This window comes from Meriones unguiculatus, chromosome 1 (assembly GCF_030254825.1).
Source record: "Meriones unguiculatus strain TT.TT164.6M chromosome 1, Bangor_MerUng_6.1, whole genome shotgun sequence".
Classification (NCBI taxonomy): domain Eukaryota; kingdom Metazoa; phylum Chordata; class Mammalia; order Rodentia; family Muridae; genus Meriones; species Meriones unguiculatus.
Genome location: NC_083349.1, coordinates 162519444 through 162647726, shown reverse-complemented (window position 1 = coordinate 162647726; position 128283 = coordinate 162519444). Strand labels below are relative to the sequence as shown.

Genomic DNA, 128283 nt, shown 5'->3' with positions numbered 1-128283 from the left:
AGAATTATCATAAATAGGACAGTTATTACTGTAAATAGAACATTTGGGAAGTGCTCTACTTGGTGGGGTGTATTTGTAAAAGTTGTACACAAAATGAATGAATATCATTATACATAAGTTAAAAATCTTAAATTAGTCTTAATAAATTAAAACAAAATTCAGCCAGATTCCAGCCCCCTTCTCCTTCTTCCAGTCCCAGCCTCATGCTTCCTCACCCCATTCCCACCTCTCCTTCTCAGAAAAGGGAGGTACCCCAAGAGGTACCAACCAACCCTAGCACCTCTAGTCAAATTAAAATTTTTAAATTCAGTAAGCTGATGCAAGTAATTGTAGGTAAAAGACTGGCACTGGATAATTTTGAGTTTTAGGCTAGCCTGGGCTACACAGTGAGTTATAGACCAGCATAAGAATACAGAGTGAGATCCTTTATCAAGAAGAAGATGAAAAAGAAGAAGCGGAGGGAGAGGATACATGCACACTAAAGCCCAGTTTTTCTTTATAATAGTTTTCATTAGTAAGGGTTTTTAAAGCCAACTTCTGGTTCATAACAAAACTTTGAAATAAAGTACATTCATTGCCACATCACAGGTGATGAAACCCAGATTCAGAAAAGACAGAAACATTTGCTGCCATATAATTACAAGCACCTAAGCATCAAGAGTCTTCTGGCTACAAGGTCTGAGTTCTTTCTCTGTACCATGATGATTCACAGACGGCAACAAAGCATGCACACACCCACAAACACACACCGCAAAGATTCTTGTAAATTCAGACTCGTCTGTGTGACTCTGCAACTAACAGCCATATACAAGTGTGCAAACTGGAAACCGTGTTGTTTTTTACCATTATCCTATTTAATATGTAATAGGATACATATTAACGCAGCATGAGTTGTCATGAAATAGCAATTGTGTTGTAACGGGTACCATTCCACATTGCAGCAAGTGAAACGCCCACAATCCCTGCCCCCATGGAGTCCAGCAGGTGTAGTCAAAGCACAATAGACAAGGACACGCAGAGAGGGGCTCAGGATGTAGTCATAAGGTCTACAAAGGCAAAACCAAGTGAGGTAAAAAGACAGAGAGAAGGGATTATTTGAGACACAGACCCCCTTCTGAGGTGGTGTCTTAGAAGGAGAGCTATGACTGAAGGAAAAAGAAGAAGAAAAAGAAAGAGAAAAGGGGTTGGGGGAAGCATTGGAAAGGCCTAGAAAGATTTTTTGGTCTATGAAAATGACAAGTGCCAGAATACTGGGCGTGTTTGGAGTGTGGCACGTGAGCTGTGTGGCTGGGTGAGCTGGCTGAGCTGAGAGTGAAAGGTATGTGGTTATGGCACATACTTGTAGCTAGTTTCTAATTTTCCTTTGTAAATTTATCTCCTTGGGTATCTTCCAATTCTTTATAGGGTCATCTCTTGTGCTTCCTTTGCTTAGCCTCACTCTGTCTCTGGCACTTCAGTGGGCCTAGAGCAGATTCTGAATAAAGTCGTGATGGGTGATGACATTAGAGTAGCCTATACAGGAAATCATGGCATCAATAAGTACACAATAGAAGAGTGAGGGTTTCCCAGAACACTTTCGTATTTGTCCTAGGTTGCTTTTTGTTGTTGTGATAAACATCCAAACCAACAGCAACTCGAGGAAGGCAGGGTTTATTTTAGCTTACAGTTCCAGCTCCATCATCTATGGAACCCAGGGCAGGAGCTCAAGACAGGAACTTGGAGGCAGGAACTGAAGTAGAGACCACAGAAAACCCTGCTTACTAACTTGCTCGCCATGGCTTGCTCGGCTTGTTTTCTTTTAGCTGCCCAGGTGGCCCCACCCACATCTATCTTTAATAAAGAAAATGTCATCAAGACTACACAGAGAAACCCTGTCTCAACAACAACAACAAAAACAAAACAAATTAAAAAGCAGAGAAAGAAAGAAAGAAAGAAAGAAAGAAAGAAAGAAAGAAAGAAAGAAAGAAAGAGAAAATGTCCCTACAGACATGCCCATGAACCAACCAATCTGATGGAGGTAATTCCTTGATTGAAATTCCCTCTTCACAGATGTTTCTATTTTCTGTTAAGGTGGCAAAAAACTGACTAGCCTAATATATTGCTCTTGGGACTAAGAGTTCTGCTGAGGGTATGGTCCTCACTTGATCATGGTGGCATTCAGGATAAATGAGCCAGGGTTGATCCAGTGCTTATTCAGACCTAATTCTCCATTATGACACTCCAGGGATGGCCACTCACGCCATAAGGTATCCCATGTCCTCAAGCTACCTAGGCCCCTTAGAGAAACTAGTTGTTCTTTAAGGAGAATGTTAGTAAGGTATTTTCCTTACCAAGTGATTTGTAGGACCATGGCTTTCCACTTGGGTTCTCCACTATGTGCTTTTGACAGGACAGGGAGACAGTGGACTCACCCTGCACCTAGTCATTTCCTCCCACAGAGGATTTCCCCACAGCACTGCAGGAGCTCCGAGACTCTCTTATGTAAATAAAATCAGGGAGAGGAGCTAAGCAAAATCAAACAAGATTTTTGAAACATTTTTCTTTTGCCATAGGACTTTGCAGAGAGTCTTAAGCATCCTAAAATGGCAGTCCTCCTTTGTGAAATGCTTATGAAAAACAAGTAAACTTATGTCTTGTGAAAGAAGATTTAGCAAAATGTGCTCAGCACACATCTCTGTTAGCTTCAAGACTGCATATTACCTAATTAGCTGAGACTGAATTTGTTTTATACCATAAGCAAAATAACAACCTGGGAAGAATATCTGGGAAGCTTTCTCTATTCCCACCCTTTCTCCTCTCCTTCTCCTCTTCCTTTTCTTCTTTCTCCTCTCCTTTTCCTCTTCTTATCACCTTCCTACTACTCCCCCCTTTCATTTTCTTTTCTCCCCCCTCTTCTTTTTCTTTTTTTTTTGTACTGTACGAGACTATCTTGAATAAAAATAAAACTAGAAAACAAATAGAAAGTTGTCAGTAATCATTTTTAAGTTGTCATAGAGTTCACGGAAGGAAAAACCGTATAAAAGTAACATTTTAAAGACTTAAATATCACATGCTTATTGACTTAACTCATGCGCTATGTCGAAGCTAAACGGAAATATATTGCATGTATCTCTGAATGAAGAACTTTTAATGGGCATTGAGCACAAGGCCACTCTGCTGCTCTGCTGTACACTAGGGGGAGCCATTTAACGGGAATCTGTGTACCTGTCCCCTGGAGCACAGCCTTAGAAAAAGCTGAGGAGGCAGATGACAATTTAGAATCTTAACAGGGGATGGTTACCTTAGGAAAGAAGGTAGACCATCAGCATGCACCCAGGACACATATTTTCTCTGTAGATTAAGCCAAATGTGAGTCCAGGGACAGGGTGCAATTTATCAGAAGCAAGCACCACTATTGGCAGGTGGGGTGATTCCCAGCCACCTTTGCTGAACTGTCTGCTCAAGTCTGAACAGACTACCAAGTTATGAGAGAAGAGCTGGCAAGAAAATCAGGGCAGGCAGCAGGCTCGGTGCCACCTCTCAAAGAAGCCAGAGCCACCTGCACACAGCAAGATTCCAGGAAAAGCCAGAAAGCCCTGGAGTCTGTTCCTGGAGACCAGCAGCCATGGGGTGCATCCAATTCTGCATGATCCTGGTGAGAAGGAACTGCCTCTGGATGCCAATAGAAGGAGGAGAGCTGGGTTGGCAGATGGCTTGTGAAATACCTTCCAAGCTTTGCAAAACTCGGAAGTCATCTGGTTAATTCTGCAGTGAGTGGAGGAATTGATTCTAGCCCAGCAGCTGGAAAATCCCTGATTGTTCCTGGAAGTCACTTTCTTGCAGCCTGCAGCATGCAAGATGAACCTGAGTTTAAACAGCAAGCACTTTTTATCTTCCGCTGCTTTGGGAGCTGGGCGCACACAGCCAGGAGGGTTTGGTCCTTTGCTGATGACAGTGTCTAGGGCTAGGATTCTTTTGGGAACATTTCCTTTTGTAATGCTCAGAGCATGGGCTGAAAAAGTACACATCTGGGGCTGGTCCACTGAGTCTCCAGCACCTCTCCCTCCCACAGTGGGGTCCCTCCCAGCGGACCTTCTAGCATAACGACCAACTGGATCCAAAGCACTTGTTTCAGGTAAAAATGTCAGTTTCTTTTGTGATTAGCCACTCTTGGACCAGGAGGCTGGTCACTGTGTTACTTTCAGCATGCTTTTCTGGGGACAGGAAGAAATGCTGCTTAGAATCCAGGAGAGGAACTATAAACTCCCAGAATCAAACAGTAGATAGGTTGCTTGGAAAGTTCAGTGGGCCTAAGTTTCATCTGTGTTAAGTGCAAATGATAACTTGTGATCGATCAAGCTCTGTGGAGGGCTGAGGCAGATGGGCTCACCTAGTGAACACTGGCATACTGCCAAACAGACGGAGGAGGAGTAACTCACAGGCGGCATTACACCTTACCGCGTCCAGCCTGAGGACCAGATTTCTCGTTCACAGCTTATTTGTGATCATATGACCCTCCAAATTGTACAGATATCACTTCCCCATTTAAAGTGACAAGTCATTTTGAATGAGACAGAAATATTGCCAGTTAGTAGTTTTGCTTTTCTCTGACTTTACCCATGATCAAAACAAAGTGCTTAGACCTGTTGCCAAATCTTGGTGGCTAGAAGGCACTGCTTGGCTGCGTCTTTGGTGAGGGTAGTTAAGAGTGGTAGTAAGTTGCCCCTGGCCTATTTATCAGGAACAACTGTACTTGTGTAAGCCAAGCATTGCTTCTATACTCACTTCAATTGTCATGCAGCTAATTTCATTAACTCTTGGTTTAGAATCAGTAAAAAGACAGCAACAGTATGAGCTCACCTGCTCATAAAAATGTGGGGTGTTCAAGTACTGGAGTTTTGGGGTGTGGCTGGGTTTTGAGAAGGGCCTGGAACCAAACCCTAGTGGCAAGTGGCATTTTCTGATGCAGATACTCTTTAGGGTTCCTTCTCCCCTTTTCTCCCTCTCGTCTCACTGTGTGCTGACACACCTCCTCTGCCTGCCCCACCACTCTCCTGTTCTGAGTTGGATCTCCATGCTTGCCCAGACCAAATGATCACAACAGTGCTGTCCATCAGTCACAGACTTAGGGCTTGTATGGGGGCTGTCTTACACAGTTCGCTGCTGTGCTAGACTTGAGGGCAGGACCAGGCTTTGTTCATATTCATGCTCAACATCAACTCCACTGCCCAGCCCCTAGTAAGCCCTGAAATTCCAAATCAACGTTTGTGGGTTTTTTTTTAAATCTGTCTATTTATTTATTTTTATCATCACATTTTCCAGCTAACAAGGCCTTGAGAATCTTGAGCTAATTAGTACCCTGGCTGAAGTTGTATCTTTTAAGCTTTTTCTGATCCTTTGAAATCTACCCAAAGGAGACATATTGATGTTCGAAAACAAACTTCTCAACAAACTTCTCCCATATGAAATATCCTCCAATGTAGTCTATGTAAGAATGGACAGGAGGAGAGAGGATGTACAGGAATACGCCGAAAGTTGAAGCCTTAGCATTTACACTCAGACGACATGTGGATTCTTTGGTTTATATCTAAATACCTAAATAATGCTCACATGGGTTGAAAACAGGCAGTGTATCGCTTAGCATTTGCAGACCGGAGAAACATGTGTGCTCCACCCAGCTCTTCATTTGAAATGAAAAAGAATGTAATTTGGGGGCAGATTTATGGAAGAAAGTTGAAGGCAAGGAGAAGTTCACCCTTTCCAGGGGGAATTGAAATCCATCTCAGTTTCATTCTTATCAAAGCTTTTCAGAGTCTTTGAGTTGGATAGAAATGCAAGAAGTATATGCGTTCTCCCCTCAGGGTACCACCGAATCAGAGGACTAAATGCCCCAGCACGTGCCTACATGTGTTCTTGGAGAAGGCCTGATTTCTTCCTTCATGGAGAGTCATGTGAGTTTTCAGAGGACATCCTCAGTCAAGAGGAATTGAAGTCTGGGCCTATCCTGAAGCTTGGGGCCCCCAGAGATTCCGCAAACTTATCTCTGCGGGCATCCCAGCAACCCCCATCCTCAGTCCCCGATCTCACTTCCACAGCACAAGCCTTGACTTTATCATCAGCTTCTTTTTTATTTTTTATTTCTTGGTCTGTTTCCAGGAAGGCTCTAAGCCAGGAGACTGACACGCACTGCTGACGTCTTGTTCTGTGCGCCTTCCAACTACCTTCCCAACTCGGTTATATAAATATCTCTCCGTTCAGGTTTATTTTCCAAGCCAGTGGGTTCTTAGCCATGGTGGTGTCACAACACACTGGGGTGTTGCAATGGGCTGTCAGCAATGGAAAAAGCCATTTATTACTAACAATACAATGTCAGTTTGCCAGGGGCTTATTTATAAATATATAAATTAAAGGGGAGTCAAGTTAATCCCCGTAAAATGCCACACTCTGTTGCTCTAAACTCACTTATGAAAGCCTATGATTGTAATGATGGCCATATTTGCAAAGAAGCAATTTTGAGTTTTTGAGGGAAGCCACAAAACACGGAACCTGCCTTTTATGAAAACTACCAACTCAACAGCAAGTGCAGTATAAGGGCATAGCTACAGAGACCTGTTGGAGTCTACTCTTGAGCTGCGGTGTAACTTCTAATCTCCTCTGTGTTCTTTCTCCACAGTGCTGGGAATGACAGCATGCGCCTTGTAGAATGCTGTGATTTACACATGCTCGTGTTTATGAAGGACCAGAAGAGCACCTGTGCCTGGAAAAGGCTAGCTTCTGAGTGTTAGTGTTTGGAACAGTGAGACTTTCCATTTGCCCTGCTGTCTGATCAGGCTGTCTGTCTTTGGGCATCAAGAACAAATGCACCTTTATTATATTGAGTAACAGTGTCCATAAAGAGGTGGGCTGTCAAAGCCTGGGATGCTTTTGTTTTTGTGATACTGAAAGTCCATCACATCTCTTCTTGGCTGCCTCCTGGAATGTTCTGGGCTCCTGACTCTGGGAAAAAATGGGATTTGATTAAAGGAGTTTTTATCCAAAACACCTGAAGAGTTTCTCGGCTCTCATTTTGATGTGATTAATAATGATAAATTCATATTATTGTGAATAAAAATAATTCATAATCACCATCATCATTATTTACAGCAGATGCATGGTGTTTAGCATGACACTGTCATGTGGAAGAACGCTATCCAAAGTAGGTGAAGGTGGATCTTCTGTAGCTAGATCAAGCTGGTGAGGATGGAGTCTGGGCTCAGCAGGTGGCTTGTCAAGGGCTCCAGAGAGGCTTTTTTGGGGCACTACACCATCAGTGTGAGAGGCTCCAAACAGCAGTGTAACCTCTGCTCCAGTTTCCAGTGAACTGCTCCTCTGCTAACTTGTTCCCTTCCTCCACTCCATCCACCTTGTTGCCTCTGCCTGAGCTGTTTGTCAGGGTCCTCTGTCCTCCTTACTTTTCCTGTAATCTTCCTCTCAACAAGCTCGTATAGTCAGGGGCTTTGAGAATACACACAACTGGCAGACATAGTCAGTGAAATGAATATAGTCAGATACCTATGGCGTTCAATAGGCAAACTGACTTTCAGACTTTCTCTCTCACTCAGTTTAGTGTGGTGCTCTCATCACCTCCCCGCCTATCCTCTGCAGCGGGAGTGGGCTTCACAGGAATGCATGGCTCTTTACTGACTGTCTGGGCTGCTCCCTAAGGGTGGTCTCATCTTGTGTTGGACACTTGAGTCTCTCCATGCACATCTGACTCCCACAGAGAAAATGATGCTACTGATTAAACTTCGAAGCTAAAACTAAAATGAGTATATGTGCCCACTTGGTGACTTCCTTGTCTCCTGGTTGTGTTCATTTCATCATGAGAGAGAGGAAAGGAGAACAGACTTAGTTCCGTGTGAGTTTCAGGGCTACAACAAGCTGCTGAGGGAACCACAGGTCAGCTTGTGTGTCAGCTTGCTCACAAAACTGTTGTAGCTGCAGCTGTGAGTAAACTCTGCTCCACCAAGCAAGACAAAATACTGGCTCACCACCAGGGAGAACCACTGTGCCATCTGAGCAAGGGAATCCAGAGGCTCAACTTGATTTTCTCTGGCTTTCACGCTTTAATCAATTGAGAACTGAGTAAAGTTCAGAGTCAGAATGGGTACTGGCCTGTAAGTATCACTAAATTACTGTGTTCATCCCCAGTTACCCACTGTCACCCCCACTCCGTGCAACCTCAGGTCTGAGTGGAAGCCCATAGGATGTGCACTTATAAGAACAAGGCTGGAATCTGGGGCCATATGCTTAGTGGAAACTGCTTTATTTGTTGCCTGTACTGTAAGAACAAACTGCTTTCCTCTGTCCGCATGCTCATCTAAATTCACAACAGTGGCAACAGGGTCTCCATCCCTCTCAAGACTGCTTAGAGTTCACACAAAGCATTCCTTCCAAGGCCGCTGAAAACTTACTGTGGTGTCCACTGCTCCCCAAGCAAGGTCAAGGCCAGTAACACATGATTCCACTATGCTTTGCACTTTGCCTCTTCTGAAGTAGTATTGATTACTCAATGCACAATGGCCGCAGACCAGGGGCTAAAATCAGTGGGTAGAATGGATGCCAGTGAACTCTCTTCTGAAAAGACTAGCTGTCATCCGCACTATTCTTCTCTTACTTATTGTCTGCTACAAAATGGGAGCAGTGGCAACAAGGAGCTTCTTTGTCAGGCAAAGCGAAGTGCTCCCTCATTGAGCAGTGTGTACATTCCATCATCCGGAGGTGGGGCACCTGCTGCCCTTTGATGTTTCATTCACTGACGGAAAAACAAGATTCCCAATACAAGCTCAGGTGAACTGAATACTTGTTTAGTAAGTAAAATAACTAAATCCCTAAACACATTAGTTTTAAAATGTATTTGCAAGATTATTTAAAAATAATGATTATTTTGAAATGAATAGTGAATGCTTTGTGAGGGTGTACTATCAGAATTCTGTGAAACAAGACCTGATTTGCTTACACAGCAAATATGTACTGATATTACTGAGAATGCCTTTATTATAATGAATGCCTGAGATGATCAACTTATCAAGAGAAAAGGTTCATTTTGGCTTATTGTTTGGGTGGCTGTGTTCCTTGATTGGCTAGCTGTGTTGCTCTCAGCCTGTGGTAAGAGAGTACATTACAATGGAAAGACATGATAAAACAAATCTGTACTTCGTGCCAAGAAGTAACTTGTTTGCTGGGAATCATGATGCAGAAGGCTGGTGGGCAGTCAGAGAAGATACAGGGACCAACTAGGAGCCTTTGGTGGCTTTGATGGATTATAGAAGGAAGGAAATGACAGGTGCCAATGATCTGAAAGTCCAGAACTAGAGACTGATTAAGGCTGAGGAATTACAAGAGGAAAGAACGACTTTCTGGATTTGGGAGGAATGCTTATTTGCTGGGATAAGAACACTAGAGAAAACACATGGTGAGATTTGGGCATTTGAAGTGCCAGGGGAAATTCTGTACAAGAATTGAGTGGGCAGTAATGTATGTGGATCTGAATGTCAGGGAGGGGTACTGAGGAAAGAGTTATAGATTTATGTTCATCTTAACTACCAAGTTGAGTAGACTTAGAATCCCCCATGAAACTGAGGCACACCTCCAAGTGTATTGTAAGGTTGCTTACAGAGAGATTAATTGAGAGGGAAACAGATATCCAGAGTGTGTTTTATCATGATCCTATGGGCCTAAGTGGTTCTCCTGTCTCCCATCACCTGGCTGCCATAATGCAAAACAGCTGTCCTCTGCAGCCAACTTCACTTCCAGCACAGGTATGTAACATAAAGTCAGAAGGGTGACTGGGGGAAATAAAAAAAAAAAAATGAAGTTTTCAGATTCTGGAGAATATTATCATTTGTAAACAAGATGTTCTTTCAAAGGAGAACAGAAAGAGAAACGAAAAATAAACAAAGATCACAAAACCTGATGGAGTGGTTCGGAGGGATTACAGGAAGTGAGTGATCAGATGCCTTGGAGGAGAGGACCACAGGAAGTGAGTGATCAGTTGCCTTGAAGGAGAGGACCACAGGAAGTGAGTGATTAGTTTCAGGGCAGATGGAGACTTGTGTCCCTGTGAGGTTGATAGTGTGGAGATTATTATCGCCTTGGCAGGAGAAGGGATATAGAACACTAAAAGCAAATGCCAGTGTTCTGTGAGCTTGGGAGAAAAATAAGGACACAGAGAAAGCATATACAAGTACTCTGTTCAGAGTATCTAGGGATGAAGGGAGAAGAGGATGGTAGCCTTGAAATACTGGTTTGAAGGGAGGTGCAACTTAAGATAGGAGACATTTGACCATGGCTGTGACTGTTGAAATCACCAAGAAGAATCAAGAGTGAACCAAGCATGTAGTTGATAGAGTGTGACACCAAGATGCTGTAGGCCATCAACTAGAAGAGAGGTTGGATATGTAGAGGAGCCTTCCCTTCTTTTGTCAAAGGGAGGAGACCAAGGGTGACTCTCTGGAAAGATATGACAGCTCCCTCTAGAAGTGTCCAGTGGCTCCGTGAAGTAGGAGAAGAGGCTCTCTTCTAGGAATGAGAGTGTTGGTGACATGCAGGAATAAGACATTAATGGACATTTTCCACATCTTCAACGAAGAATGGGGTCAAAATAACGTAAAGATAGCTATTAGGCTCTAGTTGGTGGTAGAACTGAGAATCTGTAAAGATTCCTACCTTCTAAGTTGTGGCATTTCTCTAACAGTCCTTAGCAGCAGATCTCAGAGCTGTACAGTGGCATGTGGATGAGATGGAACCAGACAGGAAAATGAGGCAGGCTTCTGTCAGAGTTGTAGTGGTAGACATGCCATTGATGTCGAATAAGAGATGATAGGAGGCACTAGATTGAGGAATTTGTATAATAGAACATAAAGACAAAGGCAGACTGGGGTGTAGAAAAGGTAAATGATGAGAGCATAAAACTGGGTAGATGAGATGGATGAGGGATGCTGGTCCCTGGAAAAGGAAATGGAAAGAATTGAGAAGCCTTTTTTTTTTTTTTTTTTTTCAGGAACTGTGACGACAGAGGATAGGGTTTGCTATAGTGAGTGATGAGTGGAGATCAGAAGGGCCATCCTGAAGGACAAGTACTACAGGTAAAGGGTTCAGAGGGGCTTTGCAGGAGGCAGGAAGGAGCTCTGGGAAAGTAGAGGGATGGGATGTGTGAGCCCATCATAGAAGGTTCCAGGAGAAGGTCATGGACAAGGACCTGAGTGTGTTGGGGACAGACTGGAGATCTCGGGGAGACTGATGCTAGACTGAGTGAAGGGAACACAGGGACGCCTTCGTGAAGCCTCCAGGTGCTCCTCCTGGAGCACTTTCTATTGCTGCAACAAAATACCCAAGATTACCTGAAAGAAGAAAAGTTGACTTTACTCATTGTTTCAGCTGCGGGCATTTGGTTCAGCTGCTTAAAGTGAGGTGAAGGAGAGCATCCTCGTAAAAGCACACAGGGAAAGGAAGCAGCCCACCTTGTGGCTGTCAGGAAACAGAGAAAGGGGTATGGTCCCACTGTCCCCCTCAAAGGTTATTTGGAGATATTTTTGACCTATTTTTGATCCCCATTATTTATTTTTTATAACCAGCCTCCACATCCTGAAGAGTTTACTTCTTCCCAATAGTGTCCCTAGCATAGATTATTTATGCCTTTAACACATGAACTCTACCAGGGCATTTAAAATCCAAGTTATAACATTGCATACCTGGCTCTGAAAGCTGGAGGTCCATCTCATAATATGAATGCATTCAGCTCTTCTCCAAGAGTCACCAAAGCCTCAAAGTTTCCAGCATCTTTCAAAATCCAGTCGAAAGTCACCTTTGAGATCTCAGGCAAACTCCTCACTGTGAACAACTCTAGTTTTTTGTTTTTTTTTTTTTTCATAAGTTACATACTTCCAGCATATTGTGGTACTGGGTAGACATTCCTATTCCAAACTGGAGGAAAAGAAAGCCAATAGCACAGGACCAAACCCCAGTTGGGAAGCATTAAATTCTGTACTGCCATGTCTAGCATCCAGACCAAAGAAACTGACTGAATAACTCAACATCTTACTGGTTGCACCCTATGGCTTCCATCTTAGGCTGACTCTGTTGCCTGCAGCTTTCCTTTGCAGACAGTCCATGGGTTGTGTGTGTGTGTGTGTGTGTGTGTGTGTGTGTGTGTGTGTGTGTGTTTTCAGGTGTGCTCATGTTTATAAAGAGGCCAGAGGCAGATACCAAGTACCCTTTTCTATGCACCTTCCCTTTGTTCCCTTTGGACATGGTTCTGGCTAATGCACAAAAGGGAACCAGAGCAGACCAGAAATTCTCATCAGCTTATATATTTTCACAGTCCCAAGTTACATCTTGAGGAATTAACTTGTTTCAAAGAGACAGAGTCCAAGGTTTTGTTATTTGGACTAATGGGGCAGGTTTATAATGTAAAACATTGCCATAGTTACCTCAAGAGAGACCAGGGTTGCTTTCAACAGGCAGCTGTTAGCCAGGGCTGTTCTGTCTGCCTGACAGAACTACACTCTGCCTGAGAAAAGAACAGGGGAGTGCCTCTTTAGTTAAATTCTACACGAGTAACTTGGTTTCCTAAGTGTTTGCAATGAATTCTTCATCAGAATGGCTAAGATAAAAAAACTCAAGTGACAATACATGCTGGAGAGGATGTGGAGAAAGGGGAACCCTCCTCCATTGCTGGTGGGAATGTAAACTTGTACAACCACTTTGGAAATCAATCTGGCGCTTTCTCAGACAATTAGGAATAGCGCTTCCTCAAGATCCAGCTATTCCACACCTAGGCATATATCCAAAAAATGCTCAAGTACACAACAAGGGCATTTGCTCAACCATGTTCGTAGCAGCATTATTTGTAATAGCCAGAAGTTGGAAACAACCCAGATGTCCATCAACGGAGGAATGGATACAGAAATTGTGGTACTTTTACACAGTGAAACACTACTCAGCAATTAAAAACAAGGAAATAATAAAATTTGCAGGCAAATGGTGTGATCTAGAAAAAATCATCCTGAGTGAGGTATCCTAGGAGCGGAAAGACACATGGTATATACTCATGTATAAGTGGATACTATAATATAGGATACACCTACAAAAATCTGTACACCTAAAGAAGGTGAGCTAGAAGGAAGACCCTGGGTAAGATGATCAGTCCTAACTCAGAAAGGCAAACGGGATGGACATAGGAAGGAGAAAACAGGGAACAAGACAGGAGCCTACCACAGAGGGCCTCCAAAAGAGTACGCAGCAGCATTGTATTAAAGCAGATACTGAGATTCATAGCCAAACTTTGGGCAGAGTGCAGAGAAGAGGACAGGAGCTCTACAAAGATAGCAACAGAATCAAAATATCTGGGCAGAGAGGTCTTTTCTGAGACTGATACTCCAGCAAAGGACCATTCATGGATATAACCTAGAACCCCTGCTCAGATGTAGACCATGACAGCTCAGTATCCAAGTAGGTTCCCTGGTAGGAGGAACAGGAATTGTCTCTGACATGAACTAAGTGGCTAACTCTTTGACCACCTCCCTCAGATGGGGGAGCAGCTTTACCAGGCCACAGAGGAGGACAATGCAGCCAGTTCTGATAAGACTGGATAAGCTAGGGTCAGATGGAAGGGGAGGAGGACCTCCCCTATCAGTGGACTTGGAGAGGGGCATGGGAGGAGATGAGGGAGCCAGGGTGGAATTGGGAGGGGAGGAGAAAGGGGACTACAGGTGGGTTACAATGTGAATAAACTGTAATTAATATAAAAAATAAAAAATTCTTAATGACATCAATTTATTATTCTCAGTTTCTCCTATATTAACTCGAGGCAGGGTCTCTCACTCAATCTTAAGTTCACTTTTTTTTGGGGAGAGGGGCTTAGGCTTATGTTGTTATGGCCAACACGTGCTAGTAATCCTCCTATTTCCATCCCTCAACACGGGTTGCTGGCCATACTGGGATTCAAACTCAGGTTTTCCACATTTGCACAGCAAGAGCTTTATACGTCAAGACGTCTTCCTGTTGCCGTGGCCTGCATTTCTGACACTTCTGTTACCCCTGGCTCTCTGTTGTAGCGGTGCCTTCACTCAGGTTCATGGCTTATGTTCCTCCAGGCTGCCTGGAGGAGTCCTGACTCTGCCACATGCTTCCAGGCTTCCCTGGTTTTTAATAAATCTGTATCAAAGCGTCCATGGCCCCACAACTCATATTCAGCTTCCATGTGCCCAGATTTTTGAATGTGCTTGAGAACCAGTGTCCTTCTTAGGGTGAAGGTTTATCCATGTTCGCGTTAAGCCTGGGAGAGTGGAACTTGCTGATCCATGAGATAACTTCACAACATGTTTTCCATCTCTCAGTGGAGAGTACTTCTTCTTCCTTTTTTTTTTTAATGGTGATAATATTTCTAGTAACCACAAGCTAACCAGCACTCATTTTGTTCAGATTCTGAGTTTTTCAGACACTTTTCGATCATGATTTTTAGTGTAAATCTGGCTACACATAGCCAGCAATATCCATGCCAGTGCCTGCATGGTGTGGTGCCTTAAAATTTCCTCCACCATGTAAATTAGTCCATCACCTTTACACTAGGCATTTTACAAAGTCCCGGGGCACAGGCGGAACACAGGCAAGCTCAATGAGCGTACCACAGATTTGACTGTTAGTGCCATTGTCAACACTCATTCTTCCTCTAAAGCCTAATCAGTTTTCTTTGTCTGTATCTTTATTGGGGTTTTTTCGTTTTCCGAGCTTATAAAAAAGAAAGTTTAATTTTGACTCACACTTTCAGAAGGGTCTGTGTATGGTCATTTGGTTGGAATGTTCTGTGCCTGAGGCAAGGATGAACACCAGGAAGCACATGATGGAGCAAAGAGGCTCATCTCATGAAAGCCAGGAAGCAGAAGGGGCAGGAGATATGTGCCACTATCCCCCTCAGTCATGCCCCTACTTTCAATAGCACCACCAGCTGGGGAATGAAGACTTGACTTTGTGACCCTGGGAGAGGCAAAGACACAACCTGACAGAGACCGGTGTGGTGACAGGAGACTAACCATATATTTTGTGAGATTGAGTCCTAGCCTTCTTCTGGGACTGGAGGCAAGTGGGAGGAAGGCTTGGGATATTGGCAGGAGTTAGGAGAGACGTGCTAGGTGCTAGGAAATTCTGGTCCAGAGAGTCTCCAGGTGGATTCTTGTCTCCCGTTAACCCCAGGACCACCGTCAGTACGGATGAACCTCAGCATGCTGGATGCTGTGTGATTCACCGAAGCCGCACCGTGAGCAGCACATACTGAACATTTCACAGCCCATTCAGTCCTTCATTCCAAACAGGATTTCAGATGGTCATATTAAAACATGCTATCTGCCAAATACAGAACAAGGGGCTTCAGAAATATGCTTATGCCTGGTTATTTTGATTCTTCCACATTCCTTTCTATTCACACAAAGTATGCTTAGGCTAAATTTCACTTCTCTCTGAAAACTCTCCCATCATACCAGCCATCACAGCTTTTGAATTTAGCCCTTAGCCCTAAATAATACACTTTGTTATGTGAGCATATTTTGTTCTAGCTTATTTTGCTTCACCAATTAAACCTTAGGCTCTTCCAGGATAGGGATTTAACTTATGAATTTTTAATGTCTCTAATATATGCTAAGGCACTTGGGACCTAGTAAGCCATCAATAATTAGAATTGTACTTTAGTTTAACGGACATGCCCCTCTGCAACAGAATGACTGACTACACACTATAACTGAACCTAGTAATGAACTCTTTGGAGAACACTCACAGGAGCATGACTAGTTTAAATTACAAGGTCAGATACAAGAGAGACACAAGATAAAAAGTATAAAAAGAAATAAGGTAGTGATTTACATTTTCTTCCCACTTTAGAGAACACTTTAAAACAAATACAATGACAGGTTAATGTTGGAGCTTTGCTGAAAGCCTGCTGCTGCACAGAGAGACCTTTTATCCTATTCAGGTTTCACTGAAGCGAAACTTCACTGGTTCCTGTCTTGGTAGAAGCAGCTGTTGAGCCAGGAAACTAGAATCTGGAACTAACTTTAGGTACTTCTTTAAAATAGAGATCAAATGATCTAGCTCAAGAGAATAAAAATAAACACCCGAGATTCCACATTTGTCTGTTACCTATGAGTAGGAAGAAAAAAGGTGGTGGGAAGGCATTTGGAAGATCCAAATGGGACCTTCAGTGATGAAACAGAGGAGACCAGTTCCCAGAACAGCCTTCCCTTGTTCCTGCTTCTTCCATCATCGCCCATTTGATGTTTCCCTGGTACCTATACTTAAATATTACTAAAAGTTTACTTTTCTGCATTACTTACCTAGCTTTAGGATTTTATACTTAATCTTTATTATGTTTACTTTGTTTTTATATCCCCTACCACTATCCCTAAAGTTACATGCAATATTTTCAACACAAGGCTTTTATTTCAACTGGCAACTTACAGTTTTATATTGAGAAAGAGATTGATTGACTTTTTGCTCAGAGTGGATTTTTTTCTTGAATAGTACTTCTTTCTGGTTCCTGGCCTCAGACTCTGTCTCAGGCTAGTATTTCTATAATGTCACAGTAGGAATGATCTTTCTAGTATATCATTAGAGCAGAGTAAGAACACATCATGAAGGACTGCAACACTAATACTTACTTTTAATTCATTGTAAATTTGTATTGAGTCATGTGATCCTGCACATTTTCTTTATTAATAAAATGTAGCTTTTAGTTTGTCAGCTTTTTTTTTTTTTTAATGTATACCATCATGAGGCAAATACTGGCTTAAGGATACAGAGGTATATTCTGGCTTTTCTGCATTTTATAAAGATTAAACCAAGTTGTCTGGCATATTCTCTAAAGACTTCATGTTCAGCCCTACTGCCTTCCCAGGGTGAAATACCCTCTCTTTGGGAAGCAGGACATCAGGAGTGGCCTACTATTTTCCCTAGGCTTAATGATTCAAGAAATGGACATTATCTTGTAAAACACCTGTGGGAAGTGGGGAACCACTTGGTGAGGGCTCCAGCTCAGATGCAAGAAGCCTGACACCCAAGGAGTAGAGGATCATTAAAATCTAGGGTGACCCTTGATTTCCTGCCTCTGCTCCTGTGTTGGTCAGCCTAAGTCTCTGGGAGGGCAACAAAGTCCCTGCTTCCTTGTCATTACCCAGCGCTCTCAACACTTAGAGCAATTGCTTTACCCAAGTCCCTTTGAGCAGCCATAGAGCAAGAGCCTCAGTAGATATGATTGTTAGCAATTCTACCTATTTTTTCTTTAACTTTTGTAAACCTGCAAGGTATTTATTTTTATTCTCCTTATCCCTGGAATGAGGAAACTGAGACTCAAAAAATGAAGGTTATAGATAGAAGAGTCATGCCAGGAATCAGAGCAGGAATTTCAAGCTGTTTCTAGAAAGATTATTATTATTATTATTATTATTATTATTATTATTACTATTTAGGGTATTGCTATGTAGCACAGGCTGTTCTCAAATGTGAGATCCTTTTGCTTCACCTCACTTCAAATTACAGGTATGTGTCACAATGCCTGCCAAAATATCAGGTAAACAAAATGAAACACAACAAAACACCCAACCCCCCAAACAAAATTGAAAACACAAAATCAAGCAAAAAACACCCAGTGGCTCACACTTCCCTTGTTGGAGGTTTTCTGCAGAGTTGCTCATCACGGAAGAGGAACTAAGATCTACTCATGGGGTCTGCCACAGCCCTGCATGGTCCTCTGTCAAGTCAAGTTTCAGCCAAGTTCTGAGCCCAAGCTACAGTTGAAGATGTATGAGTGAAATCTGGTTTCTTCCAGAAACCCAAACCACATGGAGTAGGTACAAGTGCTGGGGGCACTATGTTATGAGTAGCTGTTTGACTGTGCATTCATTTCTTCAACAAGAAAATCATCTGACAGAATGGTAAAAATTAAAGGGAAGCAGTTGCTTTTTTTTTCTTTCCCCCAAGTTACCTCACAGAACCCAGTATTCTCAGGAAGCATAAGGGAACTCTTTCTACATACTCTTTAATTTCATTTTACACAATATTATTTTGATCATGTTTTTCCCTCCTTAATTTCTCCCAGAACCTCCCTACCCACTCAACTCCTTCCTTTTAAAAAACAAACAAACAAATCAACAAAGCAACAGAAACGAAAATTAGAACAAGCAAAACATCAGTACAACAAAAACATCAAAACAATACAAATCAGAAACTCCACCAAAACATCACCATAGATTTCGACTTGTGTTGGCCAGCTACTCCTGGGCGTGAGGCCTGCCCTGGAGTGTGGCTGATCGAACCAGTGACACTCCATTGGAATAACTGGGGAACAGTCCTTGACCCTCCAAATCTGAGAGACCAGCCATCGGGTACTGTGGCTTCATGTGTTTTCTAACTAGTAAGTACGCTAGTGATGAAATTAATGTTACTGCCTTTGGAAGACACCGAGTTAAGTTTCTTTTGATCTGCTGGGTGATAAATTCAGCATCACCCCCAGAAATAACACTAGATTGACCTAATACTTTGTTTCACAATTCAAGCCTCTGCACGGCACTGTCAATCACTTGTTTTACAGAAGTGTCTTTAACAGCTGTTCCTTGTTTTCAATACATAACTTAATACTCAAACTCAAGAAACTTAAATCTTTTTTCCCTGAATTAATAAATGCTCATATTAATAAAGTCGTGAGCAAGAAAAGACTCAGCCTTCTGAAACCCCTAATTACAGAAGAGAAAAGCAAACGATGTGCCTTGCTTTCCAAAATCGACTTCTTGGGACAAGCTCATTTGGACAGGAATCAAGAAATAAGTCTCTGCTGCAGTTCTGTTAAGGCTTTCTGCAAAGAGCCCTGAGGTGGAGGCGAGGAAGGTTAACTTGGAATGTGCTTTTTGGTTTGTTTGTTGTTTTAAACTTTCCCTGAGCTTGACTACACACCTGCTATGAGAAGAGTCGTTTTCAAGTGAAGTCTCGCTTCTTTTAGCAGTGTCCATACTTTGTAATAAGGAAGACAGGATACAGCAGGTAAAAGTAACACGTGGATAACCTTTGCGGACAGGCCCTTTTCATTTATGACTTAAGTTTGGGTTCCTACCTGGGCTTTCCGTTTACAATCCTGCTACAAAACTACCGGACCCTCTATTGGGATACTCAATCCAGTCCCCGCTTCTCGTCAGTGAATCAGAGGCTGTTTGGGGCGGCCAGTCCACGCTTTACCCTGTTAGTTTCACGTACAGAGCCCCGGAGCACACACGCTGCGCCCTTCGGTGGCCACCCCGTTCCCGCCCAGCGCGACACGGCTCCACGCCGCCTCCGATCGCGACCCCCAGTTCCCGAAGGCGCACGACCGCTTCCGGGAGGTCGTCCACGCCGCTCCCCCGGCCGTCGGTCCCGCCCCGCTTGCAGCCCGCGCGTGCGCGCTTGCCAACTGGAGCGCGCCTGGGCGCGCGTCCCGGAGGGGCGGGGCCGCGCCGCTCGCAGGTTGTCCCCGCCTCCGCCCCGCGGCGTTCCGCTGTCGCCGTGGCAACCCGAGAGCGGCAACGGCGGAGGCGCGCGAGTCCGGCGCCGCCTCCCGGCCGCCCCGCAGTAGGCAGCGGCCGCCCGGCCCGCGCTGTCCCCGCCTCCCGGCCCGCCCTCGCCGGCCAGAGTGAGCGACCGCCAGTCCGCGGATCGCGGCCGCCGTCCGGGCGCGCGCAGCTAGCGGGCGCGACTATGCCAAGATGGTCCTGCAAGCGCGGAGCAAGCACCGGGAAGCGGCTCCCAGGCCGCCCCGGCCGGCCCGCGCGTCGCCGCCGCTGAGTGGGACATCCGAGGTGGGCGCTGGGGAGCCGGGGCCGGAGCGCGCGCCGCCGTCGCCGGGGCGCAGGGGCGCGGCGGGCAGAAAGGGGCCCCGCGCGGAGACCGCCGCCGCGCCCGCCCGGGACGGCCTCGCGGGCCGCTTGGTGGCCGGGCTACGCTGGGCGTTGGGCCTGCGGCGCGGGCGCGGCCGGACCTGGAGCACGCTGCTGCTAGGTGAGCCAGTTAGCAGCCCTCTCCGACTTTTCCCGGGACGCTCCTGCCTCCTCCCCGCTCCTTCCCGCTCCTTCCGGGGTTTCGCTCCGCGCACCCTCCGCCCTGCTGTCCGCCCGGGCTTTTAGAAACATGGCCCCGAGATGCTGCTCAGCTGGCTGCGGGTGGGCTGGTCCTCGCGGAGGAGATCGGCTTCTCCCTGCAGCGACCGTCCACTCTTTGCCCTGGCTTGGCCGCTACTCGGGGGATGGTTTGCTCGGTGATGGGAGCGATTCCTGGAGCTCAGGTTCTTGTCTTAGAAAGTTGCCAAACTTATAATTAAAATTTAGCGTGCTTTTCTTCTTCTTGGCCGCAAACACTGCGGTGGCACTTCGTGGTTCTGTCACTTTGCAGGCTGTCTTGTGTTTCGGATGCTCAAGCTTTAACCTTCCCTGCTGGCATCTCTCTTCCTTCCATGCACCAAATGGATGGGTTGTAACTGTGTGCCTAAAAGAAATAAGTTGAGGCATTTACGTGTGGGCTGCCTTATGGGCTCGTTTTCCTATCTGTCAGGTAACGCAAGTTTTTAGAAGTTTGGATTAACAGGCCTAATTTTTCCAAATCCATCAGAAAGACCCTGTAAAAAAAATTTTTTTTTAACAGTGAGCTTTGCCTGTTGAGTTATGTAGTTACTGGTGATATTTTCTTGCTATCTTTTCACCGTTGCTCAATGACCTCTAAGAGTTTGGGGTGCTTCGAGCCTGTAGTTTGGGGTGTAGATTGGTTATACAGCAAAATCAGCCTTCCTCTGGGGATAGCTTTTACTGCGGCCATGTAGTCAGTGAAAGCCAGCCCTGGCTATGTGTTTGTGAGTTCAAGAAGGCTGGCATTGTTACTAGGATAATTTCTTTTTTTATATAATTGGGCCAAGATTAGGAGAATTCATTTTTTTTTTCATCAATTCTCCCTTCTAGTAGGTAGCTTGATCCTGTCAAGTTGTACAGGTTAAATTCACCTTGGGGAGGCAGCGTGGTACAGAGGATGAGGTTGAAGGCATTCCGAGCTGGTGCAGAGTGCTTGGTTTTCGTTGAAACCTCACTTTGAGGGCTTTTCCTTCTCCGTTATGTGTAGTTAACCCATGCCCTACTTTCCCGGGGATGTCCTGAGGAGCAAAACTAAAGATTGCATGGATGATCTGTATCTAAAGCATTTAACAACATCAGAACCTGGTGTAAAAGCAAATGCATAATTCTGACTTGGGATCCCATGACAGAACAGACAGATCTCCAGCTCTCGTGAGTAGCTAGTGTAAACAGCAACTGTAGTAAAGTAAGGGGTGATATATTTTTTTTATTTCAGGAAGAGACAGTAATTGATTTTAGATACTGCTCTTTTCATATTTTGTGGTGCATTTTCTTTGGGTTCTCTTACACTGTTTGGATTTTATAATGACCTTGCAGGAATACAATTTGGTTTATTGTATCAGGTTAGCATTTCTCTTGCTTTGCTCTTTCTGACACGGTAAGTGGAAGTCCAGTGAATGTGGTAGAGCATATTTTTAGGTGTACCCTGACAAAGGTGGTCACCAAATAGGTGGAGTTTGGAGGAACATCACAGTCTTTGTCCTCTTGCTTGACCATCTGCTGTAAGGCCCCTTAGCACCTGGAGAGAAGGTTCTGCTGAATGATCAGCTCTGGTCCTCTGCCCTTAAGACAGGCATCAGTAGTGAGGTACCATGAGCAGTGGGAACACAACTGCTGGAGAAGAAGCAAGGCTTTGTCTGGAGGTGTGCTCAGCTGTGCTCCAGGAGCAGGGCCACCCAGGAGGAGTGACAGCCTTCCCACACTCCAGTCTCCTGCTTGAGTGCTCTTGCAGGCTACTAAAACAACCTGTAGAGCCTGCCTCCTGGGATTGGGTCAAGGCAAAGAAAAGTGGAGAATGAACAATAACCAGCCAAGTTCCAGTTCATATTGCGTTTCAATAAGTTCTTTTTTTTTTTTTTTTTTTTTTTTTTGCCTTGTGCTACTTAATTTTAGCTGTCAATTTAATGCTGCTTTAGAATTACCTTGGGAGAGAGTCTTAGGAATTATCTAGAGCAAGTTGGCCAGTAGGAGATTGTCTTGAGTGTTGATTAATGAAAGAAGACCCAGCCAGTTTGTTGGCTGTACCCTTCCATTCCCTGGACAGTGTAAGAGAGGAGGAAGCTTGGTGAAAACAAGCAAGCAGAGATGTTTGGATTTTCTCTTTGCTCTAGACTGTGAACTCGATGCCTTATGTTCTTGAATTAACTTCTCTCTCGTAATCAGCTATAACTTGAGATTTTAAGCCAAGTGAACTTTTCCCTTCCCTGTGTTGCTTTTTGTCAGGCTATTTTATTATAGCAAGAGAAATGAAATGAAACTATGGTTTCCTTACTGTCTGCTGCCTTTCTTTCCATGCCTACTTCAAACTTCTTTGGTTTCTGAGCCAAGAATTTGGTTTCTTTGTTTCTTTTTTATTTTCTTTCCTTTCCCTTTTTCCCCTTTCCTTTCTTTTCCTCCCTTTTTCTTTTTCCTTTTGTTTGTTTGTTTGTTTTTGGTTTTGGTTTGTAGCTTTGGGTGTCTTGGCACTCTTTAAACCAGGCTTGCTTCAACACAGAGCTTGACCTGTCTCTGCCTCCCTAGTGCTGGGATTCAAGTTGTACGCCACTACCACCTGACTTTTAGTTATGAGATCTGGATTAGACTAGCAGTTTTGGGCCTGAGCTGTACATTGGAGATTGCTGAAGACCTAAATGAGCCACACATCAGACCCCTGAATTATATAACCGGGAGTGGGAATATGGCAGTGGGGAATCACAGTGGTGGACTTTAAGTGCTCATTTGCTTTTGGTGCTGGGGATTGTCTCCAGCTGTCCTACGTGCTAAGTGCTGCACTATGAAGATTTGTAGAAGCAGACTGCCATCACTAGGAAATAGAATTTTCTACAGCAGTCTACAGTCTACCTCTCCTTTTATTTATTTATTTTTCATTCTCTCTCTGTGTTTATTTGTGTGTGTATGTACATGTGCCACAGTGCTTGTGTGTGATAACTTGTAGGTATCAGTTCTTTCCTATTGTGTAGGTACCTGGGCTAGAACTCAGGTTGTTCGGCTGCGTGTTGGGCACCTTTACCCACTGAGCCTTCTACTCTGCTCTACCCACTTTCTTCATATGGGCACACAAACTATTAAATTGCTACAGTTTTCTGTAATCTTTATTGTTTCCTCAAAACTGGGGCTCCCAGTTGCCACTTGCTTGATATAGCTACACACCTATGTCCACTTATACCCACCTATGTCCCGCTCTTTATTAAAAGAAGGAAGAGAAGTTCTGGTAGTTGGAGAGGGCTCTGATTCAGGGTGAAAATAAGAAATGTACACATTAGTGGTACAGGACCGTAATGTAAGATGCCATTTTTAAAACTGTTAAAAAGGGAACTGTGGTGGTTTGACTAAGAGCAGCCCCCGATAGTCTCATGTTTAAATGGAAATGCATGGGTTATTAGGAGTGGCCCTACTTGAGAGGGGGTACTATTAGGAGTGACCTTGTTGAAGTAAGTGTGGCCTTGTGAGGAAATGTGTCCCTGGGTTTGTGTGGGGTTTGGGATTTCAAAAGCTAAAGCCTGGCCTAGTGTCTTTTCCTGCCACTTGTGTATCTAGATGTTGAACTCTCAACTCCTTCTCTATCACCTTGGCTGCCAGTGTGTCGCCATGTTTCCTGTCTTGCTGATAGTGGACTACACCACTGAACTATAAGCCTACCCCAATTAAGTGCTTTATAAGAATTATTGTGGTCCTGGTCTCTTCACAGAAATAGAGCAGTAACTAAGACAGAAGGTTGTGTCACTCTTCCGTACTTCCAGCCTGATTTCTGTGGCAACTGCACCCCACTTGGGTTTCCTCGTGTTTTGTGTAGAACTATCCTGTGTTCTGAGGGACTCTCCTGAGCCTTGCAGGGGATCCCAGGGTTCTACCTGCCAGAACGAAGTTGCACTGCCCCAGTGGTGGCAACCAGAATGCTTCTCAAGTACCGGCCAGTGTACCTGGGGAGGCAATTAACACTCTGAAACTACTACTTTCCAGAGTCATGGCTCATGAGAGCCTGTGACTAGCCAGGGACAGGGAGGAAGCCTGCGGAGGTAGAGTGTTGAATCTGGGTCCTGGGAACTGGAATGGGCTGGTTTGGTGTGGTGTGGTGGACGCCACCTGGTATTTCAGAGCTGACCTGCAAAGGAAGCCTGTTTTGACATGCTGAAGCTGTTTCCACTCTTCCCCAGTGTTTCCTGTCATTGCCTTATCTTTAAGATGAGGATAGTAAATGCTTCGATTAGAGTAAAATAGTATATCTGCTTCCTTTATATTTCCCATTGAATGCTTACTGTGCCAAGTGTATCCTGGGAAAAGGACAAGAAAACTGCTGCCTACTCTTTTGGAACTTAGCTACTGGAAGTAAGAAAAATAAGTGCAAAGTAAGAAGAATAAGTGCGTAGTTAGTTATACTTTGTGCATTGGAGGATAGGAAGAGCTTCTGTGTTGGGGAAAGTGAAGCAAAGTGAACAAATGAAATCCTAAAACCAGGGAATATAGACTTTAATAAAGCCATGAAAGGCCATAGGAAAGGGCCTTGTTCTTGACCTTAGCTGTAGGGTGGAGAAGCAATAGGACCTGTCTCAAGGCTGAGCTGGTGTGAACTGTGTAGAGGATGAGAGGATGCATTCTTGATGTTAGGCAAGAGCACCTGGGAAGAAAGGGACAGGCCTCAACACTGTTAAGGAGGAGAGGTGGCCTGTGGACCAGATATGGACCTGGAGCTGGGTTTATTCCTGTGGCAGTGGAAAGCCCCTGAGGAATGTTGAGCAAGACAGGGCCATGTTTACATTTTAATTTTGAGAATCTGTTCTACAAAAATAGGTCAAGTAATGCAAAGCTAGAGCAGGAACCCTGCCTCCCCCTGACCCCCGTGCCCGACCTCTGCCCTCATCCCCGAAGTGTGGCTCTTCCAGGGCCTACAGGAGCTGTTGGCATGAATAAAGGGCATGGCTGTGGAGAGGGTAAGAAGAGGACAGATTTCAGATGGATTTTGGAGGTGAAACAGGTAGAACTTGGGAATGGATTGGTGGTGTGAGGGAGGGGAAGAGTTATTTTCTAGGACAGACAGTGAAGACCGTAAGGATGCAGAACAGGACAGGTGTGATGGAGAAGAGCAAGGACTGCATCTCAGGCACAACTCCTCAGGTGTTTATGGGATCTCCACTTTTGAAAAGTAAGGTGGTGGAAAGACAAAAGCTCCAAGTGGAATAGAAAATGGTGCGTTTCCAGCAGATGGGTAGTATTCAGAATCAGAGTGATTGACTTCATACCCCACAAATAGCATCTTACACCAGGACTGGGAGGTGGGGGTGTGGTGTGGAGTATCTTCCTATACCCTGCTTTGTTCCCAGTGCTGCAGACAAACTCATTTCTCAGTAGACGTGGGCCTGACCATGGCATTGTGATTATCATAATTACTATAAAAGAACTCTGAAGTATTTAGGTGCTTAGTAACATAACTTATACAAGGTCACTCTGGAGTTATTAAGGTCAGGATTTGAACCCAAGCCCCATGTCTTCTGAATCTTGTTCTTAGTTGCTATGCAGTGTTTCATCTAGTGAGCATTCCGCAAGAGGATACATGAATCCTCTGGCCAGTTGTAAGAAACCTCGAAGTTTGTGCATGGCCCCTACTTCTTCCTTGTTTCTTTCTTCAGAAGAGGTAAGGAAAAGAGGAATTATACATAGAGATACCAGGATGAAGAATGCGAAGAAAGCAGGCTAGAGGCTGGTCTGCAGGGAGAGAGAAGCTCCAGTGTGAAGCTCAGGGAACCCTGGCCATCTCCTGTGCTGATTTGCAGGCAGGAACTTGGACTCAGCTAAGCAAGCAGCTGTGAGGGTGTGCTTGTGCTAATTACAGGAATCCCATCAAAGCCAGAGGAAAAAAACTGGAAATGTGGGGTTTTTTATCCCCTTTCTAGAATAGACTTATGGTTAACTCTTAAGCATGTTTATAATCACTTAAATATGCTAAAGGTAATGTATACTAAAGTTTGGTCATCTAAGTCCTTATCCTACTGTACTGTGTAATATCTCTTAATGAATGCAAAGGTATATTAATGTCGCTTGTAAGTTTAGTTAATGACATTTGCATTTCATAGACTACAAAGCTTTGTTATTTATGTACTTGTTTCTAAACTTATGCTTTGGGCTCATCTTTTGCAATTGGCTGTAATTTACCATTGGACCATTTCTAGGAAACGGTTAGTTGGTTTTCTTCATTCCAGTGCTTACTAGCAATCAAAACTAGTCAATTTAATTCGTTTCTAGAGCCATATCTTTAATCCCATGAAGAAATCAGTTCTCTGTTGGTGATCTTTTATAATCCAATCAAGAGTCATTTAATAAGCATATATTAAAAGTAGAATTAATTCTGAGAATGCGTCAGTCTACAATAGTTGTAGAATGATACTTTATTTTCTCATGGTTGAAAGAGAAAAGAAATAAAAGGAGGACATGGCTGTTTCTAAGGGGTTGAGGTTTTTGTTATAGACACAAGGGAGAGCAGAGACAGAGGCAGAGGTAACTGGGAGAGTCCAGAGTGGATATGACCAGCAGAGTGGAGGGGAGAGCAAAGAGAGGGGAGCCAGGAGCGGTGGTTAAGAGGGCAAGAGGCTGAAAGGTAAAAGAGAAAGGTTAAGTAGAGGCACTTAACCTTTAGGTTAGGTTGTACCCTAACCCAAATTGCTGCGGTACATAGAGGGGACCAGCTGGAGGAAGTGCAGCCCAGCACCTGAGCTGGAGAGGTTAGGAAGCTGGGTATACCAGTCAGGAGGACCCTGTAACAAGTAGGGACTGAGGGATGCTGGGAGAACCTGGGCCAGTCTACTTTGATATGTGAATAGGCATTTCAGTTAGCCTTTTGTTTCAGGTTTGAGACCTAATATCCCTTCTTTCTCTAGGGCTCTTAATGAGCAGTTAAGTTGTCCATCTTATTAGTTTCTTGTCTTTCCCCATGTTTGACATACTTCTGATTTTGCTGATTGTTAGGTGTGCCCTCTAGTACTGTAGCCATCACAAGAGGAATATTTGGTTCCTGTTTTATAATTGTAACCTAATGTAGAGGTGACTGTTGACATAACTGTCACCCAAAGCATTGGCAGAATTTGGTTTGCCTCACACTCTGATAAGGAGAAGGTGGTTTAAATCCTCATTAACTGCAGCTTCCAGTGGATCTTAGAACACAGTGTCTGTGTAAGTTGGCCAGTCACTTTCAGAGTTTGCAGCCTAGGTGAATGTTCAATTTGGGAGATTGTTGTGATTGATAAAGATGAGGTTGAGTGGGCCTTAGGTCCATTTAGCTGTTGTTTACGACCAAGATATGTGTGCCACCATTGCACTTTGGATATTGTTCCATGATGGTCATTGTTTTAGTTCAGAGGCATCATAGTTGAATAGACTATTGGTTGTTTTTCTCCCTTGTATTTATATATTTAGGTGTGTGTGTGTGTGTGTGTGTGTGTACATATCTGTATTTTTCTTTGTATCTTGTTCTATACTGAGAGACGTGTATTCTACACCTTACCTACTGGATTTATCAGGTTTTGCAGTTTCCCTCTGAATGCTCAGAAGCTTACTATTTTGGTTGTGTACTTTATTTGTCCTTAAAACAGTAAAATACATTGTGTGTTGCCCATGAAGAAGTTAACTTAATGGAAATTATCAATGCGGATTTTTGTTTGATTCAGAAATATTTGTGTAAGGCTAAGATTTTTAAAGGAAGACAGAATTCACTGCTTTTAAAACATGTCTTGTGTAATCATGCATTGCCTACTCTAGAATTTGTACATCAATTCATATTGAAACCATATGCAAGCTGACTTTGTGTGTTTTTTCTGTTTAGAATGCCCGTCGTGCTGTCTGGGATGGCAGCACATACTTTCTGTGCTTTGTTATCTGCGTATATTCAGTTTAGAACACATCGTTTTGTCTTTGGCACTGTTGTGATTTCTAAGACATTTCTTTGTGTGTCATTTCACTCTTTTGTCTAATGTGCTCAACATTTTCATGTCTGAACTTGGAGTCAGGGACACCTGATCTCTCCCACGGTTTATTATATCTTTGCTGCATGAGACCTTGGGCCTCCTGGGGAAACAAAAGCCACAGGTTCTTTAAATAGACTCCTAGATCACTTTTGTTTAATATTAATGAGCAGACATTAGATATTATTATTATAACTAGGAGTTTTCAAGGTTTTTTTTCTTTAAGATTTTGTTTATTTTATGTATATGAGCACTCTTTCTGCATGTACACCTGCCTGCCAGAAGAGGGCATCAGACCCTAGTGTAGATGGTTTTGAGCCACCATGTGGTTGCTGGGAATTGAATTCAGGACCTCTGGAAGAGCAGACAGTGCTCTTAACCACTGAGCCATCTCTCCAGCCCCAGGTTTTGGTTTTTTTGTTTTGTTTTGTTTTGTTTGAGACAAGGTTCTCTGTATAACAGCCCTGGCTGTCCTGGACTCACTTTGTAGATCAGGCTGGTCGTGAACTCACAGAGATCTGCCTGCCTCTGTCTTCCTAAGTGTTGGGATTACAGACATGCACCACTTTGCCAGGCTTCAGGTTTCTTAGGTTTTTATTTTTTTGTTGTTTTGGTTTTTTTTTTTTTAGCTGTTGTCAAATACTGTTTTGCTCAATGCCAAATGTATTAGGAGACTCGAATTAACCAAAGTTGATCATCATCCCATATACCACAGTGATTTTTATATCTTAATAGAAGTGGTTTCTTTAAATCAAGGCTGTGAATTTTAAAAGCAGCTTTGCTTCTCATTTTGAGACTTAATGTCTGTATTAGTAAATTGAGCTTATGCTTTCTTTTCCTATTAAGAATAGAACATTTCCCCCAGTCCCAAGGAAGGAACAAGTGAAAGGGATCAAACCTATCAAGGCTTTGATGTTTGTGGAACAGGAAGATTAAAAGTGAAATGGAAAATAGGCAGAAAATCACTGTTGCAGTGGCATCGGATGAAGGCTGTGCTAGTGCTAAAGCTTTGGGTCCTACATAAATCCCTAGAGCTGAGATGACCCCTCCTCCATTTGTACTCTGCAAATGCCACTCAGAGACTAACTCAGTGATGTCTTATAAAACCTGCAAAGTGTTTCTTAGAAAGGGCCTTCTTACAAGAAGGGAGTTTGAATTTTAACTCTTTCCCTTTCTTAATTTTCATTTGTAGCCACCAAGTTTTAAGTTTCTTACTCAGCGTTACCTTTTGAATTTACATTTTCTTTTTCCTAATCCCCTTTTGACACCATCTTCCAGGTCTCTTCATTGTCCCTGAATGAATTGTCACCTTGTTCTTCTTCCTGGACTTGCCACCTTAACTGTACCACTTCTCAAAGTATGGACTGTATGAACCATTTGAGGGTTTATTACTAATGTATGGCTTCGAGCCCCTTTACCTGTTGAGCGCTCCTCCCATGGCTGTGCTCCAAGGCCACCTAGTCATGTGGAAGGCTGCCAGGGAATGTCAGTGAGCTGTCTCTGTCTACCTCAGGCTCCTTGAGATGCTGACTCTTGGCTGGGAGGTAAGGCTATGGCCTGAGATTCTGCATTCCCACCTAGCTCCCAGGTAATAAATCACTGCTGGCCTTCAGGATACTAGAGTACTATGGAACCCTTTAGTTCTCAGTGTAAATCTTGTAAAGAGTACCCAGCCTATGCTGTAGTCATTCTGTGATAAACAACTTTGATCAATCTGTCAGAGTCACTTGCTATTGTTGAATGTTAAATGTCTCCCATGAACTTATGTGTTGAAATACTACTTTTCCTATTGGTGGTTGTGTTTGTGTAGATCCCTTAGGAGGTTGGTCTAGCTAGAGGAAAATGGGTCACTAAGGGGTGGACCTTGAGGTTCATAGCACCTGCAGCAGCCACATTCCAGAGGGCATCTCTACCTCTAGACTGTGAGTCCTGGAATTAGCTGCTCAGGTGCCCACTGTTACTGTCAGTGCCTTCCTGCTGTGAAGGACATCACCTCAAATCATGAACACACATAAGTGCATCCTTCCTCTGGTTGCTCCTCATGGCTTTTAATCACAGAGGCAAGAAAAAGAACATTAAAAAAATTTATAAATTAGAAATTCCTAGAATTTCAGACTTTAGGCTAGTTAGTAAAACTAGTACCTCTAATTTTATTCAGTTCTATTGGGGATTTAAATGCAGTACCAGGGTTTGTACTATTGTCACTTATGCTGCTTTCTCGAACACTCACTTGTTTTCTATGTTAACTAGCTCAGTCCTTCCTAGGCATTTTTTACATCATGATGCAATCAGAAAGTGAGAGTACCATACTGTATAGTGGAGTAAAAGCACAGTCCCTACAAAGCAAGACAGCTCATCAGGAAGTGGCTGTCCGAAGGGACTTTAGCTCTTCTACCTTTGGCCATTGGTTGAGAAGCTCTGACTGTTATACTCCTGATGTTCACACGGTACAGCGAGTGTGACCCACTGCACACGGAGCAAGTGAGACTTCAGTAAGTGTCAGTGCATTGCCGTCATCTATTTGACTTCTACCATCAGTACTGGTGATGAAGATTCTTTTGTCATGTTGAATCCAAGTCCATATCTAGCTTTAGTGTATTTGTCTTCTGGATGTCTACTAAATCCACACTGTTAGGCCTCAAAGAAACCCAGGACAAATGGCTAACTGAGGTATCTGTTAACATATCAAAGCAGATGCTGGACCCCAGAATCACAAGACAGAGTCCTCCTGGCTGGCATATCCTGGCCCCTGCCCTAAGCCTCTCCAGCCCTTTTCCCCAGCTTCTCTGGTTTTTATATTCCCCAGCTATTTTGGGTACCTGTCCTCTTGACTCCAGGTTCCTCAGTTGCTCCTTTGGTTCCTCACTCTTCCTCTCTCACTCTCCCTCCTCTTCTCATGGCTTGGTCTAGGTCTATTCTCCTGGCCCAGTTCAGTTTGGACTCTTCCAGATGCTTCTGGCTATTTTGTCCCTCGTATCTACAACAAAACCTTCTCCTCAGCTATACCTGCGAGCAGTCGAGCCCTCATTTTTCATTCACACACCAAGTTGTATTCATGCCTTGACTTCTCTTTCCAGGATTCTCCTTTAATAAACTGATTTAAGAAGGTCACTGATCTTTATGTCTGCTTGAGTGCTTAATGTGTTCATTCGTTCCGGGAACCGAAATCTTACCCTTTGAAAATGTTATCCTCAAGGACGAACTAGTTGATGATTATTTCTGGAGTGGTGTTCTTGGTTTCTTGGATGTGTGTTGCACGTCTAGAGAACTTTTAGACGTTTGTTGGCTCTGGCACATTGTGGGCCTCAGGATGACTTTCCTTAAACTGGGTCCTAAGAAGAGTGTTTTTATTTGTTAACTTAGGACCCAGAAGCTGGGTTTTGTTTTCTAGGTACTATAGAGACAACGTCTCTCTGTCTCTCTCTCTCACACGTACACACACTGCACACACACTTGCTGACACACACACAACACATGCACACACAGGTTTGACTTTGGAGGATGGCTGCAAAGCACAGTCACTTGAGCACCTAATGTTTTAGGAGGTGCCTGCTCAGTACTGGGAGAATGAAAGGTCTGTGGTGGGGAATGACTAGGAATAGTCAGGAGTACGGGGCCCATCCTGGGAGCCATGTGTGGAAGTCATAGATTTTTAAGGAGTGAGCGAGGTAATTAGAGCCACACATTCAGACTGGCTTCATCCTTCAGGATGCTTGTTGATGTAGAATGGGGAGGCCATTTAAAGATGATTTCAGCATCTACAGAGAAGTAAAAGCTCAAGAGTGGATCTTGAGCTTAAACAGTAAGAAGTGGCTGGTATTAGAATGGATGAATAAAGAACATGTCCCCGGTTGATTTAGAAGCCTTGTCTAGATGGGTGTTGAAGTGCCTTTAATCTTGTAATATCAATTTCACCATTTTGAGGTTTAAGGAGACCAGAATGTGTGAGCATGCTTTCATAAAAATTAACTTGAGTTCAGGATAGGCTGTGTTGATGTTTTACATTAATTTTGTGTTTAGAATACACTTCTTCATATGCATATAGTTATTAGATACACTCACCTAATGTCCACAAATGGTAAGGAGGGAACTCTGCCATTTGGAAGGAGACCCAGGTGCCTCTGGGGGAAATACCTCTAAAGCCCAGCTTTTCAATTGTAGAGTGAGGATAAATGCAGGCTAGTTGTGGAAATTGAAAGTATATAGAGAATAATAATAATAATAATATTTATTATTATTGCTGGATTTTGAGACAGACACTTTCTCTGTAGCCTGGAACATATGAACTCCCCAATGCTGGGATAACAGACATGCAGTACCACACCCAGAAATTTGTGTTTTTTAAGGGAAACTACTTATAAAATACATGTGTAAAGGGAAAAAAGCAACTTCATAGGAAATTTGTTTGTAGTTGGATCACTGGCTGATTGCAGCCTTGGGGCTCCTGCAGGTTACCACGCAGGGGCAAAAAGAGAGGTCCACATGTGCTTCCTTGCTTCTGCCCTCGTGCCTTGCAGAAGGAGAGGGAACTGGGTCCCCAACTTCAGCATTGACTCTGCTGGAGGATCTTCAAATGCAGATACTTAATCCCTTGCCTCTCAGCTATTCCCTAGAGATAGGGTCAGGAAGGCCCACGGTGTCTGCTGTTCTGCTGAGGGACTGAGTGGTGGGCAGATGTCCGGGTGCAGGAAGAAGGTGAACAGGACTGGGCCGTGCCATTAAGAAGGAAGGCTTGGCTGTTTGCTTTCTCTCCTGACCCAGGGGTTGTCCAGTTGATTCCCTTCCCTACCTGCTTTGACACCTACCTTGCCACTGGGGACCCATCAGGACCTAAAGAAATAGTCTTGGACCCTTTTTTATTTTTTTAAACATATTTTTGATTTAGGTATTTCACAATTGATGATACACATAATTTTCATGACTTTATTGTTTGAAAATTTCATACATACATATATGTTTTGATCAAATCCATCTCCCATTCCTTCCTTGTCCACCCCCATCCCAACTTTTCCTCTCAACTTTATCTGCTTAGTTTAAACCCCACTTTCTTCACTTAGTGGGGCCAGTGTGAGTATGCATGGATGCAGGATAGCCTAAGGAGGATGGAAAGCCGCCCAGAGGACACAGCCCTGAAGAAAATCCAGTCTCTCTCCCACAGCAGGAAACCTTTGCTAGTATTTCCGCAACTAGGGGTAGGGCCACTCACCCAGCATGCTGGAATTTTGGCTGTCTGGATCTTGTGAATATCTTGGATAGCCCCTGAATCTGTGTGTTCAAGGCTTTGCCATGCCTGGCAAATACTGTTTTGCTTCAGAGATCTGCTTCCGCTGGCTCTCCAGTCTTTCTGAATTCTCTTTGGCAGTGATTGCTGAGCTTTGGAGGAAGGGGATGCATTAGAGATGTCCCATTTAGAGCTGAGCACTCCACAGTCTCTTATTCTCTGTCTGCACGTTGAGCAGTTGTGGGTCCAGGTATCAGTCACCATCTACCAGAACAAGAAGCTTCCCTGGTGAGGGTTGAGCAGCAAAGTAATGTATGGGTATAAGGTAACTTAAGAGGCATTTTATTACCATGTTCATTTAGCGGGATAATAGTAGTAGGTTTTCCTCAAAGGCCTGTGACCTGACTAACCATAGGTTCTTGGCTCAGTTAATCATACCAGGTGTGACTTCTGTCTTGTGGCTTAGGCTTTAAATTCAACCAGAAACTGATTGATTACTCTTATAATATTTGTGCCACTATTTCATCAGTGGCATGTCTTGACAGGGCAGTAATTATTGTAGCTTGCTTACAGGGTTCAGAGCTGGATAAAACTGCTGATTATGTACCAAGCATAGAACCTTCCAGCACTGTGAGAGCTGAGTAGTAGGATGAAGCTTTTTGGTCAGTACCAGCTCAATCCATGTCCTTTGTGTGACTCAGTATGTCTTTAGTGCTTGGGTCTCACCATCAGCAGTGTAACCAAGAGCAATACAATGGACTCTTAATGTTCAAGGGAGGGTCTCTGGAACCCCCTAAACGTCACCTTATACCTGGCACATACCTGACTCCTTCCCAGCTGTCCTTGGATTCTTGGGCTGTGGTTGGAATGTGGAGTCAGCATTGGGCAGGTGAAATATGGTTTGGGCAGGAGAAATGTGGTTGTCAAGCGCTCCAGTAGGGCAGAAGATCCACTTGCATGCTTCCCACCCTGCGGCTGGCCCAGTAAGCTGAGAAAACTCAGGGCTACTCTGCTCACCGATGTGGCAGGAAATCCTGAGACTTGGCTTCAACGATCTGTCTAACTTGCAGGGAGTAAAGGAGAAAAGATTTACGTAGAGGTGGGTGTCTAACAGAAGGTTCAATTTAGCTTCTTTACTACCAAGACAGGGTTAGGGTTTCGTGTATATCCTCCCATCACTCTTAGTTAGACACAGTAGCTTCTAAGTCATTTGCACCCCAGCTGTATCCTCAGGCTAATGAATACTAGGAACTTTGTTTCTAAACTCTGGTCTACAGGACAGTGAGGCTCTATCTTGTTTAGCTAGAATCTAGCTGCAAGAAGAGACTTCGAGTTTTATTTATAATGTTTCACCTCAAATCCTGCAGGATTGAAAATTGATACATAGAAAATTGTAACATAGAACCTGCTACAAAGTACTTAACCGTCAAGAGTTAAGGTAAAAGCCCAGCTCTGACTGAGCTTTGGCCTGGGCCATACAATGCTTCCAGCCCAACTGAGAGGGCTTTCAAAACCATGATGGTAAGGAGTGAGATCCTATGCAATCACCTTTCCTTAACCTTCTTTCAGTTGTTGTTTTTAATCAGCAGATTTGTTTTTTAAATAAGAAAAACTGAGAACACAAAAAGAACATATCTGTTTAAGTGGAGAGAAATGGGTTATCTATTTTGTTAGACCTTTTCCACCAACACACACATCAAGTATAAAAGGGTTAATAATTAACGGATACAAATTTAGAGAAAATAAGTTAGAATATTCTTTTTTTTTAGAATATTCTTTTTTGATGCCAAGAAAATTACAGAAATGCTTTTAGAAGTTTCTGTCACTTTGTCTTTATTCCTAAATCACATGTTCACAAAGCAGTACTATAACTGTACACAAAGCCATACTGTAACTTCAAGTGACACAATATACACATTTTAAATAAATTTATCTCCAGATTTTAATATAAGAGTTCTTTTTACACATTATACATTCTTTTTTATACACTTTTATACATTTTGTGTGTGTGTGCGCTCAAGCCTGCCTGTATATGTGTGTGAGTCTGTGTCTCAGCTGTGTGTCTCTGTGTGCCTGTGTCTATGAGCTTGCACCTGTGGATGCCAGAAGAAGCATGGGTGTTATTTTTCAAGAGCTGTCCATTTTGTTATATGGAGACAAGAGTCTTTCAATGGGCTGGGGCTTGAAAATTAGACTAAGCTGGCTGGCCCATGAGCCCTGGAAATCCTCCCTTTTCTGTTTCTCCAGTGCTGGGCTTACAAATGCTGCTGACTACCACACCCAGCTTTTCATGTGGTGCTGGGTTGATCATCACACTTTTGTGGCAAATATTCTCTGCTCTGAGCCTTCTCCCCATCTAATAATTAATAGTGTCTAAAAAGTATATTTGCTGTATTGAGGGATGCATTGCAGCAATTTTTTCTTCTCTATTTAAAATAAAAAGGGGCTGGGATTAAGAATTATTTATGGCCAAGGTGACTGAGAATTTGGCACTGTCTTCCCTTCTGTCCTCTTCTACAGAGGCCGTACAGTTTGTGGATCTTAGCTCAGAAGTCTTCAGCCTCGATCATTAGCTTTTCCATTTGCCCAATCCATGGTGTATCATTCAGCAAGTTACTCACCCGCAGTGTGCCCCAGTTCTTCGTAACTGAGCACTTACGCCTACCCCAGCAGGGAAGCTGTGTAGATTTATTGATTTCCTGTAGGTAAAGCTCATCCAAAGTGCTGGGTAGGTGTGTAATGTTTGGGTGTTATCACTAACTTGAAAGGAAGAGATTGAAAAAGTGCCATTCATGTGCCAGTAATGCCAGGATTTCCTATTGTCCACACTGGTGCTAAGGAAGCTGATTAAAGGAACTAAAAACATCTGGCATCTTCCATCCTTTTCCCAAGAGAGTATGATACTTTTGAGAACACAAAGTAAATCCTCATTTTCACTACAGAATAGATGATGAAACTTGTTCAAGTAAGAAATCAAGCCTAGCATGTCTGTTTTTACCAGATATTCTAGAATGTTATGTTGGCCAAGTAGAAGATGCTAATGGTAAAATTATAAAACAGAAAAATTAGCATTTGCTAATAATACTGTCTGAAATGGAAAATTTTAAATGATAAGCTGAAAATACTATAATTAATAAATTGAAAGAAAATGAGCTAAACAAATGTATCACAGATTAGTTTTCATATATTTATACATTACCAGTATTGTACATTTGCATATAAATTATTTCATGGACATTAGAAAAAATTTAAAATAGGAATAGGGTGAATATTTCGAATCTGCAATCCAAAGTCTGAAGCACTTTGAGTGTTAACATTGGGCACAGGTGGAAACTATTACCCCTGACCTTCATCCTGAAAGTACCATGTAAAAGCACCTTCTGACTGTAACAGTATTTCAGAGACATAAGTGGATTTGTCCAGACACTGGTGCTGTCTCCAACTATTTTATTATATACAAGCAGATATTTCAAAATAAAAAAGATTAAAATTTGAAACACTTCTTGTCCCAAGCTTTGAGGATAAGAGCTCCTCCCTTTGTACTAGCTGATAGAATTTTTCTCAAGGGTAATTGAAAAGTGATTGGAATAACTGTGTGTGTATACTATGTTTATGGAGACAAAGTCTAAAATCTGCAGTTTGCAGTGATCTTTGTACTTGGGCAGAAAGTGAACTGATCTGTGATGTGCTCTGTGTTATTGTTAGCCTTGCTCTGAGTCTTTCTTTCTCTGCCTCTTATTTTCTCCTTCCATTTTATATTACTATATCTATAAATAATAGTGGGACTTCCCATAAAACAAATCCAGGCACTGAGGTAGTTAAAAAAAAAAAAAGGTAGTGGTACTTTGTGTATCTCAATTGTAATGCTGGCTCTACTAGTCATTGTGGTTTTTTGTTCTAAGGAATCTTTATCTATTGATTCTGTTGCTATGAGGTCTTTTTGTAGTGGTTTCCATCTAATAGTTCTTGTACAATGTCTGGCAATAATAGGACCTCATGTATTTTGCAGACTGAGTGAGTGAGTGAATAAAAACTGTAGCTAGAGCCTGAGCTGGTCTGTTGGTGTTGTGTAGGCTTAGCCTCAGTACTTTTTTTGAAGGGTCAGTAGTTTCTCCTCAATGCTAACATGCTAAGCCTGGTTCAAGTTTTCCACAGCTCAGGCTTTAGAAGTGTATCTTGGGAGTGTTTGTGTGGACTGCAGCCATTTGGCTCTGAATGTGCTGGATTTCATTGAAGTGCTTATCTGTAAGGAGAAAATCTTTTTTTATGCTAAAATAATAATATAAATTTCTTTTTCTTTCAGCTTCCTTTGCAGCCCTATTGCACTGGTAAGATTGTTTTTCTTCAATGATATATATTATGCAAATGTTTATAACTTACAAACGCTATATCCCATGTATTTAAAAGACTAGCTTCTGTATCTTAAGGATGAATGTATCTTATTTATACAACAATCCTCTGAAAGATTAGTTTCATTGATAAGTCAGGATCAGAATAATAAAACTTTTATATAAAGTTATCCATTATTAAAGAGGCTATATTTGATACTCTAATTTGCTTAACATTAATATGGTGTGCATGTTGAGCATTAGATTGATGTTTTTAATCTTTTGGGTGAAGAAATGTCTGCATTTTGTGAACCAGACAGTTTCTGAATAGTACCCATGGCACATTCAGTGTGATCTATGGTTTTATAGTACATCACTTAAAATATTGTTATGGTTTATTTTAATGTTAAAATCTAATTGGAATGTGTTTTCTTATGGAGAGAATTGTTGAAACCTGGTAGAAAACAAATATAGATACAATTGTTTTTCAGTTTTATTGCAAACTGTCAACAATCTGTAGGACTGCCCTCTTTGCTTTTGGAATAATCTTCAGCCCTGTTGCTTTGTTGTTTTAATGTTTCCAGGAGTCACATAACGCACCTCTTTGAAAATGATCGGCATTTTTCTCACCTCTCCACACTGGAAAGGGAAATGGCTTTCCGCACTGAAATGGTTAGTTTTTTGTGTGTATAGCATTTCATTGTAGTACTTTGGAACTGAAAATATTTCAAAGCTCTTTGACATGAAAGGTTTTACCAACACATTTCCAAGTAAAAGGAGTAGATGTTAGTATACAGGCGTTCTGCTGGCCTGCCCTCAGGGACCTGGCAATTGTTTAGGACACACCCTGCCAGGTACAACAGGTGTGTGCTGAGTACAAAAGGACCACCAGCCACTCCATAGCTCTCTTGGCATTCTCTCCCTTCTCTCTCTGCCCCTGTCTGTCCTCATGGCTCTACTCCATTTGTCTGCCTGTCTACAAGTCTGCTTGCTTGCCTCTATCCCTTCCCATGCCCTCACTCCTCTCTCTTTCCCAATAATTGTGTGGTGCTGTCCCCAGGGGCACACCTTGGAAGGGCTCATTGAAGGTGCCTCTGCCACACTATATTTCATGACAGCCCCAGCTCATCTTGTAGCTTCAACAACAGACAGCATCCAGCCTTCCACACCCCCTGTCCATCTCTGTAAAGGACACTAGACTCTTGCACTAGTGCCTGCTAAGATCCACAAAGGACTTTTAGCGATTTCTTAGCACCATCAAATTAAAACCAGTGTTTGAACGAGCTGATTGGTACTTGACAGCAGTTGATAATGCAAACTGAAGATGCAAACTGTCTGTACTTGTGTTTAGCTGCTGTATTGCTGAGTCTTTGATCTCTAAGTCCCTCTTTCTGTTTGTTTTTCTACCATTTATCTATTGAGGAGCCACCTGTCTATCATCTATCTATCTGTCTGGTCTATCTGTCTATCATTATCTATCTACCTATCACCCATCTATCTTCTGTCTATCATCTATCTTCTATTCATCTATCTATCATCTGTCTCTGTCTGTCTATCCATCTCTCTACCAATGCCTCAACATACATATAGTATACATACATATGTTACATAAAAATGTCCATTGTAACTCACATTTTCACTTGATTCCCATTTCCTTTGTCTTCTGAAAACTAACGGAAAATATGACTCCTTTTCAGGTAGGAAAAATTCCCAGCTGGTGCTTCACACTTTTATTGTAGCATTTAAGTACACACCTGTTGCCTTCCCAGATGATCATTCTGGGGAGCAGCTTAAGGAATGGTCCGGCTGAGTCCTTCTTAATGCCCAGCCATTCAGGTAGTTCACTCATCTTGTTGGAATACACACTTGTCATTATTTTTCTTAAAATGCTGACTTGTAACTCTGTAAAGAATTTTCCTGCATTGTGGCTTCAGTTTTTCTCTGAGGCTTACTTCTTAGTGAAAAGTCAGCAAGATGATCAGTTCTTTTATTTACATTTTTTTTCATAAAAATAAATTAATCCTCTCACATCTTCTAGTCAGAATCAGCAGACTCATTGGCCCATATTGTGTAACCTTTGGTGTTTGGAGCTGGCCATTGTCTTGTTGTTGGCTGTGCTGACCCTCAGTGTGACCTCACTAGTGTTTCCTTGGTGTCCAGGGCCTTCTTAATTTGGGGTGCTGCATGACAGCTCCTACAGAGGCCTTCGGGCAGCCAGCTTTCCAAGGAGCCTTAGTTCTTTTCAGTTGCAGATGGCATGTAGAGAGCAGGCCTCTGTGCTGCTGGAGCTCCTTTGCTACTGCATGGGCTACTGAGCCTTGGATGTTTAGTGAGCAGAATTAGCAACCTTTTTGTTTTTTAAACAAAAAGCAGGAAGTCAGGAATTTATATTAAGATTTTTAAAAATAAAATTAGAATATGATCTATTTTCATTGATATTAAATTTGCTTTACTCTGAGAGTATTAATTCCAAATTATTTATTTAATAGAATGAAAATGTCAAATTCATTACTAGAAATATAATTATTAAACAAAATTCAGGGTTTCCTCATAGCCTGTCTCAATGCTATGCTGTGCTCCACTTAGAATGCCTGGTAGGATTACTTGCTATTCTCTTCCAATTTGATAAATAATTAACCTTTTTTCTTTATTTTTGTTACTTAAATATTGAAAGTTGTGTGTTTTGTGATTAAATAAATGTTAATATGTTTCTAAAATGACACTCACAGAGCAGGGTAGTTACAGTAAGTAGCTTGAGGAGCCTGGGGAAACTTCAGTAACAGGGTCTTCCGTTGAATGAAAACAATGGGAATCTGCTTTTTGACAGCTCAGAGTCTAGAAGGGAGCCAGTCAGCAAGGCAAACTTCTCCTGAGGCCAGCTTGGGTTTGCTGACTGTCTGTGTTTCCTTGGCTTGTTGCTGCATCACTCTTCAGTCTCTGCTTCTGTCCTCTTCATATCGTTTTGTTCTTCATGTTTTTCCATCTGTCTTTCCGTGTCTTAATGTTGTGTTCAATTTAGAGTCACCATAATCTGCTCTGTCCTTACTTGAACTTGATTATATCATTAAGAACCCTCTTCCCAATGAGACCATATTCACCAGCGCTGGCCGACAAGAAAGGTTTAGAGACCTTGTCAACTTAATACAGTAGGAAATATAATTTTAGAAAGGATTACGTGAGACCTAACTCCAGGCAGAATCAAGCTTCCTCTCTCTGGCACATTCTGGGTAATAAGAAAGTTACCTTCCTATGTTCAGGGCCTGGCAGGCTGTCCACTCCAGTGAAACTGCAGAGAAGGTGGCATTTGCCCTCTATCCCTCTGTGTCCTTTACACTGCCTCTCGGACTTTGCCTGAGCTTCATGAACTCTGAGGGGATTTTGTGATTAATTAATTAATTAATTAATTGGTTAACTGCCTCAGACTGACTTTGTAGTCAGGATGACCTTGACTTCTTGTCCCACCTGCCTTCACTTTTCAAGTGCTGGGGTTACAGCTCAGAGTGTCCTGTGTGCTGGGAGCACTGAGCCACGTAAGCCACATCTTCAGCCCTGCCTCATTGTGTATCTCATGCCATTTCTAAAGGTTGTTACAAACCTTTAGAAAGTAGCATGTCCCTCTAAACATTCCTATTTCCCTCAAAATACAACTGTTCGCAGTCCCCAGGGTTCACTCTATACCAAGTTGCTATGGGAGAAAATGATCTGTAAAATTATTGTTTGACAGGAATGTGTATAATCTGCAGTCTTTTAAAAATCACATTTGTGTTTTTGAATGTAAATTTGGAGGAGAAAAGATTGATGTCAGTTTGAGTATTGAATAGACTTCATACATTGCATGCACTGAATTACATGTATACATATTTAAATTCTGAAACTATTTTTGAAGCTATTTTTCCATTTAATTATTTCAATTAAGATGAAATTCTGTACTTTTTTACAACCTAAGAGTTTATAAGTGATCAGAAACCTGTGAAATTAATTGTAGCTATTACCTGCTTGAGTGCTTAGTTTTTCAAAACCAGTGTATTTTAAATATTTGTAATCTAAGAAGTTGAATAACTATGTACTTTTTATTGTAACTGGAGCGTATCCTTTTTTTAGGGGCTTTATTATTCTTACTTCAAGACTATTGTGGAAGCACCCTCATTTTTAAATGGAGTATGGATGATAATGAATGACAAGCTGACTGAATATCCCCTTGTTATTAACACATTAAAAAGGTTTAATCTTTACCCTGAGGTAAGTTATTATTATCAGTTGGGATTTTTTTTCGTAGAAAAAAAAATGCTTTTTAAAAATTAAATGTGATCCTAACTCTTAAGTTCTGATTGACCATACTAAATTTTATTTCATTTTTTAATAAAAAATAAGTGCCATGGGAAGGAGTTTATTGGGGGAAATTTTAAATCTCTGGGAACTGTAATTGTGGTTGCATTATTAGAAAGCGAGGGAGCTCTCTACATTTGTTGAGTTCCTAGCAAGAAATGACCATGACTGTCACATGTCATTTGTCAGATAACAATCCTTTTCTTTGTAGGATATAATCCTTCCCTCTCTAGGGTTGCATCCTCCCTGTCTAGGGTAACATCCTCCCTGTCTAGGGTAACATCCTTCCCTCTCTAGGGTTGATTATTGAGTAAACAGTACAAATGCCCTCCACAGTTCAGTGTTTTCTCACAAATATTGAATATTTTTAAATATTCTTGAATATTTTCTGTTACTATATGCAAGTAGACTACAAAAATGGGATTAAAACTATGCAATATTTTTTTTATGTGTGTGTGTGTGTGTTTTGTCTTTTGGTTGTGGTATTTGTATCCACCCTCTCTACGACTTCCCCTTCATTGTGTATTTTTTTTTTTCCAAGACAGGGTTTCTCTGTGTAGCCATGGATGTCATCATGTCATTTTTAATGGCTGGATGCATGATGTACTATTGTGGCCTTTAGCTCATTTTCTATGGACAATTTAACTTTTCAAACTTGTGAACGTTCTAAGCAAAGTGGTAGCAAACATCCATGAATCTAAATCTTTATTATACACATCTGCCTTTAGTTAGGTTTTAGTGCTTTGACAAAACACTTACAATCAAAGGGAACTTGGGGAAGAAAGAGTTTATGTGGCTTATGTAATGGAAAACCAAAGTAGGGATTCAAGGCCGGAAACTGGAGGCAGGAACTGAAGAAGAGACCGTGGAAGGGTGCTGCTAACTGGCTTGCTTCCCATTACCTGGCCACAAGGGGCACTGCTCACATGGGCTGGGCCCTCACATCCATAACTAATCAGGAAAATGCCCACACTTGGCTTACAGGTCAACCTTTGGAAATGTTTTCTCAATTAAGATTCCCTCTTCCAAGATAATTCTATGTTTGTGTTTAATTGACAGAATTTACCAGCAAAACATTTATTCATTTTTTTTTAAAAAAAAACTATAAATTTGTGAATATAGACCTTCAGTTTAGCAGAATATGTATTGTAATGATTTGGGGGCATATTGCCAAAAGCCTTCCACATAGGTTATACCGACTGAATCCCTGCCAACAGCAGTTTGGGAAATGCTGATTTGCATCCTTGCTATTTTTAATAGATAAGAAAATTGCAAGTACTGTATGTATTTTATTCAATTCATGTATATGTATACATTTCAGTGTTATATAAATATCAATTTTTATTTTGAAAAATTCCTATTTTTGCCCTCTTGTATATATGTTTCTATTGAGTTTCTTTAAAGACTCATTTTTTTATACATAAGATTTTATCATTATGACATTAATAAAATATTTTTGCTATGAATGCATATTTTTTCTATGCAACATTTTATGCTTATATTAATTTATGACTTTTAACCATGCATGTAAAATATTTATTCTTTATAGTTATATATTTATACTTTTAACTTATTTGGAGTTTGCATTGATGCATTTGTAGAATACTATTTTTGTCACACTGGTCTTTGTAACTTACACTGATGACAGGCCTGTTTCCTCTGCACTGATTTGAAGTAGCTTTCTTTTCTATGTGCATAATTAGTGTACATATCAATGACTCACCTCATTGGAGGTCCTGAAAGTAAACTCTGAGGTAGAAATTTATTTGTAGCAAGTGTATCAGTGCCCTTGGGTTTATACCTGAGGGAGGTTGGATGGAGACAGAAGGAGGTATAAAAAGGAGTTGAGCTATGATGGAGTTTCTTCAAAAACCCTAGTGAATCTCATTCATGGGTTCACTGGGCTGGGGTAGCTTTGCACAGCTATCCTTCCTCTGGCAAAGGCCCCTGAACTATGTATCACTTGTATTGATTAGCCTGTTCTAGGATGCAGTTTTTCCTGTGTGACCTTGAGTACATTACTTTCTTCAGCCTAGAGCAGATCTGCAGAGTTGACAGCTGTCAGCTACCAACCATCTATCTGGGCAGCGGCTGGGGCTGGGAGTGCCTCTGTCTGGAAGGTGGACCAGCTGCTGCCCATTGCCTTCACATAGGGCATCAGTCCATGTGGGTGTGCTTCTGCCAGCAACATACTATTTCAGTTACTCTCAGTGATAGACCTTTATATTCATTAGGACATTCTCCTTTTATTTATTTATTTATTACTTTCCTAGAATAATGAGAAATTGGCTAGGATTGTTTTAGCTTTACAAACTAATTTGATAAATGAATTTATATTAAATGTATATATATATTTGATTACAAACATGTATACATATATATATATATTTGTTTAGGTCTTTTATGTTCCTTGATGGAATTTTATATTTTTGAAAAATGTAAATTTTGCAGATTTATTTTCTTTCTTCTCACTTGTGCATCACCAGTCAGACTTGACTACTGAAGGGTCTGTGGAAGAGGCTGACCCTCCTTTAACTGGACGTAGAGGGAGCCAAACAGGTGACACATAGAAAAAAACATTAAAATCTCTAAAACATATTCTATTAATGAAAACTATATTTTTTTCTTTTATAAAAAATTTTAGGACAGGGTTTCTCTCTATACCCCTGGCTGTCCTGGACTCTCTCTGTAGACCAGGCTGGCCTCAAGCTGTCAGAGATCCACCTGCCTCTGCCTCTCTAGTGCTGGGATTAAAGGAGTGTGCCACCATTGCCTGGCTTGAAAAATATTTCTTATGACATCTGAATTTTCTTTGAAAAGGTGATCTTAGCCAGTTGGTACCGGATTTATACCAAAATAATGGATTTGATTGGTATTCAAACCAAGATATGCTGGACAGTTACCAGAGGAGAAGGACTCAGTTCAATTGAAAGCTGTGAGGGTAAGCTTTTTTCCATGTTGTCCACTTACCTGTTGGACTAAGTAGACTTACTCCATCCCAAATGGTATAAGTAATAACCATTTTATTATGCTCTTGGTTTCTGCCACTTGCACATTTGGGCAGGCTGGTTTGCTTCCATGGTCACCAGGTAGTCACATACATGGCTGGGGAAAGTGGACTAACCAGAGCTGTTTTAGTCATATTTTGGTCCTTCGGCTCCTCTAGTTCAGGTCTCCCCAGGATGTCTACATGTCACCTTTCCATGGACTTTGAGCTTTCTTATAGCTAGGTACACCACAAAGTACCTTGTAGTTGTACTCTTTCCAAAGTAGCTTCACTCCAACTATCACCATGCCTGCTGCTGCCCTCTTCCTGGAGGCAGTGGTGCTGCCTCTGCCTTACTCTGCTGCAGCCCCACCCAACACCCCAGACCTCCTTAGACAGCTTAGAACAGCATATCTGAATAATACTATTCTCCACACTATTCTGTATTCATGTCCTGTTTTCATATGGGAACCAAGGAAACCATTTATCTGGCAACCGTTTCACACTAAGCACAGTTTAATGTAAATTGCTAGACTCATAACATAATTTGTGGCTAGAACATATGTTTTGTTTATTTTTAAAGGATTGGGAGATCCTGCTTGCTTTTATGTTGCTGTAATTTTTATGTTAAATGGACTAATGATGGCATTATTCTTCATATATGGCACATATTTAAGGTAAGAATATTTTAGTATGTATTTATAAAATATAAAAAGTAATTAGTTAATAATTATTGATAACTTATTGTTCAGTTTTAATAATGTTTCTAAAATATCTATTTGTGGTTAGAATAAGATTTCTTATTGGTCTGATTTCACTATTGTTATGGCAATCACATTGTAGATAATTTTAGAGTATTGGTTCCTTCCTAATGCTGTGACCCTTTAATACAGTTTGTCATGTTGTGGTGACCCCAACCATAAAATTATTTTATTGCTATTTCATAAGTGTAATTTTGCTACTGTTATGAATTATAATATAAATATCTGATATGTGACCCCAAAAGGGGCACATCCCATGGGTTGAGAACCACTGCTTCAGAAACTTTAATAGGGTATGGTAGGCATATGTAGTAAATGCTAATGATTCCTAGGCATGTGATCATATGTAATATGTATAATTTTCATAAAATATGGAAGCACCATTTATTATCAAATGATAGTAATGGCTGTTGCTTTGCTCCTGTTAAAGCATAGTGTATTCCGCACAACTGTTTGCTATCTGCTTAGCTTCACAGTCAAGCAGTGTTCCTGTAACTTCAGTAATGATAGTGTTTAAAGGTTTTGTGTTTGCATTTTTCTTTTTATTTTGATGATGTATTGCAATATGCGTGTGTGTGCTTGTCTGAACTATGTGTGTGTGTATGTGTATGTGTGTGTGCATGTATGAGGATGCACAGGAATGTAGGGGTGTATGTGCATGTGTGTGGAGGTAAGAGAGCAATGTTAAATGCTGAGGCACTTCCAAATTTTGAGACTAGGTTTCTTGCTGGCTTGGAACTCGCCAAGTAGGCTGTGTTGGCTGACTGGCAAGCCCCAGGAATCCCTCTATCCCCTTTTCCTGAGAGCTAAGATTACAAGCTTGGATCACTCACCTTTTATCCTGGGTTCTGGTGGGTTGAACTCAGGTCCTCATATTTGCAAATCAGGCACTTGATGCCTGGACCATCTTCTCAGCCACTTGAGCTATCTGACCTTGAAAATGTCTCAGATGCTTCTTCCTGCTGCTTGCAGCCCGTCTGTAGTGCAGAACTGGGTGCAAATTTCCACTTGGGTTAGTGGAGCGAACTTGTGTTCGCTCTCTGCCCTGTGATTTTCTTCACATTTCGGTTTAACTGCTTGAAGACCTATGTTTTTAGCTCAGCGTTTAAGTACACAGCAGTTACTTGATAAATGTTTATCAAATGAAGAAGCAACTAAGTCAGTTTGAGATATAGTTGCATATATATTTAAAACACAGACACACTACCATATTTAGGAGACTTGATTTAAGTAAGATAAATGCAAAAATGGTGTTACTACTAGGCCACTTGATAGTTCTGTTTTGATTGTTGACACACTCACCCTTTACTAGAGAAAACATTGATTTATTACCGTGCTTGTTATGTAACTTTTTTATTGAAGGCTAAAGGCATAATACTTGGAAAGAAGATAGAAGGCTCTCATCTGATTGAAGGCACTGGCCCTGTATAACTTTCTTTTTTTTTATTTTTTTATAATAACTAATTCCATTATGATTCTACTCTTTTTTGATGCTTTTTTAATTTTTTATTTAACTTTTATTAATTACACTTTATTCCTTTTGTATCCCCCCATAAGCTCCTCCCTCCTCCCCTCCCGGTCCCACCCTCCCCCCTTTATGCATGCATGCCTCTCCCCAAGTCCACTGATAGGGGAGGTCCTCCTCTCCTTCTTTCTGATCTTTTTTTTTTTTTTTGTTCTTCTCAATGCAGTTTATTCAGGAACCTTGAACCCAAACCCCTACACTAAAGTTACAGACACGGAGGGGGGTGTTGTAACTGTGAACACTCATTTTAGGCCTATGTCCCCTGGTGATGGTCTTGGGGAGGTGAAGTCTTTGCGATATAATCAGACCATGAAAGAACAGCCCTTGCGATAGGGACTAACGAAGGTGTGCCCACTCGCACACCTTCCATTGAAACGGGAGGAAAACATGGTCTAACTCAGCAGCAGCCCTCACCAGACTCTGCATCCCCAGAACCTTAACCTAGCATCTTTCAGCCTCCTGAACAATGAGAAATAAGCACTATTACGCATATACTTCCTACTCGTGGTATTTAGATACAGCAGCCAGAATGGGACTAAGGCAAATTTAGACTGACCCAGAATATGGCATGCTTCCCATTCTAATGGCACCTTTTTTTTTAATTTTTTATTTTTTCAATGCAGTTTATTCAGGAACCTTGAACAATCATCTGACCCTGGGAAAAGCCAGCCCACATCTTAAATAGCCTCTGGGTAGCCAACCCCAGCGTGCCACGTGGGCAATGCAGATAGGTCCACATACGTGGAAGCAAGCCAGATCCTCAGCCTTAGCCAAATGTGGAATTGTTCGTGACAGAGAGCACTCACCATCAGGAAGGTGGAAGGTGGAAACCAGCTCCATCTTTAAGGCGCGGCATTACACAGCTCTGTACAGTTCCCCCTTTTTGTTTTAGACGCATCAGGCAAGAGTAGAGGTCTGATCTCTGATATTAGAAATAAATTGGGACTTTGTACAGATGTTCATTTAGGTGTCATCCACCCAAAGAGCATCAGACCCGTCCGATACCTTTTTCTCAGAGGCAGGACCTGGGGCATCAACTCCCATGCAATCAGACATGCTCTTCTCTGGGTCGAAAGCGGCTGACCCTGAGTGCAGTGCTTAGCCTCGCATCCTGAGCGTATCATTTTAGCTTTTTATGGTATCCAACCATGCTTGGGGAGAATGTCCTGCTTCAATGGCTGTATAGGCCTGAATGATCATGGCTGCATCACACTGTTGTGAGACTCTAATCTTGCATATATACCACAGGCAAACCAAGGAGACCAACACCAGAAGGCCTGCTAACACTCCCATGCCCGCCCATTCCTTCAGATGATTCATGGCTGCAGCAATCCATGATGATAATCCTGTGGCTAGTCCTGCGTCCACTCTGGTAGAATTTATTGTGACAATGGCCACTCTCAGCTGCTCCATCGTAGTATCCAGTCCAATTACCTAAAATATAGCTAGACAATTGTTTAGACAGATTTGCAGCACAGGAAAAATTCTCATGTTGTATGCTAGTGACACAAAGTCCAGCATACTTTCATTGACAGCCAAGTTGAGTGATTTGCCATAGAGTATCAATTTGCTCCTGCCCGAGGTCAATCCTCTGATTGAACACCATCAAGCCTCCTTTTAGTTGAGCATTAATTCCTTTTTGTACATCTAAGGCATGAGTTCTCATCGGAAGTGGCTGCATTGTCAGGGTTCTAGGTTATCTCCATGAATAGTCCTTGGTTGGAGTATGAGTCTCTGGGAAGTTCCCTGTGTTCAAATTTTCTCGTCTGTTGCTCTCCTTGTCGAGTTCCTTTCCTCTCCAGCTCTTACTATTTCCCACTTCTTACATAAAATTCCATTCACTCTGCCCGACAGTTGGCCATCAGGCTCAGCATCTGCTTTGACAGTCTGCATGACAGACGCTTTCAGAGGCCCTCTGTGGCAGGTTCCTAGGTTATTTCCTGTTTTCTTCTTCTTCTGATGTCCATCCTCTTTGCCTTTCAGGATGGGGATTGAGCGTTTTAGTTAGGGTCCTCTCTCTTGCTTAGTTTCTTTAGATGCACAGATTTTAGTGGGTTTGTCCTATGTTGTATGTCTATATGAGTGAGTATATACTGTGTGTGTCTTTTTGCTTCTGGGACAAATCACTCACCTGGATGATGATCACCTGGATGATCCTTTCCAGGTCCCACCACTTACCTGCAAATTTCATGATTTCCTTATTTTTCATTGCTGAGTAATACTCCATTGTATAGTCGTACCACAATTTCTGCATCCATTCTTCAGCTGAGGGGCATCTGGGCTGTTTCCAGCTTCTGGCTATTACAAATAACTCAATCTTTAGCCCTAGCTTTTCCTGATAAACAAATACTTTTCTTCATATATGGGCAGTGCATGCTCAGTTGCTCAGCCAACACCTAAGATACACGTTGGGCAGCCTCTTTCTTAGGACTGTGGCCCGTGACAGGGTGCGAGCAGGCAGGGTGGCAAGTGAGGATGGTGCCATTATGCACGTTAGTGGAACACAGAGGAAGAAAGCAAGGGAAAAAGCCAAGAATCCTGAGGCAGAAGAAGTTTGTTCTGATGGAGGGGACACTGTAGTCACCCTGAGACATAAGAGGATTTGGGTAGGTGGAAATAAGCAGAAGACAACTCCCAGAGCGAGGCACAAGTGGGACATAAAAGATGTGGAAGCAGACAGAAAGGTGACAGTTTTACCTCAGGGTCATGTTCTCCAGGGGTGAGGAGGCAAAGTTGCAGCCATGAGTAGGCTGGATGATGGCCTTAGTGTAAGGCTTGTTTTAAGCTTTTTCTAAAGTGAATGGAGTAAGTTAGAAGTTTTAACAAGAAGTGGGCCATGATTCAGGCTGAGCTATGATCTTAGAGGGTCCCTAGCTGCACCTGTCCCCAGAAGTACACAATAGACACCTAGCACAACATCATGCTACAGAGCACCACTTATTATTTATTTATTTTAATTCTTAATTAATTACACTTTATTCACTTTGTATCCCCCTGTGGTTCCCTCCCTCCTCCCTTCCCAGTCCCTCCCTTCCTCCACCCTCTGCATGCATGCCCCTCCCCAAGTCCACTGATAGGGGAGGGTTTCTTTTCCTTCCTTCTGATCCTAGTCAATTAGGTCTCATCAGGAGTGGCTGCATTGTCTTCTTCTGTGGCCTGGTAATGCTGCTTCCTCCTCAGGGGGAGGTAATTAAAGAGCAGGCCAATCAGTTCATGTCAGAGACAGTCCCTGTTCCTATTACAATGGAACCCCACTTGTTCACTGAACTGCCATAGGCTACATCTGTGCAGGGATCTTAGGTTATCTCCATGCATAGTCCTTGGTTGGAATATCAGTCTCAGGAAATACCCCTGTGCTCAGATTTTTTGGTTCTGTTGCTCTCCTTATGGAGTTCCTGTCCTCTCCAGATCTTACTGTTTCCCAATTCTTACATAAGATTCCATGCACTCTGCCCAAAGGTTGCCCATAAGTCTCAGCATGTGCTTTGATAGTCTGCAGGGCAGAGCCTTACAGAGGTCCTCTGTGTCAGGCTCCTGACTTGTTCCCTCTTCTCTCCTTCTTCGGATGTCCATCCTCTTTGCCTTTCTGGATGGGAATTGAGCATTTTAGCAGGAGTCCTCCCTCTTGATTAGTTTCTTTAGGTATACAGATTTTAGTAGGTTTATCTTATATTATATGTCTATATGAGTGAGTATATACCGTGTGCATCTTTCTGCTTCTGGGATAGCTAACTCAGGATGATCTTTTCCAGATCCCACCATTTACCTGCAAATTTCATGATTTCCTTGTTTTTTATTGCTGAGTAATATTCCATTGTGTAGATATACCACAATTTGTGCATCCATCCCTCCACTGAGGGGCATCTGGGCTGTTTCCAGCTTCTGGCTATTACAAATAAGGCTGCTACAAACATGGTTGAGCAAATGTCCTTATTGTGTACTTGAGACTCTTTTGGGTATATGCCTAGGAGTGGTATGGCTGGATCTTGAGGAAGCGTCAGATTGCTTTCCAGAATGGTTGTACAAGTTTCCATTCCCACCAGCAGTGGAGGAGGGTTTCCCTTTCTCCATAACCTCTCCAGCATGTGTTGCCTTTTGAGTTTTTGATCTTAGCCATTCTGATGGGTATAAGGTAAAATCTTAGTGTCGTTTGATTTGCATTTCCCTGATGGCTAATGAGGTTGAGCATTTCTTTAAGTGTTTCTCTGCCATTCGATATTCCTCTATTGAGAACTCTCTGTTTAGCTCTGTTCTCCATTTTTTAATTGGATTACTTGATTTGTTGCTGTTTAACTTCTTAAGTTCTTTATATATTCTGGATATTAGCCCTCTGTCAGATAAAGGATTGGTGAAGATCCTTTCCCAATCTGTAGGCTGTTGTTTTGTTCTGATGACAGTGTCCTTTGCTTTACAGAAGCTTTTCAGTTTCATGGGGTCCCATTTATTGATTGTCAGAGCACCACTTATTAAGGAGCTTTGAAATCAGTTTTGTAGGTTTACTCTCCAGTTTTTGGTTTTTTTAAGTATGTGTGTGTGTGTGTGTGTCATGGAAAAAGTATTTTGGGAGCTGGGGAAACTTGCTTTTCAAACATGGAGACCTTGGTTTTTCACCAGAACCCACATGTATTAGTTACTGGGACAAAACGCCATGACCAAAGATAGCCTATGGAAAAAAGAGTTTATTTTGGCTTATAGTTCTAGAGGGATAAGAGTCTTTCCTGGCATGGAGGCATGACCAAAAAAAAAAAAAAAAAAAAAGTGGTAGACATGGCAGAAGACAGAGGAAGCTGAGAGAGCAAACTGGAAGTGAGGGAAGGCTCTCATTTCTCAAAGCCCACCTCTACTTTCTCCAGCAAGGCTATAGGATCCCCCTAAACATCACCACCACCTGGGACCAAGTTCTCAAATACCTGAGCCTGTGAGGGACGAAGAGGAAGAGGAAGAGAAAAAGAGAGAAAAGAAGGAAGGAAGGAAGGAAGGAAGGAAGGAAGGAAGGAAGGAAGGAAGGAGGGAGGGAAGGAGAGAGGAAGGAAAGGAAGGAAGGAAGGAAGGAAGGAAGGAAGGAGAGAGGAAGGAAAGGAAGGAAGGAAGGAAAGAAGGAAGGAAGGAAGGAAGGAAGGAGAGAGGAAGGAAAGGAAGGAAGGAAGGAAGGAAGGAAGGAAGGAAGGAGGGAGGGAAGGAGAGAGGAAGGAAAGGAAGGAAGGAAGGAAGGAAGGAAGGAAGGAAGGAAGGAAGGAAGGAAGGAATTAAAAAAGTAGATGATTGGCCTAGTGTCACATCCTAGCACCAGCGAGGCTGAGACAGGTAGACCCTCTGGCTCTTTGTCCAGCCAGCCTAGCAGAGTTAGCAATTTCCAGGCAAGCTGGGAGACCCTTTCTCAAATAACAAACAAAATTTACAGACAGTACGTAAAGAATTACCCCAGATCTTGTCCCCTGTCTTCTAATGCAGACACACACACACACACACACACACACACACACACATACACACACACACACATACACGCCCCCAGGAAAGCACATGCACGTACATGACACACAGGGTATTTTGAAGCAGATGCTAGACTAGACCATCCTTAATGGTGTCGGTACATCTTAAGCTTGTTATGTTTGTGTCTGTGTGCCTGATTATGCTTACAATGCTTTCTTTATTTGAATTTGCAGTCTTACATATGCCTCCAATTAAGGTGGTGGTGAGAGAGTGACTTAGATTCAGAGCATCCGAACTCCTTGAAGTAGTTAGTGGTCTCTCTTTTCCTCCCAGGGTCAAAGCCTACAGCTTGTTTCAGCTCTGCCAGCTTCACTGACTTTGACCCTTTCTGCCCAAGCTGCCCAAGCTCGATACCCCTCATCCCCATAGCCTTCATTACTAGTGCATGTTCGTTTTCTAGCTCTGTCTTTGCTGTTGTGTAACCACAAAGTAGAGCTCATGCTACCTTTCACCACAGATGTCGGTAAGCCAAGCTGGGAATTAGCCTTTAAGTTGTATAGATCTGCAGAGGTGGAAGAGTGACATTCTAGAAGCTACATTCCATTCTCTTTTCTGACAGTGGACTTTAGCACATGGTGAAGGGGCCGTCCATTATTCCAACATTAGCCTTGAATTTTGATAGGTGGTTAGCCTTGTCTCCGAGGTTCATGCTGTGTGCTCCTTTTCACTTGACACCCACTCTCCTCTCTTACAGTCTCTCTCTGTGCAGTGGGGGTTTGCATGTCCCAAGGGCACTGAGCTTTGAGCCACCACCTGATTAGAAGTCTCTTGGAACAAACAAGCCCTTTTTGTGTGTGTGTATGTGTATATTTCTTTCCGCAATTTGAAGGCCTTAGAATATAGAATAGAAAGCGCCAACTCAGCACTGACATTGCAAAAGTATAAGCCACTTTTTTTTTTTTTTTTTGTAAGTGCGGGTTCTCCTGCTCTAAGTGCGTTACCAGTTAAGCAAGCTGTCTCTTTGGCCACTGGTTACGGTTCTAAGTGTTGCTACCGTGAAGTACTTTGAGAATTTTCATGTCTACAGTTTTCTAATTTGAAGGTTACTTTAATTCCTTTTTAATTTTTTTGACTGAGATAAAGGTGCAGCGTTTTAAAAATACGAGTCAAGAATAAAGAGGAAGATAAAAAATTTGTCATAGGCATTTTTCAATATGAATTATGTTAGGTAGAGAGAAGTAAAATTTAGATTTTTATCTAGCAGATTAGAAATTTGCAGGGCAGGCTCACTATATGACATTTTTGTGAGGTGTGTGTTTGTTTTCAAAATAGTATGACAATGCAGATCTATGTTTTCAGAGGCCAGATAATCATTGCTTTTCATCAGAAATGGAAGTAGGAGGGAAATAGAAAACAGCCGCTGGTGATTGGGGCTGGCTCCCCAGAATTGATGTAAGGAGACAAATGAGATAGAGTGTCAAACATAGCCTGTTTACAGTGTAACCCCTTTTCCTGAATTCTCAGTATTTTAGTATTTTATATCCCCCTCTAACTACTTAATTAGGCTGTATTGTTAGTTCATGCTTAGTTACTATGTTCAGTAGGGATATTGGTATTTCTACACTGTAGATTGATGGTACCAGGAGACTAGTTCTAAAGACAGTCCTGCATAGTTTCTGTTTTGGTAAAATTCATACATGCTCTCAAGGTATGAATTTCTTTGGTTGGTAAATTTCATACATGTCCAAGGCATGAAGTTCTTTGATTAGTAAATTTCTTACATGCCCAAGGTATGAAGTTACTTTGATTGGTTAATACTAAATATATGTCAAGCAGGCAAAATGCTTATTCTCGGCAGTGTAGTATGGCTTTACAGTCCTATGGTTTGAGGTCATTGTGCAGTGAGAGTAGATTGGTTTGTTTTGTAATTATTATCTCATCTGTAATGATGCTCTAAGGTGTGTTTTGCAGCTGGCAGTCTGGAGAAAATACACACATATAAAATTCATTTAAACTCACTGCTGGAAGATATGTACAGATTGCAGCATTATTCCAAGAAAGATTTGTTTTCTTTTTGGAATTAGTGTATCAGAAATGTTCTGACTAGTATAAATAAAAGATTGAGTGCCACGTTAGAATATAGAGGTTTAGGGAGGAAACAATAGTATTTGCACACCTGAAAACTGAAGATGAGAATTGGAAAGCACTTTTTCCTGTGCTTCTGATGAATTGGATTATCCATCAATTTTGGGGGTTGCTGGTGAAGTCATGATGTCCTGATTTATGTTGGATGTGTTTTTTCGCCTGCCCCTGGCCATTGGCTTATCTGAAACCTTCCCTGTTTGTTTCTGGATTCTGCAGTTCAGACTGGTACTGTCTCTCTCTGGAGTCTGGAGAGTTCTTCAGGAAGTTGAGAGAGGTCCTGTGGCCTCTTGTGTGTGCGTTGGTGCACTATCTGTACCTGTGGGAGGAAAGTACGCGGGTGCAGAAGGGCAAATGCAGGCTCACTCGCTCACTTGCACGTGTGCGTGTGTGTGTGTGTGTGTGTGTGTGTGAGTGTGCGTGGAAGTGTGTCTCGAGGGACAGAGTAATAGAGAATGTTGAACCCTTGAGTGTGTGGGAGGGTTCTATCCTTGAGTGTGCCTGGCTTCTATCTTAGAAGGACCCTGGATCTGGGGTTCTGTAGACATTCAAGGGCGCACTCACTCTCAAGCAGGTCACATCGTAAGGGATAGGGGTATCCGGGTTAGGCTCTCTGCTCTCAGGTTTGGCCCTGTTTGCTCAGCAGGAGGACTGACTGGAAAGCACTTTTAACCAAGAAGTCATTTTGTATTATATTCCCATTACTGTTACAAGTCAAAATTTTAGCTTGCAAGGTAAATTGTTTTGGCTCAACAGGCCTGGATTTTAAAGGGCAGAGTGAATAGCTCATGCTTGCCCCATATAAAGGGCATAGGGGAAAGGATTTTCCTTTATCATGTAAGTTTTATTAGAACGCACCACCTTAGGAAGTGTTTTTCCAGTAGAGTTCATTCTGCATGGGTCCCATTCTCTTTACATAGTCTAATCTTCACTGAATTCTGTTTACATAATGAAGACACCTGTCTTACTGCACTATGTACAGGCTTCAGGCCCAGCTCTTTAGATTAGTAAACTCGCTTAGGCCTGTGGTGCCTCTGTGTGACAGGTAAGCAGTTTTGTTTTTCTTTTTACGTGAAACTGCGGTTTAGGTAATATTAAGTAATTTTTCTAAATCTCCTGAGAGCTATTCAGTTGCATTGTTGGGATCTGAATGTAGACCAGGCTTTAGAGTATATGCTCCAAAGTATCTTTGGGTCATCACATTTTAAATGTGCTTATACATTTAAATGTGTAAATTAAATCACCTATAGCTTTATTTAATTTGTTACTTAAACATTCAGAGTAATGAAAGAAAAAGAAATGTTTATTCTATTTTTAAGGGGAGTGCTATTTTATTTTTATAAAGTTTCACCAAAGCACTTAAAGATGGATGGCATTCAAAGGGATACAGACTTTCTGTTCCCCTCTCGCTTTCTCCCCTACCACCGTCTCCTCATAGTTCATCTCTGAAGGTCCCCACAGTCCCTGGACTATAGTGTTCTATGTAAAGACTTCTACTCTTCTATTTCTTCTTATAACTAGAAGTTAACTTTTAATATTGCCATTTATGACCATCTCATTTTGCTCCATTTTCGTACTGTTGTGCAGTGGATTTTCATAATCATTGAGTAGTTTTCTTATTGGTTTCTTTTTCTTGATGTCACTGCATTGACTTTTTAACTACGGGAAGAAAAGGTGGCATGCTGCGTGCAGTGCTTGTGTGACTTAAGAGCTTGCGTGAGGTGCCTGCCCTGAGTCCATTCTCCAGTCTTGTCACCTAGCCCGCAACTCCAGAATTTTAGATGACCATTGTGTTTGCCTCAGTCTGTTTTAGGGATATTTTAATGGTTTTTAAGCCCAAATTAACACAACCTTACTAACTTTTGTTGGGTGATAAATAGAATATATGTTTTAACATATATATGTTGAAACATTGTTATGGTTCTGTTTAATCACTTTACAGCCTGATACCAGTCCCCTCCCTCTTTCCACCCATTCCCTCCACTTCCCCCATTCCCTTTTCTACTTCTTTTCAGAGAAAGGGGGTCCTTAAGGGGTACCAACCCACCCTGGCACCTGAAGCTACAGCATGACTAAGCACCTTGTCTTCCACTGAGGCCAGACAAGGCAGCCCAGTTAGGGGAAAGGAATCCAAAGCAGGCAACAGAGTCAGAGATAGACACTACTCCCATTGCGAGGAGACCCACGTGATTACCATGCTGCACCTCTGTTACGTATGTATAGGGGTCTAGGTCCAGTCCTTGCTTGCTCTTTGGTTAGTGGTTGAGTGTCTGTGGAACCCCATGGACCCAGTTTACTCTGTAGGTCCTTTTGTGGTGTCCTTCACCCCTCCTGCTCTCTCTGCCCCCCCAACTCCTCCATAACTGTATCTGTTTCCATCAACTGCTGGATGAAGACTCATAAAAGATAGTTATTTTAGGCTCCTGTCTGCAAGCATAGCAGAATGGCATTAATAGGGTCAGGAGATGGCTGTCTCCCATATGGTGGGTCTCAAGTTGAGCCAGTCGTTGGTTTGCCATTCCCTCAACCTCTGCTCCATCTTTATTTCTTCACTTCTCGTAGGCAGGACAGAGTTTGAGTCAAAGGTTTTATGGGTGGGTTGGTGTTCTCCTCCTGCCACTGAGTCCCACCTGGCTACAGGAAGTGCCAACTTCAGGCCTAAAATGACTTTCTTACCCATTACTTTTTCCTTTTTTCTTTTCAAAGTCCAAATTGTTTGGATATTAGAATTTTTTTAATTAAATTTTTAGGGTTGTTTTTCTCCCTCGTTTTATCTGTAATGCTTTCTGCTCCTTAGTAAAAATTCAACTTTTTAAAAAATCTGGATTCGCAATTTTCTTCTGACATGTGTGTGCGTGTGCATGCGCGCATTATTTCTTATGTCTACCACCCCCTTGAATTATAGTTTGTTTTTCATGCTGACTGTGACCCCAGGGTCTAGCAAACTGTTCAGCGGTTACAGTTTTATCTTTAAGAATCTGAGAAGATCTTTTCTTTTCTTTTCTTTTCTTTTCTTTTCTTTTCTTTTCTTTTCTTTTCTTTTCTTTTCCTTTCCTTCTCTTCTCTTCTCTTCTCTTCTCTTCTCTTCTCTTCTCTTTTCTTTTCTTTTCTTTCCTTTTCTCTCACTCTCTCTCTGTCTTTCTTTTTTAAGGGAGTGGAACTTTCAGACTAGCAGGTTTCAAGAGGCTGGAGAGCTCTCTGTAGAGGCCCCAGCAGCATCTGCATATGGAGAGGAGGAGGCCAGGAGGATTGGATGCATTCTTAAGTACTTCCATCCGGGATGTGTTTGTCCAGTGGAAGTGATAGTGCATAGTGCAGCTGCCCACTGCTCAGGCAGGGTGACTCTCCTGACCCTCTCTTACCTTGTGTCTTGCACTGAGCTAGCTTTAGAACCAGCAGCCTTTTTCCCCCCATGCATTTCTATCCACTTGATATCTGCTGGCCAGGGTCCCTGTGACCACTCTGCTCTGTCCCTGAGGCTTTCCTCCTCTGAAGTGATGTTTTCTCTGTCGCGTGTCTGCTCCGCCCTCCACTGCTTCTTTGTTTTGTGTAGATGGAGTTGGTAGCAGAATGCTGTTTCTTTGGCACGTGGACCCCGGCCACCAGCAGTGCAGCAGTGCACAGGGTGTTTATTTTCTGTTCTCCTGTCGTCCTTCTTGGTCAGTGGAAGTCAGAGCAGCTCTCTTAGTAGCAGAGAAACTTTTTAAACAGGATTTTTTTTTCTAGATATGTTACAGACGGCCAAGGGCCCAGAAGATTTATCTGTATTTTATCTCCTCATTTGGTTTTACTCATGTCCCCATTTACTTCTGAAATGAATAGACATTACAATCTCCCCACAATCCAGTTCCAGGTACTGATCTTCTATTCTTTTGAGGCGCTGTGGTAAAATAAAATACATTTTTTTTATTATGACTTTCTTAGTTCTTTACTGGTTCCTACCTGTTTTAAGGAAAAATTAAATTTCTCATGAGAATATATTTTATACCTGTCATGCTTCTACAGTTTTATGTGATATTTTCTGATTCTTACCTTATCTTAAAGTAGGCATTTACTGCTTACCTTGGCAGGACTTGGTAAAATGTGTCTTAAATAAGTTGTGCATTCTACCATCTGAAACTTGGCCAGTTGCATACTTTTCTAAATGTTCTAGTAACTTGGCCTACTGTTACATCTTTCGTCCAACCCATTTGGTTTAACAGTTGTATATGAATATTTAAAGATAAGTATTTCTCTTTGGTATGCATAAAATGAGGAATGTTGTTGTTAGAAAATACTAACATCTTTTTCCAAATTTCTTCCCTTATATGACTTCACTGGCTTAGCAAATGAGACTTCTTTGACAGTAATGCCCAGGCCTGACTCCTGGGAGGTACCTGTGGCCTTCTACAACCCTTGGCGCTGTTATCTAGGTGGACCCAGCACCCGGCTACTTCTGTCAGAACACCACAAGTCCTTCCACTTTCCTCTGTGCATCACTGTCACCCCAAACACCAAAGCCTCAGTTCACTGGGACTATTCCAGTGAACAGTACGGCAACTTTGCCCTCACCACACTCTTCTGTACCCTGCATTCCATGAGGTTGTTTCACCTTAGACTCTTGACAAAGACATGGCAGCTGGACCACAGACGTCAGGTAGGGGAAAAATAGGGAAGGGGTCTGGAGGTGGAGCAGGAGCCAGATCTGGCAAGACATTTGGTCGTGTTTTGCTGTTTGCATTGGAACTGAAAGAAATAGAGTGGTAGGGAAGTGTTTTGAGGGCCGTGGTAGCTTGTTGCAGTTCACGTATGAAGTGCTTTGTAGATGGTGGCAGCCTGAGGCAGCTCATTTGTTTAGGGAAAGGAAACAGGTCTGGGAGAAGGCCATGAGGCTATAGCCCTCTAGGTGGAAAAGGATGGCAGGTTAGCCTCCTGTGTGGGAATGCTGTGTGTAAGTGTGGAGACTACAGACATTTCACAGGCAGAGCTCAGGAGTTTTCAGAGAAGCAACTGCACAAGAGATAGGATGGTTCCAGCTGCAGCACTTGGAAGCCCCTGGGAAGAGGCTGCCGAGGCAGAGCAGGTGGGAGGTCCCTGGTTGGAGGTTGTGGAGGGCACAGTGGTGACATGAATTGGCATGCTGTGACATGCTGGTGACAGTAAATTGGCATCTGTGTCTGGGCAAGTGACTAAGGACAACAGTGACGGTTTGACAGCAAGGCTCCAAAACAAGTGACTTTGTTTATCCTCAGGGTCCATCTGGGAGGCTCTGCCATGGCAAGGCATGGTTGGTACTGAGTGTATGGTTCCTACCGTGGTGAGAGGGAGGTTCATGTAAATGCCTACACGCACGGCTGAAGGCATTAACTAGGCTGAGGACTTGGCCAATCAGAGAGCCTTTTTTTTTAAACTCTACTTAGCTATTGTTTCCTTTACTTTCTTCTTTTTAAATCATTGTCCACATATGTGTGCATGACATATATGTATGGGCATGTGTCATGGTGTGTGGAGGAAACTCATTGAATTGTTTGTGTATTTCTACCTTTGTGTGCGTTCAGGGCCATGAACTCAGATTGGCATGCTTGAGTGGCAAGAGCCCTTACCCCTAGCCCTCTCAGAGGCTGGCCTTACTCCTGTAATTCTTTATTGAATAGGGACAATAAATTGTTGCATCAATGAAGGGACAGGATTCTCAACTTGGGCCTCTCTGGTGTCTTCTTCTCTAGGCCAGCGAGGTTTCTGAGCCTTAATTCCCAAACTTGCAAATTCTTCATTCTGCTTCCACATTTTCCTCTTTCCTATTAAGTATTTACATAAGAAAAATCATTCCAAGTGTTATTTACTATAGTTTAAGAACTCTTACTGTGCTTTTTTTGTCTTCAGGTATTACATTTTGTGTTCTGTCATTTTCTACGTAGCACTACGAAGAACAAATTAACATTTGTTAATCGGAGAATGAGCAAAATCCATTAAAATTGATAATTGATTTCAGTCTTTACAAGTTGAATAGTAAGATTTTTGAACTATAAATTTTAGAACTGGGAAGTTTTTTAATGGCTATTTTAAGTTTTAATGCCCTCTTTTAATTTTCTGTCTGAGATCATTGAGGCTCAGATAAATCAAGAATCTGGGTAGATGCCTCAGCTGATAAAGTGCTTGCTTGCACAAGAATGCTGAACTGAGTTCAGATCCCTGATGGCCATGTAAAAAGCCAAGTAGTGTCACAGCACACATCTGTAAGCTCGAGGGTTGGGGAGGCAGAGATGGCAGGTAACTGGGGCTTGCTGGCCAGCCAGTGTGATAAGCTCCAGGCAGACCAAGAGACCCTGCCTCCAACAAAGGTTCAGAGGCGCAGGAGAAAACACCCAGTGTCGACCGCTGACTATCACATACATACATGTACACATGTGTACACATACACATACTGTGCACACAGACATAGATACACATAGACCGCACACATAAAACGTGAGTGAAAGCAATGAGTATATGTGGCAAATATTCAGCAAGCTTAGCATGTTTTATAAATTTGCACAATAGTGGCTTTCATGATTTCTTACAGTTGGTGATAGATATTTCAAGTGATTTTTTTTCTTAATTACTAAGCAATGCTGAAATATCAATTGTAATGAGGAAAAAATTAAACAACTTTAAATATTCTGATTACCACATGTTTTCTGGTTAGTAAGGTAACATATCTGTGGCAGTTTCTAGGATCAAAATGGTAACAGTGTTGGGGACACTAATTTTGATTTTTTTTTTAAGTCACATCATTAAATGGTGATTGCAACTCAGATTCTCTCTTATAGACAAGTTAGCTCTACTCTGAATCCCAGCTTTGCAGGTTGTGAAAGTGGGTCAGGAAAACCCGCCTCCCTGGGTTGTTAGCACAGAAGACAGAAGGCACCAGGCTGGAACCTGTGCTGTGCAGTTTGGTGGCAGGGGATATGTCCTTTGATATTGCCCAATGTAGGAGCCTCAGGGCTGGTGGCAGCCAAGGAGTCGGGACAGACTTGGTCAGGCTTAGTGAGGGGACAGACTTGGTCAGGCTTTACAGCTCTTACACGTCTCATCTACCTCTACTCTTTCATTAAGAAAATGAAAGTCAGAAAGGTTTAGTTTGGGTTCTGTTTTGCTCAAGGGAAGTCTTAAAAAGGGAATTTTATATTAAGTTCTTAAAGTTTTTTTTTTTGTTGTCTTATTTTTCAACTATACTCAGAGAATGAGTTGTCTCCAGAGCTCACTGCTCTGGAAACATAGGAAACAGCACATTTTCTGTACAGACTACTGTATATTTTATAAAATTCAGCATTTTGGTCACCTACTTCAAATCTCTGGCATGTTTTCCTTGATTATACAACATTTTGAAATCGTGAAAACAACCACCATGGTCAGATTTCACCACATTCTCTGTATTTACAGAAGGATTAACCCTAGCACTTGAGTGATATATTGTTGGATCATGTGTTTTTTTAAGTACTGTAATGAAAAATGGGGATGAATAAATGGGGAGTGGCATATTTAGTTATTGAGTAGGCAGAACAGTCCATCACAAATTGTACATAAATTCAGTGCCATTTTGACAAAGTACAACATTTGTTTTGAAAAGGGGACTGTTAGATCATACTTTGTGCAAAACAAGTTGCTGAGAATTACCAAAACAGTCTCTAATAGTGGCTGGTGATGGGCAGCTTTCCTGGGTTGTACCTAACCAGAATCTTGTAGGATAAAAATGGTGCCATGGGACAGTAAAAGAATTACAGAATTAAATCTGTTGGCTAGAATAAAAAAGATTCAAGTACTATAGGAAATTACTGTATGAGAAAGGCGAGGTTGAATTATAGGAAATTACTGTCTGAGAAAGGCTAGGTTGCATTTCTCTAAGAAAGGGAAGTTTACTTGCTTGGTATTTTAGCATAAATGGTAACTTCAAAGAGAATAGATTAGAGCTCTCCAGATGAAAGATCTAAGTGGAAATGCATGGTACTAGAAGAAATTTTAGGTGGCTGTCTATAAAATTTTGAAATAGGAAAAACCTTCATAGACAAGGCATGCAGTGGAGAAAAAATAAAATTATTGACATAGTTAGCCACATATTTTGAAAGTTCTAACTGAATACATTGTAATTATATCAAAGTAATTTGTGACACATATGACACACGACAGCCAACAATTTGATCACCACAGTCTTTAAGGAGAGGAGCAGGAAGTCATAATAGTTGAATACATACTGCAGGCAGTTCATGGAAGAAAAATGTACATTTCACGGAAACAGTACAGTGGTCCAGCATATAAATAGGGAGGGAAGTAAAAGTTAAGACAGCAGTGTGGGCAAGGTTGACCTGTCTGAAGGGCATGCTTTGTGTCTGTGCTCTGATGGGAACTGACCCAGTGCTTACCAATATGAGTCACACCCAGATCTGTCCTAGGGGAGAGAAGCACCATTGTGTTCCTTCCCCAATTGTAAACATGTTACATAGCAAGAGAGTGAAAAAAACAAAAAACCTGCACACACATTAAAAGAGATAAAGAAACTGCAGTACTCTGGACTCCACAGTATTTCACATTGATTTAGAAGATGCCTTTGTTAACAAGTATTGATTAAGAATAATCATAATTAGAAAAGAATAAGACAAATATGAAATGACACTCAGACTGGAAGTTGTTTGGTTAGAGAGAATGGTTTGGAGGAAGAAACAGATACACTAACTCCCTTAAATGATTTCTTTTTTTTTTTTTTCCTACACTTTTCACCCTCCACCCTCTGAGTATGCACATTCTGTGGTGGCAAATGAGGTTGTTGGTTTTGTTTTTCTGAGACAGGATCTTATCCTCTGTCCTCAAACTCAAATGTAGATAAGCCTGGCCTTGAATTTCTGATTCTCCTGCCTGTATCTAAAGTGCTGGAATCACAGGCCTGGGTCACATCACTGAGCTGGTAAGTGAGTTTAAAAAATGTATCTTGAATGGTGATAGTTTGGAAGAAATCAACAATTTTGTAAATAAAAACAAGAGAGGTCTTTTGTGGCCAAAGCAATCTGTGTTGGTGGAAGGTTATCATGGTACCATGTTTTTAAGTTTCTAGTTATGGTTGGTCTACGTTTCTGACATGCAGTTGCCTTTTCTTCTTCTCTTTTGCAGTGGCAGCCGGCTGGGAGGCCTGGTCACAGTGCTGTGCTTCTTTTTTAATCATGGAGAGGTAGGTAGTCAGGGCTACTACAGAAATACAAGCTCCTTCAACTTAATTTCTTTATGTTTAATTTGGAATAGTGTTTCTTAAGCATTTAATTCTATTATTTTGAACCAAAATTTAAATGCTGGTGGTCTCCAAAGTGACAGGAATCTTAGTGATTTGAGAAAATAGTGAGTCTGGTTTTTATAGCTGGTCTCTTATGTTAGAGTAATGCACGTTTAAGTATCCTATTCAGACTATTTGCCAAACCTATACATTTGCAAATATCCAAGGCAGTCCAAAGACAGCGATATTGTCAAGTCCATAGTCTCTGGATCCATGCTGCCTGGGTTCAAATTCCAGCTTTCCCACTTATTATCTGTGACACCTGAGCAAATGTTAGCCTGTCTGTGCATTCTCTTGCTTTGTAAACGAAATCCCGACGTTACTCATCCCATAGGGTTTTTGCATAAATCGAATGAATCCATGCATAAGGAGCCTATTACAGGGTTTAAAACATAAAGTGCCATGTGCTTGCTGGCTCAGATTGGTAGTTGTACTTATTACTAACAATTTTCAGGTAAGTTCAAATTTTCAATAAATTCTTTCCTCTAAGTTAATCATACTTGTAAATTATTTTTTAGTAATATGTCTGTCTAGACTTCTTATGGAAATATTTGTATGAGGAAGAAAAAAAGATATGTGAAATGTCCGCATCTCTTATCTTCATGCCCCAAGTGTCTGCAATCTTTGAACATGTACAGGTTTTAAGAGTGAGTAATGATATGCAAACTGGAGTCAAAGGTGAACTATTAGCCAGTTGCTAACGGCTTCTCACCTTACGTACACTCGCTGTTTAGAATCACAGAAACGCAGGAAGAGAAGACTTGGACTAGAGTCTTCCACCTGTGAGTGCAGCAGCAACAGTGCATTGCTGGAGTGTGAATTTGGACCAGCAGAGAGAAGGATTTGGCTTTTTCCTGACTCTGGATTCTGCATATTGTAATAGCCTGGATTGTGGGATGTTTTGAAGCTGATTCAATGAGAATGATGTTTGCAATGGAAATAACTGCTTAATAATGCAAGAAAGGAGCACTGTATGTTGCGAATAGGATGCCGGGCATGGGGCTATTGAATATGTAGATCCAGACGCAGCGAGAAAGGCACTGTTGTTGAGAACAAAAGGCCTTTGTACCCATCCTGGTCCAGTGTCCTGGGTTATTGGTTTCCCTCTTTACGTTTCTCTTACAACCAGGATGCCCGAGTAGCAGGAACATCGTTTCTTACAGTCTTCAATTTTAAAAGTATAATTCACATTAGTTGATTTTTTTTATGCTGTTGGTTTTTTCCTCTTGACATTTTCCAGCTGTTTAGTTTATTTAAAACATGCTTAGTTTGATATATATTTTAAGAAAAGATACATGAAGCAATTAAAATTATAATTTTAGTTTTATGGAAATAACCAGTTATATTTTCTTTAACTAGTTTAGGGCAGAAAAGTAACATTTTTATATAGTGACATTAAAACTTAGAGCATACACTACAGTTTTGGTAAATATTGATAAGAATTGAAGTAATCCAAAACTTAACTATAATTGTATATGTCATTTGCTTTCAGACCATTAGAACTTTAGTCCATTTCCTTCTAATCTTTTAAAACCTTTCTAGCTGGCCGCACAGCTTTCATGTTAGTGCTCAAGTTTGAAACTACCCTGGTCTACAGGTTTTAGGTCAACCAGGGCTACACAATGAGACCTTAACAATCAAACAAACATAAATAAATGTATTTCCTGTTCTAAAGTATCCGATTTTAGTATGACAGGAATCATCGCCTCTGCTCCTTCCTATTCGTGCATCTCGTAACTTTGGGAGAACATTGCTCAGTGAAGTTGCCACTGGCTGTTAATCAGTGCCTTTCTTTTTAAACTTGCATTTGTTTATTCTGTCGGTTGTTAGAGGTGCGTGTGCCGTGGCATTTATGTGAGGGTCACTGGACAGCTTTCAGATGTCTGTCACTCTGTGCTCCGAGGGCCAAATGAAGGCTGTCAGGGTTGGCAGCAGGAGCCTCTACCTGCTGAAGCTTCCTGCTGCTCTAGCACTTTACTTTCTTAGAAGAAATAATTACTCACAGCAGTGAATTGTTCATATGTTTTGGCTTGATAGTTGCTTTTTTTTTTTAATGATTTATTTGTTTATATATATAGGGGTACTTTTGTCGGCATGAACATTTGCACACCAGAAGATGGCATCAGACATTTGCTGTCTGCCATGTGGGTGCTGGGAATTGAACTTAGGCCCTGAGGAAGAGTCCTGAGTGCTCTTAACCATTGAGTCATCTCTCCAGCCCTGTGATAGTTACTTTTAAATTCTGTTTTTATTAATTAGTAGTCTCAGTTGTGGATCTAAGATGGTATTTGGCATATTGTAAATTTTTTTCCACAGATTATATTATAAATAAATTTTTTGCCTAACAGAAGAACTGTAATGTTCATAGGCCAAGGGGCATTGCTTGATGGTAGAGTGCTAGCCTAGTATTCTCAAAGTCCTGGGTTTGCTCCCCGTATACCTAAATTAATGTATAGCACAAATGAATTAATACAACTTTTAAAAATAAATTAAAAACCTTGAAATTTGAAATGTGAAAATGGCACATAGGAGCTTTTTCACCACCATGAGTGACAGTACTGAGGGTCTGCGTTCCAGGATAAAAACATGCAGATGAACTTAATTCTTTATTATTATATCACTTTGGGAAGCTAAGATGATAGTAGCCAACAGCTTTGTTCTGATTGTCAAATGTTTCCTTGTCATAAGCCCGGAAGTGTGTGCCATAGGTTGATGTGCTGCATGCTAACTGAAAAGAATGGAGGCTGGGGAATGCATAGCTCAGGAACCCTCCAGGAAGAGCCAGAGGTTGTGGATAACATCAGGGAAATAGTATTTTCCAGTCACTCCAGGGCAGCTGCACATATGAACTCACAGTGATTGTGACAACATGTGCAAGCTTCAGCCAGACAAAATCTGAGCGGGGGTGGTGATGGTGGTGATGGTGGTGATGGTGGTGATGGTGGTGGCGGCAAGAAATCCCACTCCTGGCAGAGGAGCTACTAGTAATCCACAGCTGCTGGGAGAGGGAGAGACCGTGGTCACAGGCCTCACTCTGCAGTCTGTACTTCACAGACTGGATTTGACACGGTGGGGGGGGTGGGGATGACACTCAGGTGGGAAGATGGGGAGGGGGGAAACTTGTTATGGGAGGAACTGGGAAGGAAATGAAGATGTTAAAATATGTTTGTATGCAGTTCTCAGAGAATTTACTGAAAATGTTTTTAAACGAAAGATGATGAAGTTCAGGCTGTAAGAGAACACTGAAAGATGTTCAGGCTGTAAGAGAACACTGAAAGATAGTCAGAGGAGTCCAGGTTTACAGGGAGAATGGCATCCATGGTAAGCAGATACAGTGAGAAGACCTGAATCACACAGCTGTCCAAGTTGACATTCACCCAGCAAGGTGGTTATCACAGGTTGAAAGTGGATAAATACCACTGACAGATTGTGGAATGGGGAACAAAGTCTCAGCAAGTAGAAAAGGAAAACGGCAAACCGAAGGAAGAAATACTTGAGGATGTAGGGAGAGGTGAGCTTACCCAGTGCGCATCACAAGCCAGTTAAAGGAAATGTCAACAACACAGTGTTTCTCAACTTGATTTATCAGAAACCTTTATACATGAAAGGGTTTGGGTGGTGGTGGGGAGCGTCCAAAGGACTCCATTGCAGGGCTGGAGGATAGCGCTGTTGAAAGGGTGCTGGCCTAGCATCTGGAGGCCCTGGGGTCAGGCCTCAGCACCTCAAAGAACAAAGCAGAAACAGCTAGTACTGTATGCTCTTCAGCCTTGTGAGTGTGAGAGTGTGTGTACGTTGTCTTTGTGTGTATGTGTCTGTGTGTAGGTATGTGTGGGTTCCTGCAGAGCCCAAGAGGAGAATGGATTCCCTGGAGCTAGAGTCACATTTGTGAGTAGTCTACTGTGGTGCTAGGAACTGAACTCCTACAGCTGCTCTTAATTGCTGAGCCATCTCTCTCCAGCCATGCTTCAAGTTTTAACTGTTAGAAATTCCTTGTGTGCTTGTGTGTATGAAATAGGATTGGTTAGCTTTTTTCATAGAGATGTTTAAAAATTAGTATGCACGGTCAATGTTTTATATAAAACATACTGTCATTTATAAATATATTCGTGTATAAACAGAAATTTCAAATTTTCACTTTAGAAAAGCAAGTGAAAGTAGATGGAAATATTGTCTGGTGGGTCATATCTAATTAACCCTTTAAAACTGCCCACAACATAATTATTCACGTTAGTTTCTTAAATTTATTTATTATTTTAAAGAACATATCTAATATGCATCATTCTATCCCTTCTTACCCATTCAAATCCTCCTGTGTTCCCTCCCAAGTTTATGATTTTTAATTATTATTATTATTATTATTAAAGGTCTAAATTATTATTAAAGGTCTATACATGTGTGCACATGCATTTGTGTACACACAAATGCGTGCGTGTGTGTGTGTGTGTGTGTGTGTGTGAGTGCATGCATGCATGCTGAGTTCATTTAGCATTGTTTATATGTACCATTTATAATTAAACACCCTAGCTGGGCGCTTATCCTCCCTGGCGAAAACTGACTCTTCCTCCTGTGGTAGCTACTTGCCAGGTGTTGCGCTTCGTCTAGTGTTGGGGCCATTTGCCATCTACGCTGCCCACAGGGGCATGTCGCTATGCTTGCCTCATCTGAGGCAACCCTTGCTGAGATTTCTTAGGTGCATTTTTTCTGTCATGTCTAGGGGGTACTATTTAGAAGCACAGCCTTTGGCTCCTCCAGTCTTTCTGTCCCCTCTTCCACGATTTTTCTTGGGTCTTAGGTGTAGGGGTTCTACTGAAGATCTGCCAGTTGGGCCTGGTACCCCAGCTGTGCAGTTTGATCAGGTGTAGATCTCTATATAAATCTTGTATAAAGAGGCAGTGTTGGAGGGGGGCTCCACTTGCCTGTTTGTATAAGGATAGGGCTTTTGAATAGTTAGAAATTGTAAATGGAAGTAGTTGGTTATCTGTTCAGATCTGTGACCTCTCAGCATGGGTAGTTAGCTAGATACCTCTTACCAGGCAGAGGTCCCTCCTATCGAAAGGTGAATCTAATAAGATGCTGCTGTTTATGCCCAAGGCAAAAGTGCTGCTATTGCACCTTGTGGATATCTTCCCAGTCCAGTCACTGCTGTGGCTCTACAGCTGGGTAGGATTATTGTCAGCTTCTTGTCTTAGACAGCTTATATAGTGCCTTCTAATACGGTGGAGCCTGTCCTCAGGTAGGAGGCTTTCAGTCCAGTTGCATCACAATTCCTCCCAATCTTAGGTCTAAAGTGATTGGTGTCTTCAGCAATAGGGTCTGAAGTTCTGGAAGATAACCAAAGGCAATGGAAATGAATAGACCACATTGGTTTGGGAGACTTTTGTATTCCTCTGACCAACAATGTGACTCTCTCTCTCTCTCTCTCTCTCTCTCTCTCTCTCTCTCTCTCACTCATCACTCACTCTCACTCTCTCTTGTATACACACATTAAGTTAGTTTATCACATGTTTCCGTATGACTTTTTCAAACATCTTTAGTGTTATCTGTCCTTCTCTCTGTATTCCCATATTTTCTTTGTAGCGCCTGTCTGCTAATATCTCCTTGCTTCTTTGCAGTCTTGGATTTCTAAAGATTGGAGCTAGGATCCACAGTAGGAGAAGATGCTGTCTGCACGGGTGACCTCTGTACAGTATTTTCTAGTTCTGTCTGCTTACCTGTCTGCTTACCTGCATATTTAAGTTTCTCTACACCTTAATAGATTCCATTGTGACTATGTGCCATACTTTCATTAGCCATCCATCAGTTGAGGGATATTTGAGTTGCTTCCATTTCCTGGATATTTTGACTAGGGCAGCAACGAACATGCATGAGCAGATATCTCTATAGTAGGATATAGAGTCTCTTAATTGTTAATTAAACTAAAATTAAAACATAAATTCTCATGATACTTGTTATATATTGGCATGATTATGTTGGTTATAAAGATTCTTAGACCACTGAAAACAATTTTGATAATCTTGATAATATAGTTTATAGTAGGAAGTTATAATATCCCAGTATGCATTAAATGGAACCACTAAAGATTTAGTAGCTTATGCTTACTAACCAGGAAGACTAATTAACTTTCAGTGTATTTTTAAATAGAAAAATTATATTATCTGTGTATGCACTGTAGATTTAGTAAAAATAATTGCCAACATTTGTAATTAAAGATATTAAATGTACTCTTAGAGACATTTTGAAATACATACTGTGTTATTTCCTGTGGATACAGTAGTGCAGCAGACCACCGACACTCTTCTAGACTGAAGCTTTGTGCTTTTGAGCCAAATTTTCTCCCGCCCCCTCCCCGACCATGTCTCCTTCCTGCCCCCAAAGCTAGGAAGCACCAGTTTAGTTTTCAGTTCTCTGAGTGTAACTTTTTATATTTCCTATATAAGTATGATCATGTTTACCTTCACTTTGATTTACCAGTTTTTATTTAAATTTCTTGTAAAGTTTTTGTTATATTGTGTTATATGTGTGAGTGTGTGAATGAATGTGAGTGTGTGTGTTTATGTATGTTTGTTTATCATATCACATATGCCACATATGAAAGTCAGGACAGTTTTCAGGAGTTAGTTTTCTCCTTCCCCATGTAGGTCCTGGACATAGAGCTCAGGTCATGAACTCAAGATTTGAGCAAGTGCTTTCACCTGCTGATCTCTTTATTTAGCGTTTTTCATGTTTGCCCTGTCTCACTATTGCATACACACCTTATGCAGCCAGGTTTCTTTTTTCTTTTTTGCTCCATTTGGATATGAGATGCAGGCTTGATGGCATCTTGCTATAAACACCTTGGTATATGTTGCCTGAAAGCTGCTGCATCATAACGACTGAATTTTTTAATACTTAGGAAATTCAGTGATAATATAATATACTGCACATAATATACTAGCTATTCCACTCAGTTCCTTTTTGCTTGTGTTTTGGATACAGAATTTAAGGACCAACTATTGTTTTTAGTTATCAGTTTATCTAGAATGCTTCTTCTAGAGCAATTTTTCTGTCCAAATTTGGGCCTACTATTCTATAAAGGCTTCATGATTTGAACTTTTCTGTTTCCTCACCAACGGGTCCTGATTTGACAGTTTTTGAAGACTATAGCAGGAGATATATCATTTTTATTGCAGTACATGGAGAGGCTTGTGAGACCAGTTTGCCACATTATTGGATTTCTTCAAGCAGTCCCATGGTTCAGCTGGTAAAAGTTAGATTTATTTGTTGAAAAGATGCTCTTGTTCCTTTTTATATTAGTAAGTGGTTTGTATTTTGATACTTTGAGATATAGAATGTCTTGTTTCCTTGATGGATTTAACTAAATGCTCACATCCATTGATGATTGTTGCCTGAATCACTTACTCTGTTGGCCTTTGAAAACAGCAATTTCCTGGTTGTCTTATTTTATCTATGTTTAGTAGTTTCTGTTCCATAACGACAAAATTTCCCTCTTTCTTCTATTATTATATACTATTATTATATATGTTCTTTTTATATGTAGTGTTCTATAATGTGTCATTGTAATTCTTAATGTTAAAATCACTACAAATTCAATAGTAGCCTTGACTTTAAATGGTACATAATTTACATATAGTAATGTCACATATGGTAACTGTCAAGCTGAGCAGATTTTACATAAGTACCCAGGTACATTGCCACTCTGAAGATCAGTGGTTGTTGACCTTCTTAATGCTACAACCCTTTAAGACAGTTCCTCATGTTGTGGTGACCCCAACCATAAAAGCATTTCATTGCCACTTAATGTGATCCTACTACTTATGAATCTTAATGTAAATATCTGGTATGCAGGATATCTGATATGCAGCCCCTGCGGAGTTTTGACCCACAAGGTTGAGAACTGCTGCTCTAGATCAAGACAGAAGTTACACCTTTAACTCTCAGCAGGTGTTCCCCTGACCCTGTCCAGCCTACACTCCTAACTCCCTCCAAGGGAATTTTATAACTCCTATCTCCCTCATCACTGATGGATTTGGTACTCTTGAGACTTTCTAGAAATGGATTCCTACTTTCTTCTTTGAAACTTTCTTCTTTGTGAACAGTGTATCTTAGTCATGTCTGCTGGACCCCCAGCTCCCCTCAGGACCTCCAGCACCTCTCCCTCCCAATTCTAAGCCTTCTTTCTAATTATAGTTTTGTTAGAACACTGAATCCGGTCAGTTGACGAGTACATGGGTGGGCGGCAAACCACTAGGGCATTGACATCTGAGCACCCTCCACCAAAGTAATGTGAATCTCCCTCCCACAGCTGCCATCAGCTGGCTGTAGTTCCTCCACTAGGCGTGGTCCCGTGGTAGCCCTACTCATATCCATGCTGGAATCCTTAGCCGGATTGTGCAGGTAGCCATGGCTGTTGTGAATTCATGTGTGCAGTAGCTAAGTCATGTCCAAAAGACTGGTCCACAGCCCTCCTCCCCTCATCCAACTCTTAGATTCTTTATGTGCCTGTTGCATGATGATTCTAGGGCTTTGGTGGGGACAAGTTGATTCATAAACAACTGAATACTCATAGTCTCTTGCTCTCAGCACTTTGAACTATTATGAGCCTGGGTTAACCATTATACATGGCAATAGGAAACTTCTGCCAGACTTGAGAGTAGCACAGATCTGTGGATGTGAGCATGAATATGCATAAGGCAGTTTGATAGTGTGGCCCTTCCCCAAGACATTCGGTAGGAACTAGTGCAGCTGAGAGGAGGAGGGCCCCATGAACCCCGAGTCATGATCACCTGTTAACTGCCACAGTTTTGTCTGGGCCCAGTGCAGGCAGCCATAGCGCAGTGGCTACATCATGCACAGGAGACAACTTTTTGTAGCCTTCCCTTGGCTCGTGTCCCTTAAGTTTTTTTCCATGCTGTCTGCCAGGGTGTTTTCTGAGCCCTAGCAGAGGTGGATAACCGTCCTGTCCAGAGCTGAGCAGTCAGTTGCCACTTGGGCAGCACCTTGGGCAGCCGTACATCCACATGCCATTCACTGCTGCTCAGTACGGAGAGACACTTCTGACAAAGACTGGAGTGGCATTCTTTCAGGCTTTCAGTCACTTTGTTTCTGATACAAAAAGATGTCTCAGTATCACCTTGTCCCGAGATAGAGAACCAACAGTTTTCACAGAATCTTGTATCCTATTGGGGAAAATATTCTTTAGAGATCACAATCTGAACTCTAAGTGCTTGTGTCTCTCCCAGCACTGAGGACCTCTGTGTGCCATCAACAGTCACACCCTTCGACCTGCTCTGAAATACGTCATGAGTTGTTGTAAATAATATTTATCCAACCTGTAGCCATTCTACTCTCAGGCATGTCTCCAAAGCACATTAAAGTTTTACCAAAAAGTTTACCACAGCACTAGGCACAGTGTGCAAGATACAGAATCAAGAACAGAGGTTTACTGATGGGCAGATGGGTAAGAACAGTGTGGCACACATGCACCCTACATGTCTCTTGAGCTTGTGTGCTGTTTTCCCAGCCTCCCACCTCCCGGTGTTTCTGTTTATAGGAAACCCAGCAACTTGCTTGCAGTGCATCGTTTGAAGTGCAGATGGGAAACACTTGGTGTTTGTTGATTGCACCGCTTCCCCGGTACTCAGTCAGTACCTGGAGGAAGTGCATCCTGTGGCCTTTTTGTTTTTCAGTGTACCCGTGTGATGTGGACGCCTCCTCTCCGTGAAAGCTTCTCGTATCCATTCCTTGTGCTTCAGATGTTGCTTGTGACTCATATTCTCAGGTAACTTTCACTAGTTCTCCTGTTGGAGGTTTATTTTCCCTTAAATAATATAAACTAGAGCTTTGTAAGTTTTTTTTTTAAGAGTCTTATTTTCTTAATAAAAATTGGCATAGTAAAGTATTGTGATCTTGTTACAGTGAATTAATAAAGATGATTTTCAGTATTTTTTAAAAATGTAACTTTAAAACCTACTTCATACCAAACACCTTTCCTTTGCCTGCCCTCTGGTCCTGTTTTTCTCCCGTGTCCATGGCAACTGCTCAAGATGAGTAAATTCACATTTATGTCTATTCTCTATATACCCTTGTCTTTCTTTTACCATGTCAGCTGCCAAAAAAAGGGAGAGGCTGGCTGCCCTGAATGCCCTCCTGTAGGACTCGGTCCGTTAGAAGAGAACTCAGAGAGTCCCAGATGGGAGCACTGACACATGCGCTTTGTGTCCTCCTGCTTGTCCATTGTCTAAGTATCAGATCGTACAGAAAGAAACCACCTATACAGACCAGAGAAACGCTGGGAGAATTCCTGCTAGAAATACAGAAGTGAATTAGGTTTAAATACCACTGACAGCATAAGAGCAGCTTCTGTCTCCAAGGAAACATCCTGAGTGTTCCCAGGCATTGCCGCCATCCAGAGCACCGACCTAGAATGGGGCCTGTGGACCAAAGCCTGCAAATACGCAGAGCTGTCTTGGTCTGAGAACTCCACTCAATGCTCTGCTGAATTTTGAAGAACAGCAGTGAAGACTGCTCTGCTGCCTTTCTTCTACTTCCAAGGACCGTGTAATTACACTGGGTGCACCCGGATAACCAGGGTCCTCTCCCTTGCCTCCGCTTACACGTTCAGTTCCCCTCTGCCCTGTCTGTGACATCCCCCAGGAGTCAGACACATTCTGCCGCTGCTGCTCTGTACCTGTGGCCACCTTTTTATGCACACACTTTCTGAGTTTCCTCAGGGTTCTTCTGTGGCATCCACTCCCCACCACCCTTTGTTCCTGCCTCCTCAGGGGCAGGAATACTTTACCAATGAGGTTAGCAATGGGTTTTATTTTAGTGAATTGGTTTGTACAGTTTAGAGTTTTAAGTGGTTTTGAACATTCAGGTATTAGAGAAATCACCTTCTTTGATGCTATAGTGTCTGTTTTTTCTCTCGGTTTTTCTTAGTAATGTTTGTTTTTGTGTCTGAGATACTGGTGAATTGATCATCACCAGCTGGAATTCCTTTGGTTTCTTTTGGTTCTTGTCTTCTGAGTGTGTTTGCCTATAAAATGAAAATCAAGCTTCATATTCCAAAGTAGTTGACAAATGCTTTGGTTTACAGAGTGGCATTCCAACCCTGTGACTGTGACCTACTAAGTTAGAAGTAAGGGTTCACTGCCGTCCAGCACATACATGGGCACAGGCAAGCCCAGGGCTGCAGTTGAAGCTTCACAGAACGGAGCCCTGTCTTACAGGGTGCAGCCAGATAGTGCCTGCCTCTTCTTCTTCATCAAAAGTGCTGGATTTCATCTAGTTTCTTGATTTTTAAGGTTGTCTGCAGTTGAACAATACTTGGGTTGTATTAGAGCGAAAAAGGAGGATAGTTCCTTGGAGAAGGAGTCGAGGAAGGCACCCCTGTGGCATCCCTTCCTGCCTGCTCCGCGCCTTAATGTGCTGGTCTGCACACTCTACTACTGTGAGGGTGGTGGCAGGCAGATGGTGGCGGGCTAAGGGGCTTGGCACTGGCTCATACATGGGCGTAAAGGCTGCTCCTGAGAGCCTCCTAAAGTACTAGCTGGCCCCAACATGACACCCTAATGGCGGCTCCTTCCTTGCCTCTCTACTTCCCTTGTCCAGGCTGCAGTTGCAGAAGACTGGCTTTCTGCTGCTTCCTGGCAGAGCCCGGCCACCCACTCTTACCCAGCATTCCATCCCTGCAGCGTTTGTCTACACACTGCTTAGCTCATAGGATAAACCGCCTTTGTCATTTCTCCTAGACATTCTCTTACTTTTCAACTAATGAATCTGTTGACTCAGTATTTTAACAAGTTTAATTGTAAATTCACCAAATGCAATGTGAAAGAAATATATGACTATAGTCACCTGGTCTCCCTCCCTCAATTTGGAGGGCTTTGCGGTTTTGCAGTAATAATAGGTATTTACGTTTTATAGAAAATTATTATAATTGAGAATCAGAAGGTATAATTTCTAACCCTTGTTAGAAATTCTAACCCTTGATTCATCTTGTGTGCAGTTTATGTGAATTCCAGATCTTGTTTGCGATTCTAATTGGCAACAGTTTGGAGCTATGCTGGACTGTTTTGTAGATAAACCTACTGATATTTGTCTTTTCAAGGGCTACAAAAATTTACAGAGGGAGTTTGGTTGCACTCTGCATTTCCAATGTATTCTTCATGCTTCCTTGGCAGTTTGCCCAGTTTGTGCTTCTTACCCAGGTAAGGTGGGCACATTTTTATATGTAAGTATTTGAGCTTGGTGCTTCTGATTATGTGAGCTCATTCTTATCAAACTGTAACTAAGATTTATTTTTTATTTTAATTTTCTGAGAATTTTATATATGAGTACTTATTAATACCATTTCCTCCACTCTTCCCTATATCTCCTTCTATGTCCACCTTTCATATCATGGCTCTTTTATTTTTTTATTAATATTGCATGTATATTTTCCTACTGTCATCATCCGTGAAACAGACTCCCTTCCTGTTTCATGAGTCTTAAGTTCTAAGATGTTTTAGGTCATTCTTATAAAGAAAATTCAGAGTATGGATGTTTGTGATACTCATGTATTAATGTATTATTGTATTATTAATGCATTAAGGTAAAAATTATTAATGTATTAATGTATTATTACTTACTAGCAGAACTTAGGTGAGTAGGAATGCTTGTCTTTGTTATTATATAATCATTAGTGTGCTGAAAAGAGAACTAGTGGTTAACCCAAAGTATGTCTTGTAAGTGAAATGTGTTCTCTTTATGATTAGTTCCATAAATATGTGTATTCATGTGTACATTCTGTTTATCTGTATCAAATCCATTCCTCTGTTCCCTCTCCTCCAATTCCTCCCCTTTTCTCCTTCCAAATCATGTATTTCAGTGCTCACATTCCCCCATTCCTGTATGCTATGCACACCACCCCACTGAGGACATTTAGTTTCCTGTATGTGCATGAGTGTGCAGTCATCAGTTGGAAAGTGAATAGCATCTCAGGGCGCTGAATCCTTAAAAAAAACTTATTACCCCCCCCATTATCAAATAGATCCTCCAATAGGGGAGAACTTCATGAACTCCTCTCCAATCCATTGTGGAATTTTTGTCTGGCTGCCTTAGATTCTTACATGTAGAGTAAATATGCATGGGACAAAAGGAGGAACAGGCAAATTGCTTGATGGGGCTCCCCTAGTAGTCTGTAATTTATAATCTTTCCATGTATTCCTACTTCTCTCTTCTAGATTTAAAATAAAGTAGCCCTCTGAGGGAAGAGGCTTTTGTGGACTCAGGTTTTTTTTCTCAGTTGCTAGTAATGAAATTATGCTTGCTACATTTATATAATGCTGTCAGAGAAATTCTCTTAAATACTCAAAAATAAAAGCAGATATGTATTTTAGTTTTAATTATAGACTGCCTTCATATACAAAACAAACAAATAACAAAAAAAGTAGGAAGACAAGGAAAAAAAAACCAAAAGCTTAACTTTTCTTTATTCTAGATTTATCTTTTCTGAAACACAGGAAATGAAAGTGCCCACTTCACTAGTTGGGTTAGCGTCAGATGGTAGTGCGTTCAAGTCTCAGCATCATATGCAGTGCTCAGCCAGATGCCAGTAAGGTTCACTGTTTTGATTTGTTTTATTTTATTTTATTTTGAGGCAGAATATTGGTAGCCTCAAAGTGACGATCCTCTCGCTTCAGCTTCCTGGGTGCTGAGAGCGTAGTTGCTGCATCCACTGAGCCTTGTTAGTTGCCTTTTTATTATTTAAAAAACAAAAAGGTTGGAGTTTTGCTTGCTTGCTTGCTTGCTTGCTTGTTTTTTTTAAACATCTTTTTTGATCTGATCTTTGAGACTTTTTTGTCTTCTTTAGTTTGATTCTATTTGAGTTCCCTTTGTGAGCTAAGTTACCCTTGGAATCCCAGGATTGCACCCTGTAAGTGTGCTGTGTGTGGCTCTGCTCCAGGGGTGAGAAGGGGGCTGTTACTTGCTTCCATGTAGTGGGATAGCCTGCATTAAGTGGGGAGGCGAGGGCTATAGGGAAGGAAGCAGTCAGCCCTGCTCTCCCGGGGACCCTGCAGAACAACACCCACCTGCCCACACGCCACCTCACATTAGTCACCGTGAGCAGTGCTGTCCCCATGGGCAGCTGAGGAAAAGGAACCATGCTTCTCCTATTAGTAGGAGCATTTGCTTCCAAAATTAAAAATTAAAAAAAAAAAACTAATAAAAACCTAATGGTCAGGTCATAGATTGTATGCAAATACTTAGCTCTCATACAATTTTTCCATACTTGTGTGTGAAAAGGTGTAGAATTTAATTTGAATGCCCTTCTTTTGGAGGGGGGGGTGAAGGGTAGAGGGACACTGTCTGACATGACCCTTCTCTACATGAGCCAGAGTATCATTTAATCAATGAATTCCTCTTTAATTTAATTTAATTTAATTTTTTTTATTTTTTTTACTATTATTTACAGTTTATTAACTTTGTATCCCTGTTGTATCCCCCTCCCTCTTTCCTTCCCAATCTCACCCTCTCACCCTCATCTCCTCCCTGCCCCTTTCCAATTCCACTGATAGGGGAGAACCTCCTCCCCTTCCATCTGATACTGGTTTATCAGGTGTCTTCAGGACTGGCTGCAAAGTCCTCTGTGGCCTAGCAGGGCTACTCTTCCCTGGCGGTCTGGGGGGGTGGGGGGAGGTCAAAGAGCCCGCCATTGAGTTCATGTTAGAAACAGTCCCTGTTCCCCTTATTAGGATGCCCACTTGGATACTGAGCTACCAAGGGCTACATCTGAGGAGAGATTCTAGGTTATCTCCATGCATGGTCCTTGTTTGGAGAAACAGTCTCATAAAAGACCCCTGTGCCCTGATATATTTGGTCCTTGTGGAACTCCTGTCCTCTCCAGGTCGTATTAAACCACCACCACCCCCTTTTTTTTTTGAATCCTTGCACTCTGCCGAAGGTTTGGTTATGAGTCTTTTTTTTTCTAATTCTTTTTTTTTTTATTAATTACACTTTATTCACTTTGTATCCCCCATAAGCCCCTTCCTCCTCCCCTCTTGGTTCCACCCTTCCTCCCCTTTTTTCATGCATGCCCCTCCACAAATCCATTGATCAGGGTCCTCCTCTCCTCCCTTCTGATCTTAGTCTATCAGATCTCATCAGGAGTGGCTACATTGTCATCTTCTGTGGCCTGGTAAGGCTGTTCCCCCCTCAGGGGGAGGTGATCAAAGAGCAGGCCAATCAGATTAGGTCAGAGGCAGTCCCTCTTCCTATTACTATGTAACCCACTTGGACACTAAACTGCCATGGGCTACATCTGTGCAGGGGTTCTAGATTATTTCCATACCTGGTACTTGGTTGGAGTATGAATCTCTGGGAAGACCCCTGTGTTCAAACTTTCTGGTTCTGTTGCTCTCCTTGTGGAGTTCCTGTCCTCCGGATCTTACTATTTCCCACTTACGTAAGATTCCATACACACTGCCCAACAGTTGGCCATAAGTCTCAGTGTCTGCTGGTTATGAGTCATAATATCTGCTTTGATACACTGCTAGGTAGAGTCTTTCAGAGGCCCTCTGTGGTAGGCTCCTGTCCTGTTACTTGTTTGCTCCTATATCCAACATCCATCCCATTTGTCTTTCTAAGTGAGGATTGATCATCATTATCCTAAATCTAAATCTAGTAATTTTAGGATTGTGATAATTGTGAAAATTAAAAAATTCCTCATAAATAACAGAATTTTCTTCAATTGAAAAAAAAGTTGTTTGTAGCATTCTTTCAAATTTGAAACTTGATAAATTTGACTAACTAGCATGTTCCCATTTATCTGCATTATGCATAATACTAATGGAGGTGATAAACAGGAAGACTTCATGTGCTTTTGCATAAGTATACATCAGCCAGTTACTTTTTAGTTTACTGTGTCTTCTGTAATTATGTCTTAGTGCTCATTATCATTCTATTTTCAAGTGTTTGATTGGCTAGAGGACTTTTTAATTATATGTGTTGACAGTAGAGTTAGGCTGATATTAAAATGAGCGCTGTTTTGGACAATCCACAGAGTAGATACTTGACAGTTGCACATTAGGAGAACTGTATAAGCGGAGGATCAGTTAATAGTTATATTCAATAATACATTGGGAGCTGGAAGGAAAACTAAAGCACTCAATTCCTTTGTAAAGATAATCTGAAAAATAATGTAGTCTTGCTTTACTCTTATGGCTACTTGTTTTACGAATGTGTACATATGTGATTGTATATAACTTATTTTTAACATGATTCTTTTTATTTCAGATTGCGTCCTTATTTGCAGTGTATGTTGTGGGATACATTGATACATGTAAATTACGGAAGATCATTTATATCCACATGGTAATGCTTTCCATTGTTTGCTTTCTACTTAGTTTGACCTTAATAAACTCCTGATTGATATCTGACTTGTTCATGCCTTAAACTAGTTGTAACACGAGTCTTTAATGAATCAGTGTTGTTCAATCATTGGCACAGTTGCCCTTGTTGTAAATAACTACTGTGAAAGTTTTCATTTGTATCTCGTTCTATGATGGGCCCTGTGCCCAGCTTATGTGCCTGTGCGTAGTGAACATGGACTGGGGCACTGTCCTTCTTTGGAGCCACCTGTTAAAGTGGATGGGCCACTCACTGGCATGTGAGACACGTGACCCTCAGCATTCGTTCTTCTGACTTAGTCAAATGGGAAAATTGGAACTATAATGCATGTTGGAAAGAACAAAAACCTAAGAGAGACTAGGGCATGTGGGGAGCACAAAGCCAGGGGAAGAAGATGGAGGCCATGAGGGAGGGGCTTAGCTCAGGTAAGGATGAACAGGACAAGGTGGAGGGCAGGCAGGCAGTACTGTCACACAGAACAATAGTCTGAGTTGGTGGAGCAGCAGGAGGAAACCCCTGAGGCTAGATGGTTGATGCTGGTTGCATGTCTGTGCTTTGAAACTACCTGTCTTCCCTCTGTCGTTCCTTCTTTTACATGTAAAATCAGTGTTTTCTCTCTCTCATGATCTTAATGTTGTTGCATTGGACCATAACTGCCTTTTCTTGTAATTCACACTAAGGGATGTTCTTATGTTATCAGAAGCTTATGAATAGAGTTATGTACGGTATTAGTGAGTATGAGTCTGCCGCCCTAGCATTCCGTGGGACACTCTCACCTCGCGCTGAGGTGACTGCTGTCCTCAGTGGGCTGTCTTTGAGGGGCTTTCCTTCTGTTTGGCTATGTAGATATTTTGAAGTAATCAACATACTTAGGAACTAAAAACTTGGTTTTTCAGGATGGTACAAATGGTCTTTTTTTAAGGCTGAAGTTTTCTCTCAGGTTTCTGAGATTTGTATGTTACTGGAGTTCAGAAACGCCCACTGCTGTGTATTCTCCATGACCTGAATAAAACAGTTTATTTCTGCTTCATTGCTGAAGAATATTGAAACTTTTGCTGCCACTTCTGCTTCTTCATTAACAAATAATGGTGTATAGTCTTTCTAGTAAGACCGGGTCAAGCTTATAGGCATTTTTCAGCAGTCCTTACCTAATACCACTCTCTGCTAAATTATTAACATGTTCAACCTTATAACTGCTAAATCATTTTTCAAATGGTGATAATATTTAAAAGAGCAATGCATAGTGACTCATGACACTTTTTAAAAATATAATATTTGTATATAAAATAGTATAATTTGTTATAATTTAAATGTTCTCTTTTTTTCTGTGAATCTGTGCATCTTTGGTGTGTTTAATTACCCTCTGTTTTCATTCCTGAGACCTTCATGTTCAAATCTTTTATTTATATTTTTTATATTAATTACAGTTTATTTGTTTTATATCCCAGCTGTAGATCCCTCCCTCATTCCCTCCCATGCCCTTCTTTCTCCATGTCCTCAGATAGGGGAGGTCCTCCTCCCCTTCCATCTGACCCTAGCTTACCAGGTCTCATCAGGACTGGCTGCATTGTCTTCCTCTGTGGCCTGGCAAGGCTGCTCCCTACAGGGGGAGGTGATCAAAGTCATGCTCAAATCTTTGTGCAAATTTCTCTTTTGTTAGAGAGGTGGGATCTCTTTGTTTGTGAGTGGTATAATCCATTGTTTTTATTTTGTTTGTTGTGTGGATTACACCAGCTTTAGCCTGCTATTCTGTGTGGCTTCTTTTTTAACGTGCCTTCATTGTGCTTTGAGTACTTTTCAACAGAAATGAATAACAATAAGTTTCATGAAAAGCTTTTCTTTCTCTCCCTTGACTATCTATGTGCTGTTTCCTCTTCAATCTGTTATTATGATGAAGTCACATCAAAGCAGACAAACACCCCTGATTTGAGTTGGGGGGCTAGACACAGTTCCTAACTGTTGTACATTTTTACTTCCCTTTATGAATTCTGAAGTTAAACAATTGTTTTCTACTTTTATTTTTCTTAACTATGACTTAATTTTTCTCCCTAAGCTGGTTAATGCAGTTTTATACTTTGAAGTACAGTTCATAATGACATGCAGTGATTCATTCCATTGGGCTGAAACACAGTTGCACAGGCAACTATGGCTGAGTGTTTGGAAAGCTGAAACTCAATAAGTATTGAAATGACAAGATTTTGTTTATTCTCTTTTTGGAAAATTTGTACATGCTTTTAGTAACTAAATATCCCCGGTCTTCCTCTGTTATCTCTTTACCTTTTCTAGATTCCCAAAGTTATCTTAAGAAAGAATATATAGAATTATCTCCCCAAGGAACTTTTCCCACATCTTACATGGTAGAAGTCCTGTAACAGAATGTGCCCTCTGAACTAATTTGCTGTGCACAGCTGGGCAGTAGTAACACTCACGCTGGTTTTGCAAGCATCACTGTCCAGTTTGGTAACTTTTCATGGTGCAGAACCAAAACTCTGCACATATTACACATAGCTCCATACTCTCCCATCTCTTTACTCTCTAGAAACCAGCATTCTACTTTCTGCCTCCCATAATGACTATTCTGGATGTCATGCAAATAAAATAATGACATATATGTCTTCCTGACTGGCTTGTTTGGGTTAGCATTGTCTCAGGGTTTTATTGCTGTGGAGGGACACCATGACCACAGCAACTCTTATAAAGGAAAACATTTATTTGGGGCTGGCTTACAGTTTCAGAGGATTAGTCCATTGTCGTCTTGGTGGGAAGCATGGCAGCATCCAGGCAGACATGGTGCTAGAGAAGGAGCTAAGAGTTCTACATCCTGGTCTGTAGCCAGCAGAAGGAGACTTTGTGCCACACTCAGTGTAGTTGAGCCTAGGAGATCTCTAAGCCCAACCCTAAAGTGACTCACTTCCTCCTAATAATGCTCTTCCCTGTGGGCCAAGCGTTCAAATACATGAGTCTATGGGGGCCAGACCTATTCAAACCTCCATAAGCATAATGGTCTCAAGTTTATTCTGTGTTGTATCATGTGTTATGGTTTCTTTCCTTTCTTTAGATGACCAGCATCCTATGTGTGGGATGGGGAGAGGTATCACATTGTATGACCCAGTGTGGACACTTGGGTTGCTTCTTGACTTTAGCTACAGCAAAATGCTTCTGTGAACATGGGCATCTCTGCATTCTCTGGTTTTCTGAGTAGAATCAATCAAGTGGCAAACCTGTTTTTATTTCTTGAGTAACAGTGATACTGTCTTCTACAGTGATGGTACCATTTTATAATCTCTGCAAAAAATAACATTTATTTTTTTTGTCTCTAAAAAAGTTATTATAGCCAATCTTACGGGAACAGGATACATCATTTTAATTTTTGTCTTTATTTTAATTAAAAGGTTGTATTTTATAGAGTAGATTTAGGTTTACAGCATAATTGAGCAGAAGGTACCTCTGCATGGCTCCCGTCACTGCTGTTGTCTTGTACCAGCTTCACACTGCTGTTGTAGCTGACAAACCTGTGTTGTTATGTCTTAAGCACCCAGTGGGCTGCATCAGGACCCACTCTTGGCACTATCTATTGTATAGGATCTGATGGTTGGTGACATCACAGTCCTAGAAGACATCTAGCCCTGGCCCCCCATGTGCCTAGTAACTGCCATCTTTGTATTGTTTTGTCATGTGCACAATGCCGTACGTTTGGAGTTATTACATAGATTCTAACCTTTTGCAGATATTTTTTTCCACTTACTGAATACAGTTAGGCCTACTTTTTTCGAGCGTGATAGCTTTTTCATAATTGAATAACATTTTGACTTTTTTCTTTTTTTGACTATGTCATGGTTTATCCATTTACTTACTGAGGAACATTTTGGTTAATTCCAAGTTTTGTAGCTATGAATAAAGCTGCTGCAGCATTCGACTGCAGGTTCTTACATAGACTTAAATTTTAAATTCATTTGGACATATACCAAGGAAATGATTGCTGAATCATAGGGCAACAGTTTACTGTTAAGAAAATTACCAAACTATCTTCTGTAGTGGCCACATTATTTTGCATTTCCACCGGAAGAGAGAGGAACAGAGGGAGGAAGGAAAGAGGGATGTGAGGAAAAAGGGGGCCCTGCTGCTCTGCACCCTCCCCTGAGCCCTCTGTTAGCCATTCTGACTGTGTGCCCTGTTTGTCTCATTGCAGTGTGCTTGAACGTACTTTCATGTTATTTGTCTGTTTCTGATTTGGGGTCGTGTTTGTTCATGCTATGTTTAAGTTGGTTGTTCATTTTCTGAGTTTTAACAATTATTTGTATTTTAGATAACAATCCTTTAACAGATGGTGACTTTCTCTTCTCTCTAGGGATGGGTACTAGGAATTGAACTAAAAGCCTCATACATGCCAGCCAAGTCCTACCATACCAAGCTACAGCCACAGGGCAGATGTGCCTTTTTACATATTTTCCCCTTAGTCTGTGGCTTATCCTGATATTTTCATTGGCTTTCTCAGAGTTAGAATTGTTTATTATTTTTAAAAATTTATTTGTTTACCTATTTGAATACTGTAACTAGTGTTGCATAGTTTTCTCTTTATAGATCTGTATATGTTTTTTCTGTGTGTGTTTTCTTGTATTACCCATATGCCCAGTGTCTGCAGAGGTCAAAAGTGGCCATTGGATTCCTTAGAACCAGAGATCCAGAGGTTGTGACCATGTGGGAGCTGGGAACCAAGCCTGGACCCTTAGCAAAAGCAGCAAGTGCTCTTACTCACAAAGCCATGTCTCCAATCCAATATATATTTTAATTTATTTTATGTTGTGTGTGTGTGTGTGTGAACTTGGGTCTAGAGATGTTGTATGCATTTTGTTGCATTTATACATAGTTCATCTTGTCAGATGCTATTTTAAATGGCTATGTGTTATTAATTTCAGACAGTTGTGATAGAACAGTTGCCTTTGGACAGTGACCCACATCTCATCTTGCTGCAGCTCTAACTCCTGTTTTGTTTGTTTGTTTGTTTGTTTTGTTTTTGTTGTTGTTGCTTGGGCTATTCTTTACAGATTATCACCTGCAAAGATAAATTAATTTCTCCTCTTTAGTGTTCACACCCTTCCTCGCTGTATATGTTTTGTTTGTTTGTTTTGAGAAGCAGTGGTATGAGGAAGCTCACCTTAACTTTGCTGTGGACCTTTGTAAATCTTCTTGTCGAGTTGAAGGGATTTCTCTTTTTTCCCCAGTTCGCTGTAGATTTCCTTCCTTTAAACTGTGGGTGCATGTTGAACTTGGGTAGATAACTTCTGTTTCCTGTTTTATTCTTCAGATCGTGAATGTTATGGAAGAATTGGTTCTCAAGTGCTAAATGCTGCATGCCTGGGGTTAAGCCACTTCTTGTAGTGTGTAGCTCTTTTTACTCATTGTCCAGTTTGATTTGCTGATATCTTGTTGAATTAGGGTTTTTTGATCTGTTTATGGGAGATGCTGGCAGTGGTTTTATTGTAATGTCATTGACTGAATTAAAATAATCTTGTCCCCTCGAACAATTTAGAGTTTCCACAGCTCCCATCCTCTAGAAAAGAACATAACTTCATCCTAAGAACAGGATACTATGGCACATTTTAGAGCAGTACTATTTTCTCCTTCCACTGGAGCATAGAAAGATTTTCTACAGTGGTCTTTGCTCTGAGAGCAAAAAATAACTGCTTTGTAAGCTCCCCCTTCCCACTGTGCCCACTACAGCTGCCTTTGCTCCATTACAGCACAGGTCGCCTAGCCCTGTCATGTGGCTTCCACCCTCCTGGTGTTGTCTCTTCTCCACTGACTGTGTGGAGTTTATTGCATGCTCGTGCCTGGGTGGGGTCACTGTCAACCGTCTGCTCTTGCTCTATGCCTGCCCCGCAGCATTCTCAGTAAGTTGGCTTCCTATCAAGCTTTAAAGCCCAAGACTCAGTCTGTACCTTGTTCTTTTCCACAGGGTTCATTCACAGTGTTCATTTTAACAATATTCAAATAATAAACGAGCTGCCTTTTCATTATTTGTGCTTTAATTTCTTTCAGTGGCATTTTATAGTTTTTTAATAAATGTTGTGCCTCCACAATTAAGCTGACTACTGCGTATTTTTATTCTTTTTGATGCTATAATAAGCAGAAGAGTTTATTTTCAAGCTTTCTCTTTCAGATTGTTTCTTATTAGTAAGTGGGTGTTTGGTTGGGTTTTCTGTGTTGATTTTGCATCCTGTTACCTTCCTGCATTATTAACAATTATCCCATCTTTAGACTTTTCTTCATTCGAAATTGTATCTGTGAGCAGAGATTTTTTTTAGCTCTTTCATCTCCAGCTTGCTTTTGATATCTTCTTTCCCATCTCTAAGTAACACAAGTTTGTGCTGTTCTTTGTTACCACTTCTTGCGAGAGAGACAAAGCCTGCCAGCCTCTATTATGTAAAGGCAGATTTGTCCTGTCCCTCCTTATTCATTGTAACTGGATTATGTTGAATTTTGGCAAATACTTTTCTGTATCAATTGAAATGATTGTACCTTTTCTTTTATTCTCAAGTTGTAGTGTATTACATTGGTTGTTTTTAAATATAAATATATATTTTTGAAATGAAATTCCCATGCAAATGGGCATATATCAAAGAAAAATGAAACTTTTAGAATAAAATGTGGGCATTTAATTTTTAAGAGCTTTTTAAATTGTAAAGATAAGTCCTGAAGACCTAAAGAAAATATATAAGTGTGAATAATAAAAAAACTTTAAGCAGTAATCATAATGAACAAATAGAACAAAGATAAAAAATGAACTGGGGAAATACTTCTATGTTTGTTTCATAAGGAGCTTTGTTCTGTGATACCTAACAAGACCCTGAAGGAAAACCGCTTAGCTAACAGAAAAAAACACAGAGTAGAAATAAGCAGTTCACACTCATACGACATACCCGTGGAAGGGACTGCCTCATAGACCGTTACAATAGGGAAGGGGAAACAGTGGTGTAGCATTTCCCCGGGGATAATGGGAAGTTTTAAAGAAGCAATGTGCATTGTGGGTCAGTGTGTGTGTCAACAGAAATGCTTATTCCATTTGGGGGAGAGTAAACTGGTACAATCTGTTTATACAACAATTTGTCAGTATTTTGTCTTTTGTTTTTGAAATGGCTGTATCTTGATCCATGGGTTCTTCTTGAGCTGGCTTATCTGTAGGAATGCATTGACGGGTGTTGGGCAGTACTCAGGAAAGTTTAGATAAGCTGCAGCTCATCTGTTGAGTGGAATATGCTCTTCAGGTCTTAAACAGCGAATTAGATTGGTGTGGGCTGATATGGGAAACTTCCCTAAGCATGTTCACAGTCAAAGAAAGAAAGGAGAGCGTATGGGTGGGTGCCAGCTTGTGACTTATGAAGTATTTACCATAATCTCCTAATGTTGGTGTCTGGGAAGGTACACAGGAAATGCTTGTGATGGCTGTCTAGGAATATGGGGTATGGGATGTAGAATGTGCTGGTACCCCTTTTTGAATGCTTTAAACTCCACAGTTTGAAAGTGAAATTCCATGTTCTTCCTTTGGGTCTATGAGCACTAATTGCATTTCTTTTGGACTTTTACAGATTTCCCTTGTGCTTTGTTTTGTGTTGATGTTTGGAAACTCAATGTTGCTAACATCTTACTATGCATCCTCTTTGGTAATTATTTGGGTAAGTGTTCCTTTGGCTACCTTTTTAAACTTTAATTTTGATAATTTTATACGTGTAGACAATAAAGTATGACCATAGGTATCCCCCAATACCCTTAGCACACTGTCTCAGCTTCATGTCTTTTTTTTTTTTTATTGCTTGATAATTCACCATGTTCAATTAATCAGTCTCTGGCTGCTTTAGAAACAAATACTTTCAATTTCTTTATCACTGGCTTGGGATTCTTGAGTAGCGTCTCCAGGGTCGTATCAAGGGTCTGTCAACTTTATCTTTACCTGACAGAGCAACGACATTCTCACTTGGAAAGCAGAGAAAGTCAGACTCAATGAAGTCACTGAGGGCTCAGAGCCTGTCTTGCCCCTCATTCCGTCAGTTTTTTTCCCTTCAGCTTTCCTCTTACCTGCTCTGTTCTTGGGTTCATTGTGGGAGGTTTCTGTGCTTTTTAATTTTTCTTTTCATCTTTTCAGTTTCAGTCTAAATATAGAAGTCATCTTAAATTTAGACTTTTGTGAACTTTTAGAAAATTGCTGTGATTCAGACTTTAGCATTGCAATGTTTTGCAACCCAAAGTTCTTTCTTCCATCTGTGGCACCTGGGCTTCAGCTCTGCTGGTTTCCTGAAGACACACACGTGTGCACACTGCGGTTCCTCCATTACAGTGCTTTCTGCCTTTTGAGTAATTGTCATTTGACTCATATGATTTCTAGAATCCATTAATAAAATTGGAGAGTCTTGTGCCTCCTCACAAGTAACTACTTTAAAATACATTACCAAGAAATACACTTTTTCCAACCTGAGGCGCTTCCTCTTGTCTGTAGATGAAGTATGTTTAGCCACAGCCATGGGCACGTGGTAATGCTATTTTCAACCCTAAACTCAAAGTTGCTATCTCTGTACTTTGGGATTAGAATTGGTAAATTCTTTATTTTTTTATTTTATTTATTTATTTATTTATTTATTTATTTATTTATTTTACCAAATTTGAAGTATGTTTTTCTGTCTAGCGGTGATATGGTTTAGTATTCATGTACCTAATTAACAAAGAAATATTGTTTAGATAGTAAAATCTTATGTATGTTCATCACATAGGTAAGGAATTTTTAGCTTAAAGGCTACCTTTTACATGAGCTATTTATATTTCTGAAACTGTTGAATACCTCTTCATAGGTAAACCAAATATATAAATAGAGAACTAGATCTTTTGTATATAGTGATTTTCTTTTCAATTTTACAAACTCACTGACGATAGATTGTGTGTGTGTGTGTGTGTGTGTGTGTGTGTGTGTGTGTTATTTTTTTAGTCCAGTGCTTTGAAATCACTAACTGCATATATAGACATGGGGTGCTCTGAAAAATCCATAAAGCAAAGCAAAAGACATGAATGTGGGAAAGAAATTTGTAAGGAGAAGCGATGGGGACTGAGGGAGATGGAATGGGAGAGTAATTTGGATGTATTTTGTACATGTGTGAAAATGTCAAATAGCAAATTTAATTAAAAGGAAATCAGTTGTGTGTTGAATTTTATATTCTTCAAAGTCTTATTTATTCAGAATAAATAATTATTGCTTGCACTTCTGATACTCATTGTGTTCCTATTTAGGGTATACTGGCAGTGAAACCACAGTTCTTGAAGATGAATGTATCTGAACTTAGTTTATGGGTAAGAATAAGCCTATACATTTTTTCTTCTCCAGAATATAACATTGGTTTATGCTTTCCTTTGAAGGAATTATACACATAATGCAGGGCTCTAATAGCTCTGTAAACATGCAAGGATATATCTGATTGTCCTTTTCATTTAAGTAGGTGAAGAGCCATCTGGGTTCAGTAGACCATTGAAGTTTTATTTAATACCCCGTGTTTCTTATGAGGAGCAAACGTGTAACAAACCCCACTGTAGGAGTCAAGCTTCTGTGATAAGACATAAATAAAATGTTTCTGGAAAGGTCATATGTTTTCAGTTTTAATTTTAGTTGTAATAATCTTTAGTTTTGGAACAACAGGCATTTTTCCTTGGAGATTACGATATTGTTTACATGGGAATAAAGCATTTGTTCTGTTCGCTTCACCAGGCTGCAGACGGTATAAGCAACGTCAGTTTTATTTGTTTTTCTTTTGTAGGCTATTCAAGGATGCTGTTGGCTATTTGGAACTGTTGCGCTCAAGTGTTTGACTTCCAGAACCTTTGGCATTGCTGATGATGTAAGTGTAGTACTGCTTACAATTGAAAGAGTTGAAAAGGGTTTCAGAGGCAGAGAGTGAATTAATGGAACTGTTAGAGGATCGTTGCTTAAGCCAGGTTCCAAGGTGATGTATATATTATTTTCTCTCTTTAATGCAAAAAAAAATCACAAAAGTGTGATTATGTACATAGTTTTTAATCTCCAGAATAAACACAGTCCCCCTTTTAGTATATTTCTATATAAGAAAGTTGTAGAAAATATAAAGCTAGAACTCTAGAGATTAAGGCCCAACTTAAGGTCTGTATGGCCATTTCTGAATTCTTTACAGTCACCCTTTAAAACCGACGGGACAGTGTCTCCAGAGTCTTGGGCAGAGATCTGCTGTCCTCATCTTCTCTGTGATCTGTGTGTGTGTGGAATGGTTCACAGTGAGAGCCGTATTAGACTTAGATTTTTGTTTTGTTTGGCTAGGGCAGAGAATGAAATGGTAACATTTCTATTTTATTAAAGATTCTTATGAATAGTTGCTTAATTTATCTACTTATTTGTGTGTGTGTGTGTGTGTGTGTATAGAAAATATGCATGTGATCATGGTGCTTTCATGGGTGCCTGTGGGTGAGCAGAGTTGGACATGAGGTATTCTATTCTATCACTCTCTACCTCACTATCTTGCTGCAAGACACTGAACCTGAAGCCAGACTGGTGGTCATCAAGCCCAGTGATCCTCTTATCCCACTCTTGACAATGCTGGGCTTTTAAGCACGCCATTTTGTCCTTTGGCAATGAGTGCTAATATGCCCTCCCTCCCCCAGCCATTCCCTAGGCTCACTCTGCTTACTTTAAGGTTGTGCTCAGCACATTCCAATTAGGGACATTTCAGCCATTATATAATACAAAAGGTAATGAAGGCTACAACATGCAAGAGTAGTAAGTTCGGGATGCTGCAGAAGCACACCGGAAGAAAATCAGGCATGGACCAGAAGTCATCTGTAGCGATGAGAGGGCAGGGGTCATGGAATCAGCTTGGATGCAGAAGGTGGGAAGGAATGGGGTAAAATGGCTCCAGTCCCAAGTGTGTGAACTTTATTTCTTTTCTGTTGGGGGACAGACGAATAGAGACAGAAATTCAGACTGAAGGAACTGGTAACATTTTTCTTTCTTTTTTAAAAAGTTACTTATTTATTCACTTTCCATCTCAATCGTAGCCCCATCCCTCCTCTCTTCCTAGACCCATCCTCTCTCCCTTTTTCCCCTAGCCCTCCTCCCCTCTCCCTCAGAGAAGGGCAGTCTTCCTCAAACCATCCCAGTTGATCAAGGCACATTAGGACTGAGTGCATTCTCTTCCTCAGTGGTCTGGTAAGGCAGCTCCACCAGGGGGTGAGTGATCAAAAAGCATGCAACAGAGTCCTTGGCAGAGATATCCCCTGCTCCGCTTATTAGGAGACCCGTATGAACACCAAGCTGCCCAACAGGTACATATTTTTAAGGGGCCTAGGTCCAGTTCATACATGGTCCTCGATTGGTGCTTTAGTCTCTACAAGCACCTCTGGGCCCAGGTTAGTTGTTGGTTCTGTTGGTCTTCTTGTGGAGTTCCTGTCCCCTCCAGGTCCTTCCATCCTTAGCCCCACTCTTCCACCAGGCTCCCTGTGATCCACCCAATGTTTAGCTGTGAGTTTCAGCATCTGTTTCAACCCATTGCTGGGTGGAGCCTATTAGTGGACAAATCTGTTGGGCTCCTGTCTGTAAGCATAGCAGAATGTCATTAATAGTGTCAGGGTCAGTTCTCTTCTGAGATCCATAGTATGGATCTCAGGTTGGGCCAGGCATTGGTTGGATATTCCCTCAATTTCTGAGCTGTCTTTATCCCTCAATATCTTGTAGGCAGGGTAAATTTTGAGTCGAAGTTTTCGTGGGTGAGTTGGTGTTCCCCTCTCACCACTAGGAGTCCTGTCTAGTTAGAGGGTGGCCTCATCAGTCTCCATGATCTCTGCTACTAGGGGTGTCAGCTAAAGTCACCCCCATACCCTTACCCTGTCATAGGTCTCCAGCTTCTATCAGAAATTCTGCCACCCATAGTCTCTCTTCTCTCTGCAAGCCCTCTGTCCTCCTGCTCGTACTCTTCCCACCCCTGACCCCACCCTCATTTCCCTCTCTGCTACCCTGTTCCTTCTCTTCAGCCACTTCCATTGTCTATTCTGTTTTTCCTTCTGAGTGAAATTCAAACACTCTCTCTCGGGCCCTCCTTGTTACTTTGCTTTTTTGGGTCTGTGAATTAGAGTATGATTATTCTATACTATATGAGTAATACCCACTTATAAGTAGGGACATACCATGTGTGTCTTTCTGAGTCTGGGTTACGTCACTCAAGATGATATTTTCTAGTTCCATCCATTTGCCTGCAAATTTCATGATTTCTTTGTTTTTAATACCTGAGTAGTATTCCATTGTGTAAATGTATCACAATTTCTTTATCCATTCTTTGGTTGAGGATCATCTGGGTTGTTTCCAGATTCTGGCTATTATAAATAAAGCTGCTGTGAACATAGTTGAACACATGTTTTTGTTATATGGTGGAACATCTTTGAGTACATGCGCAGAGGTGGTATAGCTGGGTCTTAAGTAGACCTATTCCTAATTTTCTGAGAAAGCACTAAATTGATTTCCTTTGGTGTTGCTTACCTCTGTGGTTCCTGATCTCCTCTCTAAGTTCTCCATCTCCAGGGTTTTCTCAGCTTGTGTTTTCTTTATTGATTCTAATTCTGTTTTCATGTCTTGAATGATTTTATTCATTTCCTTCGCCCATTTGATTGTGGATTCCTGTTTATCCATAATGGCCTTAATTTGTTCATTTCCTCTTTATGTGCCTCTAATTACTGCATAATCATAGATTTAAGATCATTTTCCTGTGTTTCAGTTGCATTAGAGTATCCATTGATTTTTGTGGGATTCTGGTGAAGACATGATGTCCTGGTTTTTGTTGATTATATTCTTTTGCTGGCCTCTTGCCATTTTGTTGCCCATGGTCTTGACTGTTTGTTCCTGGAGCCTTTATTGCAGATTGGGTCCGCCAGTCTCTGGAGTCTGGAGTAGTCTACAGAAAGATGACAGATGTCCAGAAGCTCAAGAATAGGTGCTGGCTATTCAGATATAGCTAAGGAAGGGAGGGCGCTGGTTCAGTTGTCTTGAGGGGGCATGGCTTGGGTGCTGGGTCAAGTGCCTTGAAGGGCTGGGTGATACTCTGGCATGTGCACAGAAGTGTGCATTGATGGTCAGGGCACATGCTTAGGGCAGGGTGCAGGCACAGGTTGGGGTGTGGGTGCAGGCCCATGGGGGCCTGGGTCTGATTGGCCCCTAATGTCCCAGGAAACCTGAAGCTGCTCTCAGGGGAGCAAGAGGGATCCGATGTCTGGCTGCTAGAGTGGAGGGTCCCTGGACCTGGGGTTACACACATGCTAGGGTATGCAGAAAATGCCGGGGGTTCACAGTTTGAGATAACCAGTCCCAGTAGACAGCCGTGGGGCCTGTATCCTATTGGCCCCAACTCACAAAATGTCCCCTCTAGTCCTGGGAAGCCCCAAGTTTGGTGCTCTGGATTCAGCCACCTGTCCACTCACCAAATTTGGAGGGTCAGATCTTCTGCCCCTGCAATAGGGTGCATACTGGTCCTCGCCATCTTGGAACCCCACCAGATTGATTTCCAAAGTGGTTGTGCAAGTCTGTACTCCTAGCAGCAATGGGGGAGAGTTCCCTTTTCTCTACATCCTTACCAGCATGTGCTGTCACTTGAGTTTTTGAACTTAGCCTTTCTGACAGGTGTAAGATGGAATCTCAGAATCTTAAGTTCTTTATGTTTTAGTGATTAGCCCTTTGTCAGCTATAGGGTAGGTGAAGATCTTTTCTTAATCTGTAGGCTACTGTTTTGTTCTGATGACAGTGTCCTTTGCTTTACAGAAGCTTTTCAGTTTCATGAGGTCCCATTTATTGATTGTTGATCTTAGAGCCTGGGCTGTTGGTGTTCTGTTCAGTAAGTTTTCTCCTGTGTCAGTGAGTTCTAGGCTCATTCCCACTTTCCATTCTAACAGGTTCAGTGTATCTGGTTTTATGTTGAGGTTTTTTATCTACTTGGACTTGAGTTTTGTGCAGTGTGATAAATATGGATCTATTTTCATTTTTCTACATGTAGACATTCAGTTAGACCTTTTCCATTGTATGGTTTTGGCCTCTTTGTCAAAAATCAGGAGTCTGTAGATGTGTGGGTTTATTTCCAAGTCTTTGATTTTATTCTATTGATCCACCATTCTGTTTCTCTGCCAGTACCATGCCATTTTTATTACTATTGCTCCGTAGCACAGCTTGAAATCAGGGATGGAAATACCTCCTGAAATTCTTTTATTGTAGAGGATTGTTTTAACTATTACGAGTTTTTATTTTTCCATATGAATTTGAGAATTGTTCTTTCAAGGTCTATAAAGAATTGGTTGGTATTTTGATGGGAATTGCATTGAATTTATAGATTGCTTTTGGTAAAATAGCCATTTTTAACGTAGTAATCCTACTGATCCATGGGCATGGGACACCTTTCCATCTTCTGATATCTTCAATTTTTTTTTGTTGTTGTTGTTGCTTGTTTGTTTTTTGTTTGGAGACTTGAAGTTCTTCTCATTAGGCCTTTTATTTGCTTGATTAGAGTTACAAGACACTGTATTATTTACAGATCTATCTCTCTCGTTCATGGCCTTCAGGGTTGGAAAATGTCCCCATCCCTTAGATGGTTGTCTTACCCATAGGTTCTTACTGGAGCATTTACAACTGCTCTGCCCATGTTCTGTTCATGTCACTGGGATTTCAGCCATAGGCTCCAGCAGGAAGGTTTTCATCTTTCATTTCCTGCTGGTGCCAATGATAGCACAGGTGTTTATAATTTGTTTCAAATCAAACTTGGAAACTGGGCCAACTGCCTTCATAGACACCATGCCAGTGTCCCAGCAAGCAAGAAATTACGTGGTAGTGTTGGTGGACAGAGCAGCCTAGGCAGGAGTGCCATAGACTCCCATTTCTTCAGCCAAAGTTTTTTTTATCAGCAAATACAACTTGTTAGCTGTTAGGGAAGAAGACTGTGACATGGTGTTTGTGACACTTTTGTCCAGTTTTCTACTTGTCTTGTGGGGGGGGAATGTTTGACTCCCTCTTCTATATCTAAAAGTCCCCACATTCCCTAGTATTCTAACATTGATCCAGTGTTGTACTTCTAAAGCAAACCTCATTTGCTCATTGTGTTAGTCTTTCTTGATAGTGCAGGATTTGGCTGGCCAGCATTTGTCTTTAATCATGAAAGGCAATAGTCACAGTGTACCTGTAATGGTTTTGTCTGATCATGGTTTCAGGATAGTGCTAGCTTCCCACATTTGTGAAGAAGGATTCAGTCTCCTAATGCTACTCAGAAAGCGTTTGAGTAGCATTCCCTCTTAAAGGTAGGCAGAGAGGAACAGTGAAGACTTCAACACTCAGAATTTTCTGTGTGACTAGGTTTTCAATGCAAAGAACTTAGTCAACTGGCTGGAAGTATGGCAGGTGCCCTCAGGATCACTTTGCCCATTCTGTGTGTGCCACCAAGCTCAGTGTGAAGCTTTCATAAGCGGTATTGTTGGAGCCAGCCAGTGAAATTGCATGTGCAAGTTTTATATAGGCATATATATGGGAAGTGGTTCTTTATTATTAAAACAATTATTTCAACTTCTCTGACTTGACAGGTAACACTGTGTGTGTTTACTATGTACAGCATCATGTTTGGAAGTTTTGGTACATTGTGGAATGGTAAAAAGCAGCCTTTCCCTGGGTACCTTTGTTGTTGTTTTGTGGCAAAGCTCTTCACATCCTTTCTCTGCAGTTCGCAGTGAGGAAAGGGTCACTCATGACAGTCAGCTGCTGTAGGTCTGCTGACCTCTTCCCACCTAACTGTAGTTATGTAGCCGCTGACCACCTCTCACCTCACTTCCCCCTCTCCTAAGCCATTTTTAAGCATTAAAATATATGTATTAATTTATGTATAGTTCATTTACAAGATTGAGCATGTAGGGAATCCTTTTGCTTTTACCACTCTTACTTTCCAGTAAATTTGTCTTAATCTTTCCTGTAAGTAGTGCTTTTTGTATATAAATTGGCTTTCTGTAACTTTTTATATGATCTAAAGGTTATTAAATTTTGGTTTATTTAGTTTCAAATCAAAAGGACACCTAAAGACATTCCTAGTTATTTTCTAGTTTTGCTGCATTTCTGATTAGAAAAAAATATGAAATTTTAAAATACTGTTATGACATACTGTATTTATATGTGTGTGTATATATACATATATATATATACACAAACACAAGTTATTTTTATTGTGCTTCATAATGTGTATGCTCTTCCTATGAAGTATATAGTCTTTATTTATGGACATATTAATTATATTATGTTGATTATTATTAAATTTTATCTTCTTTTGATCCTGGAATAAAATTTAACATTTCCAGTGAATACTGTCAACATACCTATTCTCTCTTTCCGCTGTGTTTCTGGGACTACACTCTTCATTGGTTTGCATGGCAAGTGCCTTTCCCTGAATATCACTGACATTTACTTAGTTCTAGGAAATGCTGCAGATGCTACCCTAGGTTTTTGTTTCAGACTTACGTTATTTATTTTCATTTTGCTTTTGCATGTTTATCTTTTGTAGACAGCATAGCATTGTATTTGTTCTCTGGGGGAGTTTGAACAACAGTCTGTTAATTGGATAATTTAAGCTCTTTCTGTATATGGCAGTTGCCTTTTGCTAGAAAATTTTTCTTCGTTTTATTTGGGATTTGTTTCCTTGTGCTGTTTCAGGGGCCACATAACTTCCCTTCTAGCTCCATAAATTTACCAGCCTGCCTTTCTTTTTCTGACAGCTTTTGCTTCGTCACGTTCCCATCATCCCTTTGCTCTACTCTCACCAGCTCCTGTGCTGTGGTGGCCTTAGGCATAATTGCCTCTCTTTTTAGTCTTTACTGTTTTAGATAAAAAATTGAGTGAGGCAACCCAGAAACAGAAAGAGAGGCATAGTATACACTTACTTATAAGCGGATATTAGCTGTATAATATAGGACAGCCATACTAAAAATCTACAGACCTAAAGAAGCTAAACACTAAGGACTGTTGTATTTGCACATTAATATTTACTATTGATATATCTTTTAGTAATGCTTTGATTAACCCTAAACAGCTGTATAACCAAATCACCACACAGAGACTGGGATTTATTTAATTAACCTAGATCACTATGCTGGTCAATAGTTATTCCATCCTAAACCTCCAAGCCCACATAGTTTCCTAATATTCAGATTTTACCCATTATACTTGCTGTTAGTCATGTCTTAGGTCCAGTCCTTCTTTCCACGTCATTCCAAGACCTCTCCTCCAGCCTCTACTCTCCCAGATTCTGCTCCTCCTCCCCTCCTCTGCCTCCCACTCCTTCCTGTCCTATGGTTCCTCCCCTCTCCCTCCTACTCCTTCCTCTCCATTGCTCAACATTGTGGCTGGTTGTTTTATTTTGGCATGTTTACACAAAGTTGAGATAGGTGATGCTTAGAATAAACATCACAATGCAATGTCCTGACTGAAAGGAGATAGTAGGGGAGAAAAATCAGCATTTGAATGAACAAGGGTAAAGTGTATACATTCCAAAAGAACATTATACCAACAGAGGATCCTAGGGAGCATGCTTAAATCTCATTCAGAATGGCAAACAGGATAGACACCAGGAGTGGAAGAGAGGAAACAGGATTGGAGCCTATGATAGAGGGTCCTCTGTAAGGCTCTATCCAACGGGATCAAAGCAGATGCTGAGACTCATAGCCAAACTTTGGGCATAGCACAGGGAGTCTTATGGAAGAAGGGGTTGGACAAGAATAGAAAGACATAGATGGGACAGGAGGCCCCACAGGATACCAACAAAGTTAAAAATCTGAGCCAGGGGGTCCTGCAGAGACTGATGCACCAACCAAGGACTGTGCATGGAGAGGACCTAGACCTTTGTTCAGATATAGCCGACTGGCATCTTCGTCTCCATGAGGGTTCCCGCATAAGGGGAGCAGTGGCTGCCTCTGTCATGAACTCGATTGCATGCTCTTTGATCAATTGCCCCTGGTAATAGGGCCACAGAGGAAAAAGATTCGGGCAGTCCTGCTGAGACTTGATAAGCTATGGGCAGATGGCAAAGGAGAACTCCCCCTTTCTGTAGACTAGAGGAAAGGGATAAGGGGGAAGAAGGAGGAAGGGTGGGGTTGGGAGGAGTTGAGGGAGAGGTCTAGGGATATATAATGAATAAATTATAAAAAAATTAAACTAAAATAACTTGGAAGTTTGGTGACTGTCTTACATCTGTGAGCCTTTTCACATATATGAAGTGAACATGGCTGTCTTATCTTTTGGAGGGAGGTGCATGTGACTGCATGCATGTCTCTGTTGGTTGTCAGTCAGAAGGTACCTTTTATCCCAGTCCCTCCCATGTCTGCTACCTTCAAACAGTCCAGCATTTAGACTCAGCCTTTCATTTGTGCTCCTATGTGGTAGACAGACATTAGTATGAGTTCCTTGTAGACAGCAAGGTGGGTGCTGGGAAGCCTGTTTTACCAGGAATAGTACCATGAGCAGAAAGTGTCCAGGGTAAAAGCCTTGGGCATTGATGAGTGGGCAGTGGTAGACATTGGGAGAGAGCTTTGGGAGCTGTCACTTGCTGCTGGCAGAACAGGAGGCACAGCTGTGAGGTTGGAGGAACAGAACTTTCTTTAATAAAACCCAGATATGGAACAATGGACTTTATCATACAGTGAAAACTATTTTTAGATATTGTCAAGATAAAAATGCATAACTATAACATTTGGCTTAGTATAATGATTCCTGACTTTTTTTTCTTTGCAGGCTCATATTGGCAACTTATTAACATCAAAATTCTTCAGTTACAAGGATTTTGATACTTTACTATACACGTGTGCAGCAGAGTTTGACTTTATGGAAAAGGAGGTAGGATGTAATTTCCAGGGTTCTTTCCTTGGTTTTGGCCCTTTCATGTCTCATAAAGGGGGCCCTGCTGCTGCAGAGTCCGCAACGCACTGTTACCACGGGAGAAGAATGTCTGGCGGCTTAATGAAACCTCTTTTCATTTGTATATTTATTTGTGATCTTTTCCATGTTGGTAATTTGGAAATAATGCACTCAGATTACCTACCCACAGTGCTTGGATAGGTGAATGCAGGCATTTCCAGTTGCCTCTTTTCAGAGACAGCATTGCTGTTCAGTCAAGCTCTCAGGCTGTTTTCTTTCTACTTATTATGTGGATATTTGAATGATCTCACTGCATTTGAATATCATGAGCACAAGTTTTTCATACTAACATTTCTCTTTTGAAAACTTGATTCAGATATTTGATGTTTACAGGAAAACTAGAGAGGGGGTAGTAGATTGTGGGACAGAATCCTGCAATGTGAATTAATGGTCTGGAACAAATACATCTTATTCTTTGTGTTATAGTCTACTAGTTCCTAGTAGTATATTGCAAACAGATATTCCGAAGACAAAATGAGTTTCACACTGTAAAATAGGTAAAATAGTTTGTTTAAACAAGCATGTTTTTATTAGCCTTGGAAGCACCATCCACATTGTATCCCTTTATTTCTGTTTATAGCTGATACATTTTCATTTAAGGCTGTATGTGCAGGAATGTACACACTGGCCATTACCTCATCATTGTTTCCATTGCCCCTGCAATACCACTGTAATAATTCTTTGTCCTGAGTGCCAGACCAGCAGTGTGGATTCATCTGTTCTTAGTCAAGTATACCTTGATAACTCCAGTTGCATGTTTGTCTAAATTTATCCTGTTTGTGGTATTGATACATAATAGCTGATAAAAGCTGTACAAATGGTAATAGGAAAAATCAAAGAAAGCGTACCTTGTAAGATCTTAAATTACCAGTTTATAGGAAATCAGGACTCCCTTAAGAAAGTGGTAAAGAAAAAAGAAGGTAAACATGAGCAGAGAACTGAAATGGTGTAGGAGGGGCTGGCGAGACTAGAACATTTTTCTACCAAGAGAGGCCATTGGCTCAGTCTAATGAAAGAAGTTGGTGTATTGAGGCATGGCATGACTTCATTCTGTGTAAACAGAATATCAAGCTGTGTGCAGTATGCCATGCCTGTCTTTATGTGCATCTGAATTCAGGGTCTGTGCTGCGGGAGATGAGTGTCTGTCTGTCGAGGAAGTGCATGCCTTTTATAGTATCATCTAATAGAGAAAAAGACAAACACTGAACACTGTTCCCTAACACAGTTCCAAACTGACCTGGAAAGATGCTTAAAATATATAATGGAGTAAACAAAGGAGATGTTACTCACCCATTGTTAACAAAGGTCTAAGAGCAACATCCTGACAGTGGCTAGAGTGGGGAGATAACTGAGAGGGACACAGGTCTGTGTTATTAAATACATTTCTATAAATTTATCTGTTGATAAAATGTTAAAATTTGTTTTGTTACCCTCATAAGCACTGGTCATTATTCGGCATGTATTTTTGTGTAAGAGAAAGAAATACGATGGGTAAGAATGCACAAGGTAGCTTATTCCATGTAAATAAATACTGCTTTCTTGGGTGGAATAGTAAGAGAGACCCTCACATACACAAATAGTGTATGAAGAGGAGAATCTCCAGTCACCTTTCACAGGAATTTTGGGCACTGTATTTTTAGTGTTTTCAGCCTAGCACTGGTGAAATGTGTTTCTATGGAAACGTGCCTTTATTTCAATGATGGAGTCAGTGCATAGGTTGGACTCTTGGTTGATGAATGTTTGGATGAATATTCTCTACTTATGCCTTAAGAAATTCACTCATTTGAAAAGAAGTTTTGTTTGGCTAAAAATATTTCCCTCTAATGAATACCCTCAATTTTAGACTCCGGTGAGATACACGAAGACACTGCTGCTTCCTGTTGTGCTCATCATTTTCACTGCAATTGTTAGAAAGGTGCGTTTGTCGCTGAAGAGCCTTTTATAATTAAATGCATTTTTTATAGTAGTTGCAGATACTTGGCTATACAATAATCTGATAGTTTTGTCCTGATTTGTTGAAACATTCTGTATTTTTTTAGTGGTGGCCTTTGATGAATACTTAGAAATGTTAAAGAGATTCTGCTTTCTGGTAGCCTAAAATGGATGCAGGAAAGAATGGTTTATGTTCTGATCATGTATTTTTTCAAGACATGTCTAGAGGCAATAATTGACCCAGATAAAAGTTGTCCATTAACTGGATTTTAATGCTAAGTGATATTTCCAAAAGTATTTAATATTTTAACCCTTCTTATATGGTATATGAGCAGTTTTCATTGCTCCTGAATGGGGTTTATTATTAATCAAAAAAAATTTTGAAACTTCGGTATATTGATGAACTGGATAACTTGTTTAGGCTCCAAATGTACTTTGATAATAAAATTTTTAAGGCCTGCTATAAACTTGGCCTGAGAAATATCAGTCTTCTATGAAGAAAAGCAGGTGTGAAACTCTTTTCCAAGGAGCTTGTAAAGTCTATAACTGTGTGAGACTTAAAGATGAGATTAACGTGCAGTCTCAGAAGACATGACAAAGCCCAGCAATCTGTTGATTTCTAGGGCTCTGTGTTAACAGACCATATTTATCTGAGGGGCACTCTGTACTATAATTACTGATCACGTTGTGTTTGCGCCGTGCTTCGTACTTCTCCACACTATTTCCCATGGCATATTTCGATGTGTTACTCAGCCAGTGACACATGGGCTGGACAGATACTGCCTTGGAAGCTCACAAGTTGTCCATAGCTCCCTTTGTTCCCACTGCCACACTGACTCAGGCTTGGCACCTCCCCTGTCCGAGACACCTGGTGGTGCTCTGTTCAGCACACTCTCAGCTTCAGCTCCTGACAGTTTATGCAGTTTCACTGTGGCAGGGCTCTGTGCCTGCTTTGCATTTTGCACTGTGATTCATATGTAATAATCCTCAAAAATGACCAGATACTGAACACCAGGAACCTATTCAAAGACTAGAAAGGCACATGCCTTTAATCTTCATACCTGGAAGGCAAAGGCAGGGGGATGTCTGTGAGTTTGGGGCTATCCTAGTCTATATACTGAGTTCTAGGCCAGCTAGTGCCTCACAGTGGGGTGAGACTATGCTCAATAAAACAAAACGAAAGACTGCAGCTTTGATGGCAAGGTGTGGTGGAATATAGTAGCTCAGATGAATGACTCTCTGCTATTTAGTTTAAAGAAGAAAAGATTCAAATAGAAGGTGGATAATTATTTTCAAATATTTAAAAGCCTACCATTTGGGAAATATGACTACATTCCTTCTGGTGCTTTAGAAATCCAGTCACTGGTACATCCTGGAGATAGAACTTTTGACCAGAAATGCATAGATCAGTCAGGAAAGTGTTAGAGCCTGAGGCAGCAGCCTAGTAGCTCTTCCAGGGGATAAGATAAGGTGTGTGCAAGATGCTAGAGAGATCTTCATGCTAGAGACAGGATTTTAAAAACTTAGTGTCTCTGAGCCACTTGGGCAGTTCTGTGGTCATGATTAAGAGAGGCAGTTGCTACCACCTCCATGTGGGGAAGGAGCAGGAGTGAATGTTAGGACCAGCAGGGCTGTTTAATGGTTGTCCCCTCAGGGGGTCATTTCATGCTCTGAGCCTTTTTCTCATGTCCTAAATGGGGTATTGGAATTTTCCTGATAGTCCTGACAGGATTGCTGAATATTAGCCACAATCAAGGACTTTGCTAGTACAAGATAATGTTGAAATTATTAGTTACTGAGTGTTCTCTTGTCTTCTTTTTTCTCATATTTATATTAAGAGTTTTATCATTTTATAACATCTTTTCTAAAGTCTTCAACATCTATTTGCAGATTATTAGTGACATGTGGGGTGTCATAGCTAAACAACAGACACATATAAGGTAAATATGCTCTCATTTCCTTACTCCCATTTATTGAATATTACTGCAGTGCATACTTGTATACTTGCATGTTGTACACTCAGCACTTCATCAGTGATGCTTTCAACTGTCACCATTCCCCTCCCTGTGGAGGATACTGGACTCTGTATCCGTTCATCAGATCTCATCCAGAGAAGTCTGACCATGCCCCCGTCACACCCTCTTCCTTAGAAGGACACAGCTTTTGCCAGAAAATCATTTATTCTCCTTGGGGGCCATTAGATCACCATATTTGAAAAATAAACAGATAAATATAAAACTGGATCCATTCTTCATTTTTTACTCAACTTCCCTAGGAAGCAGAATTAAGCCATAGGTAACCAAATGCACCTAGAAATTGAAAAAGAGAATGTACTTGTAATTAAAGAAATGAAAGGCCTTTCTGAAGGATACAAAACTTACATGCTGGAAAAGTTGACAACATCAAACACAAGTACTTCAATTTGATTTTTAAAAAATGCAAGAAGCATTATTGAAAGAAAGGATAGTTAGAGCAAATATTTGCAATATGTGACTCAGGACTGATGACAGCCAGATAAAAGTAATACGGGTGTCTTCAGACACACCAGGAAATGAATGAATGAAAGACACAGAAAAGGGAACTGAAAGAAAAGTGAATTGGTGCATTCCCTCTCCATCACGTCCAAGCCCCAAGGGCCTTTCTGTGCACTTTGATAATGGTAAGCTGTCCCTGTCTCTGGGGTTTGTACGAGTTGAACCCTTTGTCCGTAATTTGTTTCCTTCATTCCCTTTCAGCCTGACTCTTGGCATAGCCAGTAAAAAAGAACAGTAGTTGAAAGGCCTACAGTCATGTGTTGAAGACAGTTTGAGTAAAACTAAGTAAAAACTTTCTACTTAAAAGATTAGTAAGATGAGGTAATATTCAGGGCTTGCACAGCTTGAAGAAATGAGAGACAGCTGGCTGTGGCTGGGAACCACACAGTGGGCTTGCTCTTCAGGCCAGCATTCCTCCACTGCAGATACATCCTGTGGAGGTGTTCATGCAGATGGAGTTGGTGGTCAAAGGATACTGAGCATGGTATTGTGTGTAATGTAGAAAGTTAACATCGTCAAAATATGTATTAGTACAGAATAAAATTATTGTCCTGATATAAAGTGGAATGTTTTATCATCTTTATAAGAGTAGTTTGAGCATACATCTTTAGATTTTTTTTGAAGCCGAATAATACATATTTTTGGTAACTATACTTTTAAGTTTTATGTTTGCTTGTATTGTTTTTTCTAACTTGAATATCCCCCACCCTTACACTATTTCCTGATCATCAAAGCTCTGCTAACACAATGGAAAAAAACTTGTACAGTATATCATTTAGAAACAGTTCGCTATAACTGTGCCTTGCTTGTACCTACATGGATAGGCAGGAAAGGGGAAATGATTCTGGTATATGGTGCCAAAATTTCTCTTTATTTGAGGTAGCACTTTGTTTTGTTTTAGAAAAGTTTGGAGAAGCAGCTTCAAAGTTAGAACCATAGTAGGCAACTCTGGAAAAGCAAAGTAAAGCTTTTCATAGGGGAAAAAAAAAAAAAAAAAAGAAGGAAGTGCCTTTTCAAGAATAGCTTAACACAAAGGGAATTTTAGAAAACCAGAGTTTGATGGGATTTTCAGTTGAGTGGCATCAGAGCTCTCTCGTGGAAAGGGAATGGCATGTTTACACTTCATTATGCATAAGAACAAAAATAAAATAGCAGGGAGGAGAAAGAAGTACATCTTAACTTGAATGTGATCACTATTACCTGCTCTGTTCATGGACCTGGAGGTAAATGAGAGTAGTCATGGCCTCATGAAGAAGCACCATCAGCTTTGAGAAGGTCTTGGATATAGAGTTGGCTGACAGGAGTGCTAGGATTGGTATCCATGGGGATGACAAATGATTGCATCATGTTAAAACTGTAGGTGTTCAGGAAATGGAGGCTGAGTTTTTGCTTGGAATGAATGAAGAAGGGGCATCCCACCTCCTTCATACTTGGCTTGTATATTTGCTAAAATCAACACATACACATTTTTAGAGCAGATGCTTAAACCAGATTATGTTCTACCTAGGCTTGGGGAGAAGGACCACTTATCAGATGTTCATCTATGTCCAAGTCTTGGGAACAACTCTGAATCTCTTAATGCTCTCTTCGTCAGATAGCTTCCAGATCCATCTTTCCTGTATGACACATCCATCTGACATCCTCAGTGGCTTATCTCAGAAGTCATAAGCTTTTATTCTGCTTTTAGGTGCACATCCTAATAGGTACACATCCTAACAGTATTCAGATCTTGCCATTGTCATATTTAGAATGATATTCAGGCTTTGACTACCCTTACTCTAGCCTGCCCCCACTGCCTCCATGGATCATGACCTCCTGCTGCCTCCTGACTGCCTTCCTGCCTTTGCCTTATCACCAGATGCAAGCATTTCCAGCAGAAGTCAGAACACACCATATCTCTGTCCTCTTCAATCCTTCAAATCACTTGAAGTACATCACAGTCCTCATCCTGGTCTCCATGACCCTGTACCTTCTGATCCCTCACCTTCTCTGAACCACTCCTCTCTTAGTCTCTGCCTTCTCTCCTTTCCAAGCACACCATCTTCATGGCTGGCCAGCAGACCCTCCCTACATGGGACCTTTTGATTCTGATTCTGTGTGCTCCTTGGCCCCCTCTCAGAGCCCACTCAAATACCTCAGTGGTGATGATGAGCCTCTCTGGGCACTCATGTTCCTGCACCTTACACCATCTCCTGTTCTCTACAGCTCTGGTCACTGAGACAGTTGCTTATTTACCTTTTTTTTTTTCTCTTTGACTTATATATAGACTCTGAGAGGATACATATGGTTTCCTATTTGTTCCTTCTCTATCTCTTGCATGTTCATTATTCAGTGAACTTGATTAAATGGATACATAGATCGGTACCCTGGACTCTTGCAGGTTCCATTTTAGTGGGGAAGGGTAACTGAAGGGATACTCAAAATATGAGTGTGAATCTTGTCTCCTCTAAGAAGGGTAGTGGGACAGGTGTGACCGTGGAGTGGACACTGGTGTGGGAGACAAAATTGTCTAGTGGCTTTAGGGGTCAGTTAGCCTGTGATCTGGTCATTGCAACCAGAAGAGAACAATGGAGGAGGTATCTGTCCAGAGTGAGGAGTGGGACCATTGGAGGAGGAACAGTGAAGCTGATGGATTGAGAGCCCACATTAATTGCAGGGAGGATTCATTTTATACTCTGAAACAAGGGAAGCGATGGCTGGCTTTTCTGTAACTGTTCTTCCTGCTTCTGTAGGATTTGGTAGGGGGGAAGGGAAAGATGAGATCAGTCTCTAAGCACCTATCCAGGGGGAAAAAAAACAAAGAGCAGTGAAGCAAAGCTGAGGGAGGGAGGATGTTGTACCTATTTGAATGTAAACACCTGGTGCTGAGAAGATTGTGTGAGCAATGTCTGTGGCCTGCCATCTCTACTGCAGTGGTAGTACAGACAGCTCCGGCTTCACCAAGGGAGGAAGCAGGCACAACGGCTCTGAAGGCTCCCGAGTTCTTCATATCATGCCTTAAGTGACCTGCTGTGCACACCACGTTATTATTGCACTGTAATGACATACCTGGTCAGATGCTCAGGAGCGTTTTAAACACGAACTATCTTAAAGGGTTGTACACTAGTATTGGGATAAAATTTTTCGTTGTTTTGACTTACATGTATATGTCTTGAAGGAATAGTAAATATGTTAGAAATGCTCATATTTCTAGATAAAAGAACAAGTATATGATGTGAAGGCCTCAGTGACAAGTAATTTGTTTGTTTGTTTCAGAAAACACCAATTTGATCATGGAGAGGTAAATATTTAACATTACTAAGACTTTACTTAATATATAGAGACTTTGTTTTTTAGTCCTGGTGTCTAGGATTATTGGCACTTGTCATTAATTTATCTTCAAAATTCTTTGCTATGTATTTTTTGTGGGAATGTTCAAGCTGATTGGCTGACTCATTGCTGAAGTGATAAACACTTGGTTAGTGAGTGAGTCCTTACAGTAATAGCGGTTAGTTTCTGGAGCCTAGTGAGGCAGGTATGGGAGGCATCCTTGCATGGTGGAATGCCACATTTTCTTCATCCACCTTGTGCAGAAGCTTCAGAGGTCTGACGGGCTGCTGTTCCCACCCTCCAGAGACCATTTGGCTTCACATAACACAGGGAGGATCACTGTGGTTTGGGGGCAGCAGGCTTCTTTCCCCTGACAACTTCTGTGCCTTGGTCTCCTGGCAACAGATTAAGGTGGTTATCAGTTCTCATCAAAGTGCAAAGAATAAGTATCACTAGAGTGATCAGCCACAAACGGATATCTATGTGATCCCTTCTGCTACCAAGCCAGGGCCCATCTTGGAAGATGGAGAGAGAGAAGTGTAAGAGCCAAGGGTCAGGGTCCAGAGTAACCTCTGGACACTGCTACACTCATGAGCTCACAGCACTTGTGGTTGCCTGCACAAGACCTGTGTATGATCAAGCCAGTCCACACTGTAGCCTGGATGAGGTGGGGCTTATGAGCCTCTGCCTGTAACTGAGGAGCTATTGACCATTGATGGCTCTGAGGGGAGTGAGAATCATTTTTCTTTAAAGATATGTCCCTGATAGGTCCAAAGCATTTCAATGGATAATCTCAAGCCCATGAGAATATAGGGGAGGGAAGGATGGAGTGAGGGAGAGAGGAAAGGAAAGGGAGGAAGGAGGATGTGTGTATGTATAAACAGCACAGATTGGAGTCTAAGCTATTATTTTAAGAAGGATACAAAGTTAAGGTGTAGAGTTTGGGGATGTGGATATCAGAGAAGTTAGGGAAAGATGTGGGGAATGCTTGTATTCAAAAATGTCTTGTTTGAAATTCTCAAAGAATTAATAAAAATGTTACATAGAATCATTTAAGAACTCCTTTCTGCATGTCCAGATAACAGTATATTCTTAATTTCACAAATGGTGGAAATGAACACTTTTCCCCCCCTTTTAGTTGGTGTATCATGCTCTGCAGCTGTTAGCATACACAGCCCTTGGTGTTCTGATCATGAGACTGAAGCTCTTCCTGACACCACACATGTGTGTTATGGCATCTCTGATTTGCTCCAGACAGGTAACTTGGTGTGACAGTGAGTTCTAGCTCAGCCTTAGCTACCATGGGGTCCTAAAGTAGTGCTGGCCAACGGAGTTCAGTAGTTCTTTTCCTCTGAAGCTCTTCTCTTTGATTCTGTTGTATACAGCTTCATAAAGCATAGTGGTCCAGGCTGATCACTGTTTTCTTTTCTACCTTGTAAAATTATCCTGGCCAACAGCAAATGCCAAATCAATGCAGACTGGGTTTATCAGTAATCACTACAGCTGCTGATAAAAAGTACAATTCAACTGTAGAAAAAAAGTGTATTATATCACATAATTGCATTATTATTATTACTATTGTTATTATTGTTGATTTTTAGTTTTGGAGTTTTTTGACTTTTTATTTTTTAATTTATTTATTTATTCATTCACTTTAATCCTGATTGTAGCCCCATCATCTCCTTTCAGTCTCCTTCTTTGCACATCCCTCCCCCAATTTTCCCATTTCCTTCTTCTCAGAGAAGGGAGAGGTCCCCCATGGGTAGCAACCCCCTGGCATATTAAGTTGCTGTAAGACTAGTCACATCCTCTCTCTCGTACTGAGCCCAGACATATCAGCCACATCTGGGCAGGATCCAGAGAGAGGCAACATAGTCAGAGAGGGCCCCTGCTCCAGTTGTTGGGGGATTCACATGAAGGCCAAGATGAGCATCTGCTATATATGTACAGGGGCCCTAGGACCAGGCTGTGCATGCTCTTTGGTGGTTCAGTCTCTGTGAACCCCCATGGACCCAGGTTAGGTGACTCTGTAGGTCTTTTTGTGGAGTCCTTGACTCCTCTGCCTCCCTCATTGTTCTCACAGCTCTTCCATAAGACTTCCACAGCCTTGTCAAATGTTTGGGTGTGGGTCTCTGTATGTTTCCATCAGCTGCTGGGTGAAGCCTGTTAGAGGAGTTGTGCTAGGTTCGTGTCTGCAAACATAGTAGAGTAACATTAACAGTGTCAGGGATTGGTTCTCTCCCATTGGATGGGTCTCAAGCAGGGCCATTCTTTGGTTGGCCATTCCCTAAGTATTAGTTCTGTCTTTTTCCCTACACATCTTGTAGGCAGGACAAATTTTAGGTTGAAGGTTTTGTGGATAGGTTGGTGTCCTTATCCCTTCACTGAGAGTTCTGCCTGGCTATAGAAGGTAGCCATTTCAGGCTTCATAGCTCCAGCTTATGGGAGTCTTAGCTAGGACTACCCCATAGACTTCCTGGGGCCTCCCTATCCCAGGTGTCTGGGAATTCTCAGAGATGACCCCAGCCTCCGATTGATTGCCATTTTCTCACCTGGTCCTCTCTCCCAGCTCTCCCTACTCCTAATCCCCACCCCTGCTTCCCTCCCCACCCTTTCTCCTACTCAGTTCCCTCCCTCCAGCTACCTCTAATGCCTATTTTTGGGGAAAAAAGTTTTTCTGTGTACCCCTGGCTCTCTTGGAACTTGCTCTATAGACCAGGCTAGCCTTGAACTCAGTTATCTGCTTGCTTCTGCCTCATAGTGCTGGTATTAAAGGCATGCACTACCACTGCATGTCTTCATAAGTTCTAAAAATGGATTTCAAGTTAGCTTTCAAATTATATTGTCTTATTCAGAATCACATTTTAAAATGTTCTTCATTGTGTATATATTTGTACATATGTCACTGCTTTCACTCTTTAATGTTTAATCATCCTTGACGATTTACTCTTATTTGTCATGTAATTATATTCAGAAATTTTTGCTCCTCTGTAGTATTGCTGTTTCATCAGTCAGTGAGCAAAGGAGTAGAAACAGCAACCCTGTTAGTAGCAAACAAAGCACCAGCTCTGAATTGTGGGGTGGAAACGTCAAAAGGTGTGTCTGTTCTCCAGAAGTCAGGCAGGGGACACCCAAGGAAAGGACAGTGGGACGCTCTGTAATGAAGGGTGGACTGCTATGTGTGGAACGGGACTCCTCTCACAGGGTATGAACAGCGTTCATTCTTGACCTTTAGGCTGGGTTGGGACAGGAAAGAGATCTGGTGGGAAGTCCTCTGTCTTGACTCACATCCCACTGATGGGCCAGGCAACAGCCTCTGCACCATCTTCCAAACTCAAAAGGACTGCCCTGGGCCAAGTTTGTTGCTGCTGTGGTGCTGGAGACCAAACCCAGGCTCACGGGTGCTCTCCTAGTGAGCAGCGTCCCTAGCCTCTTCTGAAGCCACAGTCCTATAACTGGGGCTCTCATTTCTCTTTTGGGCTGAGCCTGCACATCAAGCATGTGACCCGGCTCTTCTCACCATGCTTCTGGAGCAGTGCCCCTCTTGGGTAGAGTAGATTTGATACTGACGATGGTTGCTGAAGAATTGTTTGTTAGGCCAGCAAGATGGCTCGGTGGGTAAAGGTGGCTGATGCCAACCACAGTGACCAGAGTCCATTCCTGGACTTCACACAAGGTGGAAGGAGAGAGCTGACTCCATGGTTGTGTTGTAAACTAACAGCTCCCACAGTTATAATATACAATTGCAGTTTAAACAGTCCATACGTGGCAGTGCAGCCAGGGTTGGGCTCTTCCTCAGGATGGTTTTCTTACTGGTACACACTGCTCCATACTGACAGTCACCAGAGTTTTTACTTGGATTTCAGCTGTTTGGATGGCTCTTTGGCAAAGTGCATCCTGGTGCTGTTGTTTTTGCTGTATTAGCAGCAATGTCTATTCAAGGTTCGGCAAACCTCCAAACCCAGTGGAACATTGTAGGGGAGTTCAGCAACTTACCCCAAGAAGAGCTCATCGAGTGGATCCGGTATAGCACGAAACCAGGTAAAAGTGCCAAGGAAGCCCTGCTGCTATTATCTAGTTGGCAGTCTTTTCCACGACAGTTTTATATATTACTGCAGAATCCTACCTGAAGTTCTAAAAGGCGCTCCCGCCACTGGCTCCATGGCTTGAGGAGGAAATGCTGTACACACCTTAGTGATTTATTATTGTGCTGGAGTTTTTTGTTTAGTTTTTTTTAAGTTTTTTTTTTCATTTATTTTACATATACGGGTGCTCAGTCTGCATGTACACCTGCAGGCCATACAAGGGCATCAGATCCTAGTAGAGATGGTTGTGAGCCACCATGTGGTTGCTGGGAATCGAACTCAGAAACCTCTGGAAGAGCAGACAGTGCTCTTAACCGCTGAGCCATTCTCCAGCTTAGCTATTTCCATATAAATTTAAATTTATAAAAGTTTTCCAATGTTGTAAGTGCTACATTTAACATGATTGTGTCATGTCTCTTCCCTTAATGAGATTTCAGTCCCCTCCCCTCTTACTGGTGGATCGTGCCCTTTATTCCACGTGTCCCCGTGGAAACTTGCTGTCCCAGTATGAAGTGGTTGTTGCTGTGAAACTTTGTCACTTGGATACTGTTCTCCAAGGGATTAGAAAAGGAAAGGAACAAAAAGGGGGTGGGGTGACAAGCACTCTTCAGCACTGATGACTCCCCAAGCCTGGCTGCAGACCTTCACTTAGCCAGCCATCTGGCTTCACTCTGCTGCTGCTGCTGCCCTTGACTCTTTAGCTTGTAGTCTTCCTGGGCTTCAGCCAGCAATGTTGCTTGTGAAGGAACTGTGCCGCTCTGATGGAAGCCCCTGGTGGTGCTTGTCCAGCATGTCCTGAGACCATGTTATTGCCTCCAGATGCAGTGTTTGCAGGCGCCATGCCCACCATGGCAAGTGTGAAGCTGTCAGCTCTGCGGCCTGTGGTGAACCACCCACATTATGAAGATGCAGGCCTGAGGTTAGTGCGCGGGTGTGTCATAGGCAGGACAGGTGTTCACACAGATAGACCTTGAGTGAGGAACACAGCAGAAAAGGAGTGGTTGAGGATCAGCAGGATTATTTCAGAGTTGTTCATGGGGAAGGAGAGGCCGAAATAGGCTGCTGGTCTAGAAACAAGACCGTTGAGGCTCCGTGGTGCAGGAGAGTTGTTTGGTACTGTTTCCTGTTGGGCAGACAAAAAGAAATCCTGTCAATTGTCCAAGGTATCCAGGCCTCCTCAGTGCCATCGTCCACAACTATCCAACACTCAGCAGTTTAAGGTTTTTAGTAAAGCCGTTTCCTGATCAACTTTTTTCTTCAAATCATAAGAGTCAGTTGGAAGAGATTCATTCAGTGGGATTTCTGCTCTGCTTTTGCAGTATTGTTTGCTGTAATGGGCTTAGATATTTTGTGTGGTTGTGTAAGACGTACTTGTTTTTCCCATAAATGATGCCTTGTATTCTCTTAGAAGAGGTGATAGATTTAATATAGATGCACTTCCCAGAGCAGATAAAGCTATTCATTCCCCAAATGATCAGATGAATACTATTAGTATACTGTTTGGCATAACAACAGGGTGTACATTTTATAAATAAAAAGCTTTTCATTAAAAAAATCAATTTCAGTGAACTAATTTCCAAAGCAATTTTGTAGAGTAAGATTTTCCTAAATCAAGAAGTCAAGCGGAGAGTTGTGTGGGCTGAGCAGGTGTCTCTTGCGGCGGAGCTGGTTTGCTTGTTCTCACCCGTTTGCACACAGGGTTGCTGGACAATTAGGAACACAAGCCAGGGAGCAAAGGGAAGACTAAGGTTGGAAATTTGCGTTTGCATTGGAGCCAAGCGCCTTTGCCCCGAAGCCTGGTGCTTTGTCCACCTTCTGGTTGTCATCCCACCGTGGCCCTGTGCAAACTGCTCGGAGGTGCTTCCACCTCCTCTCCTCTCTGGATCGTGCTTAGCTTCATCCCGTGCATGCCTCCATGTAACACTGATTGTACCTTTTTTTAATCCTGAATTTTTTTTTTTGCCTACTTATCTTTTTTTTTGAAGAGCCAGAACAAAAATAGTATATTCGATGTATAGCCGAAAAGCAGCTGAAGAAGTGAAGAAGGAGTTGATGAAATTAAAAGTGAATTATTACATTCTAGAAGAGTCATGGTGTATACGAAGATCCAAGTGAGTATTTCATACAGTTGATATTATATAATCATAAGAGTAAAAGGTTATTTAGACTCATGATAAGAGTTTTATTTGTAGTACGTAATATGGTATATGTAAAATAAAACATTTCCAGAAGTATGGGTGAACCCGGAGCTTGAACATTTCACCAAGAATTGAAGGCATTGTGAGGAACTCTGCTGTTTTAAGTCAGAACTCTTACTACAGTTTTTTTCTCAACCGAAGCCTTCAGGAGAATGTTCAATCTGTGGCTCAGTTATCCTTGTCTCCTGTTTACTTCAGTGATATTACGGGCCATTAAAAGAAATTGTTCACCTGAATTTTATGAATGAAAACATAGCATCTACATAGCTTTGTCTAGGAGACCTAAGATAGTTACTGGCTATGGAAAGCCCTTCCTATGAGTAGGTTCCAGGTAACTTGAATTTCATCATCATTTATATAAAATGTTATAGTGCAGAACATGTCTTAAATGCTTGCAACCAGTGTTAAGGAGATGTTTTAGCAGTTACGCAAACTGGCTCCTCCTACAGAGAACTTGGGGTTCCTTTCCGGGCACCCATGAGGTGGCTCACAACTATCTGTAACTCCAGTTCCGGGAGATTCGATGCCCTCTTCTGGCCAAGTCAAGCACCACTCGTGTGATGCACACATACACTCTGCAGGCAAAACATTCATACATATCAAAGAAAAACTTGAAATGCTTGTAGCATGTGGATATAACAGAATTCATGTACTCACCAGTTATCTTTGTTCTGCACATTGTATGGAATCCAAGTGTGATGAGGACTTGTAAGAAGGCAGTGCTGGGGCTGGAGAGATGGCTCAGAGGAAAAGAGCACTGCCTGCCTTTCCGCAGGTCCTGAATTCAATTCCCAGCAACCACATGGTGGCTCACAACCATCTGTAAAGAGATCTTGTGTCATCTTCTGACGTACAGATGGGCATGCAGATAAAACATAGTATACATAATAAATAAATAAATCTTAGAAAAAAGAAGGCAGTGCTGGGGAACACGTGCGACAGCTCCATGTCCTGACAGCCCTCTGCTAAATTAGGGTCATTTCATCTCCTTGGGCTTGGAACAGGGAAATCATTGGCATAACCTTTCCTCCAGTTGATGAACATTGACCCAAGATTCATCCTAGTTTTCTACGCCCTTGGATGACATTTTTTAATATATCCAAATTGCCGACACTTTGTATCTGTCAAGACTTGCCTTGATAAAGCAGTTTACACAACTCTGGTGGTACCATCCTCTGATATTCAGAGAATTGGTTTTATGTGCGTGGTTATGGACATAGAGGAAATGGAAGATGAAAGAAAGTGGTTCTCAACCTGTAGGTTGCAGGCACTTTGAGGGGTCAAAAACCCTCTCAGGAGTCACCTAAGACTGTTGGAAAACAGAGATGTTTACATTACCATTCATAACAGTAGCAAAATTCCAATCAGGAAGTAGCAATGAAAATATGTTTCTGGTTGCGAGTCACCACAACATGAAAAATTATATTGAAAGGGTCACAGCATTGGGAAGGTTGAAAACTACTTATAGAAGGTAATAAATGTTGCTTTTAAACCAGACCAGCACTGTTTAACAGACTTCAGCTCACTCTGGACACTCAGATTGCAGGAGGGAAGAACCCATCTTCCCATCTGGACATGGACTCACTTTCCCTGGTTGTGTTGGTTTCAGCAGGAGTGGGAGGTGGAAGCCAGGAGGTGGCTTTGTCCTGTCTGCTTCCCATTCCTGTTCCTGTGGGAGTCCAGGAGGACTGAAGACATACCCGCAGGAAACCTTGGTCAGGTCCACTAACTGTGCTTTGTTTGTATTCTGAGAGGGAAATTAGTTAGGTTTTCTATTGCTGTGATGAAAACACTGTGATCAAAAAGCAAGTTGGTTTATTCACATCGCTGTTCATCACCAAAGGAAGTCAGGGCAGGAACTCAAACAGGGCAGGAACTTGGAGGCAGGAACTGATGCAGAGACCATGGAAGGCTACTGCTTACTGGCTTGCTTCTCATGTCTTGCTCAGCCTGCTTATAGAACATAGGACCATCAGCCCAGGGATGGCAACACCCACAGTAGGCTACCCCCACACACACTTGTTCACTAATTGAGAAAATACTTTACAGCTGGATCTCATGGAGGCATTTCCTCAACTGAGGCTTCTTCCTCTCTGATGACTCCAGTTTGTGTCAAGTTGACACAAAACAGCCAGTACAGAAGCCAAAGGAGAATGTAGATGGACATGGAGGAGGGGACACATTCTTATCCTGTGTTTGTGTGTACCAGGATAACTGAGTTTCTTGGCAGGTGTTTCATCCAGTATTGGAATTTTCTGTTATTCTGTCTGCCTTCAGTCTCCATCAGTTATGTTGGCCAGAGACACCTGCAGCTTGCTGCAAATACTGTAAAATAAAAGTATGTCAGAACAGTGGAAGCAAATGAAACTTGGGAAGGAAAAGAAAGAAAGTGTAGTGCTGAGAACTTGTGTGTTTTTGTGTGTGTGACAGAGACAGAGAGAAAGATCTTATGAGGGCATAACGGTATGGCTTGATCATTCCTCAACTATATCACCCTGTGAACAACTAAAATATACCCATTTTTAAATTGGTAATTGTAGATGAGTTTTTATAACCTTTTACATTTTCAAAGAAAGTTTTTCTTTGAAACTAGTCATTTCTTTGAATTCTAATCATAGTTTGTATAAAGTTAAAATATTTATATTGAGAGGGAAATAATTCAGACTCCCACTGGTGCTTCCCCCAACACCACCTTGGTGGGGTTTTTTTTGTTTTGTTTTGGTTTGGTTTTTGTTTCTGTTTTGTTTTGGTTTGGAGGGAGGGGCATAGTGGGTATTGCTCAGTTGTCCTGGTCCTGAACTGGCCTTAACTGAAGCTTCTGATTCAACCCTCTGGGCATCCAGAAGGTTGTGGACAAGGACTGCGGTGTCCACTGTCACCGATGATATTGAAAGATGGGGCTGGCTCCCTGGGAAGACTTACACAGTGCCAGTGATGGATGTCTCCTTGGCAGGCAGGGCTCACAAGCCAGCTCTTCACCCCTTCATTTTGCTTTAGCATGTTCAACTCTGGAACACTCAGACTAGGAATTGAATTCTTAGCTGTCATGTTTCCTACCACCCCAAGTGTAGTAACAGTTCAGCCTTGACATGCATGAGAACATTAAGGGTGGACACCAAATGCCCAGCCTCATTCAGTTCTTCAGCTCTCTGGCATCAAATGTTAATGAGGCTGTGCAGAAAGTGCACTGTAACCCTCTGGGGACATCACTGGTAAGCTCTCTGGCTGTTCATCTGATGGAGGCAAAGTGAAAAATTGTATCTTAGACACAACGAACATTTAAGTTAAAAAAGAGAGACAGGCATCAAAATGCAGTGGTGTTGCTTTATGGCAGCAAAGTGGAAAATAGCCGAAGTGTACATCCATGGGAAGAGTCCTTCAGTAATGCATAGATCAGAACTGACAGCTATGAAGAGGGGCAAATGGATTTTCATGTACCAAGATGTAGAAAATAACCAGATTGTACTGTTAATAAGTTCCATAATGCCCCCAATTTTGTGAAAGCAACTCAGAACTGCCCCCGTCTCTATTTTGTGTGAGAGGGAACATCAAAGCTCTAGCAAGATAGATAAATGCTGATGTTTATAAACAGTGCCTCTGAGAAATGATAGTCAAGGCTTTGGCACTGCTAAAGTGAATGTTGGGCTAGGTAGTCAGGCAATGGAACTTGGACTTCTCATGAATATTTTCTTCTCATAAAAAAAGAGCAACAATGAACATGCTTGAGAAAGGGGGAGGGGAGAGAGAAACTGACAAAATAGCCATGGTCAGTTTTCTATAATTTTAATTTTTCTTTTTATTTGTACTGAGAATTGAATATTAGGCCCTCATTCTTGCTATTCAAGTACACATATGCAGACCTAATTGCATTTTGTTTTGTTTTGTTTTGTTTTGAGATATCATCTCAGTAACTTGCTCAGGCCAGCCTTGAACTTCAGATGTTCCTACTTTACCCTCAGTGGGATTATAGGCCTGTGCCACCGGCACAGACTTTTGTTTTTCTTAAAATCTTCCAAAACAAGTAAAAATAAAAGAACTGCATGAGAATACAGCACCTGTGTCTATAAATCTGATCTTGGTTTAAAATGCTAAAATTATTTAGATGATTTATGTAGGCAAACATAAGTTGATAATCTAATTAATACCAGGTTCTGTTTTAGTTTTGTTTTTGAGGCAGGGTCCTGGTTGTCCTGGAGCTTGTAGACCAGGCTGGCCTTGCACTCACCAAGATTCACCTCCCTCTGCCTCCCTGTGCTGGGATTAAAGATGTGTCACCATGCTGGGCTACTTATATTGTTACTTATAAAATATATTATTGGCTGGGCATTCTGGCACACACTTTTACTCCTAAGCCTTGAACTCTGTCAGGAGGATTGCATGTTTAAGGCTATCCTAGACCATGCATACAACAAGACCCTGATTTGGGAGGAAAGAACAAAAAAGTACATTGTATTTGAGATTTAATTGTTCACTTAGCCAAGAAGTAAGCTTACCGCTATTAGGTATAAGGCAGACCATATAGCTAGAAATATGCTTAAACTGGACTACAGGAGGGTTTCTGGTGGTTAGATAAGGCCAGCATTCCACGAGAACACTGATGAACCAGTTCCCATCTGCCTAAAGTGCTATAAGAAGTCATCTCCCCTGTCTCTATCAGAAGGGACATTTGGCTCCATTGATATGCATGTGTGGTTGCATATCAAAGCCCATGGTGAGTCTCAAAGCTCTTTCAGAACCTTCTCACAAGTACTGGTTATATATTTCAAAGTCCACACTAAGTCCCTGCCCCTCTCACCTCACATCTTTAGGCCTGTGTCCCAGCGCTGTTCCCACTGTTCTTGTGATTCTCTCTCCTGCTGTTCTCACTTCTCTTTCATATAACCCTACCCGCGTTCAGTCTGTTTCTCTCTCTCTCTCTCTCTCTCTCTCTCTCTCTCTCTCTCTCTCTCTGTCATGTCTGTTGTAGTGTTCCTCCCAGTCCCAAGCATCCAGAATAGTGACTATAGTCACTATTGCAGGTAAAAGACAAAAACAAAAACAAACAACAAATCTAGAATCCAGAGCAGAGAGAGAAAAAGTTGGGCATGAGTAGAAGAATCTCTTGTGACTATATGGAAGCATCACCAGTCAATAAAATGTCGTTGGCCTATAACTGAGGCAAGAAAGAGAAACTGGGAAATCTGTCTAACAGATGTGTTTATATATATATATATATACATTATATACATTATATATATAATATAAAATATATATATAATATAAAATATATTTATATAATATAAAATACATTATAATATATACATTATATAATATATATACACACAAATACTTAAGCCATGTAGCTAGCCTCATCTCTGACTATCTCATAACCTAAAAGAGCCCATTTATTCTAATCTGCAATCTCCATGTGGCTGGTTACCTCAGCTCAGGTATCATGTGTCTGTCCTCTTCACATCTTACCAGGCAACTGTCACATGCCTGGCTCTATCTCAGAATCCTTTCCGCCTGACAGATTGCACACTTTCTTTTTCCTGCCTCAGCTATAGGCCAACAGCATTTTATTGATAGGTGAGGCTTCTATACAGTCACAAGAGATTCCTTCTAAACATGCTTAATTTGGTTTTCTACTCTCTGCTCTGAATTCTAGAAGGTTTTGTTGTTGTTGTTTGTTTTGTCTTTGTTTATATCTTTTATCTGCAATACAAATCTAAACTATACCATGGAGCAGCCATATTGGCAGTTTTTTTACTATGTCTCTCCTATACAATCACAATAAGACTTTCTTTTAAATTGACCTATTTTAGAGTGTAATGAACACAACTTTCCCATGAGTTAAGGATCGTTTTTTAAAGCTAATAATTTTGTACTCTGAGCCTGATGCTGTAGATATCTGCCCCCAGTCTATACATTCTGAGTGGCAAGCCACTGCTGTGGACATCTTCCCACTTTACACCAGTGGAAACCAACTGAGGGAAGCAACTAACTTTAACAGCACATTCTGAACTAGCATCTGAGGCAGGGCTTACCAGAGTGTCTCAGCTGTCTTATCCAGTCCCTGGCGCATGTATTCTGTGTGTCTATCCTTACACTCCCTGTTGCTGTGCTCCCCTGGTGCTAAAGAGGAGCAATGGTAGCTTGCAAAAATAAAGTAACTATTATGATACTAAAATAATAATAATAATAAATTAATGTAAATAGGGAAGCTGAAATGAGATGAGAAGAGTAGACAGTGTGTCTGCAGTTGGACACTGCGCACTGATTTTAACATGTGCATTTACTTCTCTAGGCCTGGGTGCAGTATGCCTGAAATCTGGGACGTGGAGGATCCGGCCAATGCTGGGAAAACGCCCCTGTGTAACATCTTGGTGAAGGATTCTAAGCCTCACTTTACCACAGTGTTCCAGAACAGCGTTTACAAAGTCCTAGAAGTTATCAAAGAGTGACTGCTGCGTGCACCCACCTACAGAGACCGCGTCAGTAATGGCTTTACTGCTTTGCCACTCGGTCGTGTATCACTTTAACTCCGATGCAAAACCTTTAAAATAATCTGTTAAAGTAACTGTTTCCAAATGGAAAACATTTTATTTGGTCAGTTTGTCATTCTGATTGTAAAAATGACTTACACCAGATCAATTAGTTACTGTTTCAGTGCACCTGTTAAAATTTGCTATGCAAATGAGTATATGCTTGTACTTCATTTAAATATTTGTGTTACAGTGAACAAAGCCATCTGTGTAGAAATACATCATGGGTCATGACAAAGATGATATGAAAATATATTCACTTCTGAACCAGTTAGGGCCTGTTTTCAGCACACGGCCTGTTAGCACCCTTGCTTCCTGTCTGTGAACATTTCCGTGACCCTGTAGCTCCCGATCCTGTCAGCCCATCTCAGCAGTTAGTCCAGGTGTAGTTGCGTATGGATCACCTGTTCACCTCACTTCCTGGTGCTCTTTTTGATTGTCTTGCTCCTGTGAATCACGTGTTTCCTGCCTGCTGCCACCCAGTCCTGGGTATGGTGGGGAGGACCAGCTCCTTTAGTTCCCAGCCATGTGCCATTATGTCTCTTCCCACACAAACCTTTTTTTTTTCTCACATAAATGCTATCTTGTCTTTATTAGCAAGTGCTTATTCTTGGTTAAAAAATTAGTAATTGTGTATTTTTCTCTTTTTAGTATTAATCAAATATATATTTTAATAGCTTTAATCCATTTAAAAATTTTTATGATTAATTAGTTTTAAGGAAAACTATTTTGGACAACCCCAAAAATGATGCATCAAGAGCCATCATATATATATATATATATATATATATATATATATATATATGAGAGAGAGAGAGGCATAGCTTATGGTAGACTGTAGTGTATGGTATGGTAATTTTTCTTTTTCTATGAAGATAAAATAAAACATAAATAACTTCTCTCAAAATGTAAATGAAAAATTACTAATGAATAGAGTTTTTATATTTTGCTTTCAAAATTGCCTGTCTTTAATAAGACAAAGCCTTAAGCCTCATATTATAATTTTGCCTCAAAAAAAAAAAAAAAAAAGAATTCAGTAGGAGGAATGAGCATGTTCAGTTTACCCCATTTTTTCCTTGCTTTTTTTTTTTGAAAAATTTCCAAATATGCGTTGAATTTCTTATACAACTTTTGTTTCTTAGAAGTTAATTGTGTGAAATGAGATTCTTCAAAACCATGGATCTTCATTGTTGTAAGAAATGGTTTTTAGGTTTTAAATTCTAAGCAAACTGTGACCATGGCTGACTACACATTTAATTATACAGTCTTCTCTTTATTAACCACAGGCAGATTAACCTCAGTGTGGATTGTCCTTGAGACCTGAGTCCTCAGGGATGGTTTCCGATGCCCACTCCCGGCAGCCATGGAAGAGCTGTTCTCTTTCTGCCTTCTTCCCAGAGCCCAAGGACAAGGTTGGCTGGGGAAGCATAGCTTGCTCCTATTGGTCACCTGCAAAGACAGCACATGCAACTGAGGAATGTGGCTTCAGTGAGGAGCCAGCCTCACCGGCCAGGGCCTCCCTCCCTGCAGCTGCCTGGGGACTGTCACTCCCAGGGCCAGGGACTGCTATTCTCAGTGTTGCACGCTGTGACCAAGCTTTCTCATCTGATGCTTAGTTTCATTTCATAAGCTTTTACCAACTCACAAAATAGGGAAGCAGCTGGAGATGGTGGCTTAGGAGTGTTTGAGTGATGGTACAGTAATGCAGGGAAATGGAAAGAAGGCCTTTGAGAAAATGAGAGAGGGCCTGGGTGAGGGGGCACGCATGCCCTGCCTCATCTGCAGCCATTCTGCATCCCAGTATGGCTGGTGGATACAGCAATTAGGATGTTTTTATCACCTTTTTAAAAGTTATTTTCTAGCCTTACCCTCTAACAATTCCCTTCATAATAAGTTCACTTGTAATGGTTAGAAATTCTGTACAGAGAAACAAAACATTAAAATACTATTAGCCAGTTCACATGCTGGGAAACATTAAAAGTAGCCTAAAGTAGTTTTTTGCAGAAACCTTTTGTAACAATATTTCCTAATGTACCTCCACCAGCAAGCTCTGCTTGTGTTTTAGGCAAGTCAGCTTGGAACCGAGGCCTTGGGGCCCCCGACACACTTAGCCTCCAGCATGTCTAGGAGCAGCTGGTGCTCTGCGGTCTAAATACCTTTATGGTGACATGGAGTGGTAATAAATTCTGTGTAGCTGACAGTGCAGTATTAAAGCTCAGTATTTTGCATATTTTTAGCATTTACAAATATTTTTTCTTTAGTGTGAGGAAAGGAAGGAAAGACAGGAGGCAACTGAAATAGTTATTATTATGACATTAAAAAAATAAAGTTGGGTAATACTTCCATAAAAAGATAAGCCTCTAAAATGCCTGGCAGAAAATGTGCGCAGTTAAAGTAATAAAAGGATGTGTCCGAAATAAAATGATACTGCATAGGAGTATTGTATTTTTATGAATTTTATGCTCCTTGTTTACATGTACTATATATGTTAAATAAAAAATACATGAAAAATGTACCAGGTGTTTTGTGGGATTTTTTTTCTGCCTTCTATTTCTCTTTTCACCCCGACTGTAAACACCTATGCACATTTTCATTTGTAGTCAGATGGCTATCATTTTGTAGTCCTCCCAGAAAGAGGAAGGATAATAACCGTGGGGCCTGTTGCTGATGATAGGTGCTAGAATCGCCCAAAATTTTCTTAGCTTTATGGTCAAAGCCATCCATGTTACTTTGTCTTTTCAGTAAGGGACATATGTACTGGAATAATTACAGAGTTGCTGACAGCTTCCCCCCCCCCATACATTACATCACAGACAACTTGGCATAAAGGATTCCTCAAATTATAGTCTGTATTTTGTTCACTCTTGTTTATCCTACTTGGTGGGAAGGCAGTTTAGCTGTGAGTCAGTTCTCACATAGAAATGACTTTCTTTTTTTTGGGGGGGGGTGTTTAACACAAGATTTCTTTGTGTGTAGCTCTGGCACTAACTCTGTAGACCAGACTGGCCTTGAACTCACAGAGTTTGCCTGCCTCTGCCTGATAGGACTAAACCAGCCAGTTTAGAACTGACTTTATGACATGATTCTGACATCTTTGGAGAATGATGTTCTGATAATGATAATTCTAGAGCTGGTAGTCATCAGAAGTACCCAGAAAGTATGGAAATTGGCCCTTCCATAGAAGCTTCTTACTTGGCTGATCTAAAACAAGGACCCCAGGATTTACATTTTTATTAGCATGTAGTAGTTATAAATGATGGTCTCCATTATGACATTCTGGGTCACTTTCACCTCTCCATTGTCTTCTCCTACTTTCATTGAGCCCCTTCTCATTTCCAAAGTGTCTTCTACTTTTATGCCGTGAGTGTGTGTGTGTGTGTGTGTGTGTGTGTGTGTGTGTGTGTCCCTGCGGATTTATTTAGGGTTGCTACTGGTTCATAGATGCATGAGTAAGGGATTGATTATAGGAGCAGAGATAGTTCACTAGTGAATAAGACTGAATAAACCCCTCTGCCTGCCTGTTAACTGCCTATAGATCTTCAGGGATAGGTGGGGCCTCATGAACCCCTTCCCCTAGCAATTGTTAAGGGTCTGTACTTGATGACAAACTGTTGATGGGCCCAGTCTTGTGTGGGTTTTATCAGTGATCACAGCTGCTGAGAGTGGAAGATTGCAGCAGCCTTAGTAGGTCCTGAAGATGGTTCCACATTGTCCCCCTCCCTCTAGCTTATATTTTTTGTGCTCTATCCTGTTTCCTAGGTTCCTGAACCTTGGACGGGGAGTATAGGTGCCTCCCCTATTCCTGTGCCCAACTATATGGTCTTCGTGTAAATCTGTAAAATAATTTTCAGCACAAAAAGCCCAAAGCTACTTTTGAGCTTTGTTGTGTTTGTGAATTGGTCTTTACAGTGCTGCATCAGGCAAGTGTATTTTCATAAACCAAGGAGGAAAGTCTTAGAAATTAACTTTCATATTTCCTCCCATGAATTCCAAATAAGGCAGCTAAGAACTTTGTCCCTTCCTTCCTTCCTTCCTTCCTTCCTTCCTTCCTTCCTTCCTTCCTTCCTTCCTTCCTTCCTTCTTTTCCTTCCTTTCCTTCTCTCTTCTTTCTTTCCTTCCTTCTTTCCTTCCTTCTTTCCTTCCTTCCTTCCTTCCTTCCTTCCTTCCTTCCTTCCTTCCTTTTTTTTCCTCTCTTCTTTCCCTCTTTCTGTTGTGAAGAACTTTAGATGATAGTGCTGGAACTGGCTTGACTTTCAAATCAATATTTTAACTCAGTTATCTTTAGCCACAAACTAATATGCGCAACTGAGGGTGTCTCTGCGGGTATCTTACAGGGAAGAGAGCCACGCAGAGAGATAAGAATGAAAACCTGGTGCAGACAGGCTTTGGAGGTCTAAGGAAAGATGTTTTATCCCTAATATATTTAAGCACAGTATAATTTGGAAAAAAAAAGTTTCCTGGTGTAATACAGTCCCTGTTGCACAAGGAAGAGTAATTACATTGAAACTCAACGTAGGATAGTGTTATTTTCCCAAGGTGGGCTCCAGAGGTACAGTGCCTGTACTAGCCTAAGGGCCTGGCCTGGTCTCGGTCATACAGACAACATAGGAGTCATTTGGACTATCTGTTCGTAGCTGTGGAAGCTTGGAGGAGCTTCTGGCTCTAAGAGTCATTGAAGTTACTACCCACCTCCTCTGGTTCTGTTTGTAGAAGCTTGATATGGCCTGGACCAACAAATAACAGAGATCAGATCACCAGGCAGTTAGTCATGTCCAATTCTCAGCTTTCTGGATAGAATGACAACAGGTTTCTGTCTTTCCAATTGGAAAGACCATCCTGTGTGCTTAACATCCCTGGTTTTTCTGTAGATCTGTGGGCACTGGAACCTCCATGCCATGCCCGGAACACAATGTTGTTAAATGACTTTCAAATAACTGGCAATGGTACCTGGTATTTTGTTTTGGTATTTTATTTGCTGTTTTAAATACAATATGTCATTTTATAATTTTTATGGCACATAGTTGTGTTTTCCTTTTGTGGTATGCAAATTTAATACTTAGGGGAGAATTTAATTTAGTTAAATTAAGCTCATTTAGTTGTTACGCTGATTATTCCAATAGCTTTAATCCTTATCAAGCTATTTTTTAATAAGAAATGAACATTTTAAGAAGATGTGGTATCATGCCTGGGAACACTCTTTGGGTCCTCGGGTAATGCTTTACTGATGATGTCCTGTGTGGTCTGGCCCCTGATGATCTTCACTCTTCCATTCCTTATTGACTGCCTTCCTCTGGTCCAGAAAAGCTATCTTCCTGGGTGCAGTTTGGATTAGGCTCCATCTCCTTACATTACTGATGATTTGGGCTTTTCCTAGTAGATTCCTTCTTAATAAATTCTCAAATTTTGAAATACTGCAGTATCCCAGAAAGGTACATATTGGGGGGTTAGAGTTTTTTAAATCCACCAAGAGAGTCTAGAGTCTTTATGTTAATCTCTTGTTTTAATAGGCAGCCGTACTATGTAGCTCTGATTGAACTTGCTATGTATGTAGATCAGGCTGAATCTGAATTCACAGATATCTGTCTGCCTCTGTCTTCTGAGTGCTGGGATCAAAAGCATGGGCCATATATTAGTCGACGTTCTCTACAGTAACAGAAATTGTAGAATGAATATATATAGTCATTTATAAACATTTATTAATATACATATATATTTATTATAATGATTTACAGGCTGTGGTCCAGCTAATCCAAAAATGCCTAACTAAAAACAGAAAGTCCAAGAATCAAGTAGTTACCCAGTTTATGAAGCTAGATGTCTGAGCTGGTCTTCAGGATACTCTGGAATGTCAAAGAAGTTGGCTCCAATTCCAGTAAAGAAATAGGCTTGCTAGCATGGTGAGAACATGCAAGCAAAGAGAAAAGCTTCCTTATTTTATGACCTTATATAATATATAGATGTCTAGCACAAGGTATGAACCAATTAGATCTCAGTTAAATATGTGTCTTCCTACTGCAAAGATCCAGATTAAAAGCAGCTCTTCCCACTTCAAATTAATCAGAAATTCTTTACAAATGTGCCCTCCATTTTTTGGGTTTTAGTTAATTCCAGATGTAGTCAAATTGACAACCAAGAATAGCCATCATAGGCCACAATGCCTAACATGTGCTAACATTTTTAGGACATTCTTTCCCTACTTCGTTTCTGAGGTCTCTATCCAGTCAAAATAAGAAAGATATCTCTCAAGTACATTTATTTATTAATAGCAATTAATGGAGTTGAGCATTTAGCTCAGTAAGTTACCTAATGAACAAACATGAGGACCATAACTGGATACACAGTACCTAGGTTAAAAGGGGGGGGGCATTATGGGAAAGCAGAGACAGGAGGATACCTGGGGCTTTGATAGCCAGTTTAGACAAAAATTTCTCAAATATCATGCCTCTAAAAATAAGGTGAAGAAGAATTTAGGAAGATACCTGACCTTTACCCCTGGCCTCTACATGTGTCTGCAAACTTGCATACAAGCATGAACATATACATGCATGCACAAAGTGATTATTAATTCTTTCAGCATTTCTGCTCATCATGGAACTCAATTGTTCTGGTTTATTGATGAAAGAATCCATGTACAGTTGCATCTTTTTGCACATGACAAGGCTTGAGGAAGGAGGAACAGTTCAAATTTCACTCATTTGTAAATGAGTGTGCCAACTAGAAATTCAAAGAAAAAAGTACTTTAAAAAGTTTCTTTGCCCATTCAATATGTATGAAAAATCAACTTTCTTCTCTTTGCATATTTTTCTTAGAATATGCTTTTTTAAAAAAAAAATCAGTGTCTACTTCAAGATGCAGCTCAAGTGTCACTTCATCCGTGAAGCCTCCCCTGACTGTCATTTGGCCAAGTGAACTGACCCCTATCCATTGTCTCATAGCCCCTGATCTAAGTTTACTCACATGACTTTTCCTCTATTATACTGCATCTTCATAGAAGGAACATGTGTCATATTCCATTGTGAGTCCACATGCCTCCTAGCAATGATTCTGGCAAGTCATGCAGCTTAATGATGTTTTAAATGAATTATACTTTCTATTTACAATATGGTAAGTTCTAGGGGATATAAAAATTATTTTTTTAAACTAAAACAAATGGAGATTTATGTAGTCTAGCTATGGAGAATAATGAGATATAGCGCATCTTTAGATGAGTTAATATTGTAGGAGAAAAAATGTTTTTAACCAATCACTAGACAGAAATAATTCACTGGAATAAACTAACTTGGCACCCTGGAAAGCAAGGTAGCCAAAGCAAGTGTGTCAACCCTAGGTCCGTGAACCTGGTTGGGGCATATGTCTCAAGGACTGCAGTGTCCAGCCAAGGGTACAATGTGTTTATGGAAACCTGTAATGTGGCTGGAATCAGGGGAGGGTCATTGCTCAAAGGGCGAGAAGAGGTTAGTGTGTTATTACTTGAGACTGTTGGCAAAAAGACAGTAACTGTACAACCATTCCCGCTTTTTGGTAGTAACTAAAGGGGACCCTGAATCCATCCTGTGTGGACTGTGAGATAAAGCATATGTCTTCATCTGAGCATAGTTTTCTGTCTTTCAAATGAATTGTCTTCTAGATAGTGATTATAAATTGAAGAGGAAGACAAGTCCACAATCACAGCAGGGGCTTTTAGCATAACTCTTAGAAGTTCATATGATATGGTTTAAAGACAAGTAAAGAAATATATCGTGAGTAATAAGCAATCTTGACTCAGAAGTGATACATAAAACACAAACACCTGGAAAATAGATAATGTGCATTCTAGTATGTGTGAGATAGTACCCAAAAATTGACAAGTGAACATGCACTCAGGAAAACAACATTTCTGGGCCTATTTTGTTCACGTCAAGCATCTAGAACTCTCCCTGGTCACACAATACTCAGTATTTGTTGAATGAAGGAACTGGGCATACAAAGGACCAAACATCAGTTCTCAAGAGCAAAATTGAGGACTGAAAGTCCTTTAGTTAGAAGTCAATACAAAATAAACACAATTTTCAGAAACACAAAGAAAAATCTATGATAAAAATAGAACGAGTGCATGCAGAAAGCCAAAAACAACAACAACAACAACAACAAAAATCCCTGACTATTTAAAATGTCTGTGTCAGGAATATAGGTAAATATTGCAAAATAGTCCCTCTTAGTCAAAGCTGAAGGAAATGAACACAAATTGGCAAAATATAAAGC

The 128283-nt window shown here is 41.3% G+C and overlaps 1 protein-coding gene across 1 annotated transcript; it reads left to right on the top strand.

Moving 5' to 3' along the window:
• Nucleotides 1–19646: 19646 nt before the first annotated feature.
• Nucleotides 19647–122557, top strand: Dpy19l1 (dpy-19 like C-mannosyltransferase 1). Its single transcript, XM_060371061.1, has 23 exons — nucleotides 19647–20028; nucleotides 37621–37645; nucleotides 38230–38317; nucleotides 41747–41884; nucleotides 44792–44912; nucleotides 45541–45634; nucleotides 63939–63996; nucleotides 73782–73873; nucleotides 76205–76304; nucleotides 80371–80448; nucleotides 88071–88157; nucleotides 89758–89817; nucleotides 90279–90359; nucleotides 99278–99379; nucleotides 101304–101375; nucleotides 103283–103332; nucleotides 107182–107206; nucleotides 108374–108493; nucleotides 111102–111276; nucleotides 112140–112239; nucleotides 113306–113431; nucleotides 119805–119991; nucleotides 121329–122557. Exons 1-22 carry the CDS (start codon nucleotides 19737–19739, stop codon nucleotides 119959–119961), a joined length of 2241 nt encoding a protein of 746 aa, XP_060227044.1. The 5' UTR covers nucleotides 19647–19736; the 3' UTR covers nucleotides 119962–119991; nucleotides 121329–122557.
• Nucleotides 122558–128283: the final 5726 nt, after the last annotated feature.

Coding starts and splice junctions, on each gene's coding strand:
- Dpy19l1 (XM_060371061.1), top strand. CDS start 19,737: ATGGTCCTGCAAGCGCGGAGCAAGCACCGGGAAGCGGCTCCCAGGCCG. Junction 63,997..73,781: donor TCTTTTTTAATCATGGAGAG/GTAGGTAGTCAG, acceptor TTTGTTTTTCAG/TGTACCCGTGTGATGTGGAC. Junction 76,305..80,370: donor AGTTTGTGCTTCTTACCCAG/GTAAGGTGGGCA, acceptor TTTTTATTTCAG/ATTGCGTCCTTATTTGCAGT.